Source organism: Pistacia vera, unplaced genomic scaffold, assembly GCF_008641045.1.
Source record: "Pistacia vera cultivar Batoury unplaced genomic scaffold, PisVer_v2 Contig753, whole genome shotgun sequence".
In the NCBI taxonomy this organism is placed as follows: Eukaryota; Viridiplantae; Streptophyta; class Magnoliopsida; order Sapindales; family Anacardiaceae; genus Pistacia; species Pistacia vera.
The window spans coordinates 72,105-203,275 of NW_022196616.1; the positions used below are offsets into that span (position 1 = coordinate 72,105).

Consider the following 131,171-nt stretch of genomic DNA (forward strand, 5'->3'; position numbering starts at 1 on the left):
TATTACCTTTGGTAGGTGCTAGCCAACCTTGGATAATCAACTCTCTTTGGCTATTTCTTCATTCTCCTTAGTTTTTATGTGTGACCTCTTAGGTTCACTGTGGCCTAGCCGTGGGCCCAATATCACAGACTATTTCGATATGTTTTGTCATAACTCTTTATGAACAAAACTCCCACTGATTATGGTAGGCATCTAGCAATGCTCCATAACCCCTAAGTCACAATGAAGATATACTCCAACGAACCTTTTACAATCATACATGTTGTATAATCAAATCCTTCCGTTATCTAATCCCAATTAAGAATGGATTCATGGTATGTCAAAATCCTTATCTTAATTTTAATTCAATACATATGGAACGTGTCACCATGAAACAACCTTTCATGTAACATTTTATATACCCCGGCCGAAGATTTCCCTTTTCCAATGTATCTTGACATTTGTCTAGGAACTTGATATCAATCTATACCAAGTCAACGGATCCCATCTTGACTATCACTTGTCCTCACACATAAACAACACATGGCCAAATCGGCTTATTAACACATGGCATGATTAGTCTCATGTTTATACACCATATGAACTATATGCGTTTATGCAGAATCCAACCGTGATATCTTAGGTCTAAGGATTAATAATACCCTAGTACAATCTTATGATAAATCATTGACTACATTTTAAATATCCATGTGATTCACCATAAATGGTCATATTTGATAAACAGTTCACTAACCACGTATCCATGCTAATGCCCTAGTGATATAACTTTTATAATCACCCACACCAATACCATCACATGATATTCTACGGAGGCATTCAACATGCCTACTATGTAATATTATTGCCCAATTAATATTATCTATGTAGGGAATACTTTGATGATTTTGATCTTCTAAATATTTGTATCATCCGGACATTTCACATGTAATACATATATATAAATGAAGCAATAAACCACATGTGAAATAAGAACATTTTCTTCTATTGATAAGATAAAATGTATATACAAACTATATACATTCACATATATATACAAAACATAATGCCTCGGAACCGATGACACGATTGGTTCCTAGAGCATACACTAACAACATGATAGTGATGTGTTCTTGTTCTCGGAATGAGAGAAGTAAATGCAGAAATACCTTGAAAAAATAACCTGTTGCAAAAACAGATTGTAAGAGTCGGATTAGTGCAGCTTTGAATGGTGAATACAAATGGGAAATTAAATTAGTTATGCTTGAACATAACCATGATCTTACAAGTTCGATGAAAAGAAAATATTTCAAGGTAAATCGAACGATACAACCTTTTGTGAAAAGGACGCTTGAAGTTAATGATCAGGCTGGGATTAGACCGTATAAAAATTTTCAGTCATGTTCAGTTGAGGCAGGAGGTGTAGAGAATTTGATGTTTCTACAAAAAGATTGTAGGAACTACATTGAAAAAGTTAGAAGGCTACGACTTAGAGTTGGAGATGCTTCGGCAGTACTAGAGTATTTTATGAAAATGCAAAAAGAGAATTCAAATTTCTGGTACACGATTGATATAGATGAAGAGAGTCGATTAAAGAATGTGTTATGGGTAGACGCTAGATGTAGGGCCGCATATAAAGATTTCGGTGACATTGTGACCTTTGACACAACGTATCTGACGAACAAGTATGATATGCCATTTGAGGCTTTTGTGGGGGTTGATCATCATGGACATTCGACATTCGACATTGTTAGGTTGTGGGTTAATTTCACATAAGGACACAGAGACGTTTGTATAGTTATTTCGTTCTTGGCTTGAATGCATGGATTTTTCTTCTAATGGAATTATCACTGATCAAGATAAGGCCATACAAAATGCAATTGAGATTGTTTTCCCTGGTACAAGACATAGGTGGTGTTTGTGGCATATAATGAAGAAACTACCGAAGAAGTTAAGAGGGTATAAGGAATATGAAACTATAAAGTTTACATTACAAAATATTGTGTATGATTTGTTGACACGTGAGGAGTTTGAAGAACGGTGGTACAAATTCATTGATGTGTATAACCTTCACGAGAATGAATGGTTATGTGGATTGTATAAAGAAAGAGTACGTTGGGTGCCTGCATTTCTTAAAGATACTTTCTGGGCAGGTATGTCTACTACCCAACATAGTGAAAGTATGCATTTTTTTTTTTTATGGATATGCAAATTCCAAAACAACACTGAAACAATTTGTGGAACAATATGATAATGCATTGCGAGATAAAGTGGAAAAGGAAAGGGAGGCTGATTTTAGATCTTTCAAGTCTTGGATACCATGCATAACTAATTACCCTATTGATAAACAATTTCAAAATGCATACACAACTGTAAAATTTAAAGAGTTTCAAGAAGAGATTGCGGAGAAAATTTATTGTGAATTATCTTTTCTGAAAAAGTCCAATTCGTATGAAGAGTATCAAGTTTTAGAAGATGTTTGGTTTGGAGATAGTAATCGGCGTGTTCCCTTTCTAGTATACTTTGAAGAAAGTTCATGTGATATTCGTTGTTAGCTTATGCTATCTTTTTTTGGTCTCTTTCTTCAAATGCCTTCTTGTTCAGCAGATTTTTCCCCATGACCATTAATCTTCAAGATCTAATTTCTCTTCTTAGAATTAGCCAGAATGTGAAGAGTGATGGCCCTTGTAATTGTCATTTGTTTGAGTTTAGAGAGATTTTATGTAGACATGCCATTATTGTGTTGATTCATAAAAAGATTTCATGCATTCCAGATAAGTACATTCTATGGCGTTGGAGGAAAAACGTAAAAAGATGCCATACGAAAATCAAGGTAAGTTATAATAGGTGGAGCACAAACATTGAAGGAAAACATTTTGAGAAGTTGTCTAATCTAATGCTGACAGTAGCCGATATCGCATCAAACAATGAGGAAGACTGTAACATATTGATGGAATTGATGACTGGCATGAGAAATAAGTTGGAGCAGAAGGAAAGTGAGGGAGGGCTTGGTAGTAAAGAGGGGGACAGTCCTCCCAAAGAGGGGAATAGTCTAATTATTAGTCCACGGGTATTTCGTAGCAAATGTCGTCCTCTATGCAAAAGAAAGCAATCGAAGGTTGACGAAATTGTACGTAGGGCTAAAAATAAAAAATTGCAAAAACAAAGAACTGGTATGAGTTATACACCTATTCCTACATGATATTTGTTTTTGAAACATTATTTACTTATTTGAAGTTTATAATAATATTTACTTGATTATTAATGTGTTATGCTGCTTTATAGGGAAAAAATCATTAGCAGAGCGAGACAACATTGCTGAAAGTGTACCGGGAACGAAAGTGTTGTCAAATGATGTTGTTGCTACTCAAGTATGTGTTATATATGTTGTATAATTCTAAAAATCTTAAGTTTTCTATAACATGTGCTAAATTATGGTTATTAAACATTGACAGTTGTCCATTAGTCCGGTTCAAAATCTCATAGGAAATAGTAATTTATGTACTGGGCAAGAAGATGTAAATGATGAACATGTTTCTTTAGGAGAGATTTGATATCGTTAACCGGTTGAAGCATATACATTTGTATTCGGTAGAAATTATTCGCGTTGTGGTTAATTTCTGACTAATGCAGTTGAGCTGTATACTGATTCAATTGTTTTATTTTTATTATTTTTGTTGCTGGTTGGGTAAGAGTAGACTGTTGGTTGTAGGGTTTTGAATTCATAATGATAACATAAATGTATCTTATTCTTATTCTAAATGTTTTCAGTATATATTATCGTCACATTTCAGTATATATTATTCTACATTTCATTTGAGATTTTAATTTTGATATGTCTTTTGGTATGTTTAATATTACATATACATGAGCATTCAGATATGTATTGAACAATAATTAATGATACGATACTGTGGCAAATATAATCTTCATACATAACATTCATACTGAGAATTAACATTCATATGATATTGAAGAAGTTTAGCTAATTGAGAACATATTGTGAAATCAAACTTTATTAATTAACATATATGCGTACATACAGTTTAGTATTTGAACTACACATAATGACAATTAACATTCATAGTGCATTCCCCAAGGATGTTGAGAAGATGGAGGTTGTTGAGAAGTTCTTCATCATAGTGTAGAGGGTGGAGGCTGACTAGAGGAGGAGGAGGAGGAGGCTGATGACAATTTCTTCATCATGTTGGATATTTTTGTCATGCGTTCCCGAAGGATGTCAACTGTTTCTTTTATTCTTGATGCAAACGAGTTGAAATCACTTTGCAACTAATCTTGTTGTTCTTGCATTTTCCTCTCAATACATGAAAAACTCTCCTCTTGAAACCTTTCGATCCGATCAAATTTGCTTACTATTTCATCTAAGGTATGAGAAGACATTTCTTCTACATTCTGAGAAGATCCAGGTTCAATACTAGTTCTTCTTCTTTTGCACACATAGACTCGTCCTTCATTTTCCCCTTCTGGAACAGGGACACCTTCCTAAACTGTTGCCTCTTCCTCAATTTCATCCCTAATCAAAAACCATTCTCCTGACACATTCTTTTTAATCAAACCCATTTTACACAATGTGACATGCCCGAACAAAATTTGCAGAAAATGTTATCTTATTGGCTTCATCTGAAGGGGTGATCTCTAAACCCAACTTTTCACATCTTAGCATAACAATCATCCCCCAATAAATTTCTCCATTTTCTGCTTTAATCTCTCCCAATTTCTTAATCAATAACTTTGCTGAATTAACTTGCTTCCCTATTATTACTGCTTCCATCAACAATAAATCCTTGACTGTTACATTTCCATTTGTCTCTTTCCTACCATTAAATGTGATTGTTAGAAATCTGTGAAAAACTCTCATGGCAGGATTCTTTAACTTTGTAGATTTACACCTATGTGGATGATAAACCCTTATTCTAGAAACATCCGTCCAAGCTTGTTTGGAATCCCACGTTTTGGATACATTATCCAAACCTTCAAAATCAATCCCTATCCAGATTGCTAAGTCATGTGGCCTTACAACACAATTCTGATTCTTTAATCTAAAAAACATTGTATACGCGAGAAAATCATCAGTACCTGTATCCACATTTCTCGATTGACAAACTGTAAGTACTTTAGCCTGTTTCAATAGCATAAAACTTAGAGCTTCAATACTCACACATGATCAGAACCCAAAGACCAAAACATGCGTAACAACCCACAATAAGCCCCCGCAAATGTGAGCTCAGCAACAAAGAATACGATTATGAAATTCCTAACTCGGCCAAACTCAACTTATTGCAATCATCACTAACTCTGTCAAACATAAATCTGCCTTCATAAATCTGCCTACTACTTTGAACCAACATGCATTAACAAAATTTAAACCAAACATAAATCTGCCTACCACTTTGAAGCATGATTTCTCGCCTCAATGCTCAACATCTATTGATGAGAAAGTGACACCAAATGTTGCTGAAAAGGGGTAGGTTCCTATTAGTAGTGTCTACTTTACTTGTACATTGGAAGTGGCCCCAAATTAGCACAATTTATTTCCTCTACCAATAGATATTCCTGCTTTAATTTCTATTTCTTATGGTTTTCGTTGTTGAATCTTTCTTGTAATTACTTTTACAATGGCCCAACAAGAATTCCAAGTAGTCAAAAGCCCTCTGGTGGAAGGAGTTTATCTTAAGCTTCGAATGGACCAACTGATTAACAACATAGACCTGCTCGAGATTCTAATGTTAGTGGTACTGATAGGAAGGAAGCTTCTGATGCGAAGAAAACTATGGTTCCTGGTACATTTTCTCAGGTGCAAGGGGTGAAAGCTAACAATTCTCAAGAATAAACTGCAGCACTGGCATCAAGCAATTCTGTTGGGGTATACTTTTCTTCCACAGATCCTGTTCATGTGAAATCTCCTGATTCGAGAACAAAAGATGCTGTTGGAGCTATTAAGCGAGAAGTTGGGGTTGTGGGTGGTGGGCGACAGTCTACTAAAAATGCCGCCAAAGATTTCTCTCCACCAAGTAGTTCTTTCTTAAATTCACTTTTGGGAAGAGATAGTTCTTCAGAATCATTTCAACCATTCCCTACAATATCTAAGGCTAACCAACTAAATCAAAATGTTGCAAGCAGTTCTGGAATGTCCAGCATTCCGGTTAGCAGGGCTTTGTTTACTAATCATTATACTGGAAAGTCACACTAGCAAGCTGTTGGTCATAAAAAAGGTATACTTCTTGCAAATTTGAGCTTTCATATAAGATTCCAGTTAAAGGGAAAATGTTAATTGAAAAGGAAAACAACTTTGTTTGGTAACCTTTCTTTCACAAATATTTTAGTGGCGTTTAACTATTCTGCAGAATTCTTTGCAACCAGAAAGATAGGGCAATGGATTGGCACTTGCACCCTTTCTCCCATACATGTATAAGCTCCATCAGAGAACAGTGCCTATGGTTTTCTGCTGGATTTTCTTATGGGAGGAGTTTATGTTGCTGTTTCAAAGACTGCGGCTGCTCCAATTGAGCGTGTTAAGCTTTTGATTCAGAATCAGGATGAAATGATTAAGGCTGGTAGACTGTCTGAACCATACAAAAACTAGCTACTAAAGCACCCATGTTCTACTAGTTTATCCATTAGATTTTCATGTCCAATTAACATAATTATTAAACTACATAAAAAAACTTTCAAGAATGCTTGAGAACTAAAAATCACAATCAAAATCATCATTGGTAAGTTGAGAAGCACAACTTGGTCCATAATCTAAACAAAATATTTAAAAACACTTGCTTTTGAAACAATAGAATCCTTCCTAATTAATTCTAGCACAAACCAGAAAGAAAAATCCCATGATAGAGCGATTGTTTAGATCACTATACACATTCTATTATCATTATAGAGCATTGTTCAATTCTTCCTCATTGAATCAGAAACGAAGTAAAAAATTCTCAAATCATCCTAAACAAAAAAATACTCACAGCTGGAGTCCAGATGATGATGATGACAATGACGATGACGATGATGATGACGATGACGATGAAGAAGTAAATAATAGTTGCAGATAATGTGGCTTCAACGGCGGTAGATAGTGTGGCCTCAATGGCGGCAGATATGGTGTTTCTACTGTTTGGCATTTCTTCTGCAAGTTTTGAAATCCCTAAACAAAATGGAAAACTCTTTGAAATTTTAAAATTTTTAACATAATATGGATGCCAATCCATCTCATGTGGATGGCCGTCCATATCAAATGGACGGTCGTCCACACCAGATAGACTGGCGTCCATCTAATTTTTGTTTTTATTTAAAAAAAAAAAATTGTATTGCTTATGGAGGCCAGTCCATCTATTGTGGACATTCATAATAGATGGACAGGTGTCTATCTAATATTTTGTTTTTATTTTTTATAAAAAATATTTTAACACTAAATGGACGCCAGTCCATCTATTGTGGACAGCCGTCCCTTTTATAAGGACGTCCATCTAATTTTTTTTTTTTAAAAAAAAAACTTAACACTAAATGGACGACAGTCCATCTAATATTTTGTTTTTATTTTAAAAAATTTAATACTAAATAGACGCCAATCCATCTATTGTGGACAGCCGCCCCTTTTATAGGGACGACCGTCCACATTAGATGGACAAGCGTCCATCTAGTGTGCTTATTTGGATTGCCGTTTATATTAAAAGGACATCCGTCCCTAGTATTTAGATGGTGGTCCATTGATTTTTAGTTTATTTTTAAATATTTGTTATGGACTGTTGTCCATTCCTGAATGAATGGCCATCCACAAAATATGGACGGTCGTCCAAAAATGTTGGACGACCGTCTATTTATGAAAGTCTTCTATCGTGTCCTACGTGGTGACGTCCGAGTCAGGGGCCACTTATTTCAGTGCAAATTTTTGGTACCCATTTCTGGTGTCTGTAGCATCGCTGTAAAAATAAAGGACACATAGAATTTATAGTTGTTCAATAATCAAATGATTATCTACATCCACTCTTCAGGGCAACAAAGAAAATCACTATGAAGAAAGCAATCTTACAGAGTTTACAACTCTCTCTCTTTACATGAAGATCCCAAGAGAAACCCCTCTGTAATACACCCAAGATAACCCAAGTTCCTCGCCTCTCATATATCAACAAAGAATACATTAACAACCATTTATACACAAAAAGGAATAAAGAAGATAACAAACTAGCCTTACCATCACCGTTTGATTTCATCCAACAATCTGCACAACTCCAACTCAAACATCGTTGTAACAACTTTCTCTCTCTTTTAACCAAAAAGGAACAATCGAGAATGAAGGTGAAAGGAATCAAACAGGCTACAATTTGTTTAACCAAAAATCCCTAATTGGGAATTTCCACAAAGGTCCCTGCCTTTATGAGAAATGACCTTTGACCAATGTATTTACAATTGACTTCCACGTAGTCACAAAAACCAGGTGCCACATCATTACAAACATACGTTTCAATGCTTCTCAAGGATTGATAAAGCCGATTTTGCGGGCTGCCATGTTTCTAGAGCTCATTCCCATGTGTTAGCGACGCTTAATGCATTTTATGGATGGTGGCTCCAATTTTATCTCACCTGTGAATATTCGACAACTTGTTAAATTGTGAGCATTCCACTGAAATTGCTAAATGGCAATACCAGAGTTGCAATGCCAGCATTTCAAAACATTCCATCCCTTCAAATAATTTCATTTGGAGAATTTCTTTGAGCGCATGCTTTTCTGTTGTAATATGATACAATTTTAGTTATATTATACTTTGTCCAATTTCATAGTAATAAGTGAATTCAATGACACAAGTTAAAAAAGAATGAAACTTGCCGTTGATATTTGGATTATTTTACCATTTTTTTATAGCGTCCTGTTGAACCTCAGGTGCTGAAATCAATCCCACAGAAGGGAATGGTAGGCTTAGCTACTGTTATTAACATCCCACTAAACCATTGAATCTCCAAAAATTAAATAAATTACTTGCTGGAATACTTTTTCCTGAACATAATACTTGCCAAAAGCTTCACCTTGGAATATAGATCGTNATTTCATTTATTAACTTTAACGTGTGTTACCAGTTTAAACGAGTCATAGTTGAGAACTATTAGTTTTTCATTCATGGTCATGGTAATTAGTAAACTTAAAAAATAATAATAAAAAAACTATATATATATGTTAAAAAAAATACACATGATGTGGATTTGATTAGAATTAAACATGAGCTGATGATAAGGTTCGGTTAATGGTTATATTAATATAAAATATTTTGAATATTATCATATGATAGTCCACTTTAACGGATCAAAGTTAACAATGAAAACTAATTAAGTGCTTGGTTATTTCCTTGAACTTTGTATTCTACATACAGTAATTACATGAAATATTATTTCAATCTTTATTAAGAACTATGATAAATCTTAATTTGTTCCTTGAATAAAATCCTTAGAGAATATATTTATGTAATTGGGTGTAATGGGCCAGAATTAAAGGAGTTAATCCAGATTTAACCCAATGAGATAAGACCATTCCAAGATAATTAAATGGAGAGTGAAAATGACACTTTTCTACCCAAAAAAGTTTTAAAATATCACTTTTTCACCCAAAGTTAACATTTCGTTACTATTCAAAGCCGATTCTGATGGTGAAAATTATCTTCATCACTATCATTTAAACCTTCGGTCTCCTCAATACAAAACTCCTCTCACTTTGACACTTGATTTCTCGTTGATTATCGGCCACCGCAAAACTAGTGTTTCTAATTCTTAGTTGATTTTCGGTTGATTCTAGTGACAAATATTTAATCGGTCACCATCATTCCATCCACTGGTCTCCACTCTATAAAACCTCGCTTATCATGACTCTTGGTAACTCATTGAATGTTGACTGAGAAAGTAAAATGTATTTTGAGTATTAATGGAATATAAACTTTGGGTGAAAAAGTGGTATTTTTGCAACTTTTTGGGTGGAAAAGTGTCACTAACGCAAACCTTGGGTGGGAAAAGTCGTTTACTCGTAAATGGATGACCATTTCAGCGTATCCCTCTTAACTTAAAAAAAAAAAAAAAAAAAAAAAAAAAACAACGTGTTTGAAGGGTCTTACTGTGCGCATGTTAACCTAAAGAGTCAAATAATCAAAGCTTGCGATCTTTTGTGCTGCATATTTTCTCAAGGTCACCAACAACATAGTTAGAAATTCTGAATTCTCCCTTGAATACCCAGCTTTTTCAAGTCATAAAATCAAATCAAATTTAATCTATAAACCATCCCCACCCTTTTCCCTCCCTCTCTCTCTCTCTCTATATATATATATAAATCCATCTCTACATACCTATTCCTACAGCTACAAACAAAATTAAAACAACTTAAACCTTATTTATAAACTAATTATCTCTTAATTTAATTAGCTTAGCTTAGCTTCTCCAAGGTGCCATGCAGCGTTACTCTTCTTCTTCTTCAGCCAAGAATTTATGTCGTAAAATCCTTTACCATAGAAATCAAATCCAACCCATTAGACGACCGTGTGATGTTTTCATTAACCATAGAGGGACCGATACAAAGAGGACCATTTCTGGGTTGCTTTATGACCATCTTTTGAGGCTAAGGCTTAACCCTTTCTTGGATAGCAAAAATATGAAGCCTGGTGATCGGTTGTTCGACAAGATCGACACTGCGATTCGACACTCTAAGGTCGGAGTTGCTGTGTTTTCGCCTCGTTATTGCGAGTCTTATTTTTGCCTCCATGAACTTGCTCTTATCATGGAGTCGAGGAAGAAAGTTATTCCCATCTTTTATGATGTCAAGCCGTCTCAGCTTCAGGTTAGAGACGATGGAACTTGTTCAAACAAGGAATTGCAGAGATTTAGATGGGCTCTGGAGGAAGCAAAATACACGGTGGGACTTACATTTGACTCATTAAAAGGGTAAGTATATTCATTTATACGAATATCTTTCCTTTGTTAATTATTGATATCAAACATTAAGAATAAGAATAAGAGTTCCTGTAAAAGTTTCTGGTGTTTGATAATTAAGGAATTCCTAATCTTGAAATTGTTTCGATTATTTATAGGGACTGGTCAGAATTCTTAACAACTGCGACGGATGCAGTGATCAAGAACTTGATTGAGGAGGCTGAAGAAAATGGAAAAAAGGGAAGGCTATGCGTTGTGCAGGATTATTAATCAAGAATGAAGATCAATAATGTTAATATGATTGTTAAATATTTTACCATAACCAATTTATTTGATTCCTTTATTGGTTCGTTTTTTTGTATAGGGGAGAGAAACAAGAAGTGCTAGCAATCGCTTCTTTAGCTCCTTTGTAATATTATTGTTCATTATCAGGCTTCAATAACCACTGCAATATGTATATTAGATTCATCTTTTTTTTAACATCTTGCAGATGTTTCAATAAGATAGTAAGATAAATGTTAATTATAACATTTTGTAACACTTTTTGTAATAAGTTTAACAGCTTCAATGAATTGTATTTTTATTTTTATTTTTATGCTTTCATGTTCTAAGTAATTAATTCATAAATTATGATGAAGATTCATTAAATTGAGGTTGTTTTTTTCTCTCTTTACAAATTATATATACAGTAGTATAATATTTGTATAATACATGTGACGAAATTAAAAGTATGTGTCTACTAAATTAAGAGAAAGATACAATTATATGCCGCCGAAAATACGTGGATGGAGCTGAGAAGTTGAATGGATGGATAGATCCTTATGAGGAAACCATTTATACGTATAGATATCTATCACAATATAAGGGATTGCCGTCCGATTTCATAATAGTTAAACTTCCTGAGAATTTCCCTCCATTTCATGTGTTATTTCGCTATTAAATTTTCTCTTTGTCTGTCTATAATTATATTAATTTATTCCACCAAGCTTATATGTCATGGAAATTGAAAATAATAGTGCCTAAGACTCGAAAATAAAATTCAATAAATTAATTTAATATATACATAAAATTTTATGCATGCAAATGATCCCTCACTTAAAGTTTATTTATTGTAGCATTTGAAACGGATCATTTAAAGAGTAATGTTACATATACAAATAACTATTACAAAGATTTATGTACAAACTGATGTGGCAAAAAATGAATAGAAGAATGGATACAAAAAGATAAACTCATTATATTCACTATTCTATTCTTTTTCTGCCACATCAGTTTGTATATAAATCTTTGTAAGATTTATTTGTATATTTAACATTATTGGTCATTAAATACATGGGTTTAATTGTAAAGAGACAAATTCTAGTTCCACGAAATTAATGTGGATTTTTAACGTGTAAAACGTTCATATTCTTAAATTAATAAAAAAACATTTTCAAGTGTCATCAGATAGGGAGAGGTTATTTTCAATTGCTCAGGACTTGCCACTGCTTGGGATTAATAAAAAACATTCTAGTTCATGCCAGTTTAGTTACGTTTGATTGTGGCCGAGGTATTTATTACTCAAAAAAAAAAGAGAGGGACCCTCCTATTTAAAAGAAAAATAAAATCAGAAAAAGACTCAGCCACTCGATCTTCTTTCTAAGATATCAATCCCATATTCCCATTCATTGGCTAGCTAGCAGCAACTCCAATTCATAAATGCATGTGAAATTGACGACCAAAATCCTAAGTTTGTTGGAGGGGTTTGGATCATATAATGTTTTATAATAGGGGATATTATATTAACGGAATAAAAAATCATCTTGAAGATTACTGAAAATATTTAGAAAATATGTTTGGTTGGTTCGAATAAATTGGTGAATAATATGTTTGGTTGGGAGGATAAATGAGTGGGTATGTTATATAGATTACTAAATTGCCTTCTTTTTTAAATATTAATATAACAATATTTTTTATTATTATTTTTTGAATAATTTCTTTTGACCCCCTACTTTTTAGATTGAGCAAAAACACCATAGCAAACAAAAATATTTTAGACTTACAAAAACACCCCTACCCACCCCAGGCCATTACCGGCAGCTAGCCACCACCGCTAGTGGCCGCTGGCAATGCCTCAAATCTGGCAGTGATGCAGGCAGTGCCACAAATCTGGCAATGATACCGGCAGTGCCACAAATCTGGTCGTAAAACGTCGGCCGTTTTACGACCAAAGACCTAGCTGTTTCATGGCTAGATCAGTCGTCGTTTCACGATCATATCCTTGGTCGTGAAACAGCCATAGTGTGATCCATGGTCGGAAAAAGCCTCACCGGCGCACGGCCGGCCATATACGGCCTGTCGTACGCCATTATGGTGACTTTTGGTAGCCTCTGGTGACGATCGATGGTGGCTGCCAGTGGTGACTAGTTTTGGGTATATGACATTTCTGTAAATAATGAAAATAACAAGGGCAATGTTGTCTGAAAATTTTAAAAAGTGAGGACAAAAATGTCTGCATGAGTGATTGGGTGTTTTGTAAATATTAACAAATATAAGGTTAATTTGGACCAAATGTTCAACTGTTTAGGGGCAACATGGGAAAAAAATTGTAATACCACGGTAAGTTTTAATAACAACATAGAATTAATGTGACATTGATATATTATGGGTCAACATCACTTGGAATATAACATTAGGATTTCAATTGTGTATATATAATAAAAGTAATTGTATATTGATGGAATATGAACAAGTTGGTTTGCTAGGAACGTGTTGAGGATGATCGAATTAGAAACCTAAGGAAACTAAGTCCTTAAAACCCTAATCTTGAGATGCCACAAAGGTTGATCACTCCCTTTGATAAGTCGAGATTCAAACATTCAATCAAGAACACAAGAAGGCAAAGCAAATAGCTTTCTAAAATAATGTAACACCCAACATGGAGGTACATGATTTAAATTATGTTTTATAGCCCTTAGTTAATTTTTATTAAAGTTATTTTAAGAGAATATGAAGAAAATGCCTTAAACTTGCATTAAGGGTAAAATGGTCTTTTCACTCAAAATTAGTTGAAAAAGTGGGGAGTGAAAAGAGGTAGAATTTCATAAAGAATACAATAAAAATGAGGGNGACATGACCCGAAAAACAAGTGACAATGACGAGACTTGCTGCAAAGGCAATATGAATCACTCTATGGAATGTTGAAGGAGGTCTAGGGGAGGAAGGCATGTCTGAGGTGGGACAATATTTTATATATATATAATTTATTTATTTAATGTTTATTGGGTACCTAGAATTCTAAGGCTTATATGATCATGTGATAGATTCCTGGTTTTATATAGAGGGATTTACACAAGTTATTTAAGGTATCGATTTGTTTGAAAGTTAAAATTGGATGTTACTAGATTGGAGCCGAAAGTAAGTTACAAAAAACTCTTTATTTTGGAGGGTTTCCAACAAATTTTATGTGAGGCTCATATGTTTTGTTTTGTTTTTTAAGTCTGTAGCTGTTACAATAACACACATGACCATGATTTTGGATATAAGGACACACCCCTTTTACCATTTCGAAGCAATCCCCTTTTTTAGAAACCAATTTCCTGGTATACCAAATGTTCACTACATTTAGTTACTTTTAGATATTTGTTGTTGGTTAGGAAGAGACTCAAAAATGTTGAGAAAATGTCAACAGTTCAGAATTTGTGGCAGTCTGATTTGATATACTGGTTTGGCAATTCCACCCATATTTCAAGCCCTTTATTCACATCTCTGGCTTGAACTCAATGAATATTTTTTTGGGGTAAACCCGGTGATTGTCTCTCACGGGACCAGTGATTAACGGACTTGTCATCCGGCCACAATGGTTCTCATTGCAGGAGAGAATTTTTCAACATTGGCGGTCGAATCCTCCAAATTCTTCTGTAATTAAGTTTGTTTTTAAATTGTATGGGTCAAAACATAAAGAATAATGACCTGAAACACACAATTAAACATGCAAAGAATAATGACCTGAAACACACAATTAAACATGCAAAGAAATGAACATGTAAACACCATAATTGTATAAAGATGAAAGGATTTACGAACAGAAGGAGCAGAACCCCTTAGAGGCCAATACCCGGGACAAAACCATCAGGCAAGGCAAAACAAAAACAGAAGAAAAAACAATCCTCTGAACCACAGGACACTCCCTACACAAACCCTTAGGGGGCTATACAAAAAGAGCCAAGGGCAGCCACAAAAAAACAGGTTGAAGCCTCTAGAACAAGGAAAAAATTCCCAGATCTGTCAACAGGCAAAATGTACACAACAATACTACCATCAGTTCCTTCCATATCTCTCAGCACAGCTCCACGCCATTGACCAGCAAAACAAGTACTGAAGATTATGGATGGGAGCACCATAGTTACAACAATCTTTGTGTTTGATAGAATAGGAACAAGTTGTTTTGCTAGGAACGTGTTGAGGATGATCGAATTAGAACCCTAAGGAAACTAAGTCCTTAAAACCCTAATCTGGAGATGCCATAAAGGTTGATCACTCCCTTTGATAAGTCGAGATTCAAGCATTCAATCAAGAACACAAGAAGACAAAGCAAATAGCTTTCTGAAATAAACTTCAATTGATAATAATTTGTCCCTCTAAAAATAACATGGTTGCTCCTTTTTATAAGCAACAAACCCTAAAAAAAAATCCTAGTTAATTGAAAAACGGGTTGGGCCTAAGTACAAGCGAATTGGGCCTAATTAAACCTTAAATAAATAAAAGACTAAAGAATCTAATGACAATTAAAACATAAAAAAAAAAAGCCTAAGATTAAATAAACGAAAATTAATTCCTAAATTAATCCTTGCATCCAACTTGATCCTCCGAATCTACCCCTTGCATAAAAAGATAATAGGCTATCCTTGGTAAAGTTTTGAAATCTTCAAATTTAGTCTTACAGTCTTCTAGTACAGCCTCTTTGTATTGCACTTCCATGATCAAGCCTTGCAAAGTCTCTTTCATCCTCTTTGTCTTTGCCCTAGTCATTGGACCGCCAATTCCTTGCAAATGATCTTGAGAATATTTGGGAACATCAACTTGGTCAGCATCTCGATCTCCATTATTCCCCTCCTCTTTGAAAGGATTCGTCCTCGAATCTCCTACATCAAACAAAGATAAATCAGCAACATTAAAAGTTGCACTAACATTACCATAGTCGCTTGGCAAATCTAGCTTGTAGGCATTATCATTGATCCGCTCCAAGACTTGAAAATGTCCATCTCCTCAAGATTGCAATTTTGATTTCCTTTGTGTGGGAAACCTCTCCTTATGCATGTGCACCCAAACCCAATCTCCAGGTTGGAAGACAACTTTCAAACGCCCCTTATTGGCTTGCTTAGCATATTGCTCATTCTTCCTTTCAATGTTGGCCCGAACTCTGGCATGTAAATCCTTCACAAAATCTGCCTTTTTCTTACCATCATGATTAGCATGCTCATTAGTAGGCAAAGGTAAAATATCCAAAGGTGTTAAAGTGTTAAAGCCATAAACAATTTCAAAAGGAGAAAATTAAGAAGTAGAATGAATAGTCCTATTATATGCAAACTCAATATGTGGCAAACACTTCTCCCACTGCCTTAAGTTCTTTTGAATGATATATAGCACGCAACAAAGTAGTGAGAGTCCTATTAACTACTTCAGTTTAACCATCCGTTTGAGGATGTGCAACAGTAGAAACTAACAGTTTGTTTCCTAATTTATTCCATAAAGTGCGCCAAAAATGACTTAGGAACTTAACATCTATATTACTAACAATTGTCTTAGGCAACCCATGCAAACGAACCACTTCTTTAAAGAACAAACCAACAATATGTGTTGCGTCGTTTGTTTTAGAACATGTAATAAAATGAGCTATTTTACTAAACCTATCAACAACAACAAATATGCTATCCTTACCACTTTGAGTCCTTGGTAATCCTAAAACAAAATTTATAGATATATCAATCCAAGGTTGATTAGGTACAGGTAAAGGGGTATACAAGCCATGCGGTCTAACTTTAGATTTTGTTTGCCTACATATAATGCACTTATCACAAACAGATTTCACATCATGCTTCATATTAGGCCAATAAAAATGCTCACGTAATATATCTAAAGTCTTTAGAACACCAAAGTGACCCATCAAACCTCCCCCATGACTTTTCCTAACAAGCAACTCACGAACAGAATAAATAGGCACAAATAATTTATCTTTCTTGAATAGAAATCCTTCATGCCTATAAAAGTCACCAAACACACACTTATCACATGCATTCCATACTTGGCTGAAATCAGAATCATTGGCATACAAATCCTTAAGCAATTCAAAACCAAGTAATTTAGTTTGCAATGAAGTGAGTAATACGCACCTTTTAGACAATGCATCAGCCACAACGTTTTCCTTCCATTGCTTGTATTTGATTACATAAGGAAACGTTTCTATGAACTCCAACCACTTAGCATGTCTTTTATTAAGCTTACCTTGGTTCTTCAAGAACTTCAAGCTCTCATGATCGGAATGAATGATGAATTCCCTCGGCCACAAGTAATGCTGCCATGTTTGAAGAGTTCTCACTAATGCATAAAGCTCCTTGTCGTAAGTAGGATAATTCAATGTTGCCCCGCTTAGCTTTTCACTAAAATAAGCAATTGGTTTGGAATCCTGCATCAAAACAGCTCCTAGTCCAATCCCGGATGCATCACATTCTATTTCAAAAGCTTTATCAAAGTTAGGCAAACACAACAAAGGTGAATTAGTTAGCTTATCTTTCAAAGTTTTGAAAGCCCGGTCATGCACATCGTCCCACTTAAAAACAACATTCTTTTTAACAAGTTTATTCAAAGGTGTAGCAATAGAACTAAAATCTTTAACAAACCTTCGATAAAAACTTTTGCCAAACCATGGAAACTTCTCACCTCGTTCGCATTCTTAGGTGTAGGCTAGTCCCTCATTGCTCTTACCTTTTTTTCATCAACACTAATACCCTGCGAACTAACAACAAATCCAAGAAACACAACAGATTCCATGCAAAACGTGCACTTCTTAAGATTAGCATACAATTGGTGCTCCTTCAACACATTAAACACAACATGCAAGTGTTTCACATGTTTATCCAAATTTTTGCTATAAACTAAAATATCATCAAAGTAAACTACCACAAATTTTCCCATGAAAGCATGCAAGACATGGTTCATTAACCTTATGAATGTACTAGGTGCATTAGTTAAACCGAAAGGCATTACTAACCACTCATACAATCCATATTTAGTTTTAAATGCAGTTTTCTATTCATCTCCCTCTTTCATACGAATCTGATAATAGTCATTCTTTAAATCAATTTTAGAAAACAATTGAGAGCCATGCAATTCATCAAGCATATCATCTAATCTGGGGATAGGATATCTATACTTTACCGTTATCTTGTTAATAGCTCGACAATCCACACACATGCGCTATGTTCCATCTTTCTTTGGGACTGAGAGGACAGGAACCGAACATGGGCTGATACTCTCCCTTACAAATCCCTTTTGCAACAGCTCATCCACTTGCCTTTGTATCTCCTTCGTTTCCTTAGGATTAGCTCTATAAGCAGGTCGATTTGGTATGACGGAATCAAGTATGAAATCTATTTGATGCTCAATTCCTCTTAGAGGAGGTAATCCATGGGGAATCTCCTCAAGAAATAGGTTCTCAAATTCCTGCAATAAATACACGACAACACTAGACAAAGATGATTTAAGGTTATTAATAGAAAAATAAACATCCTTGTACATAAGTACAAGTACTTGTTGCCTTGCCATCATTATACTCTTAACCTCATGTTTTTCAGCAAGTACACTCATTCTTTTATTTTTCTCTCCATGTTGCTCACTTTTCTCTCCATTTTTCCTCTCGACCTTACTTGCTCTCTTTCTATTTTCCTCTTGCTCATACTTTTGTTTCTCTCTCATTTTGCACTCTCTTGCTATCCTAATCTGGTCCTCATAAGCTTGCAAAGGTTTGAGAGGGGCTAATACAACTTTTCGGTTGTTCATTACAAAAGAATAACGATTTTTGTACGCATCATGCGACACCCTCCTATCAAACTGCCACGGTCAGCCAAACAATATATGACCAGCATACATCAGTGCCACATCACAAAGAACCTCATCCTCATACTTGCCAATTAAAAAAGGAACCCCGAACTTGCTTGTTTACCTTCACTTCTCCATAGTCATTTAGCCATTGTAGCTTGTACGGTTTAGGATACTTCTTCCACTTCAAATTCAACTTTTCTACTAATAAAGTACTAGCAACATTAGTACAACTTCCACTATCAATAATCAATGTACATACCTTATCCTTCACGTGACATCTTGTGTGAAAAATATGCTCACGTTGCTCCTCATCTTCTTCATCCTTATAATAATCCTCTACACTCATGGAACCTTGAACCAGCCCTTGTAACTTCCTATACAAATCTCTATAGTAATGGCTAGGTATAAATCTCTTGCGCATCACCAACTTCATCTCTTCCCATGACCGAATAGGCCTCTCACCACTTCTATGCCTATCGATCGCCAATTGATCCTACCATATATTTGCATAATCTGTAAACTCCACGGCTGTTAGCTTTACCTTCTTCTCCTTGGAGTAATTATGACAATCAGATACATGCTCAACCTTTCTTTCCCACTCCAAGTATAGCTCAGGATTATTCTTTCCTTGAAAGTCAGAATTGCCATTTTTATACTGTCAATATTGTTATCTTCTTATGAGTCAACGTTCTTGGTCCGTTTTAACTTGTTCTCTCCACTTCGGAATCAGCTTCGTCTTCTTCATCGAACTCACGTCCTCTATGTGATTTAGAACCGGAAGAGGACTCCAAATCATTCAATCTCACATTCAACAATTTAAATTGGTTATTAACAGCCTTGATGAAGAATTTCATGTCAACCTCTTGTGGTTTTCCTCCTTCGTTACTCATGGTTTCAACCAGTAAAATTAAATAAAATAAAAGGTGTTGTTCCTCACACACTCCCTCACGTGTTTGCACTCAAATCAGATAGCTATCACTTGTGTTTCACACTATGCAGGCTTTTTCTTGATGATGATCTCTCTTGCCTTTTACCACTCAAAGCCAAGCCAACCCCCTTTATGTTCTTAACAGAATCAAAGAATTCAACAAATCTCAAGAAACAACCGGTTAAATGGTGACAATCTCAAAAATCAGAACTTTAAAAACTTAGTTGAGGCAAACGGTCAACAGAAAGAAAGACCCAAGATGACTCTAAAGAACCAAGAAAAATAAGAAAACTCTAAAAGAAAGCAAAAGACATGTGAAAGAAATCACTGGAATTGACGCTAAATGATTAAGAAGGCAAAAGACACAAAACAACCTTGTATATGCTTGAAACAATCACTAGAACAAAAATAAAGGGAAACTAGAACAAAATAAAAAGGAAATTAGAATAGAATAAAAGAAACTAATTCAACAAGAATAAGAAGCTCAAGCAAGAAAAACAAGAATTGGAACTTAATTGAACAAAAAAAGGATACTTAGCAAAGAGAATAAGAATGGGAAACTTAACAACTCGACATTGCCATTTTGTTCTTCTTTTTTTTTTTTTTTTTTTTTTTTTTATACGCAACAAAACATGAAAAGACGAATTCAATTTTTTTTTTTTTTTTTAAAATCTAGAACACAAACAAAGAGTGTTAAGATAAATAACTGTTTCCAACAACCAAAGCTCTGATACCAAATGATAGATAGGAACAAGTTTTTTTGCTAGGAACGTGTTGAGATGATCGAATTAGAACCCTAAGGAAACTAAGTCTTTAAAACCCTAATCTTGAGACGCCACAAAGGTTGATCACTCCCTTTGATAAGTCGAGATTCAAGCATTCAATCAAGAACACAAGAAGGCAAAGCAAATAGCTTTTTGAAGTACAATTGATAATAATTTGCCCTCTAAAAATAACATGGCTGCTCCTTTTTATAAGCAACAAACCTTAAAAGAAAATCCTAGCTAATTGAAAAACGGGTTGGGCCTAAGTACAAGCGAATTAGGCCTAATTAAACCTTAAATAAATAAAAGACTAAAGAATTTAATGATAATTAAAACATAAAAAAAAAAGCCCAAGATTAAATAAACGAAAATTAATTCCTAAATTAATCCTTGCATCCAACTTGATCTTTTGAATCTACCCCTTGCATAAAAAGATAATAGGCCATCCTTGGTGAAGCTTTGAAATCTTCAAATTTAGTCTTATAGTCTTCTAGTACAGCCTCTTTGTATTGCACTTCCATGATCAAGCCTTGCAAAGCCTCTTTCATCCTCTTTGTCTTTGCCCTAATCATTGGATGCCAATTCCCAGTAAATGATCTTGAGAATATTTGGGAACATCAACTTGGTCAGCACCTTGATCTCTATTAGTGTTTCTCTGTTTACGTCTGGTGTAATATCTTTTACCTAGCTCTTTTTGCTGAGGTTCAAAATGCCTTCCTCTTGAACCTTGAATCTTATATCGAACGTGCTAATTAATGAAAATGGTGATTTGCACAAGGGATACTATAGTTTGGTAAACTAGCCCCCTCCAACTAAGAGTTGTGATGGAATGAACCCCACAATTTATACTTTTTGAGATGCAAAACTATTGATTGCAAGGCCTTGGCCAAATAAAACCACTTTCTTGAACAATATCATTAAAAATACTTAAAATTCCATAAATAATACAATATCATTAAAAATACTTAAAATTTTGTATGTGTAGTATTATTCTTATTTCATTTGAAGCTATTGATCTGTTGGTTTGAAAAACAAGGAAAAGCAAACTTGCAGGTATATATTTCAAGATTTAACCTTAACTTTGTACTAACTAAGTTGTCCTAAACTTTTGTTGGCATATTAAATTTATAGCCCATTAAACAGCTCTGCATAAGTTACTGTGATAGAATTAGTGTGGCAAGACCTATCAGCAATTACAAAACCCAATTAAACCCCACACCAATCAATTCAAAATTAAGATGTCCTTTTTATGAGGGTATGTTGATGATCCGTACAATATTAATGAGTTAGGCATGGATCTAATAGCAGCTTGGCAGAAATGGCTAGCTACACATTCATTCTTCACAAAAATGTACTTGATTCAAAAGAATAACATTGCAGTCTATTTTCGTTACTAATTAAATAAGGTTTCCTATCATATCTTTAGCCATAAATGGCCTACATTTCACACCGAACCACATTAACCTCTACGCTCAACTCATCCAGGATTGCAGGCATAACCGGTTCTCAAAATATTCTTTTTTCATAAGTAAAGAGCTAGCTGACAGTACAATAAAATTCTATGAGTTAATTGTAAAGTTGAATTTTTAGTCATGGAGATGATACTAGAGAGACTAAAATCCATCTGGTATGTACTCGTAGTTTCAGCAGTATACTTTGTTTTGGAAACCTATTCAATGAACAGTATTCCAGCAATTTTAATTTTGAGAGATTCACTGGTTGATATGGGAAACAACTTCTATATTAGTATAAGGGCAACTCAATTAGTCCGAATGGTATTGATTTTGGTAGTGCAGGTCCATTTGGACGTTATATGAATAATAAAACAATTCCTGATTGTTAGAGTTGTCGACTACTTTAGCATTAATGGATTATGCAAACGCATTCGGGATGACTGGGGGCCCCGCTTCCCGATGAGCAGGCAAGGGTTGTGGGGGCAGTGCCCCTAGGCCCGTAGGTAGTTTGGGTCTTTTCCTTGTATAACCGCTAAATGATTTCTTTAAGTCATTAATTCCTTATTGGGTTTGGACTTAAGAATATGAATCCTTGTAAAACTAGGTTTTGTCACTTTAAACTTAGTATAAAAACATATTTTTCTCTTGTTATGAGTGTGATAGCAATCATAGGGCAATTCATTCATTGTAAACAAGAGAGATGAGAAAGTATTGCAATAATATTGACTCGGCTGGACATAGGCCATAATGGGTGAACCAAGATTAATTGCGCGAGTTATTGTCTCTTTGTTTACTGTCTGTAATTTGTTTTATTGTTATTTTGTTCTCGCTGCTGTCTTTATTTCGTTCACTGACATCATAGGCAAGTTTTGTTTATTTTTAACTTTGTACTTGTCCTTGATTTTCCCTTAATTCTGACTAAATTAACTCATAAGTTGAGAGCTTATTCCTATAATTTTGTTCCCAGCAGGACAGGAATTAGGTTTTAAAACCTTCACTCCTCCTTACTTGGCTCCAAACAACAGTTGGAAACATGATTTTGAAGGGTATTGATTATGCTTCTTCTGAAGCAAGAATACTTAATGAAACTGGAAGTGTCTTTGTAATACTTAGGAAGCAGCTAAAAGTCACACAATCTCTATACATTGTCACAATTGGATCAACTGATAAAATCTTTAGGAAGACAAATTTTTTAGGAAAGATCTTGCATGTAAATGCTTATATGGACAACATGATTTCAAGATTCAGATTTCAGATCAAAATAAGATTTCCTTCACAATGATACGTTAAAATAATTTCTTAGTTGATTTGATTAAAATGTTTAGTAATTTTGTGTTTCCCTGTGGGCAGAGACTCTATAATTTAGATTGAAAGATTATAGTATCAAACGTTGGTGTTCTTGGTTGTATACCTTATGAAAGAGATGTGAACTAGCCTGGAGATGATTTTATTGCTTCCTTGAATCAAGAAGCCCAGTTATATAACAGTAAATTTGTAAGGGCTGCTAAATGAGCTTACCAGAAGTAATACACAATCAATCTATGTTTGTTAGAACTTAAGGGTTCACTGACTAACTCTAATTGAACAATTTAACAATAAATTTAGGAATCAACTAATAGAGCTATGAACAAATGAAGGGAATCAACAAAGAACACAAGACACAACAATTATAGTGGTTCGGCTTTGCAGCTTACATCCACTCTCCAAGGTTCACAGTAGGGTATTCTTATTAATAGCCAAACAGTACAGAGTAATGATCAAAGCAGAGAAGAAAACTTTACAAAAAGAAAGAACACACCCAATCCGAAAACCCTAGGTTTTCTCCAATATGAGATCTCTATTTCTCCTTCATCAATCGGTGTTAAATACATATGCACCCTTCCTTTATCAGCCTCCACCTGTCTTCGATTTCTCTATAACTGTAAGATGAGCAACAATCTGGAAGGTTCCTTGGAGTGAGTATGAGAAGTCTGATCGCGATATGCATAAGTGTTAACCCATTAACCCAAAACGATGTCGCATCTCTGTTTGACCTTTAAAGCTAGAGTTGACTTCCACCATGGCAATTAAGAAGCCACATCATCACAATTCTCCACCTTGGCTTCTTGATTTGTCACTCCATGTGGCCTTGGAATGCATATGTTCACTCTTGAACTTGAAGAAGGCTTATACAGAGCCTGTGTTTTTCAACTAGAACTGGTTTAGTGAACATATCAGTAGGGTTGTATGAACCATCAACTTTTTCAAACTCGATTTCCCCTTTTTCGATCATTTCCCTAATGAAATGAAGGCAAACATCTATGTGTTTGGTTTTTTCGTGGAACACTTGGTTTTTATAGAGATGGATTGCACTCTGGCTATCACTATTTATCTTCACTGTTTGTTGCTCAATACCCAACTCATTTACAAGACCTTTCAACCAGGTAGGTTCTTTTGCTACCTCTGTCAATGCCACATACTCTGACTCTGTTGAAGATAGAGTGACCACATGTTGCAGCTTGGATTTCCAACTAATAGTATTTCCCCACAAAGTGAAAACAAAACCAGAGGTTGACCTCCTCCTATCCACATCTCTTGCATAATCTGCATCAGCAAAACCCTTAACACAACCATTATAACTTTGATTTTTCTTAAACACAATGCCCACTGATTTGGTTCCATTCAAATATCTCATAATCCACTTCAGAGCCATCCAGTGAGACTTTCCTGGATTGTTCATAAACATACTTACAAGACTAACAGCAAAACCTAAGTCTGGTCTTGAACACACCATCAAGTACATCAAACTCCCTAGTGCACTTGCATAAGGAATTTCTGCCATCTCCAGTTTTTCTTTTTCAATCTGTGGACTCTGCTCATGTGAAAGCTTCAGATGGGCTCCAAGAGGAGTTTGAACAGTCTTTGCATCTTGCATGTTGAATTTTTGTAGGATTTTCTCAGCATAGTCCTGTTGTACTAACTTCAGGCTTCCAAGAGTTCTATTTCTACTAATAGAAATACCAAGAATTTTCTGAGCTTGTCCCAGTTCTTTCATTTCAAACTTGACGTTCAGTAACTTCTTCAGCTGACACAACTCAGTTTTATCATGGCATGCCACAAGCATATCATCCACATACAACAGTAAGAAAATTTGAGTCAGTTCAGAGATTCTTTTAAAATAAAAGTAGTTGTTAAAATTACATCTATCAAATCCAATTTCAATCATAAAATGATCAAGTTTCTTATACCACTGTCGTGGTGACTGTTTCAAACCATATAATGATTTTTTTAACAAACAAACTTTACCTGTAGCGTTGTTGTATCCTTCAGGTTGTTCCGTTAAGATGTTTTCTTCCAAATCCCCATGCAAGAAAGTTGTCTTCACATCGAGTTGTTCTAATTCTAGATTGAGTTGAACTACAAGTGAGAGCAATACCCTGATGGATGTATGTTTGACCACTAGAGAAAAAAATTCATTATAATCAACCCCCTCTACTTGTGTAAATACTTTTTCAACTAACCTAGCCTTGTAAATAGGTGATTCTTGAGATGTTAATCCTGGTTTTCTTTTGAAAATCATTTGCATTTGACCACTCTACAATCTTTTGGTTTATTAACCAAAATCTATGTATTATTCTTCATCAGAGAATCGAATTCTTCTTCAATTGCTCTCTTCCGTTCTAATTTTTCAGGTCCTGAAACTGCTTCTTGGAAGGTCTTAGGCTCACCATTCATCTCTTCCTCCACTTGAAGTGCATAAGCAACTAGGTTTGCAAAACCTAATCTATTAGGAGGTCTGGTTGTTCTTCTAGTTTTATCCCTTGATAACTGATAATCTGTCAAGTTTGATGGATCTTCAACTGGTGCCTCCTGACCTACTTCATGATCAGCATTTGGTTGATTCTCATGAGCATTTAATTCCTCAACTCCACCTTGATTCAAACCTAGACTGAAATTGGAGTCCTGGACTTCTAGTTCTAATGTTCTAATCCTGGATAGCAACCCTCAGATACATCAGATTTACCTTCTAAACCAGGTAGAATATCTCTCTAAAAACAACATCTCTACTCACAATACATTTCTTAGATTCTAAATTCTAGAACTTATAGCCTTTAACTCCATCTGGATATCCTAAGAAGATGCATTTAATGGCTCTTAGTTTTAATTTGTCATCCTTTACATGAACATAAGTAAAACACCCAAAAACTCTAAGATTTTCCAGGTTTATAGGATGACCAGTCCATTTCTCAAGTGGAACCCTAAAACCTATAACTGAAGAAGGTGTTCTATTTATCTAGTATGGGCTACTTCAACCCAAAACTTAATTGACAGTTTAGAACATGACAAAATGCTTGTCACTTTTTCTAGAATGGTTCTATTCATCCTTTCACAGAGACCGTTTTGTTGTGGAGTGTATCTTACTATCTTATGTCTAACTATCTCATGAACTCTACAGTAATTATTGAATGCTTCATTGACAAATCCTAAACCATTGTCAGTTCTCAACTTCTTTAGTTTCTTTCCAGTTTGGTTTTCAACCATGGTCTTCCATTCCCTAAATCTAGAAAATGCTTCATCCTTGCTTTTGAGGAAATAGATCCAAACATACCTCGAGTAGTTATCTACAAAACTGAAAAAGTACAATCATCCTCCAAGGGAATAATGCCTAGATGGACCCCATACATCATAATGCACATACTCAAGTGGTGAGTTTGAGTAGTGTTGTCCAGTCCTAAATTTCACTCTACTCATTTTTTCAAATATGCAATGCTCACAGAATGTCAGATTTCCTGTTTTATCCCCACACAATAGGTTTTGCTTACTAAGTTCTAGACCTCTTTCACTGACATAGGCAAGTCTTTGGTGCCACAAGGTGGTTTTATCTTGCCCCTCAGTTGACCCAACAATAGCCACTCCATTATAAGTACTACCTTTCAACTCATACATACCATTTTTCTTTTCTTCATAACTATCAAAGACCCTTTCAAAACACTAAGACTCCCATTGGCAGCCTTATAACTTGGACCTATAGAGTCTAATGTCCCAAGAGAGATAAGGTTTCTTTTGAGGTCAGGGATATATCTAACATCAGTAAGGGTTTAGGTTAATCCATTATGGAGATTCAACTTAACAGAGACTATTCCCTTAATATGACAGACAACATTATTCCCCATCATCACTTTCCAACCATCTAGAGATTGAAAGGAGCTAAACCACTCCTTGTTAGGTGTCATGTGATAAGTGCAGCCAGTGTCTAAAATCCATTCATCATTAATCTTGCCTTCTGAAACAACTAGAATTTATGAACTCTCATAACCCTTTGATACTACTCCTGCACTACCTCCATCACCCTTCTTCTCATATTTCTTTTTCTTTCTCTCAGGACAGTTTCTCCTAAGGTGACCCTCCTTATGGCAGAAAAAACACTTCCATCTTCCAGTTTTAGATTTTGACCTATGTCTATTCTGCTCCCCCCCCCCCCTCTTTTCCCTTTTTCTAGTTCTTCTTCTTAGATTTTCCTTTGACTAGAAGGCCTTCACCATCACTCACATTTTTTTCTCTAATCCTATTTTTAGTGTCATTAGCTGAGATAGCCTCTACAACTTCTTTAAACTCCAGAGTTTGTCTACCATATTTCAAGGTTTCTACAAAATTTGAATAAGTTTTGGGTAAAGAGTTTAACAGGATCACAGCTTGATCCTCATCATCAATTTCAACTGAGATGCGTTCTAAATCTTGTATAATCTTAAGAAAGTCATCCTTATTATCCTTTAGTGATTTTTGTCCATCCATCTTAAACCCAAATAGACTCTGTTTTAGAAATAATCTATTAGGAACAATCTTAGACTGGTAAAGAGAATCTAACCTGTTCCATATTTCAGTAGCAGTTTTTTCCTTCTTGACTTCTCGAAGTACTTTATCACCCAAGTCGAGGATCAGTGAGCTTTTGGCCTTGTTCAGCATATCTTGCTGTAACTCAACTTCCCCCTTCAAAGCTAAAGCCAAACCCTCCTTAATCAGAACTACTTCAATCTTCATTTTCCATAATCCAAAATCGTTTTCACCAGTAAACTTTTCAAGCTCAAACTTAGTTGACATGTTTCTCTCACAGATTCGGAAAACACACAGCAATAGAAAAGTAAGCAGCTAAGAAAACCCAAAACTGAATTTAGGCATGATTAAACCAGTGAAACCCTAACTGAACCTTCAACTGGGCTCTGATACCAATTTGTTAGAACTTAAGAGTTTACTGACTAACTCTAATTGAACAATTTAATAATCAATTTAGGAATCAGTTAATAGAGCTATGAACAAATGAAGAGAATCAACAAAGAACACAAGCACATCAATTATAGTGGTTCGGCTTTGAAGCCTACATCCACTCTCCAAGGCTCACAATAGGGTATTCTTATTAATAGCCAAACAGTACAGAGTAATGATCAAAGTAGAGAAGAAAACTTTACAAAAGGAAAGAACACACCCAATCCGAAAACCCTAGGTTTTCTCCACTATGAGATCTCCATTTCTCCTTCATCAATCGATGTTAAATACACATGCACCCTTCCTTGATCAGCCTCCACCTGTCTTCGATTTCTCCATAATCGTAAGATGAGTAACAATCTGGAAGGTTCCTTGGAGTCTGACATTCTGTTGAGGTAAAAGGCCGAGAGGAGATGCAGAGTATGAGAAGTGTGATCGCGATATGCATAAGTGTTAACCCATTAACCCAAAACGCTGTCGCATCTTAGTTTGACCTTTAAAGCTAGAGTTGACTTCCACCTTGGCAATTAAGAAGGCACATCATCACAATGTTTATGAAGATCTTTATGCTGTTTCGCAAGATATTCTTCAAAAGTATAAATCATATGCTGAGTATAACCTATATTATCTGCATATGTTAATCACATTGATATAAACATATGTTTCAATGCTTCTCAAGGTTTGATAAAGCCGATTTTGCGTGCTGCCATGTTTCTGGAGCTCATTCCCATGTGTTAGCGACGCTCAATGCATTTCATCCAACTGAAGCTGCTAATCTAATTGCAGTCGGGTATTTTATGGATGGTGGCTCCAATTTTATCTCACCGGTGAATATTCGACAACTTGTTAAATTGCGAGCATTCCACTGAAATTTCTAAATGGCAATACCAGAGTTGCGATGCCAGCATTTCAGAACATTCCATCCCTTAAAATAATTTCATTGGGAGAATTTCTTTGAGCGCATGCTTTTCTGTTGTAATAAGATACAATTTTAGTTATATTATACTTTGTCCAATTTCATAATAATAAGTAAATTCAATGACACAAGTCAAAAAAGAATGAAACTTGCCGTTGTTATTTGGATTATTTTACCATTTTTTTATAGCGTCCTGTTGAACCTCAGGTGCTGAAATCAATCCCACAGAAGGGAATGGTAGGCTTAGCTACTGTTATTAACATCCCACTAAACCATTGAATCTCCAAAAATTAAATACATTACTTGCTGGAATACTTTTTCCTGAACAAAATACCTGCCAAAAGCTTCACCTTGGAATATAGATTGTCGAGCCGCGGAACAGAAATATTAAAGGAAACTGGAGGCATCTTTGTAATATTTTCTATTCTAATTACTAGAGTTTTCGTTTTTTCAGATTGGTGGCTGATGGTGTTAACTTGATATGTAATATAACAAAGTTATATCGTTGAAAATGATTTACAATATTCCATATGCCGATTTGTACAGGGTGATGTTATCAGTTTGGAAATGCAAATCTCTTACTTTGAAAAAACTAAGGAAGATATCATCTCGAGAATTGGTAGACAAGCAGCTGAAAGTCTTGTTACAGAGTCTTAGGTGCCAGAAAGATTGTAGTGGCAGTAAGCGCCAGTCCTGTTGGTTTCATGCCTTTAGAAAGAGATTTCAATCCACCTGGAGATAGTTGTATCGATTCCTTGAACAAAGATGCCCAGTTATATAACAATAAACTGGAAGGGCTGCTCGCTGAGCTTACCAGAAGCCATAAAAAAATTAATATATATTTAAGCAGATGCTTTTGCGGCTTTGGATAATATTCTTCAAAATTATGATAATCAAATATAATTTGTATATGATATTCACAGTGAATTTGGCCATGTATCAATCTCTTTGCTTCTCAGGATTTGAAATAGTAGATATGGCTTGCTGCCAAGTTGCTAGAGCTCGAGTCCACGGCAGCTTAATCCCCTGTATTTATTTCGCACAAGTTTGTGAGAATCGGACCAAGTATGTGTTCTGGGATGCATTCCATCCATCTGAAGCTGCTATTTGCAGCCAAGCATTTCATGGATGGTGACTCAAATATTATCTCACCGATGAATGTGCGTCAGCTTGCGAAACAAATGATGTTGGAGGTTCCTACACGCGTGCATATAGTAGGAATTGAACCTGTAAATTTGACAGAATGCATCTAGATTATGTTATTTCTAAGCTGTATAAATTATGACAAATTTTGTCTAACTACCGTCGGAATTCCATTAGATTACATTTAATCTGTATGTGGGCATTAATTTAAGAGTTGTCCATGTTGAGGAAGAATATGTAAACTAAAAATAATTTTTTAAAAGAAATTTGAAGAAGGTAAGAGTGAGATAGTAGCCCAAAGCTGTTATTCTTTCTTTGAAATTAATGGTCCTGCAAAGGCCAGGGCCAAAAATAAATCAGGCATGTCAGTTAAAAGTCTGTCCCAAACCCAAACCACCGCCCACTTTATTATACAACATATCTACCAATTTCTGTGTCTAGATCGGTACCATTTTCAATGACCTCATAAATCACATGCGCAACCTGGAGAAATTTTCATTGCTCATTGAAATATTATCCATTTCTGAATTGCACTAAGATTCCAACCAAGCCAGTTCTTGCAAGTCCAAATGTAAAATCTCAAAAGGATAGTGGATTAAGCTTAATCACATCCCGTACTTATCTTAAAAGATGATGATCATCTCAGATTTGCTTTTAAACGTCACGCAAGAGATATAGAGATATATATAGGATGTGATAAAAAAACAATTCTATCAGACTCTAAACAAGCCCATCACTGAGACTTTGAGTTTGATTTTTGCAGAGTTAGTAGGTTACAGAAATAAATTCTCCACGATTCATTCACAATCTTGTCAGCCCTCAAAGACTATATATATATATATAAAAGGGCTACTTGCCATCTTCCCATTTAATTTCTTAGCAAGAGTCACTGTTCCAGGCAACTTATGGGATAAAATGTGAATGTTAGTGACTATTTTAAGTTAAAAGCATTAAATTTCACACATGGGAGTTCCTAAATTTCAGCAGTAATGCTTGGTTCGTTGGTGGTTGCAAAAATTAAAATTCTTCACTTCCTTGGCAAAGCAAGGAGTAAATTCATATATCTTCTTCAATAATTTTATTTTTTTTATTAATAACAGCTTTGCCTCTCACGGATTGGTGCTGATTTTGCAGGGCAATCAATGTATCCAATATTCTTCTCTGGGTTTTTGCTATTCAAGGGTATTTTCCTACCCAGATTCTTCTTTACAACTGTTCATTTAATGTTTTAAGATTCAAGAATAGAAAGTTTACCTTTGGCAAGTTGAAAGAGTTATTTGTATAAGTACATCTACACCATATGCCAGCTTGATACATTTCAAGCCATTCTGTCGTCTATTGAGATTTGCAGAGTTCGTTCCAGTTTTTTTGTTTTACTGCTTGTAGTTTGCAATAATGTTCATTCTCTCAGACAAACAGATTATTATTGCTATTGTATCTGGAATATATTGGACAGTCTTTATGTTTCTGGAGAAGTCCTTTGCAAGTCAGATTCCAGCTAATTTTGTCTTTGGTGACTCCTTGGTTGATGTGGGAAACAACAACTACATTGTTTCACTCTCCAAGGCTGATTACATACCAAATGGGATTGATTTCGGAGCCCCCACAGGACGATACACTAATGGAAGAACGATCGTTGACATTATAGGCTAGTTCTGTTTCTGTTCTGCTTCATTCTACTTTACATTTGCTATTCACAGATGGTGATCTATATCAAATTTTGCTAATTTGAATTTCTTTACCAGGTCAGGAATTGGGTTTCCAGGGATTCACTCCTCCTTATTTGGCTCCCTCTACAAAAGGATCCATGATTTTGCAGGGTGTTAACTATGCTTCAGGTGGAGGTGGAATTCTTAATCAAACTGGAAGCATCTTTGTAAGCTCTTTATCTCAGGATTTAAAACATGCTTGAATTTAATGTGTCTAATAGATATATATACATATATATATAAGTCTGAGCAACATTAACAGGCAATTTGTTTATAATTCACAGGGCGGTCGAATCAACTTGGACGCGCAGTTAGATAATTTTGCAAACACCAGGCAAGACATGATCTCAAGCATTGGTGTTCCTGCAACTCTGGAGCTGTTGCAAGGTGCTCTCTTCTCAGTTACAATTGGAGCTAACGACTTCATCAATAATTACTTAACTCCTGTCCTCTCCACCGCCGAGCAAAAGTTGGTTTCCCCAGAATCGTTTGTGGAAATCATGATTTCAAGATTTAGGCTACAACTTACTGTAAATTTCTTTTCAACTATACACAATCTATTCTCCATTATAGCTGTTCGACTGAACCACTAAAAGATTGTTATTACTTGCAGAGACTCTACAATTTGGGTGCTAGAAAAATTGTTGTGGCAAATGTAGGTCCAATTGGGTGCTTACCATATCAAAGAGACATGAATCCATCAGCAGGAGAAAGTTGTGCTAGTTATCCAAATCAGATGGCACAATTATTTAATACCAAATTGAAAAGCCTTATTGCAGAGCTTAGTTCATCTCTACAGGAATCAAAATTTGTGCATGCGGATGTGTATCACATATTGGAAGATATCTTACAAAACTACAAATCATATGGTTGGTACAAAATGCTGAAAATTTATCCGAAATTAGCTTAAATTCACATAGCCTAAACCAAGACCTTTTTTTCGTTTACAGGTTTTGATAACGTAAATTCAGCATGTTGCTATGTGGCTGGTTACCATGGCGGTCTAATCCCTTGTGGTCCTTTATCAAAAGTTTGCCGTGACAGATCCAAGTATCTGTTCTGGGATCCATATCATCCCTCTGATGCAGCTAATCTCCTCATTGCAAAACGCCTCTTGGACGGCGACTCTGAGGATATTTCACCCATCAACATCCGGCAACTCGTTAACACACTTTGATAAGTTCATAGGACGCAAAGTCTGATAAAATTTGACTGTGTGATTAACAGATGTTAGATCAAAGATTATAGTATCACAGTGTTAGAAAAAATGGTCAGGAGAAATTCATCAATAGGGTTTGTGTAATGCAAGTTGAAATGACTGATAAAACATAAACTCATCTCATTGATGTGTAGCAGGCAGCAAGACTCAAAGTTTGGCTCCAAATTTGTTTATTCATGTGGGCATTAAATAATCTAACAAAATATCATCTGTTGGGCAAGAAAATTATGGCAGTTGATTATGTTCATGAGAATGACAACAACCAAGTCAACATCTATAACACCAATATCGTCACACATATCAATGAAAATAACTTTATGTTACGGATAGTATGAATTGGAGATAGTAAGTCTGAAGTTCTATTTCTCATATGATTATCCGTGATTTAAATAAAAGATTATAACAGTATATTATTTAACTAGTTTCTCTAAAGATGATATGTATAAACTGATCCGAATGCAGTGGTTAGTTTCATAGGTAACGTATGCAGCGTCAGGGATAAGGATGAGCACGCATTACAACTGCCAGAAAACGACAACGTTTCACTGTCACTCTCAAAAATTATAATCAAACCTTCTGGGAAGCGAACAGTATAATATCTCTGAAGTGGGAAAACTCGAAAATAAAAAGAACCTTCACCGATGGGCGAACCCAAACCCGAATGTCTAATCCTTGTAACCCGAGACCCGAACGGGATCGGGTATATCACGATCAACCGTCCGAAATCGTTGAACTCGTTGACCAAGTCAATGATGACGGATATGGCCCAGGCGTTTAAGTCCTTGGATAAGGACCCTTCTGTCCGGGTGATAATCTTGTCCGGATCGGGTCGGTCGTTCTGTTCGGGCGTCGATCTTACTGCGGCGGAGGACGTGTTCAAGGGAGATGTTAAGGATATCGAGTCCGACCCGGTTGCGCAAATGGAGCGGTGCAGGAAGCCGATAATCGGAGCCATTTCCGGGTTCGCGGTGACGGCTGGATTTGAAATCGCGCTCGCTTGTGATATCTTGGTGGCAGCTAAAGGAGCTAAATTTATGGACACTCATGCCAGGTCTGTGGTCAATTTTGCATTCTTTGCTCTTTTGATTCATTTAGTTCGGTTACTGGTCGATATTTTGCGTACAGTGTAACAGTATTTTAGTATATCAATCAACTGGTGACAATTTATTTTTAGTTAATTATTGCCAATTTTGAATGTTTCGGATTTGAAGTTTCATGTTACAAATTTAAGGTTTAATGCAGCAATAGTACTGAGATTTGTATCTTTTAATCGGATAAATTCTATTTTACAATACATGAAACGGGTTCTTGTGGAAGATTCAAATCGAAATGATGAATATGAATCATGATATTCTAATTCGTGTACAATTTTTTTATTCAGATTTGGTATATTTCCTTCATGGGGTCTTTCGCAGAAGCTTTCGCGAATTATTGGAGCTAATAGAGCTCGTGAAGTATCTATATCGGTGATGCCTGTAACTGCTGAGCAGGGTGAGAGGTGGGGCTTGGTGAACCATGTTGTTGAAGTAGGTGATTTGCTGAAGAAAGCCAAAGAAGTTGCGGAGGCCATCATAAAAAATAATCAAGATTTGGTGTTGAGGTACAAGGCAGTCATAAACGATGGTCTGAAGCTGGACCTTGGCCATGCTCTTCAACTAGAAAAGGTATTTATTTACTTTCTGTTTAAGGATTACCTTTTAATTAAGTTTGTGTGATGTATTCATGTGTGCTTGGAGACTTTTGTCTCCCGTCGAAGACTATGCATCTTGAGACTCTCTTAAGTTTGCTAGTTAATCTCATGTGAAATTCTTTTCAGGAAAAATGAATAATAATAATAATTAATTTTTTAGTTTGTTGAATTTGTCGTCTCAAGCGTATTATCATAGTCAAAGGCTTATTTCTGACCTGCCGGAAGTGATGCTCTAAATCCTTCGCATTTATGAATAGCATGTTATATTTTGCCCTTATTTTCCAATAAACATTCCTTTTTATGGCTCACATTCTGTCTCAATGCAACTTTATATGCATTGTTTTAGCTGCGTCAAATTGTCGATAAAATTCTCTGTATTGCTGGTGGGTTTATATGCTATAAGTCGCTTTTATACACTAGTATGGTGGTAGTTAGCCGTCGGACTAGTAAGGAAGAACGGAGTGAAGAGTAGAAATCAAAGAATGTAGTATTCAATTGGACATGAGTTGTGTCCTTGTTTTGGTACCATGACTCTAATTACTTATAATTGGTTTATGCTTTATGTTGTCTATCTTCTTTTTGAGATTTCTTATGATATTATTGTTTAGCTGAATGTTTTTGATTACTTTCAGGAGAGTGCTCATAACTATTACAATGGAATGACCAAAGAGCAGTTCAAGAAAATGCAGGAGTTCATAGCTGGCCGGGGTGCAAAGAAGCCTTCGCCTAAGCTGTAAATTCAAGATCTACTGTGTTATGGTTACCTAAAAAAAATAAATATGTTGGACTTGAGCCCAAAAGATGGGGAGTTTGACATGAAAAGAAGTTGGATCCTCTTAATACTGCAGATGCAAACACTTCTATTAAGTTTTATGTATAGTGTGATTCAATCAATTGATCATCTATCTAGGCAACTACATATCATTTTATAAATTTATAATAGTTGTTTAACACCAACCATACGATTTACACTTCATGCAGAATGTATTCGGATCAGGATTTTGGAAACATGCTCATTGATGAAACAAAATTACTATATTCTTAAAGAGTTTATAAACAGAGGTCTGAGGCCTCTTGGCTTCTTCAACCCCAGAAAGTATAAACCTATGAAAGCCCTAAACTTCTCCCACCATTCAAATAGAGGTCTTGGCTTCTTGAACCTCAGGCTTGTTTAAAAACTGATCAAAGTGGTAAGTAATTTACTCTCTCTGTTACAATAATTTTTATGTATAGTTTAATTCAATTAGTTATTGAGATACGCGTAAATTAGTGGCCGGACACTTTGCTGATAGTACTACTCTATTTTTTATTTAATTGGTTGTCAAAAAGATAAATATTTAACATATGGGTCTATTGAAATTTTATTTTTTATTTTATAATACAAAAATTTATATAGAAATAGATATATATTTTATCCTCTGGTATTCTGTGCACTAAGATACAAGTTAAGATATGCTGTTAACTGGTATAGTGTTTTAGAATACATTAAAATAATGTCAACTTAATGTTTAAAGTCAAACAGTCACTTCCACTACCAACGTATCTTGAATTTTTTACGTAACAAACGGGATAGAGTCCAGCGCAAGGGAAATCTTTGAGGGCTGCCAGAGTCTCAAAAAAAAAAAAAAAAAAAAAGGAGCAGTTTTTTGCATTGTTGATCCAGTCAAAATCATTCATTTCAGTACAAAGGCCTACAAATATATTGTTAGTAGGGTCTGTTAACAGAGGTCTTGCCTTCTTTCAGCTTCAGAATTTCTCAGGCACGGTACAAGTCCAGCACTCATGGCTTCAGGTACTTTCATTCTTTATTTATTTTTTATTTTTTTATGCTTTTATAATGTTACTGTGGGCATCATGTTGTTAGAAAAGAAACCCTAGAAATTAAAAGAATAGAAGCAATCACATATTAATTAGTGCTTACATAGAAAGTTGAAGCAATAATATTGTGAGCAGAGATCCTTTTGTTCCTAATAAATAACTTTTCTCTTCAAGAATCAAGGTGTATCTCTGAGAATTTTCCTTTAATTTAATGTAATAAGGCACTTTAATTTAATGTAATCAGGCACAAAAATGTATGCAAATGGGTATAAAAAGCCAAAAATATTTTTTAATTAAATGTAATAAGGCACAAAAATGTTTGCAAATGGGTATAATATTTTTTAGTCCATTTCTCTTCTGTTGATATTCCGAGAATTTTCCTTTAATTTAATGTGATAAGGCACAAAAATTTATGCAAATGGGTATAATATTTTTTAGTCTATTTCTCTTCTGTGGATATTGGCATTGAACTCCTAACTTCAGCCATGTGTTCATATCGAAATTTTTAAAGAATGAATTTTCAACTATGGAAGCTATCTGGCTTTTAAAATAACTCCCTACAGCAAGTGCTATCCTACTTTGTTGATCAGCTATAGCAAAATTGACGACAAAAAACTACTGTAATTGCTTACATAAATCAACATTTTCTTGATTGTCATTAAGAGTATGTGATTTTGTTTCTTTCAGGGCTACAGAAAGAGGGTGAGTTTAGACAATTTGATGTTGTAACTGATCCTTCAGACCATAACTACTTGAAGAAGAAAACTGATGGAACAGAGCAGAGTTACCTCACCAATAGTGGGAGTGATGTATGCAAGAATATTATGAAAGAGTGGAAATTACTTGATAAGAATCTACCTGATACCATCTTTGTACGAGCTTATGAAGACAGGATTGATCTGCTTCGAGCTGTGATTATTGGTGCTCAAGGGACTCCCTATCACGATGGCCTATTCTTCTTCGACATTAAATTCCCTTTTGATTATCCGAATAGTCCTCCAATGGTGCATTACCGTGCACTTGGCATGGCACTGAATCCAAACTTGTATTCGTATGGTTTGGTTTGTTTAAGTCTATTGAACACCTGGTTTGGCGATGAAAATGAAAGCTGGTGTCCAAATAAATCCACAATTCTTCAGATTTTGGTTTCACTCCAGGGACTTGTTCTTAATGAGAAACCTTTCTACAATGAGCCTGGAAAGTACAAACCAGCACCTTCTTGGCAAGATTATAACCAACAAGTTTTTACATTGTCCTGCAAAACAATGCTCTTTTTGCTTCGAAACCCGCCCAAGCATTTCGAGATTTTTGTTGCTGCACACTTTAGAGAGCGCGCTTATGCCATATTAACCGCATGTAAGGCGTACAGAAATGGCTCTGCAAATATTGGTGGGATATCATCTATGAAGAAATTTAAATTATCAGTGTTATTCAAGGACTCGATGAAGATAATTTACCCAGAACTTTTCGCGGCCTTCATCAGGAATGGAGCTTCTTTACAGGACCTTATAGAAGAAGATAAGATGATCAATCACAGGCGCACAAAGGAGAAGAAATCTAAATCCATTGCTAAGTTTTTTGTAAAGTTCAGTTGTTTGTATGTTTGTGTTTTGAAGAATTGTGCTGAGTAGAGAAAAGAGTATAGCATAGTGCATAGTGAACTCTTGAGAGGTTAAGCAATTCTAAACTATCTTATTTGCTAACACTTTTATGGAAGGTTTTAGTTTCTGGCAACATATAAACTCAATAAAGCAACTGAGCAGTAGAAGCGTAGAAGCAAAGGAATCACAAAGATGATGAAATGGTACTGAAAACTTTAAATTATTGTTTGAACTGCCCTTTGCTTTGATCACAAAGTGGGGGAGGAGTAGGCAGCACAGCAGTAGCACCATCCTTAAAAAACTGAATTAGGTAACAGTGTTAAATAATGGAAAGGTAAAGGGCCAAACAAGAAGATGCTTTCTTGCTAAACAAAAACACTTTGAAAAGAAGGCCAAACCAACTAATATGCTTTATTTATATATTGGGTGCATAAATTTAGAGCCTTGTAGCTGGAGGACTCTACCTCTACTTGCCAGTAATAATGCAAATACCAAACCAGAACTCTGTGATTCACAGATTGTACCTTATAAGCGGCTGTGTCAATGGCCATGAAGGCAAAAGATTAGGTGATTTGGTACATGAAGCCTGTAAGTTACATTACACGGACAAGTGTGGGTATATATATTTATGTAATCACTGTCAATTTGTGATGGAACCGACTATCTCTCCATATAGTGGCATCAAAATCAGAACATCAGAATCGTCCATTGCAGATCATTGACTAGGACCCACCACCTATTTTTCCTCGTAAAATAAAAAAAGCAATAGAGGAAAAGAATCCCGAAGAAAACGCACTGCTTTCCTTTCCCATTCTTCTTAAACTCTGAAAATTGGGGAAGTGTTGTGACTTGTGAGAGACAATCACAGTTCACACCAAAACGACTCTCTCTCAATGAACACCAAAGGCGAAATCCAGGAGATCAGCGCCTTCACCAGATTCGACGTCGTATCAGACTCCTCCGATCATTACTATGTCAACTCCAACGTACCCAAAAGGAACGCCGTGGACCCCTTCGCCAATGCCTCCGGTGGGTCCCACAAGAAGATCATGCAAGAGTGGAAAATACTCGAAAAGCATTTGCCCGAATCAATATTCGTCCGGGTCTACGAGAACCGAATTGATCTCCTCCGAGCTGTCATCGTCGGAGCCGCCGGTACACCATACCACGACGGACTCTTCTTCTTCGACATCGTTTTCCCACCCGATTACCCGGCTCGACCGCCCTCTGTTTACTATCGCTCATTTGGGTTACGGCTCAACCCGAACCTGTACGCGAACGGGCGGGTCTGTTTGAGTTTGTTGAACACGTGGACCGGTAAAAAGTGCGAGAAGTGGAACCCTCAAGAGTCGACAGTGCTTCAGGTTTTGATCTCAATTCAAGCTCTTGTTCTCAATGAAAAACCATATTTTAACGAACCGGGTCACGGGATGTGGCCGGGTCGAAACATCTGGGAGAAGAAATCATCGGCTTATAATGAAGATGTTTTCGTCCTATCATGCAAGACAATGATCTTTGTACTGCGTAAACCTCCGAAGAATTTCGAGGGTTTTGTGAGCGGTCACTTTAGAGAGCGAGGTCACGTGATTTTGTCTGCTTGCAAGAATTACATTCAGGGTCACGTGAGAGTTGGGTACTTTAGAAACGACGAGTCCTTTTGTTCTCCAAGTTCAGGGTCAGGTTCAGGGTCAGGTTCAGGTTCTTCTTCTTCTGCTTTTGTCGAAGTGTCGGAGAAATTTAAGGGGTTGATGGTACAGTTGTACCCTGAGCTTGTTACAGCCTTTAGTAGGACTGGGGCTAATTTGGGGAATTTAGTGGAGCAAATAAAAGTTGAGAAGAGAACGACGTCGTTGAAGGGGGAGGTGAGTGTAATGAACAAGAAGAAGAAAGAGAAGAACAAAAATGGGATCGCAAGCAGGGTGTTTGGGAAAATTAAGGGGGTATTGGGATTGAAGAAAAGTGTTGTTAAAGCAAGGTAAAGATATTTAATTAATCATCCTCTTTGAAAATGGTGAAAGAAATTCAGGGACATAGTGGGAATTTTGTGGGCTTTTAGGGGGCTTTTTAGGCAAATAATAGTTTTTTTTTTTTTTCAAATGGTAGATAAGATTTGTTTCACTCGTATAGTGAGCTTTGAATGCTTTACCCAAAGTAAAAAGAATAACTGGTAATGATGGTATATAAAGCAGAGGTTTTAGTTTGAAGTTTCTTCTTTGTTCTGTTGTTGTTGTTTTTTTTTTTTTTTTTTTTTTTTATGTGAATTTAATTTTGGCCTTCTAAAATAAATTCCTGATAAAATTATTCTTATGTCTAATGTCCAACATTTCATTAATTTTGATCAAAATTACAGGAACTAATATAATTGAAGTTCTTTGAGGTTTAGTTTATTGAAATATGTACATTAGATAATTCGCCACCAATCCATGGCACTTCAAACCTCAGAATTCCATTACTTGACCATTCAAACTGCAGTTTATCTCCATTCATTGCAATTTCTACAGGCTTTTCACTTGTGTAAGCCAAAAACTTCCCTGTTCCCTTGACCTTTAGCTTCACATCGTGAAGCCCTTCTTTGCATCCATATTCAAGCAACTCGATTGCCCCTCCACTGTTGAACATGTTCTCAAGGCCAATAGGTGCAAATTTGCACTTCTCATTGAGCTTGTGAACCGGTGAGATGGTGAATATCTCACAGGAATATGGTTGCAGTGTGATGTTGATATGATCTTTGGACTTCACCAGACGCATATTATCAGATTTGTGAATGTAGACAGCAAATTGTTCGGTGTTTCGGTATGCAGCTGTTGAATCTTTCTGCTCCCATTCTACGTCATCTGGAGAAACCATCCCAGACTTTGACTTGTGGGATTGTGGATATGTCTTCAACTTGTGCTCTTTTGGGTACCATCCGGCTCCTTGACAGTTGAATACACCAACCACTCCAGTAAACTGCATTTCAACACAGAACAAAGATGCTTTACATTTTGCATATTCAAGATATCAAACATTCTGCAGAAGTGTAGATGGTTACAAGTTACCTTGTTTAGGTTCCAAACTTTGAGCAAAGTCTTGCCATCGAAGAGGGGGTTTTCGAATAGGCAATCTCTGGTAGGAAGAGCATAATGTTGGCACCTGAGTATGGTTCCATCTGGTAGAACCAGCTTCCTCAGAAGATCAAAATTATGGTGTCCAACTTTGTCAATAATATATACTGGTCCACCACAAATGGCTCTTGAACCAGCATGAAACTCAGCACAGGGATGGTCTGATTGAAACATGTCCCAATCAGGCTGGATAAATTGGCCCTGCCACAAGCTGTTGTAGCTGCAATGGATCATGTGAACTCCTTGTAACCAGTACACTCCCAGTGGATCCCCATTTGGGTCCTCAGGCCAGAAGTTATCACCTGTTCATAGAGATTAACCCATCTAAATAACAATTAAGCATGTAGGTATCCAAATAAAGTACCCTTTTTAAATGATCAGAAAATTACCAACTCTTCCCATTGAAATCTGCTGTGTGGCCAAGAAAAAGAAGTCATTGCATTGCTCCATGCTTGCAATCAGCCCACTTCCACCAAAATTCTTCTTAAGAGACTTGCTCAGACCATCATAATATGCCTTAGCAAGCTGGACTCGACCACCATGATCCTCGGAAACATACTCCAAAGTCTGCAAAGAACAAAACCAGAATCAAAATTCTTCTTAAAGAGACTTGTTCAGCCGTGTACATTTCGTAATAACCAAAATATAACTTGGGCAAAAAGAAAACACCATTAAACAGAGAGATTTGATGATTAAATAATCTAACTACATCTAGGTTGTGTCAATTAGTTTAGTTTTTGGTTCTCAAAGCCGAAACAGTTCAATGCATACAAAGCTCTTACTCTGTTCAGTTACACTCAGCTTCAGTCAAAAAGATTTGAAGAATAAGAGAATTATTCATGTATATGATCAGAAAATTTCAAGATAATGTTTGCTGATTTCCTAGAGTCTTCCATCCGATGAAGATTATCCTGTCAAAATAGTAAAAACCTTTGTAATGACTTTCAAGATTGAACTGATTGACTGGTCTTTCCCCTTCACGATCATACAATAATTTGTTTCAGTACCACTCAATCAGTTCAATCTTTGAGAAAACAATTTTGTAAATAGTAACCAATACTTTGGCAATGTATTTTGGAACGCCCTGTGCTGTAAACCCTGCAAGAGAGATATGATGATGATGCTCACCTGAAGTTATAATCTGCCGTACATAAGAATAATATGCATCCCATGCTCTGTCCAATGATATACACTTATACAGTATACTGTATTGGTGATATTACAAGTTAAACGTAGGAAAATACCAACACTTAGTTGGAAGGTAACATGAAGATGATGATGATTAATGTCTCTTAGAAGACAAGCAAAGATTGACACAGAAAAGACCAACATATTGAAGAGAATGATGCTTATGTTTGTATATTAGGCATGTGGACAGAAATAGTAACAAGAAAGATGTAAAAATTTAACTTACATGGATAGCAGCCACTTTAACGCCAGTAACACCAACATCAGCAAGATATGAGTGCATTGACTCAAATAAATCAGCGGCTTGGTTTGGATTTACAAGCCCAATTCCACCTTCAGCTATCATATCAACACCCAAATCATGCATGGTCTTTCCAAGCCCACCACCCAGCTTTGCAGTAGTCACTTTAGCATCCAACTGAGTTGTTCCAGGCCTAACTCCTCCCCAAGCACCACACAAAGCATGCCACACATAAACATCATCCAATCCTGGAAATTTGTCTTTCAAATCACTCACTAATGCCTTCAATCCACCTCTTTCTACCCCCTCATCTTCTTTCAAATACTCAATAATCGTTCGGGAAGGGAGACTTGAAATGTCTCCTCCCTCTTGCTTTATCTGCTTCTTCTCAGCTAGTGCAACCATTTCTTTGAACTTCATGTCATGTTTGTGTTGATCAAATTTTGGTGCATTAGGCCTTAGCATTGTGCCAGCTTGGTACTTGGCAAACTTCTCATTCTCCTTGAACCTGTAGAGCCTGCAAAGCATTTGAGACCCTAAAGATGTTAAATCTAATGGGGGTTCATGATCCATGTTTATGCTTTGCCAACCATCATCAATGATCAGAAACCTTGGAGGGAACCCATTTTCAGCAAAACTTTTCACACCATGCCACAGACCAACAGGCTCTACTGTTATATAAAATGCATCCCAAGAACACCAACCAAACTTGTCAACAATTTTTGGTGGTGTTTTCTCTTCCAAAAGCCTAAAAGTCCCCAAGTGAACACGAACAGCCGCAAAAGCTTCCCTCATAATATCATAAGGATTGTCACCAACATGCAAATATGCAGAGCAAGAGAAAGTTTTACCCTTCACTTTTGTTGAACCACTCTCAACACAAAGAATCACATCTCCATTAGCACCAGGATGGATAGCTGAACGAAAGTTGCCTTCTATTAAAGGAATGATAAGTACATAAGAGTTGAGTTCAGGAACTTGTAGAAGGATCAACTGAGTCACCATTTGTAGATCAGATCCACTTGAGCCAATCCACATAGTAGACCACCAAGTTTTGAACCGAAAAATGCTCAAAAACTTCCTGTTTATGAACTTTCCTATAGGATTCAAGATCCTATCATGGGGTTCCTTCACCGAAAAACCAAGAAAGGCGCCATTTTCAGATTTAGAAGAAACAGATTTTAGAATATGAAGAGGAATGGAATCTGTATCAGGAAAATGAGAAGTTGAAGTGAAAGGAGACAGAGTAACATTGCCAGGCACTTCAGACAGAAGAGTTATGCCATCTATGGAGACATCTCTATCTGTAGACAAAGAAAACCTTGAAGTTATACTAGCCTTGTTATTCGTAGAGTCGGTGGGAATACTTCTCTGAGAAACAATGTTACGAGGAGCCATTAATGAACAGTAACAATCAAAGCAATGAACAAACTTGACTTTGGAATTTGGCCAGAGTAGACAGGACTGGCGTTTTTATAGATAGATTCAACAACCTTGTGTGTATGTGCTCATATGCAGTTGATCAAATAATGTAGTGGGCAGTGACCTTGTATCATCCATAGGATCCATTTTCAGAGGTTGGTCCGATCCATTTTCCTTTTCTTGTGTTGATCGCAAATCTTACAGTTTTGGAAAGCGTAAATTGATGATTCGATGTTAGAAATGGTAAATTAAAGGCAAAGGAAAGGAAAGGATTTCTGATTCTAAATACCAAAAAAAACTTTGTATAATATTATAAATTCCATATTTTGAGTCTTTGACCATGAATTATTCTAGGATAAAGAGATTTACACCGCCCAATCCGTAGTTTATTCAATAAATTTTTAGTTTTATCACAAAATAAATAATCAAGCGCTTAGAAGGAAAAAAATCATGGCATGCAAATTTTATAATCAAAGATTGTGGATAATTTTGGTGGGTCCAAATCAAGCCAACTCTGTACTTAGAATTGCGACACGTGTACAAATTATGGGTCCAGTGACCCCACTGGTTTGATGGTTTAAGGTTAGTTAAGTTGGTTTTGTTGTTGTCTGTCTCCAACTTTGCTCTGTTTGAAAGGTCAATTCCAATCTCTTGCATTAATAGGTAATCTAATTGGATTAATTTGGGTTTATTCATAATGTTTATAGCGGCTCAAGCTTCTGCATTAATATATTCAAAACAAGATAAGGCAATAAATGGCAGCACCCGGGAGAGACATTTGAGTGTTTGAGTGTTTGGCGACGGACGTTTAGATATATTACTTAAAAGATATATTATTTAAGAAGTCTTGAATTTAAGTCATTTTTTAGTTGCAAATAGGAATAATCACTAAAGCTCTTACTTAGGGTTGTCACACGAGTCGAGTAGCTCGCGAGCCAACTTGACTCGACTCGTCTGAAGCTCGTTAAAGGCTCGACTCGATCGCTGTCGAGTCAACTCAGATAATAAAACGAGTCGAGTTCAATCCAGGGGGGCTCGACTCATAGGCTCGCAAGCCTGGGGTGGCTCGCATAAGCAGGGTCATAATCCAGGGGGACTAAAGTGTTGTATTAAAGTTTAAAAAAAAAAAAAAAAAAAAAAAAACAACAACAACATTTACTCCCCTAAGTGCAAAATAGTAAAACACGATCTAAACACCCCCAAGTCAACCAACCCACAAACACAAACCCTAAACCTCCAAAAGTGGAAAGCTGTCCATTGTGAAATCAGCCAACTTCATCCCATGTTCTTGCCGTCATTGATCGATCATCCCTTGTTCTTGCCATCACAGATCAATTCACTATGTGGAGGAATCACAACTTCATCCACAAAAGCGCGAAACCAATTCTTCTCCTCCAAATCGACCACAAAATCTGCAAGAGGAAGCAAAGCCAGTAAGTAATGAAAACTCACAAATTCTTCTTTGAAAACTCACTCGATCTCACAAGTTGGCTTGAACTTGACTCGTCTGGAACGAGCTTGAGTTTGAGCACATTTTCCTTGGCTCGACAGGCTTGAGCTCGAACTCGAGTTCAACCCTGTAGCAATCGAGCCGAGCTCGATAAGTCGAAAACTTAACTTAGCTCGGCTCGATTACAATCCTACTCTTACCCGGTTAATAGTTTCAGGATCCCAATAAATCAGTTAAAGTCAGACAAAAATTATCCCAGACACTCCAGTCATTAGAAAAAAAAAAAAAAAAATTTAAAAGGTGAAACAAAACAATGTCAGTCAGTCCCTTCATTTCCGCCTGGCAACTTGGTGAATCCCCGGGAGTTCAGCATCAGACACAGTGAATCTCTCTATAATGCCAAAAACTAAGCAATCAAATTATATTCATACCCTTCACTGAGTAATTTGTTTTCGTACCAAGAAATAGAATCAATAAACATTATTTTAAGACTCAATGGCACATGTCAGAATTGAAACAAAACAAATAAAACATTATCCAAAACAGATGTGTTGCTGAATTCTGATCTGGCAGCAAGTTGTTTTTTTCCATTCTGATAAGGACTCTGTAATAATATGCAAGACTAAAGTCAATAACTAGTGGAAGTTCATCATCATCATCTCTCTCTCTCTCTCTCTTTCTTCTACCAAAACTCTTCATTGCATCTAGATTTGCGACAGTTGCAGCTTTAAAATAGCAAACTGCTGGTAACGTGAAGAACATGGAAAGTGAGGTTGAAACTTCCTGTTATCAATTCACCAACTCTTTTGAATAAAGAATGTTTATTAAAGTCCTTTGTTTATTTCTATCTTTTGGCCACCCATCTGGAAAAGGTTTATGAAATAAATAATAGAATACTCTTGATCACATCTAATGGTCACGTTTAGTCATTTATTTTTATTGTATTGGCTTCATAAACAAATCGTCAAATAGAATAGCATGATCAAACTGAGCAGGTTTTGACTTTCTATCAGTGAAGTTGAAAAGGAAGCTTCGAGCTACAATGGAGAATGAAGAAAGCTTCTAAATTGTTGTGGGTTTCAACTAATTGATTCACCGATCTACCAACTGGAATCAAAATGAGCTGTGGGGAAGATCCTTGTGGGAGCTTTATTTTGATATTCTCTTAAATTTTTTTTAAGTGAATATTATTGTAGATTTAAAGAATAGTGTCACATTCTCTAATAGAAAACAGTGTTTATACCATAGCAGTTGCAACAATGGAGCCTTGAAACCAGAAGAGACCTAACATTGAAGCCCAAATATGAACCATTTACACCAAGTCCAGAGAGATTATTGGGTATAACTAATTGGTCCAATTGAAGATAATTGGGCTTGTTCTCTCAAAAGAGAGAGCTTGAGACTTGAGAGGGCTCATGTTGAGCATCATCCATGGAACCCCGATTCACTTTGTAAAAGCAAATCATAACCATTCAACTAATTTTTGATAAATGAAATTGATTTTATTATCCAATCCAAACTTTAGTGTTAACAATGCTGGCAAGCATACTAAGAGCCACTAAAGCTCCCAAAGTTATCCTTACCATATGGCTGATCTATGAGATTGATGTCCCCATATTTCTGGCAAATTGAAAGAGTCTAAGACCTAATGTTTCATTAATTGGGTGAGGGAATCAAGCACTGAGCTGGATATCAGCTTGAGGGTTGAGGCTAAAGTTACAATGTCCCCAAGAGTGCTAGACATTGACAAATAGAGAAGGGAAATCCAATGGCAATCTCCTGTTTTAATCGACCCACCACAAAATTCACAGAGACAAAGCCTTCTGTTTCTTCGGAGTCAATTTATGTCAACTGGTTACGTATATGACATGAGGACAGTAGCAAACGGAACAATTGCTGAATGTATCGNACTAAGAGCCACTAAAGCTCCCAAAGTTATCCTTACCATATGGCTGATCTATGAGATTGATGTCCCCATATTTCTGGCAAATTGAAAGAGTCTAAGACCTAATGTTTCATTAATTGGGTGAGGGAATCAAGCACTGAGCTGGATATCAGCTTGAGGGTTGAGGCTAAAGTTACAATGTCCCCAAGGGTGCTAGACATTGACAAATAGAGAAGGGAAATCCAATGGCAATCTCCTGTTTTAATCGACCCACCACAAAATTCACAGAGACAAAGCCTTCTGTTTCTTCGGAGTCAATTTATGTCAACTGGTTATGTATACAACATGAGGACAGTAGCAAACGGAACAATTGCTGAATGTACTGAGAAAGTTACCGCTCAAGTTAATAAAAGGATCTCCATGAGAAGATCAATGGTGGGTATCTCGAATAAATCGACTGAAATTACAAGAAGAATCTACCCGGTCCCTTACAAAACTGATCCATCTCAACTCATCAATTTCTCAACTAACACAAACACATAAGAAGGCAGATTCTCTATGTATTTATTGTAAACGTAGAAAGCTAAGACTTGAGAATCTTAAAATAGAGAAATTCTTCTATGGATACGTTACGTTTACACGGTTGCTCTGTTGTATGTATATCCGTTCTTTGAGGTAATAGAAAAGAGTTTTTACAAGAGTGACAAAGGTGAGAAAATGGGTATGAAATAATTGTGATATGTCTGCTGTCTGGGACTGGTGTAATGTGGCCAATGCCAAAGCCAATAATCCATAATAAGACTGTGGAGTGGAGTGGACAATGGTGGCCTCTTACAATGGTGGCTGTTTCTCTGCCAACAACAGCTAGCAAAGATGTTGACATATCTTCCTTTGCCATTTCAATTCAAATGAGACAACTCAAATCAAGATGGCACTTAAAAACTCCATCACCAATTACACTCAACTCAATTCAACTACTCCCATATCTTTTTACCAGATAGATAATGAAATTTGGTGAAAACTCCACCACCTTCAACCATAAATTTGTCCCTCCATGCTTTGTAGTTCAACTTCAACACCCGACCTTGAAATGCCTTCTGCAATCTGTTCTTTGGATGCAAATTTGATATGGGATTAAAGAGAGGAGTTGAAATAGTGAGAGGCTTAAAGTTTTAACCCAAGAGTTAAAAAAGGAAACAGAAGCAACAAAAACACACTAAAAACAAAAAACCGACATCTCTCCTAATGAAAGTTGGGGGACATCACATTTGCCTTTGCCTTTGCCTTTGCCTTTGCCTTTGCCCTTTGCCCTCTGGCTTTGGTATTCATTTCATTGCATAAAACTCATAACATAACATAACAAACAACAAAACACAGGAAACAACACCCAACAAAACTCACTGTTTAAACTGACCCCCTCCTTGTTCCTTCTCCACCGAACACACCACCTCTCTCTAACCTACGCTACCCCTACTTTATCTTGCGCATCCCCACTGTATCCTGCGCACCCATCTACCCTTTTTATTACTCCATGTCTCGGACCTGGGGCTTCAAGGGTTTTGGCATCTGAGCGATGTGGGATGCTTCAGGCATTGATGAACATACTGTCATCGTGTTTAAAGCCTTTTGGGCAACATAACAGCGACAGAGTTGACTCTGTTAACGGTAACGCCAACGGGAACGGCAACAACAACAATAGTTGTCTTGTTAGAGAAGGTAAAGATGGTCTGCTCTGGTTCAGAGATTTGGGAAAGTATGGTTCTGGGGAGTTCTCAATGGCTGTGGTTCAAGCCAATCAAATTCTGGAAGATCAGAGCCAGATTGAGTCTGGCCCGTTTGGGACTTTTGTTGGTGTTTATGATGGCCATGGAGGGCCCGAAGCAGCCCGTTACGTTTGTGATCACTTGTATAGACACTTTCAAGGTCCGTGTATGGTTTTTAATCTTTCTATTTTTGTAATATGATTTGTGAATTGGTTTGAAGGTTGAATCTTTTTGTGGTTTTGAGTTGGTTTATTTGTAAAGCTGATTACTTTCGGATTTTTGAGTGATTAGTCTTGATTCTGATTTGGAAATATTTGTTGATTTTACCAGCCAAATGTTTTTGTATACTGTGAAGGGGGATCTTTGAGTTGCTAAAATCAGTGTAAAATAAGAAAATTGTTATTTTGACTGGGTATCTTTATGAGTTTAAGTGGTTATAAAGCATCTTATACAGCTGAGAGTTCTGATAGGGTAGTCAAAATGAAGTAATTGGCATCAAATGTGTCCGTTTGGTTAGCAGGAAGTTTATGTACTGGGGATTAGGAGTTCTAATCAATGTAATCTTTTTGTTAAGAAAACTACTGAAGCACTTCTAAATTATGTTCATAACAAAGCCTTAAAATTTTGAGTTACTCACAGAAACTAGAGTTTGGTTGCGATCAAGAAGTCTGAGACCTTGAGCACGCTCAAGTGTAATGGGGCGGTGTGTCCTCTGTTTTCATTTGATTGTTTCTTTCCGAAAATCTTTCTGACTTTTCTTATTTAACAATGGAGGTGGAGCCGTTCTTATGTTGGCTTGCTTAGGCTTTGTGTTTTTGCAGCAGTAGCAGCTGAGACGCAGAGAAATGTGACAAGAGATACCATTGAAAGAGCTGTTCAATTAACTGAGGAAGGATTTACTGCTCATGTGTCAGAGTTATGGAGTACGCAACCTAATATAGCAACAGTTGGTTCATGCTGTCTAATTGGGGTGATATATCAGCAGACCCTCTTTGTGGCAAACATTGGAGATTCACGTGTTGTGTTGGGCAAGAAAGTTGGCAACACTGGAGTAACTGCAGCCATACAGTTGTCAAAGGAACACAATGCTAACCTTGAGGAGGTCAGACAGGAACTTAGGGAATTACACCCGAATGATCCCCAGATTGTAATCCTCAGACACGGGGTTTGGAGAGTGAAGGGCATTATTCAGGTTATTTCAAATACCGAATTCCACTGTGATTAGGGCATATAAATAAACTGCTACACTTCTTGACATAATATCTCAGTTTCTTGTATTAACTAATATGTCTTTTATTTTGCGGTTTGACGGAATTTAGTCGTGGGTAGTGCTGCTTTCAGAATCTAAAATGAAAAGGTTTTTAGGCACTTTCTTGTGATTACCTGTGGTCATAAGCATGTGCTCACTATTGACCCAAGAATTTTAAAGCCTGTGTAATGTATATAGCAGTGGAATGACATCGGTTGTGGTGTTTAAGAAATTTTGAGTATTGACGTCTTCCTTATGAGATATTATTTCATTGTTATGTTTTCTGTATAAATATATATTTGTATGTTCTAATTGCTGGACAATTGCCTCTTAGATATATTAGAAGTTTCTAATTGTAAAATATGCTGCAACCACATCAATTTGGGGAACTGAGAAACATTTTGGACTAACTTAAAGAATTCCACACTATCTACCACTTTAAAATTCAATGTCATGTTTGTGTACTTTAACTTCAGTTGCAATTAATGTATGCACGTCTCTAACAAATTCTTATCTAGATATAGAATTACACAATTGGATGCTGATTTTGGTGAGGCCTAATCACAGAGTACATCTTTTTTTTTTTGACTCATTGGTACTCTCTTTGCATGTTACACCTGCTGTATTTGAAACATCTCTTGAATGTATTGACAATTTTTTGTCATCAACGACAAAACCAGTTTTTCCTTGTTAGTTCTTGCAGAATTAGGATCTTTGAATGATGTTCATGATGTTTAGCCAAATGTAGAGCATTAGAAACTTCATTTAAAATTAATATTGGTACAAAGAAGAGAAGAAGTGGGTCAAAGTTAATTAAACAGGGAAAGGAGTTGCTACTGGTTGCATAAATTACCAGTTGACCAGAGGCAAGCATATTTTTTAGAAAAACTTGGGGCAGATTGATGCAATAATCTATATCTATGGATATTTGGATACAATGCAGAAAGAAAACTTGGATAACTTGTTTAGCATATTGTATGTAATTTAAAAGCCAACAGATCTATGGATATTGCAACTGTTGCTTCTTAAAGTTCATAACCGGTTCTAGGCTAATTGCCAGTTTATAAATTAGTTTGTCTACTTTCATGGACATGCTCATTGTAATGGCCTCATGTCATCAACTCCTTGATGATTTTTTATGCAGGTTTCTAGAGCTATTGGTGACGTATATATGAAACATGCGCAGTATAACCGAGAACCAATAAATGCAAAATTCAGACTTCCTGAGCCAATGAACATGCCTATCTTGACTGCCAATCCATCAATAATTTCTCAACCTCTTCATCCAAATGACTCTTTCCTTATATTTGCATCTGATGGTCTATGGGAACACTTGAGTAATCAAAAGGCTGTGGATATTGTCCATAGTCATCCACGTGTGGTAAGATATCGCCTTTTGTTTCAATTTTTAGCATTTCTCAATGCATTCAAGTTACCCTTACTCCATACCTTACTTCCTAAAGGTGTAGGGAGGATCTTAGTACCATTTTAATAGATACTTTATCAAGATTTCTTCACAAATAAATTAGATCTTTTGTTTTTCTTCAAGAAGAGAGACTTCTATAAAATTTTGTTGTTATATTTCTTCGTTTCACTTGACAACATGCACTTCTCTAGATTAATTGTAATTTTATTCTTGATATATATGATGTCACTAATTTGTGGAATTATGATTATGTTTTACAAGATTTAGCTTCCATAAGTTGCAGTTGCATGTGCTAATTCTTGCTGAAAATAGCTTAAATTGCTTAAATTGCGCTTCATTTCTAGATTCATGATTTCGTTAGTGCTGCATCTTTCACCTCTTTGTTCTCTCCACTTTCGCAAAACTTCCCTTTTGTTTCATATGATAACATAAAGCCTCTGTGTGGCAAAGATTTTCACCCTTCTTCCTTTATGGACTAACTTTTTTAAGTAGCTTCTATTTTTCATTTCAAAATATTCTGTGGGGTGATAATCTGGTTTAAAAATGGAGCTGTAACGTTTCTTTTCTCAGTCCCATGATGTTGTGCTTTTACATTTTCTGTGTTGATAGAGAATGGCAATTCCTCCCCATCCCCTTTTTTTCTTCTTTCCCATTTTCCGCTGATGGTCTTCTGTTAATGCAGGGAAGTGCTAAAAGGCTTATCAAGGCTGCACTCCAAGAAGCAGCAAAAAAACGAGAGATGAGATATTCAGATCTTAAAAAAATTGATACGAAGGTTCGACGCCATTTTCACGATGACATAACTGTAATTGTTCTATTTTTAAACCATGATCTTATATCTAGAGGCACTGTACAAGACCCTCCTCTCTCGATCCGAAGTGATCTGGAACGTTTATAAATCATAAAATCAATAATTCACTTACTCTGATTTTGGCCAATGCCTGAAGATCCTTATTTATGATGCATACCTGAAGAGTTGCATTGACAAAGCAGTTGTAGTGCTCGGATACTGATACTGAGACCAAACTATCTGAAGAGGCTTAAAGTTTGTAAAATTTGTTATATGTAACTACGATTGCTACAGATTCAATGTAATATTATGAATTGTTATATGATCTAATTAATTGCTTGTAGTCCTGGCCTCCTAACACGTTATTCGCGTTTTATTCATTTCTATGAAATTCAGGAAAGGAGAGTAAAAACATGGAAAACACTGCAGATTCATGTAATGAATCTTGGTACACTTTGATTCTAAAGACTGTTTATTGATTAGTGGTACCATAAACAAGCATATCCAGTTCTTACAAACATCTTTAACATTTTCGAAGCTAAGTATTAACCATTGTACCTTTAAACTGGGTGAAACGACAGCAGATCTGTGCTTATCTGTTTCATGTTTAGTCATGTGGATAAAAGTGGAATGGCATCGTATTATACTATTATCTCAATCAATTAAAATAAAAAAAACAACAATTGGATATTGTGGAATGATGCAGAATTTTACCAATTATCATCATATTCCACATGCTAGTTCAATCAGTTACATTTAAGCCTGTACAGCATCTAACAAGAAGTAAGAGCATTATAGACTAGCCTAAATTCCATTATTCTGTCTGTTGTCAAACACTCATACCACAATCATAACAAAAATTCCAAGCCTCCCGAAGAAGTTTTGAGTGCTGCAGGAGACAGTGACCGTCATATCCTACAGAATGCAGACTGATTTAATGTATTCCCCCAATTTGGAGATTGGTAGTTTTGATATTGAGCAAGCCTATGGAAAAGTTTGACCTGTCATTCCCCAGCACCAAATTTTTGTTTGATGATTGGACGGACATCATCAGCACCAACAAGTGTTTCTAAGAAGAGAAGCAATGACAGCAATGCACTATCTGATGGGTCACCAAACCAGCTTTCAATGGGTATCCCATTGTCAACTTGTAACTGAAATACCTGCATTTACATAAACACAATATGCTCTACTTTCACCAATGGCACAGTGATATTTTAATCATAAACATATTTACGAAGAATGATGGAGACATGTAGGTTGATTTAGGTCTGGCCACAATAGATTATCAAGGATTCCAAGAGATTCTCAAACAATTTTGAGTTGAGTCATTGGCTACTACTTGATTACTTAATCGTGATTAAGAAAGAACAACAAAACATACAAGTACTCAATGCCAATGTGTGATTGTACGTGAATTGACAGGTTGGTACAATCATGTTCTCAACATAGAAGAACATCATGCATCACAGTCGTGAAATAAATGTCAAGTTGAGAAGCTTTGACATACAAATAGATAGTACACATGCTAATGTAATGTCAAAACGAGAATAATTATATGAAGCTAGATACAAACCTGAGGTGTATTATCAACAATTGCAATCCTTGCAAGATCACGACCCAATATCGTTAGATCTTTCAAGTATCCACCATCAGCAAACACACAAGAGTCTCGGTAAACACGCTGACCAATGAGAGTTTGGTTTGGATCTAGTATATCAAGTAACTGTTCTGCATAAATACTTTGGCCTGCTGTAAATATGACAATGTCAAACATGCTTGCAACTGCCTCCAAGAACAATCGCAGATATGGTCTCTGGCGAACAAACACAGTTTGCACTTGCATTTTTGAACAAATAGGGAAACTGAAATCTGCATCTTCACAATTATCGAAAGACGAATGGACTAAGGTTTCTGTAAGATGAATTAGTAAAAGAAGAGAAACTGGTGGTTAGACAAATGAATTTAACCAAATATGGTGGATCTTTAATTTCTTTCCACCGAAATGTAAATACTTGGGAAAAAGACCAAAACAGTTCAAATTATGAACTACTTGGTTCTGGTTAAGTTCAAGTAATGCATAATTTGTGCTTTCTACATTCAGTGAACTATAAGCCACCATATAATGATAATCTATGTTGAGCCGAGATGTAAGAATAAAAACTTCATCTCTTAGCTAATTAAATTGCAAAGATAGATACATATCAATAAAATATACCGAAAGGGTATGATTAGGGATCCTTTCTCAGGTAAATTCTCTTAGCGTGCTCAAATTGTTACAAGTACAAACCAAACCAATCCTTGGACAGTTCCCACTTGACCAACTCAAAACTGAGACATGCTTTATTAACTCGGAGGAAAATTTAACTAGTTGCATAAGGAAGTTATCAACTTAAACTAACATAATATGAGCTAGGAGTCCTATAAGTTGAGTGTCTACTGCAGCAGTTGGAACAAGCTATTGATGGACAAAATGTAAGATATGTAAAGAGTGTGGAGTATTTGTGAGAAGATAGCATTAAGTGAGACATACCATCCAGATCTAGAACAAGTGTAATCGGAAGTCTGTCTGTTCCTCTTACTAGTGATTGTGAGCAGTAAGGTGAAACAATCTCAGGAAGACTTTGCCACCTAAGCATATATAGATATGGGTTATAGTCTTCTTCATCAGAAATCCCAGGGAAGCTATTTATATTAACACCTAGATCCCATTGATTAGTTTGCTGAAATGAATAAGAAAATAGTGCATCATGGGGGTTGAATAGAGCGTCATCAAGCAATGCAAAATCTTGACCAGTTCCTTGTCCCACATTTATGATCTCATTGCAAGGCCACCTCATATCAAGATCAAATACTGTCCCAAAACTGATTTCTTCATGACTAGGAATTAAATCCTCTGCAGATTTTCCAACCTCTCCTGCTGATAAGTTGCTAAAATCATCAGATTCACTCGTTCCAAAAATCTCATTGAGACTATTCATCTTTGCCGTCTTTCCATCAAACTAATTAAAATCTGTCTATTCCCACATATAAATAAAATCAGCTAATGCAGAATTCATCAATCCCTTAAAGTGAAATTATCACCGGCATTGAGCAACCATGTGCTTACTTAAACATACATATGCACACAAGGAATCAAAACTATATACCATACATTGCATATTACTTGACATTTAGAATGGATTCAAGGATATTGACACCAAAGCTTATGTAATACCATGCTAAGTACACAGACACTTCACCTACATATATTTTCACAAAATAATTAACAAACTGGTCTGGTCTATCAATTCAAAAAGTTCCCATTCAGTGTAAAAGTGAAAAAAAAAATAAACGAACAGTTGTCCATCCACCTAACAAAAATATGCTATACATGTACTTATGTTTTGTCATCTAGTAAACAAGAAACATGATCTTAGTTTCTGAAAAGCAGATTTTTTTGTTATGAAGATAAATTTAAAGAATACCCAATTTCACTGACAAAATATAGTCTTAATGTTCTTCTCACTGTCTCATGTCCCCTTTTTTCACTTTTTAATAGAAAACACAAACAACAAACTTTTGTTCACTTTGTTTTCAATGATTTTCCTATCAAACTAAACAAAGCAGTACTGAAAGCACTAACTATTTGCTCACTTGGGTCACTAAAATATCTTTAATAGAAAAAAAAAAAAAAAAAAAAAAAAAAACAAAGACAAAGAAATCAAATCTGGTGTTGTTTCTTGATGAATGAGCCGAATTATACAGAAACATATCAAAGGACGTTGTAAAATGCAGCAAAGAGCATACCTGGAACTGCGAGTTGAGGTGTACCGGAGGTCCGGAGTGGAGAGTGAAGTAAAAATAGTTGGACAGACTGAAGTTTGAATTTTCTGAATGAATAGGACAAAAGCAAGAGCTTTATGTAATGTGATCTTAATTGTGGGTCAGTCAAATCAACGGCTCTGATTAACTCGCGTGTGGAATTGAATGAAAAAGAGGAAAAGAACGGTCGTCTCTCTTCTTTTCTTTTCTTTTTTTCTTTTTTATTTACTAAAATAATGAAAGATAAATGAAATTCTTTTATTTCGTGCTCCTCCATATTTTAATTAATTAATTAGTCTTATTTTGATAAATATAAAGTTAATTCAGCTTTTCTAGTTATAAATAACTAAATAGATATTATTCGTATTTTTATTACAAAGATTCACGATTTTTTCCTCAGCTTAAGCAGAAAGGTATATACTGAGTACCGATTTTGTCTACAGGCAAGTGTTACCTCATTATCTAGCGGAAGCGATGTGGGATTTCAGGTCACAACTCAATTGTTGAAATGGTACCGGTTTAAAACGGTAGCCCACCCGCCCTTCTCGGACAGTCCGAGTGTTAACCGTAATTAACTAAAAGAAGCGCGGGCGTTTTGGTAATTAGTCGTTTACTCACGTTCAGTACACTGCATTCCTTCAAAACAACGACGAGCAAAGCGATCGATTGCTCGTTCATTCCTTGAGAACTCAGAAATGAAATCGAAACCGGCCTTCTTTTTTTCATTTGCGTTAATTCTCGCACTGAGTCAACTCGTTTTCCAGTCCGATTCTGCTCAACAACCATTCCGGCGAGACCCCGGTCATCCTCAGTGGCACCACGGAGCCTTTCATGATGTCCGAGACAGCGTCCGATCCGACGTCCGCCGCATGCTCCACACACGTGCTGAGGTCAGTTACTATTCATTTCCTTGTTGGAAATTGAATTACAATTTAGTTGCTCTATAATTGTATTCGATTTTTATTGTATTTCGATGATTCTAATGCAAAGTTGATGTGGCTATTTCATTTATTTATTTGTAAAAAAACGTCTAAGAGTAAGTAGTTTTGTTAGTATTAAAATTGAATCATATTAGTTTTGTTTCTAAGAAATGGAAATTTTGTGGTATTAATCTGGGTTGAAAGTGATGTTGTAATGTGATTAACAGTGAAGTATTGTGCAGGTTCCGCTTCAGGTACCGTTGGAAGTGAATGTAGTATTGATTGGGTTTAGTGGCGATGGTGGTTATAGATACTACTTAGATACTCACAAATTGGAGGAGTTTCTTAAAGTTAGCTTTCAGACTCACAGGCCGTCATGTCAAGAGACAGGGGATCCTCTTGATATCGAGCATCACATTGTCTATAATGTTTACCCTGTAAGCTTTTGTTGCGATCAATTAAGAAAATCTTATTTTATGTGTTGGATTTATGCTCCAATGGACAGAAAACAGCAAAGTGAATTTTCAAGGTTATGCATGTGTGTGTGCTTCCTTAAGTGATTGAATGTGCATTTGTAACTCAAATTCTGAAATGGATGAATTTATGTGAGGTTAACTGTTAGTTTTATCATCAATGAACAGAGGTCAGTATGGCTGATAACTAATCCCAGGTGTTGGTGCCTTTTTTTATGAATTGGTTCTCATATTGGTTCTGACTGCAGGCCGGACAGCCTGAAGTGATAGCTATTGAGACGGCACTGAAAGAGGCAATGGTTCCAGCTGGAACCACTAGAGAGGTAATTGCTATTGTTTCTATTGATTGTCATAGTTGATTGTTTTAAGGAAAATTATCCTTATCAGTAGTGTGAGATAAATTGCTGATTGTGATTTGCATATTCTAGGCTGATTTTGGACGAGAGGTGCCTGCATTTGATGTAGAAGCGACAGCTGTGGAGCCAATATTTCAGAGGCTGTATTCCTACATATTTGACATGGAAAATGGTGAATATTCTGCTAGAGAGATGGATAGACCTGTACCCAATGCTATATTTATTGTCAACTTTGATAAGGTATGGGCTGCAATCAAAGTCCATTGATATGAACATCACTTTTCCAAAGTTTTATGTATTGAGAAACTTTATTTACATAACTCCAAGTGTTTGTGACTTTCTGCTGACAATATATTTTCATCCTTCTGATGGTAAACTTTCTTATTGGTGCATTGTCACTCATTTTTTTCCTTTTTTGGGGGATTGCGGGAATTGAGGGCTGGTTTTACATTGTTTTCAGGTCAGAATGGACCCTAGAAACAAAGAAATTGATCTCAACAATCCAATGTATGGAAAAATTTCCCAGCTGACTGACGAGGACTTGAAAAAACAAGAGGGAGATTATATTTATCGTTATCGATACAATGGAGGTGGAGCATCCCAAGTTTGGCTTGGCTCTGGCAGGTATACTTGACATAATCATGTCTCATATTGTCTTGGAGCTGACTTTTCCCAGTTTAAGTTTCCTTTCTGCATAAACAATGCAAGTTATAGTTGAAGATATTCAATCCGTTTAGAGATTCTAATCTTATACATTATCAATTCTTAATGCTTCTGTGCATATTAAAAGATTTGATTGGTAAATTGCAATCCCAACGAATGTATTGATTGAGATGTAATAAAGGAAATTTTGCAAGACATAAATGGACAGATTTATTTATTTATTTATTGAAAGAAGAGCTTGAAGGAAGTCCAACTAACATGGTAACAAAATGTTCCATTTGAAAGATGATTAGGAAAATATGTGTAGCTATGTTGCTTGAGATTTGGAGCACAAAATGAGCCATGTAAAAGCAATGCATCTACAATAATTAATGTCGGTATATTTCAGAATATAATTTAGGTTTCAGTTTATGTAGTTTTGGACTATCAATGGCATACACTTCACCAATGGCCTTTAGAAAATTTAATAGTTTGCTGTGGGTGATAAGCAACAGTCCCTTGGCACTATCAGGATAAGTGTTAACTAGGATCACATCAGTGTCAATCTTTTGCTATCTATGTGTTGCACAATTTTTTTCCCAAGCATTATTATTGGTGCCACCTTGAAGTTTAGTTAAATTAATGAACTACAAACGTAGTTGGAATCCTGTGCATGGCTTATAATTTATGCTGCATTTAATCAGTTGATCTCTTGTTGAGGTCAGATACTATCTCTAAGCAAAATATGAGGATACTGCTCCTTTCTCTGTGTTTGAGTCTGATTTTCTGCCATACTGTTCAGATTTGTTGTGGTCGACCTTTCAGCAGGCCCTTGCACATACGGAAAAATTGAAACTGAAGAGGGGAGTGTCAATTATAGAACGTTGCCACGAATTCGGAACATGATGTTCTCAAGAGGTTTGGGTGCATTCAGTGATAAGACTACTCATGATATTTTTGTTGGACAACTTGCCAGTTTGATATCAACCACTGTTGAACATGTGATTGCTCCAGATGTTCGGTAATTCACTACAACTTCTCTTTTGCTGTGAATCTTTTAGATTTCTGTAAGATTGCTTATTGAAAGATAATTCATTCAGTAAGTAAACCTAGGGCATAGACTTAGTTTAAATAGCTTCCATTTCATTGACTTTAATGCCTTGCAGAACCTCATTATTTCTTTAATACTTGAACTCAGGTTTGAAACTGTTGATATGACAACAAGGTTGCTTATACCAATCATCATCCTCCAAAACCATAATCGGTATAATATTATGGAAAAGGGCCATAATTACTCCATAGATGTTGAAGCAATAGAAAGAGAGGTTAGTTACTTTATCTGGAATAATTTCTTGATATTTGTTTTCTTGCTTGTGAGTTAGGCAGCCTGGACTATCTTTAATTAAATTTTGAGGCAATTTGTCGTAATTAAAATTTTTGTTGTATCTTGGTTTAGTTTTTTGGAAATTGTTTGGGGAATTTACATTGAGATTTGAGACAGTGAGGAAGGATAATCTTTAATACTTTAATTTGTGGTAGTTAGATCAAGGCTTTGCTTGTGTTGCATGAATTTGGGACTTACCCTCAGGTTCATGGGAGGATATTGCATTCCATGAAATTCTTTTGTGACACCGAAGTTAATGAATACGGTTAGACCATGTAATTGAGCTGATAGAGAGCTAATATGATATATCATCCTTTTCTTTTTCTAGGTGAAGAAGCTTGTTCATGATGGGCAAGAAGTAGTGATAGTAGGGGGTTCACATGGATTGCATCGTCATGAGAAGCTGGCTATTGCTGTGTCAAAAGCTATGCGTGGCCATTCTGTGCAAGAAACAAGAAAGGATGGGCGTTTCCATGTTCAAACAAAGACATATTTAGATGGTGCCATGCTTAAAGAAGTGAGGTTTTTATTTGATTCTGTTTAACAATTAATGTTTATTTGCTGGATATACTAGGGAGTAAGTTTTCAGTGATGCACTTATTAGTGTAAAAGAGTTATTTGTTGCCAAACATAGGTTTTAGTAATCAGGGCAACCTCCCAGCAAGAATAAAGTACAGTCCGTACTGCTTCAGCAGCTATATTTTTAATAGCATATCGCTTCTGGTGTTATGTATTATGTGAAGATATCTTGAGCATATAAGATGGTACTGCTTTAATCTTGTTAAATGATGTTGCCACTAATGCTACTTGCCTTATAGTATTTCTTTCTCGTTTACTCCCCCTTAGTTTCTTCAACTTGTTAGAACCATAATTTTATGCTATAAGATGGCTCACTAAATGTAAAGGGGGAAAAGTAATTTTAGCCGTAGAAATATGTATTTAGACCACCCCCCACTCCCCAATTATTTTGGGGTGGATAAGTAATTTAAATATAAGCACTTATTCAAAAGTTTTTGGAAATATTCATTGCAGGAGATGGAGCGGTCTGCTGATGTGCTAGCTGCTGGTTTACTTGAAGTGGCTGACCCATCTCTTTCGAGTAAATTTTTCCTTCGCCAGGTCATTATTATTCTCTACATATATGTACAGTCATATGAGATTTCTTGATTTTCTTTGGCTGATCTTTACTGTGAATGATCTCTATGGTTTACATACAAAGGTTAAATGGTGCTTCAAGGATTTTCTACTCTGCTTTTGTCTTTATGGCCCTAAATTCAATTGTGTGTCCTACAGCACTGGATGGATCTCCCAGATGGTTCAGATGATTCAATTCTGAAGCATAAACCTCTCTGGGCAACTTATGGATCCAAACTCGGCAAGGATAAGAAGAAAAAGAAAATACCAAAGAAAGAAGGAAATCTGTACCGAACTTATGGGACAAGAGTTATTCCTGTGTGAGCATGCCATCTTTTCTTGCACTAAAAATCATTTGGTTGATATGTTTTGTGAATGTGGTATTCACGAGCACTATTTTTTTTTTTTTTTTTTTTAATTGTGTTGATACAGCTTCATCTTTTGGATGTGTGTTTGATGTTAACAGAGTTTAAAATTTTGTAGTTATGCATATATTTTTGGCTTCTTTTAATTCAGGTGTGTTGTGTGAAGCTAGAACTTCACAAGCTTTTATGTTAATNAAGGAAATCTGTACCGAACTTATGGGACAAGAGTTATTCCTGTGTGAGCATGCCATCTTTTCTTGCACTAAAAATCATTTGGTTGATATGTTTTGTGAATGTGGTATTCACGAGCACTATTTTTTTTTTTTTTTTTTTAATTGTGTTGATACAGCTTCATCTTTTGGATGTGTGTTTGATGTTAACAGAGTTTAAAATTTTGTAGTTATGCATATATTTTTGGCTTCTTTTAATTCAGGTGTGTTGTGTGAAGCTAGAACTTCACAAGCTTTTATGTTAATTGCATTGTTTATACTGAATACTCTCTATTTATTTAACATTCTTTGGGTCAATACACCATGCATGAAATAGTGATAAATAAACTGTTCAATTACTTTTGAATCTACCGTTAGTTTGAGGTAATATCATGCACTTGCCTAACATGCTGCATAAAGCTGAAGATAGAAAAAATAGATTTAAGAATGATTTGTGCAATATATGTTGAACATGTTCTGCTCATTGTCTGCAGCTTTGTGCTTTCATTGGCTGATGTGGATCCACACCTTATGATGGAGGATGAAAGCTTTGTCTGGACAAGTAAAGATGTTGTCATAGTACTTGAGCATCAAAATGAAAAGATACCTCTGAGGTAGGTGACAGTAGTTTTTTCTTATTAGCTTTCTGCAATTTATGGTCATGTTGTGAAATTTTTCTATCTTCGATGTCTGATTTTAAATGGACTATTTAGTATATCTGGCTTCTGGTACCAAATATCTTTTTTGCATCTTTCTCTGAACATTCTGATCATGAATTTTTTGCTCAAATGTTTTTGTGGACAGTTACGTGTCTGAAACTGAGAGAAGGCATGCCTTTCCATCACAGGCGCAGCGCCATATATTAGCAGGGCTTGCTTCTGCTGTGGGTGGACTGAGTGCTCCATATGAAAAGGCTTCTCATGTACACCAAAGGCCAGTTGTGGATTGGCTCTGGGCGACAGGTTGTCATCCATTTGGACCATTTGCTAATACTTCTCAGATCAGTGAAATCCTTCAGGATGTTGCATTGGTAAGCATATTTCAGTCTATTAAAACTTAGTTGTAAAGCTGACATGACCTACTGTGGAGTTAAAATCAAAGAAAACAACAGAAAATGATTGCTCTATTTAGGCCTCTAAAGCCTTAGAAGTGAGCTCGAGAGATATTGTGTTTTCATGAAACAGAAACAGAAGAATGATGAAAATGATATTCACGTTTCCAAATGCAGAAAAAAAAAATTGAGACTGAGAATGGGAATGATACTATGATAATGATAACGATAATGATAATGAACGGAGCCTAATATTATCAGGAATGTAAAATTACTGTAAGACTTGTGTTGTGTCTATTGATTGATATATCAAAATAGCTTGAAGTGTCAATTCTCTGGTTTGAATGTTGCTTGTTCGTGGATGTTATTATCTTTATGTTCTCAAAGTGGATTCTCTGTTAAATAATGGGCATCTGAATATACTTGATTATTCATGTAGAGGAACACAATTTATGCTCGTGTGGATTCAGCACTTCATCGAATTCGTGATACATCAGAGGTAATTTGAACTAGAGTTTAGTATTATATGGTATGTATATCGGTAATGACTTGATACTTACATTACCATACTCACAAATTCTTATATCTTTTTACAGGCTGTTCAAATATTTACCTCAGAATATTTGAAAACCCCACTTGGTGAGCCTGTAAAGGGCAAGAAGAACAAGTCCACCACCGACCTATGGTTGGAGAAGTTTTACAAAAAGACAACTAACCTGCCTGAACCTTACCCACATGAATTAGTTGATCGGTTGGAGAAGTACTTAGATGTAAGTGGTCCATAATCATACTAACTGCTCTCAGCTTGTCTGAACTTCTTTGGATATGTGTAATCTTTTGTATGATCATATAACAGACTCTCGAGGAACAGCTTGTTGATCTGTCTTCCTTGCTATATGACCACCGGCTACATGAGGCGCACTTAAATAGTTCAGAAATCCTTCAGAGTTCCATGTTCACTGAACAGTAAGTTAGCCTGCAATACAGATTCTCCAATCAATTGAATGAGTTTGCTTCACCCTTTTATTTTTAGTTGGTGCTTGCATATCTGAAGTAGCAGTGAGTAGAATTGTTAATTGTTTCAATTTTTATAATAATCTGTGGATGTCTGGAAACAGGTATGTAGATCGCGTATTGGTCAGTGAGAAGGAGAAAATGAGGTGCTGTGAGATAGAATACAAATATCCAGTTCAGTCCTCCCAAACTTTAATATATGGAGGAATTCTTATGGCTGGATTTATTGTATATTTTCTTGTCATTTTCTTCTCCTCCCCTGTTCGCTGAAGCCGAAAAACCAAATGGCAGGAGCTTCAAAGAAGAAAATGTAATTGACTACAGCAACTTTTTGTAGATTTGGCGGAGTTGTTTAGAATGATTACTGCTTAGCTTAGAGATTTTGTTGTGATTATGGCCTGATTATATGTTCAACATTTTGTGTCCATAATCTTTATGTACTCAAAAGCTTCAATTTTGTAACGATAACGGTATAGAATTTACAAACACAAGTTGTCATTTAATCTTACTCTTGCCGCCGAATATTAGCTAAAAGAAAAAGTTTCACGGTATCCTGGCCATATAAACCCTCCCATGACCATCCCTTTTAACAACTTAGAGAATGATTTCAAAGCCAGTACATCCAAATGCCTCAATCAGCCCACCCAAGAGGTGGTTTGAAGGAACTTAAGTTTGTCAGATTTGGCATTATTTTGTGATTAATAACCTTATGAATTATATGACACTGTTTAATGCACATTTTCTAGTTTCTGTTTTTGAAGAATTTTCATTCACCATTCGTAATTTCGTTATTCTTTCTGCTTTATATTTCAATGAATTTTCCCTTTATTTTATGATCTCAAAACCTTTCAAAACTTCAGGTATTAAAACGCAATTTTGTCTATAGCAAAGTTCTTATCGAAACTCAAAACGACATAGGCACTGGGCAGTTCAGGTTGCTTCTGCTCTCATCAGCGTTTAATGATAATTCTCAGAAAGAATTTCAACAGAATTTCCAGTGATTTGCTTGGCCATGAAACTGATCAACTCTCGCCTAATAAACATAGCAAGAGATAAAACTGTCTCTCAGAGAAGTGAAGTTTAAAACAGAATTAATGTAAAGCATCAGACATAGCTTTCTAGGCAGCAAATGTGCATCAAATTAAACAGTTTATAACTGCTCAGAGCCCAGTGCATGTTCATCATTTACCAATTTAAAATTTTGCATGATAAAAAAAAATATATATATATAAAATGAAACAAGGGGACCTCAGAGATAATGCTTATAGTTGTCATCAAAATGTAATCAGGTCTCAAAGATTTCATGCCATCATCGGAACCCCACAAGCTAAAAAATTCAGAAACAAATTCTAACAGTAAATTGAATGAGAAAATACTTAAAATTTAGATAAAGTGAAAAGGGTATTTCGCAAGATGATTATTCACTGCGCCTGTAGAAAATTAGAAGGCGAAGTGACTCAACATTCCTGCAGAAATCTAAGCCTCTTGAATCTTGAGACAACAAGATGAGAATCCCAAATCTATACTAATCACATAAACAAAGAACCCTTTCAGAGGCTTTAATTAATTTCAAAAACAAAAAGAAACCCATTAAAAACGAAAACATAAAAGAAACCCAGAGAAGATTGTCACTTGGATTGGCTAAGCTACACCATTCTGCGAAAGGAGGTGAGGTTGAAGACTTTATATACGATCAGGCAATTGGAAAATTAGGGTTTTAAAGAGTTTATAACTGCTCAAATTTACCAACATCTCCTTCTGTACTCCGCTTGTTACAACTGCACCTATTTATTTCTGAATAAACAACACCACCCAAATCTATAGTGGATTAGAGGCCCAAGTTTTATTGGATCGATCCTATCTTTGAAGCCCAACCCATTGATTTAATGAGCAAAAACATACAATAAACCCTTAAAAAGATTAGGATATTTAAAAATTTAAAAAATCTAATTTAAACTTTGTTTTTTTTGTGTCCAGGGTGTCCAGGCCAGCTTGTGTGCACCTCGACTAATCCCCCAAGGCTAAAGTTAACGACCGAGTAAACCCTCTAGTGATCACCCCTATTAGTAACTGAGGGGAATCAAACTCAAGATATCTAGAGTAATACACCTAAGAATTCATATCGTCCCACCCGAGCACCTAGGGTAGTTCTAATTTAAAAAAATTCATGAAAATTATTTTATTCCAAATTTTAAATAAATTCTTTGGCAATCTTCAAGTGCGATACCTTCATCTAATGTTAAGAATATGTAAACTTGCACTTAATTTCAAATGGCATATAATTCTCGCTATCTCTCTCCAACAATAAATAACGTAGTCGATACCATATACAAGTTGCTAGCATCCCACACAAATAATTGTTGAAACATCACTACCACACTTTATATATGCGGTATTCTTATACTCTTTCGTTCTTTTTAACATCTATTTTTTGTTACGATCTTATTCAATCATAACATTAATTTTATAAAAAACAAATTTCTCATTTCGATAATTATAATTGAAAATCTCTCTCCAACAATAAATAATGTAGTCGATACCATATACAAGTTGCAAGCATGGCACACAAATAATTGTTGAAACGTCACTACCACACTTTATATACATGGTATTCTTAATTTCTTATATTCTTTCGTTCTTTTTAATATCTATTTCTTGTTATGATCTTATTCAATCATAATATTAATTTTATAGGAAACAAATTTCTCATTTCGATAATTATAATTGAAAATCTCCCTCCAACAATAAATAATGTAGTTGATACTGTATACAAGTTGCAAGCATCGCACACAAATAATTGTTGAAACGTCACTACCATACTTTATATACGTGGTATTCTTAATTTCTTATATTCTTTCATTCTTTTTAACATCTATTTCTTATTACGATCTTATTCAATCATAACATTAATTTTATACTAAACAAATTTCTCATTTCGATAATTATAATTGAAAATTAAATTTCCCAATTGATGAAGAACTTTCTTGATTTTGTACTTTGTATAATATATATTATTATTGGTTATTTTGTTATCTCAAGGCAAAGATATTTTCTCTATTTAATAAATAAATATTTTATATGTTCTCTAAAATACACACAACACTGATTCATATTTGTGATCTAAAAAGGCCCTCTGGTCAATGTCACATTCAGTCGTTTACAAACGAACAAGTAATGAGTTAAATAAATGGCTACCAAACATGAAAGTCTATTTATTTACTTTTGTCTTCTCCAAAACGTAGTTTTCCCACATGTTTGGATTCCAATTTCCAAGTTTTTTTTTGTTTTTTTTTTCATAAAAGATTCCAAGTATTTGTGAAGCTGAAGATTAAAGATTTTTCTCATTAGAAAATACAAGAATGTTAGAGGTTGTATTTGTATTATGTTGTCAATTTAATGGATTATTATAATGTATATATTGTATGGACTAAATCGTAACGGTCCTTATCAGACCCAAACACGATACAAACATTACATGACCTGATGCCAATGGTTCAACCCTGATTGGGTCTATGCTTGGATCCAATCTACAAGTCAACCATTCCACGAATTGGGTTACTTAACAAGACGGACCATTTTACGACCAGTGCTACTCTACGAATTGTGCCTTGTTCCAAGCCCACATGGATTCAAGTCCATCGACCCATGGCCGCTCCAAAGGACTCAGAGTCCTATCAATATCCTAATTCGCCTAAAGAGTTTCACATTCATCTTAATTCGTCAAAAATCTCGAATCTTACATGAATTAAAACTCTTACTCGTAAATATAGACTTTTATGTTTATCGAACTCCGTTATTATGAATTCAAAGTTCTAGTATGACTCAAGCCCCTTGAGCTGCCTATATAAATAGAGGTTTGCCTTTTCATTATGCATTCAATCTCAATACTATCTCCTTGCCCCTAAAGTTTTTGCTCTTAAGAATCTCTTTATCGTAGTTTTAAGTCTTAGATGAGATTCCGATGACCCTTCCTACCTTAGTTGTCATTCAATTGTCTCGTTGACTTTAGTATGAGAGTGTACAATAGACACTACATTGGTATCCCCCGTAAACTTTGTTACTTCTTTGTGTATACAGATTTAGAAGATCATTAGTAACTTTAACTTTATAGGATTCGTAACTTCCATAATGGTAGATTTTTATCGTCTACCGTTTACATCTTTACATATATCTGATCGAATTCTCTACCCTTGAACGAGTTTTTAAAGCTATTATGATTACTTGATAATGCTGTAGTAACAGTATTACTATATAATAATAATTTCAAACTTTATTGACTTCTTATGACACGAAGAGTTAAAGAAGACTGCGACAAACCTACCATTCGTCTTGTTCTTCTCCTTCACTCCCTATAAATGAAATGATTTAAAAAGATCCTAAAAACTAGACCGACCATTCAACGCCTTTACGTCACTACATACGTAGTTCATCAACATGGCACGGCACCCATCATTATTCATGTACTGTCCAAGTTTATTCATGGCTCTGATTTAATCTTGTCAACCAAGTCACGTGTTTTTTAACTTCTTTATATATATGTATATATAGCTTCGTTCTCTCCAAGATTCCATAATTTTACTAGTCCCCAAAACTTAAAACCAAGCTTCTCTCTTCTTTTAATTTTTCTCTCTCGAGTTGTTTGAGCCAAAATGTGTCCAACTGGTACATCTTTGAAGCCGAAAGAAATGGGCACGATGACATCGTCAGATTTCAAGCCGGCTTTCGACGTGCTTGATGTGGACCACGACGGTAAGATCAGCTGCGAGGATTTGAAAATGTTTTACGCAGGGTATGGTAAAAATAATGGTGGGGACGATGAAGTTATCAACTCCATGATCTCCGTTGCGGATTTCAACAAAGACGGGTACGTTGAGTATGACGAATTTGAACGAGTTTTGAGGTACGGAGGAGGAGGAGGGAAGAGAAGAAACGGTGTTAAATCTCGTGGTGGTGGGGTTATGGAGGATGTGTTTAGGGTTATGGATAAGGATGGAGATGGAAGATTGAGCGTTGATGATTTGAAGAGTTACATGAAATGGGCTGGTTTTAATGCTAGTGATGAAGATATCAAGGCTATGATTAAACTGGGCGGCGCCGATGTAAATGAAGGTGTTTCTTTTGATGGTTTGCTTAAGATTTTAGCTGTTGATAACGTTAATTAGTTGGTCAACTCTTCAAATTTTTTTTTTTTTTTTTTTTTCGTGGGTTCGGATGTACTATTAGCTTAAAATTGAAGAAGGAATAATCAATCAATTTTCCACGTGTTGTATAAGTTTGTCCTTCGCAGCAACCAACAAGAAAATTCATCTTCTTGTTGTGTTATTGTCAAAATGATTCGTCTTGGAGTTGGAATTTGGATGCCAGCTTTTGCCTTCATAATTTACTTCCTATATTATTGGGGTTCGTTCAAAGCTTTACAATTTACTTAAATACGGTGTCGTTTTCTTTCAAAGAATATTCCAGAACACTCACAGCTTTCTGCACCAGAGAAGTCGGCGTATAATATTTAGAAAATAAAATTAATACATTTTTTCTCTTAATTTATAAAACTAAGTGTTAGATTATAGAATTCTGGGAAATCAGTGTTTGATTTTCTCAAATTCTGACTCCTATTCATAAGAAATGAGCATACATTTTATAATTATTATTTTTTGTTTTGGTGACGGAATGTCTAAACCAACCATAGACTCAAACGCAATTCATATGTTAATTTGAAATAGTCATAATTTTTTTTTTTTTTTTTGTGTGATAAGAGCGTTTGTATCCACTAGTGAAACTCGAATACAAGACCTCTGAATAATTTAAAATATTATCTTTCGATTACAAATCAAATGATTAAATTGTCGTACATTTATCAAGTAATGCTTTATGTCCAACATTCCAAGTTCCTGTTTCAAATTTGAATCCGAGATCATGTAATCCCCATAGAAATCATTAAGCACAAGGGTTTACGAAAACAAATCTTGGCATATAAAACTGTCAGCTCGTATAGATGAGAAACACAGCAAATACAACTGCTTTGGTATAACTTATGGTCAGCTCGTACAATTTGCAGCATGCATGATCTCGGGGTATTCTTCAAACTAAATCAATCTCCACACCGATCTTATCCTCTATTACCTTGTAAAGCACGAAGGATACATCATGACGCTCCATCTCCAAGGGTCTTTCACTGCCAGATTGAAATGAAATTTAATCAGACATTTTTGTTTCAAGTTCATGAATTGAATGCAAGAATGGTAAGAGTACCTGTCAACAAGCCGGATAGACACAAAATTTTTGCTGCTTTTGCAGGCTACAAATGTGTCCAATTGTGGCTCCGGCACTGTAATTATACAAATACAAAGGAGTAATCAATATTCACATAGCTTACATCAATTAATCCTTCCTTACAATTCATGGCAACAATTCATTTTGGACTATGACCAAAGCCAAGGCAGAATGTAAGTCAACCCAAGCCAGAAGTCAGTAAAAATTGCCAAAGCACAGGAAATATACCAACTGGAAAAGGAAAAGATGAAGCTGTGTCTAAAACCTAGTTATATACACCATATCCAAGAGCTCAGCAAAATTTGTAAGACAATGTCTCATACAAGACAAAAAGAAGGTTGCTAGAGTAAAAACAATAAAAGATGCATATAGATCAGTTCAGACAAAAGCTAACAACTCCAACCTCATTATTAGAGGTCATCAGCTCCTACTAGTACAATTGCAGCTTCATTTTCTCAAACAATGTATAGAAATCAGATACACATGGAAAACATACACAAAACCAAAGACCAAAGCACTATTCAATGGACAACATCAAGTGGAATAGCACCAATGAAACGCAGAACATGAAAGTGATCCTTGTAAAACATGGCACAATGAGACATATAAATTGAGATCATCAAGCTTACATGTGGTATGATTTATGAGATGTAAAATTGTGTAGCCAAAGTAGAAACAGATGAGACCTCTTGATAAGGATATTAAAAGGTGATTTTCCCATCAAAAAAATTATCTGCCCAAGTACAAGTCAGCAAATCAAAACTTTAAAGTTTCATAAAACAATCAACAACCTGTGTCCTTACAATATTTTAAAAAATGTCCAATATGGAGGTTAAAACTTTTGGCATTGAAAATTAAGCTTCAAACTACACAAACTATATTCCAGAACGAACATCTTTTGCCAAGCCACCGAAAATCCAGAAAAAATTGGGTCAGTCACTCAATGATCCAAACACACACAAATGACGAAAATCATGAAGAGAGAGCATATATAATCACATATACAGTAATGAATTAGAAAAACAAATAAAAATATGAGGAATTTATTAGTTGGAAATGTTACCCATGTCATCCTCTTCACTGATTATGGATTGCCTTCTAGCAGACTGATAATTATCAGGCAACTTTGACAGAACAGTCTCTTCAAGATGTTTTTCCATATCATTAATACACCTGTGATCATCCATTCACATCCACAACATAACAAACTCAATACCCCTTGCTTATATGTTTTCCATAATAGGGACATAAGATACATAAAGACTTTACCTTTTAACAAAAATTTTCTCTGGTTCAGAGAGCCGGTTCCGTAAATTATCATTCTTCCAGATGTAGAACATATATTTCTCAATCTGCAACACACAACTTCTTAAAAAAATAACATATGAAAGTCAAATCATTCAATGGTCTTCCTAGCACAATTTACATCAATTACCCCTTTTTGCTTTCAAAACTCAAATGCAATAAAAGACCAAATAGGTTGATTCAGCTTCCCCTTAACAATAAATCACAACGAGTTAGCTGTTACCTTCTGAAGCCGAACTCGCAGATAGGATCTCAATAAAAACTGAGCCCTGTCTAAATCCATCTGGTAAAGTGACACAGTAAGTGGATCCATTCCACTTCCTTCAAATTCCTCCACTGTTTCTTCCTACAAATTCACATCAATTCAAAAACATCAACAAAAACGTTATCACAGGCTTCCACATAAAATCAGTTTTAAAAAAAATGCTAATTACAATTAAATCATCACGTAATAAGCGCTGATTCAGTTTTAATTGAATCTATAATAACAAATCAACAACTGAAAAAAAGATAATACAATAAATAATTGAAGTTAGGGTTTGAAATTTGTGAAGTACCACTAATTGAATCTGTTCTCTAGCTCTCTTAACCAACAGAGCCTGAAATTGAAGAATCTCCGGAGCCGCTTTCTCGTTACGCCACGCCGTTTTGAGAAGCTCCACGTCGGTCGTCGACATCAAGGTCTCGTATTCGTCCATCTCAGCCGTTGATCCATCTCCCAAATCCTCAGCCATCCGATCCGATTACTTCCTCTCTCTTTTTTTTTTTTCTTTTAAAAAAAATGAAAATATAACTTAATAAGAGTCGTAAAGAGAGGGAAAATATAAAAATATTGACGAGAGTTTGGCGCCAAAAGGAGGGAAAGGAGAATGATAAGGTGTGGTTAATGACACAGATCGCGAGTTTGTGCGTGAATCTAACGCCATCGGATTCGGAAGGAAACGGACGGTCACGATGCGGTTTGATTCACGCGCAAACTTGGGATATGTATCCATCTCTCTTCAGGGTTTTCTGTTACTATGAGTTGATTGATTGATGCGCATGGGCTTTGGGTTTTTATAGGGAAAATCAACAGCTGGAAGCTCAGTAGAGCTCCATCTGTGCTGATTACGTGGCTCATTCTATTCCATACATTTTAACAGTTAAATATCAAGACCAAATAATACTATAACAACAACTTTCAGCTATAAATTTTTTCTCATAACTTTGACGTGGCAGTTCATAATTTATCATTTCACATCCGGTTTTATATAAGTCCCACTAATTAATTATGAGTTACCATATTAAAATTACGAAAAAAAATCTATAAAATATAATAGTTAATGTAATAATACGCATCAAGATGATCCACAATTTATTAAATTTTTTTATTTTTATTTTTTGTAATTTTAATGATCCATTTTCAAGATTTATCCTGTTTTACATATAAATTATATAATGATACAGGGATCCTCGCCTACAGAGAGCAAAACCTTTGTTATAAATTATGTGTTAGTAGTCAATTTGTTTGGTTCGGATTCCCCCCTTTCTAATGACATTTTCTCAACCGTCATGTTTCAAAACGATACTTTTCTCATCCATAGTTATATTCTATTAGGAAAATCCGTTCTTTGACATGATATAAACAATGTAAAGATGAATATACCCTTCTCTCTTAAGGGAATGAAGGAATAAAAAGAAGAAAAAAGAGGAAGAAGAAAAAAGGGAAGGGAAAAAGAAGAAAGAGTAGGAGAAAAAATAGGGTTTTTATTTTCAAGTTTATATATAAGAGATAAAATGACATAATCATCATTTAATTGTTTTTTGAAATTACTATTTTGCTCTTCTTCAATTAAACTTGAGGGATGGATCTTAACATGGATAGTACGTAAAGTTATATTTTAAAACTTTTTGTGTGGAAAAATGTCATTGGGCCAAACCTTGGGTGGCAAAAATCGTCGTTTACTCTTTGATAATACTATAATCCTTATTTAATTAACCAAATTCATTCCCTTTTATCATTAATTAATGTCTTTACACTAGTTGTTTTGGCATACAAATTACAAAGTCAATGAATGGCACTAATATTATTAATGGACAATAACAATCCAAGATGAAGTTGGCAACAAGCTAATTAGATAATTTCTGAAAATTGTTTTGGAGTGTGGCACGAGGCCAAAAAATACGTCCTGTAAACCATTAATTGACGGGTACGCAAAGCCAAACAATTTGGTAGTAGGAAAATTGGTAATTACGTACAATCTGGTTGGCGAGATTTTGCGGCGGTATTTGCTTATATTGAATTAGGGCAACAAGGCTGACTGGAGATGAATTATTGCAATGCCGTCTCTATGTATGAAGCTACATTGGTTTCCAGCTGAGAGGGCATAAAGTCATTCATGCACTTCAATTTAGCCAAGAACTGCATTCCAAATTAAACAACCTGGATCCATTTATGCAAGTTTGTGATTTAGCAAGCTCAAGACTCAAGATAATTCAATGCTTGAAAGTCTCTTAATTAATTAAGAAAAAGAAAGAGCAAATTGATGTCCGTATTATCAAGTGTATAAAGAAGTAGCTATATATCCACCGACCTCGAGGTAGTGAGGGTGTCCAGAGCCCCCGTCGAATCTAAATACATGGTAAGTGGGTTCTTAGAAGTATCATTCGCTTTAAGCCTTGATACCTGCACCGTTTTGTTCTAAAAAAATGCTTCCAAGTGGTGAGGATGTCTTTGTGCTATATAAAGTGTCTATAAAAAAGTAGCTACATATATCCGCCGACCTCTGGGTGGTGAGGGTGTCCAGAGCTTCCGTTGGATCCAAACACATGATAAGTGAGTTTCCAAATGTATTATTCGTTTTAGGCTCTGAGACTAGTACCGTTTTTTTCTAAAATGATGTTTTTAGGTGGTGAGGATGCCTTTGTGCTATATAAATGACCTAAACCCTCATCCTAATTGATGTAGAACTTTGACGCCAACAAAAAGCATAACCTAAAAAGAAAATAAAAACGGCTGGGCGGCGGCCGGTGCCACTAACCTATATAGTCAATTTTGCTTTAAGAAGTTTCAACTCATCTCATGATTAGCGTTGGCAAAGAAGATTAATTAAATATGATTAGTTGATATATTACAACAAATTAATCGTCTTCCTCCAAGATATAAGACTGTTGCTACTGGAATATGTATTAAACTTCTGATATCCATCGTGGAAGTAGTGTCATGCTTCTTTACTTACTTTCGGATCACGCATGTACTTAATATATATGCCATCTTTTCAACTGGACGTCATTGATAGATCATATAGATCATAGTCAAAAGCAGGAGCTAAAAATTATTACGCAGATATGTGAGCTGAGTAGAACTGCACCATGTTATCAATTCAGAGGCAATCATATAACTTTACATGTCCCAATCGTGGAAAAGTTAAATCAATTGAATAGCTCAACATACATACACTAATTATCATATAAACCGATCCATGTAGATGGACTGATAAGGAGAAGTATAGAGATAGTGTCTATACATATCGGAAAACCATCACCCAAAGTTAACTATAGTGTACGGTTGATTAAGCAATCTTTTGTCATTAATTGTGAATCTTTTCGTCTTTCAGCTGCGCCATCATTTATGGTTGATTATTATTTTCTGTCCTTTATGTATGACTAAGTTAATTAGTTTAATTAATCTGTGATTGATGTATGTGCCTAATTATAAAGCAATAACTTCCACTAATGATGTTGATGGTATCTTTTTTTTTTTTTTTTTTTTTTAACGATCGGGGTGTTTACGTCAGTTTATACGCACCTCAACTATCCTCTAGGACATTGGAATTACCGACCGGTTAAGAGCTTTAGGTTATTCCCATTAGCAAATGAGGAGAGATTCGGATGCAGGACTTCTTGAGTAATACACCCAAAAGTCTCTATCGAACCACTCAACTACCTAGAGGAGTTTTGTTGATGGTATCAACCTAGGGTTTTCTTGTATATTCAATTCTTTCGGTCAATTAATCGCAAACTGATAATTGATATTTCCTGCGTACTGCCTTGATTTCTTCATCTCTTCACTTTCCCGTTCCATGAAGATCCTTACTGATTTAGTGTTAAGATAAATCATTAGCTAATTGCGGGCATAAGGGCATATAGAAGCTGGCCGTGATCTTGTGTTAACCAATTAGGGTTTTTGTTTTTGTTCTTGTGAGTAATTGGTGAGATCACGCTATTCCTTTGCATTTTTGGGTAAGGAATAGAAAATTTTTGCCTCTATTACTATGAAAATTTGTTGTTTATCTAATGTTCATACATTCCTCTTTCGTGGTATATCAAATCAGTGTGTTCATAGAATAGACATACATCCGACTTACTAAAGATATATACTTTATCAAATAAAGTATTCATCATGATTTACTGGTAAAACCATGCTAGTCCTGACTCAAGGTCGTTTTATTTCATCATATTCTTTGCACATACTAATCGGCCCACGAGTTGATCCATACTGTTACAAGTTCCACCATATTTATATATATCAGCTCCGAGATCAATATATTTCACAAGCTTTACTTTTGGGTTTTCCATCAGTCAAACAATAATAATGGCCATGATTAGAATCAGGATTTGGTTCAGAAGTTCTATATCCGTACTGATTGTAACTCTGGTTCCTTTCATCGTCATCATCATCATCATCAGTATTTCCAGTGTTCTTGTTTGATGTTGCATCTTTGGCATCATTAATAGCTGCACCAGTGTTTGTTTCGCTTAGTAGCTGACGCGCTGCAGCCATCATCAGCTTCTGTTTGTCCTCCAAAGTGAGCCTTTTTGCATCAGCTTGCAGAGTTGCCAGCACCAACAAGAAGGCAACAACGAGTACTAGAAAGGTCTTCATCATTGATCGATAGCTGCAATAACCCTGCAAAGAAAACACAACTAACTCTTTGTTAATTACTGGAATGATTAATTAATTTCTAAGATAAATAAGGAATTTAAACTATATACCAGTTTTGGCAACTTGAAAATATGCTGAACGATGAAGGATTGAAGCAATATAGAGGCGATATAAATTGCAGTTAAAGGATTAGAACGAAGGTTTAAGCACTAATTAAAGAATTAAAGCAAAGGGGTAGTGGGGATATCAAAATGTCGCAGCACAATTGGAAGAGGTGCTGTGGCCACCAAAAGTGTCATTATGATTATGAGTGATAATTAATTTCTGCTTTTTCAATTCCATTTGTTGATTATGCTTGTAATTACTGCATTTTCCATTGGTTGATGTTTAAATTTTCAATAACTAATCAGAGAATATCTTTCCCATTCTAGTGTTCAAGATCAACTGAGGATTCATGCAAAAAAGTTAAATTAAATTATATATATCTCTCTCTTCACTGCCCTAAACTTTGAGTTGACTATATATTGTATATATGTTTAAAGTTACTGAAATAATAATAAAATATGCTGTGTCTAGCTAATTTCCTTAATTTATATATGAAAAAAGATACAATCACCAGAAAAGGGATACCGAACTCATGCACTGATAGACGTGGTACCATCATGACTATTGATTAATTATAAATTTTGTTTTTAAAAAAAATAGATGGTAACACATCTGTTCGGTGCATAAATTTGGTATACTTTTTCGGTAACTGTAGCATTACTCTTTATATATATCTTTAGCCAAAATGAAGGTGGACCTGGATTCCCATAAAGCAGTCAAGGAATTGATAATATGGTAGATTTCGTCCTGTCAGTAGAAGAAAGCTAGCCAACTAAAACACTGTTGGGTTGGCCTGAAGGTAAAAGAGAATCTAATATGGTCTCGCTAGTTTGAGTCTCTTTGATGGTAAAAGATCTAACGTGATCTCCAAGTTCGAGTCTTCACCACTCCTAATAGGGTTAACCACTGGAGCTCTTATTCGACCGATAGTTCAAAGATTCTGGGGTATTAATTGAAGTACGCGTAAGTTGGCCTAAACACTTCCGATCATCAAAATAAAAAAAAAAAAAATTGAAAAGTTAGAATTCTGAGAAAAAGATTCATAGAGCAGGCGGAGACAGAAACTGTACATATAAGAAAGAGCTTCAAGAACAATATGTATTGACTCCAATGTCGTATATATATATAGTACTGAACATTATTGCTAAAAACTTTAATTTACCTCAACTTATGATAAGTGTTGAGCAAATTAGTCGCAAGTATGACTTCTAGAAATTGATCGGCTTCCTCTCCAACTTAAACATCAGTATATCCAAGATGACAGTTTCTATATATTTTTTCTGGTTCACTGCAGGGAAATGTACTCAGTACTGAGGTTCTATTTCAAACCGGAAAATTGATAAATCCTAATCAAAGTAAGAGATGATGATACACTGGATATCAGAGCCGAGATGTTGTGAAGTGAATGCTGAAACGGCGTCGTACTGTGTTAAATGGAACGGCGTCGTTTTGAGACAGCCCAGAGTGATCCTGACCGCGAATTCAGAAGGGGAGCCAACGGCTGAGATCATGCCGAAGTCAACACTATAAAAGGTTTAGGGTTTTCATATTGTAACAGTAGACGAATAACGAGTTTTAGAAGCAGTCTTCGTTTTTTGTAAAAACCTAGGGTTCTTTCTTTGGGTCTGATTCTTCTGTGTAATCTGTGGGTTCTTGAGTGATTTGGGGTAATCAATCAAGGGAAAGAACTGCTGTGTTCTTGGTATAGGATTTCCAGGTTAGAGGAGTCCTAGGGCAGATTACGGGTTTAGAAAGTGTTATTCGATCTGGGTTTTCTTGGAGTGTCTTTCTCTTGTAATTGAGACTGAAAATCTGGTGTTCTTAATCATAGTGCAGCGAACTCTCTTTCCAGAGTTCAACGTGGATGTAGCTTGCTCTAATCGGGCAAGTGAACCACGGTAAAAGTTTCTGTGTTGTGATTGTGGTTTTCTCTTTGATTTCTGTTTGGTTCAGTTTTCTTTATAGGTTGATTGCAAACAGTGGTATCAGAGCCATCGTGATAGGGAGAAATCTTGTTTGAAACTGTTCAATTTTTGACAGATCGAAAATTAGGGTTTGCTCGAAAAATTAGGGTTTCTCAGATTTTAGGGGTTTCTGAATCTAAAGGTTCCTAGAGTCTAGAACGTGATTCTTACTGAGTCTTGGGGTGGCTTTGTGGAGATTAGATCACAAACAATGGTGAAAGGAGAGTAATCTAGGTCAGTGACGTGAGTCTGTACTTACACTGGCTTTTTCGATTGTCTATCCAGTTTAGGGTATAGGCTGGAAACAGTGACCGCCTGAAAAACTGCCTGGCAGTATTTGGCAACTTCTGGTGTAACAACGCCACTTATCCTTATAGTATTACATTTTCTTATAATATCATGAGCACTACACGTATGGAGATCTCCAATACGATGGGAAGATCGATTTCGGGAGGTGGAAGAAGAAATGAAGGCTCTGCTTTCACATAACAAAGTCACCTGGCACTGGAGAAGGATCCAAAGAAATGGTCTGAGGAGAAATTGAAGGAGAAGGAGGAGATTGATGAAGCTGCCTACAATCTGATCGTGATGAACCTCTCAGACAGCGTACTGGAAAGGTTGATGGAATCGAAACCCCTCTAGGGTTATGGGGTAAACTCGAAACTTTGTATGCACTTCAATCTGCACAACTTAGCTTTCTCAAGGGTGCGTTGTTTTCTATAAAATGGATAGTAGCAAGACAATAGAGGAGAACCTAGATGAATTTTACAAATGACCTTAATTTTAAAGGGCAAAAACAGGAACTAGGAGAGACTAGTCTAGCCATGATCTGTTAAACTCATTACTGAGGATTATCTAGTTGTTAAGAATGCACTACAGTACTCCGGTACTGTTCTAGTGTTGACCTGATTGTGGCTGGTCTAAGGCTAGAGAACTTGAGTTAAAAGTCCAAAAACGGAGTGGGAGCAACCTGTTGTTAGGGGAAAACTAGATACCTTTCAATCTAGTAAAGGCAATCAACCTAGCCAGGGATCCAAAAACAAGAAACGGGGGTAAATGGAACAATAAGCATAAGGCAGAGTCTAGAAAGTGTTTTTTTGTAATAAAACTGGTCATTGAAAAAGAATTGTTTTGAATGGCTTAAGAAACAAAAACAGGGAAACACAGAGAGTAACCTAGCCTCATCCAAACACTTAGCTGAAGAAACAGAGGTCCTTACTGTCTCTGTTACTGACAATACAAGAGAAGGGTGTTAGATTCTGGGTGTTCTTTTCACATGAGTCCCAATAGGGACTGGTTTCATGACTTTGAGGAATATGATAGGGAGACGTGTCATGGGGAACAACAATGCCTGTAGAGTCAAAGGTAAAGGCAGTATAAACCCTTAGACTCTGTAGTGGGAAACAATAAAACTCATCAGTTAGGTATATCCCAGATCTTAAAAGGAACCTTATATCCTTAGGAAACTTTGATGAAGAAGGATGCTGTTACAGAGCTGAAAACGGGTGGGAATGTGTATAGAAACCAAAATCTAATCCTGAAAGGAGAAAAAAAGGAATGGATTGTACATCCTATGTGGAGAATATTATTCTGATTGCCTAAGTTCTTCTTCGTCAGCCCAAATATGTCAGTAACACAAAAATGGCACCTTAGAATGGGACATATGAGTCAGAGGGGGCTAGATATCCTAAGTAACCAAGGCATGCTAGGAAAAGACACTGCTGCAACCCTAGAATTTTGTGAGAACTGCATTTTAGGTAAACAGCACAGAGTTAGTTTCCAAAAGGTATACACCTGGCCAAAGGTTGTTTAGAATACATACACTCTGACTTATGGGGGCCTGAGAGAGTGAGGTCTCATGGGGGCAGTAGCTACTTCATGTCCATTGTAGATGACTTTAGCAGAAAAGTGTGGATTTACACCCTCAGAACTAAGGACCAGGCTCTGCATAAATTTCAAGAATGGAAAGCCTGTGGAAAACCAACTAGACAGAAAGGTGAAAACCCTAAGGACTGACAATGGATTAGAGTACGTAACAATGAGTTTGATCAGTTCTGTAGTGAGCAAGGAATCCTAGAAATAGGACAGTGAGAAGAACCCCTCAGCAGAATGGGGTAGCTGAGAGGAGAACAGGACACTCCTGGAAAAAAATCAGATGCTTGTTGTTCACTTCAGGGTTACCAAGTACCTTCTGGGGAGAGGCTTTTCCACTGCAGCCTATCTGATAAATAGGAGCCCCTCAAACTGCCATAAATTTCAAATGTTGAAGAAGTGTGGTCAGAGAAGAAAGCCTGGGTTAAGCCATTTGAGAATCTTTGGGTGTACCCTATGCCCATACAGTGGGAGGAAAGCTAGAGCCTAGATCCACTAAGTGTGTGTTCCTAGGATATCAAGAGGGTACCAAAGGGTATAGACTCTGGGACAGAAAGTCACCAGGGGTAAAAATCATCATCTCCAGGGATGTAGTCTTTAATGAAGGAGAGTTCCCTTGTAAAACCAATGAACAGAACACTGATACAACCACCCCAACTCCATCCACCAAAGATACAACTGGAGTACAACCATTGAGGTGGAGCCTGTGGGTCAGCAGGCTGAACCACCACAACCTAATGAGGAACATGCACCTGAAAACCAACCAGGATCAGAGGATCCTGGATCTGATAGTGAAGAAAATGATGCAGATGCCTCAGAGCCCCAACATGCACACTTAGAACACTATCAACTTGCCAGAGACAGAATAAGAAGGGAGGTAAGACCCCCTGCCAGGTTTCTTATGCTGAACTATATCACACTGCTTTGCTTGCAGGAACAGGGATCCAAAGAACAGAACCAGACTCATATGAAGAAGCCATGAACTCTAAGGAAAGGGAAAAATGGAGGCAAGCAATGAAGAGGAAATGAGGTCACTTGAGGTAAACAGGACCTGGTCCTTGGTCCCCAAACCCAAGGATCAAAAGCTAATCAAATGGAGATGGCTGTACAAGATTAAAGAGGGAGTTTCAGTTACTGACCCCCTCAGGTACAAGGCCAGGTTTAGTAAGGGTTACACCCAACGTGAAGGAATAGACTTCAATGAAGTCTTCCCTGTAGTCAAGTATAAAACCATTAGGTTGATGCTCTCCATTGTGCCCATTATAACCTAGAGTTAGAACAGATGGATGTTACCACTGCCTTCCGCATGGTAACTTAGAAGAGGAGATTTACATGAGCCAACCCCAAGGTTTATAGATCCCAAGAAACCTAACCATGTGCATGTGCATCCTGCACAAATCACTGTATGGACTGAAACAGTCCCCGAGACAATGGTATAAAAGGTTTGACAATTTCATTGTAAGTATAGGTACACTAGGAGTAGATATGACAACTGCTTTTATTTTAATCTGAATCATAATTGCCTGTGTACCTTTTACTGTATGTGGATGATATGTTGCTGTGAGTAAGTCTAAGTCTAAAATTCATGAGTTAAAGTGTCAACTGAGGTCAGAATTGACATGAAGGACCTTGGAAATGCCAAAAAATCCTAGGGATGGACATTCTCAGGAACAGGGACAAACATGAATTAATCATTAGACAGAAATCATACCTAGAAAAACTAGTGACTAAGTTTGGTTGGCTGACTCAAAACCAGTGTCTATGCCTCTTGCAAACCATGTTGTGTTATAAAAAGTCAATGCCCACAACTGAGTCGAAATAATCAAAATGGAATTTGTTCCTCATGCTAATGTTGTTGGATCTGTGATGTATGGAATGATAAGCACCAGACCAGACCTGTCCTATTCTATTTCTTACTAAGTAGATTCATGGCAAATAGGCGTGGAGCACTGGATTGCCTTAAAGGGTGTATTAAGGTACATTAATGGTACCCTGAATGTTGGTCTAAACTTCTGTAAAAGACATAAACACTTGACTTGGTGGGTTTTGTAGAATCTGATTTTGCAGGTGACAAGACACAAGGAAATCCACTACTCTTATTACTTACCCTTGGAGGAAATTGCATTAGCTGGAAGTCACAACTTCAGCCCATTGTTGCCTTCAACTACTGAAGCAGAATATTGCTATTGCTGGTGGTTTAAAGAAGCTGTGTGGCTTCAAGGATGTTAGCCGAAGTAAAATAACTGATGGCAAGGCTACGTATTCTCGGATAGTCAGAGTGCAATCCACCTTAGTAAGAATCCAGTTTATCATGAGGGACCAAGCATGGGGATGTCCGCTTTCACTTTGTCAGAGATTTAGTAACACAAGGGGTAATCGATCTTGTAAAGTTCCCACTGAAGACAATCCTGCCGATATGGGAACCCAGGTGTTTCACTTGCAAAGTTCAAACACTGTTTGAACTTGCTGCATGTAGGATAAACTTTGAAGATCAGAACAATGATGGAAAGGTTTGGGTTTGCTGCATGTGAAGGTTTAGCATTCAAGGTGGAGATTGTTGTGAAGTGAATGCTGAACGGCGTCGTACTGTGTTAAATGGAACGGCGTGTTTTGAGACAGCCCATGAGTGATCCTGACCGCGAATTCAGAAGGGGAGAATGGCTGAGATCATGCCTGAAGTCAACACTATAAAAGGTTTAGGGTTTCATATGTAACAGTAGATCGAATAACGAGTTTTAGAGAGCAGCTTCGTTTTTTGTAAAAACCTAGGGTTCTTTCTTTTGGTCTGATTCTTCTGTGTAATATGTGGGTTCTTGAGTGATTTGGGGTTAATCAATCAAGGGAAAGAACTGCTGTGTTCTTGGTATAGGATTTCCAGGTTAGAGGAGTCCTAGGGAGATTACGGGTTCAGAAAGTGTTATTCGTCTGGTTTTCTGGAGTGTCTTTCTCTTGTAATTGAGACTGAAAATCTGGTGTTTTTAATCATAGTGCAACGAACTCTCTTTCAGAGTCAACGTGGATGTAGCTTGCTCTAATCGGGCAAGTGAACCACGGTAAAAGTTCTGTGTTGTTGATTGTGGTTTTCTCTTTGATTTCTTGTTTGGTTCAGTTTCTTTAGGGTGATTGCATAACACGAGATTACTTCTAACGAAGGGGAGGCTTAATCCTGATATAGGTTTTGTAAAATAATAAAAGTTAACTATTAACCGGTTTAAAGATTATTAATGTGTTAATATAATGCGGTGGATTGGAATACTCTAAAAGCTAGTAAGAAAGAAAAGTTCAGCTATATATTATATATATATATTAATATATAATATATAATATATATATATATAATAGAGAGAGGAGAGAGAGAGAGAGAGAGCAACAAAATTAGCGATGTTCAAAATAGTACATTTACTTATTTTTCACGAAAATTTAAATATAATTTTGAGAAGTTTTTTTTTACGTTTTGTGATCGTGAATATTATCATCTTTTGTAGACTGATTGCTTGTTTGTTTTTTTTAGAGTCTACATGCTCCTTAGGCCTTGTGCCCTCTCTCTTTATATAGGTCTGCGCTCCATTTCTCTTTGTATAGACTTGCGTACTCCTTTTTGAGCGATTGTACTATTTTTTGTCTTAATGTCCAAAAGACGGATATATCTATTTTGGCGGTTTTAACTTGAAAATGATAGAGTTACCAAAATTTACACGAATTTGTGCACGAATGACGTGTAAAATCCTGACGTGTAATATTAATGATATAAATAACGGTCGGATTTACCAGTCATTCGGTGCATAAATCGGTGCACCGTTGGTACTGTGTATTACTCTTACCTTTTATTGAGGTATGTTCCTCGTATATTACATTTTTTCTCTCTTTATACATATTTACCATTTCCAAAAAAAAAAAAAAATCTCAAACTCATTGAGGTTGGAATTTCATCCTTACGACTTAAATAATGGCGGAATTCCACTATGCATGTATCAATCTAGGATTTTCTTTAGATACAAATCACAATTAATTAACTAGTTGCCCGCCATCTCTTCATTTAATTCAATGGCTTGATGTTTCACAAAACCCGTGCCGAGAATTAAAGACTATTAGGAAAGAATAAGGCTGATATAGGGGTCCAGAAGCCCTCTGAACTTACGATAAATTAGGGTTTTTTTTTTTTTTCAATGAATCAGAAACTCTACTCAATTATACGAAGTGATTTGTGATAAACACACACAAAACCATGCTAGTCATGTGGACTCATGGTCTCTTATTTAATCATAATTTAAATACACAGTAGTTTCCTTGCAAGCCTAGACCGATCGAGGAAACCGGATATACATGAAACGATATAGTACGTACGTGTGTATTATTTCGATGCCTATTCTATATATAATTTGGCACTAAAATACCAGTCCACAAAGTTATAAGCCACAACATAAGTAATAGTTTCATGGTATTCTTTAGTTTTAAGGTTCCCTATCATTCCGATAAACATGGTGACTTCCAGTACTTGAGCTAGGATTTCCAGAATTAGCATTAGTGGGGTTCTTTTCCCGATCATCATCATCATGATCAGGCTGATCCCACCCCTTTGAAATGAACGCTTTGGAATCACTCAGCAGGTTACCCTGCTCCATCAACTTGTGCTTTTCCTCCAGAGTGAACCTTCTTGCATCAGCTTGCAGAGTTGCCGAGACCAGCAAGAAAGCAACAAAGAGTACCAGCAAGGCCTTCATGATCGAGCGTATAGCCGCAATAACCCTGTAAAGAAACAGCACAATTATTTCTAGTAATCCAAATGATTAATTAATTTCTAAGTAATGAAACTAAGGTTATGGATAGTACCAGTTTTTGCAATGAGAGAAACTAATATGCAGAGCGATCGAAGGATGAGACAATAAATAGGCGATATTGTGTCGCTGTATAAGGATTAGATATGGAGGGTGAGAGGAGCACTAAGCAAAGTAATAATGCCGTGGGGCAATCGAAATTAATATTGGAGAGGCTGTGCCCACCGAAGATGTAATTATTATTAAGATTGATAATTACATCATTTCCAATTGTTGATGTTCAAATTTTCAATAATTAATCATAGATTTTGTTTACCCCCTAGCTTCTGGGGTTCTACATAAGGTGATTCATGCAAAAATGTGAAAAGTATATCACTTGCTGCAATCACTGTTATATATATATACATCTCTTTCAATTTACTGATCTAGTTTAAACTTATTGATGATGAGTTGACAACATGTACACAAATTTAGGGGATATATTGTATGGCTATAAGTTAATAAAAGGAAAATTCACTGAATTCTCCCCAATCTTTGGCTAAAAATTTCAGGCTAAGATGGAGTCTGATCCCATAAAAGCAGTTCAATTAGGAACCTCCTGATTGAAGACTAGCTACTCTTTTGGAAAGCATAAAAAAGCTGCTGCCAAAGTTTCTGAACAAAGGACAAGTTCAATATTGTTAAGATCACGAGTAGGGACTTAGTGAGGATTTTTAGTAAATGGGTTCAAGACATTTAAGTCGATAAATTTACAATAAAATATATACTAAAGTAACAAGTATAAAATTTGAAATTTTAAAAGTTATATATACCAAATTATTAATGTTATAATTTTTGTGGATTCAAAACATCTAAATTGGTAAAAAAGTATTAATTAGTCAAATTTTTCAAAAGTTGAATGGGTTCAATTGAACCCACAATTGTGTATGTGGCTATGTGTCTGATCACAGGGTTGGCAGACATAAACTAAATGAACTGCCTTGGAATATCGCATATTACATCTTCTCAGCCCTGTGTATGCTAGCTCGAATACGATTATATATCAAAAGCCACACTAATTAGTTGGACAGTGTTGAGGGAACAAGTTAGAGATAAATTTAGTTCGGAATTAACACTTCTTTGCTCCTGCTTTCTTATGTGCTACTGAACATAACCAGCAATTGAAAATTGATCACCACTACAAGTTTCCGAACAGGAAGTTCAAGCATCGTGCCATAGAAGGCCTGATTAGGGTAAAATCTGCTTGATTGATGCACCAATGTTGGATAGTTGAAGAAATTAATCTTTAGTATATGTAGTGGAGGAAATGTGTATGATTAGCATTTTCATACTTAAACTAAATATGATTGATTAAAGTTAATTACAGTTAATTAGACATATGACGTCTTGTCATGTGAAATCTTTTGACTTGGATAGATGGTAAGCAACCATAGTTTGTCCGGTGTGAAGATATAATGCTCTCTACCTTGATGCATACTCATTATATTTCTTCCCACTAAATATATTTTTAATTTTTGTTCTTTCTCCAGTATAGCTAAATAATATAAGTTTCCAGGAAGCGTGATTATTTTTTTTCAATTATCTTTCACTTTCTTCTCCACCTGAAAAGAGATCCTTTTATATTTTAATCCTGCCAAAACCAGGTACCATATTTAAAAAAAGAAACTTTATATTCGCACTTTGCTTTCTATGATTGGCATTGGATCTTCTTTCTTGACCTAATTTGATGATTTAAAAGATTTTGATGTGGGCACAAGGTATCTGATCAATCGATCTAAGATTAAAATAGGAATTTCTGCTGCTGATTCGCTTCTCCTATATCTTCACTTTTACTGTGTATTAATATTCTTTAAGGTCATCACTCATAACAAATATCTTTCTGATCAAGTGTGTGTAGAAAAGTTCAGATATTATATAGAAATTTAGAATAATATATACGTTAAATAAATAGTCGATATAATATAACTAAAAAAATTTAAAACAACTCAAGTAATAATTAGAATTCGGCCGTTGACAAAGTAATTAATATATTTATATATGTGATGACTGAAAAAATCATATTCCACCATCCAAATTTTAAATTTTCTTCCCAAGATTGATCACTGTTGCTACTGGTATATGTGTAAGCGTAAGGGTAATGCAGACTTAATGGTTTGGATCACCAATTTTAGTTGTTTTATGTCGANCAGACATAAACTAAATGAACTGCCTTGGAATATCGCATATTACATCTTCTCAGCCCTGTGTATGCTAGCTCGAATACGATTATATATCAAAAGCCACACTAATTAGTTGGACAGTGTTGAGGGAACAAGTTAGAGATAAATTTAGTTTGGAATTAACACTTCTTTGCCCCTGCTTTCTTATGGACTACTGAACATAACCAGCAATTGAAAATTGATCACCACTACAAGTTTCCGAACAGGAAGTTCAAGCGTCGTGCCATAGAAGGCCTGATTAGGGTAAAATCTGCTTGATTGATGCACCAATGTTGGATAGTTGAAGAAATTAATCTTTAGTATATGTAGTGGAGGAAATGTGTATGATTAGCATTTTCATACTTAAACTAAATATGATTGATTAAAGTTAATTACAGTTAATTAGACAGATGACGTCTTGTCATGTGAAATCTTTTGACTTGGATAGATGGTAAGCAACCATAGTTTGTCCGGTGTGAAGATATAATGCTCTCTACCTTGATGCATACTCATTATATTTCTTCCCACTAAATATATTTTTAATTTTTGTTCTTTCTCCAGTATAGCTAAATAATATAAGTTTCCAGGAAGCGTGATTATTTTTTTTCAATTATCTTTCACTTTCTTCTCCACCTGAAAAGAGATCCTTTTATATTTTAATCCTGCCAAAACCAGGTACCATATTTAAAAAAAGAAACTTTATATTCGCACTTTGCTTTCTATGATTGGCATTGGATCTTCTTTCTTGACCTAATTTGATGATTTAAAAGATTTTGATGTGGGCACAAGGTATCTGATCAATCGATCTAAGATTAAAATAGGAATTTCTGCTGCTGATTCGCTTCTCCTATATCTTCACTTTTACTGTGTATTAATATTCTTTAAGGTCATCACTCATAACAAATATCTTTCTGATCAAGTGTGTGTAGATAAGTTCAGATATTATATAGAAATTTAGAATAATATATACGTTAAATAAATAGTCGATATAATATAACTAAAAAAATTTAAATCAACTCAAGTAATAATTAGAATTCGGCCGTTGACAAAGTAATTAATATATTTATATATGTGATGACTGAAAAAATCATATTCCACCATCCAAATTTTAAATTTTCTTCCCAAGATTGAGCACTGTTGCTACTGGTATATGTGTAAGCGTAAGGGTAATGCAGACTTAATGGTTTGGATCACCAATTTTAGTTGTTTTATGTTGAATCCAGACATATGGTAGGTGGGGTTCGCTTTGGACTCTGGGCCCGTACGGTTTTATCCTGAAACTATGCATCTGCCAGGGGACTTGTTGACGTGTGTAGGATCTATACATATGGTAGGTGGGTTTTTAGAGATATTGTCTGTTTTGGACCTTAGGGTCCACACGATTTTATCCTGAAAAGAAGTCTTTGGGTGGTGAGGGTGTCTTTGTACTATATAAGCGACCAAGACCCTCATCTTCTAAGTGATGTAGGACTTTGACACCAATATTAGTACATAATTTTTGTCAACTAGAGAGCAGTGATAAATCCTAATCAAAGTAAGAGCTAGCAGTACTTAAAGCGATATGTGAGCTGAGTAGAATTGCACTCTGTTATCGTATATCTAGAGCTGCTAAATATCCCTATGCAGAAACACGAACAAATTACTCCCTATACATTGAGTCTCTGTTGTGAAAAAGATAAACTATTAATTTTTCAAGTTTACATAATAGAACAAGAGTTTGCATACATTATTAATGATATTGTAGATGGAAAAATATACTCTATTATACATAGAGAGAGAGTTATGTCAGAATTCATTGACACAAATCATGTATTTCTTTTTTAATGCATAATTTTACATGAATACAAACAGTGAATCGAATTCATGATAGCATTAATTAACTAGAACATTATTTATTTTTACTTTTGCAAACTATAAATCTTGCCTGCAATTAGACTGAGAAGTTTCTCATTTAATGGTTTTAATTGCGCATCAGTTTCTAAATGAAGCTGATTTCTGCACCCGTTTTTTTCCCATGCTCAGAATCCTTATGACTTTTGCTAGTATGGAGGGGCGGATGCTATTCTAGTTGAGGTTGGCCATGGTCCACCCTCAAATTTATTAATATTTGGCTCACCCTCAAATTAAAAAAAAAAAAAAAAAAATTAATATATAAAATTTATGTACCCCAACAGAAATATTAATAAACAAAATATTAATGTATAATTAGCTTTTATTTTTGCCTATCTTAACATAAATTTCTGGATCCGCCATTGTTAGTATAGACCTGAAAGAAGCCAATTTCAATGGTTTTACTACACATTGATCTAGGGTTTCTTTAATCCAGTATTTTGTTGTATAAAGACTCCCCACAGTTTGCCTCCCATCTCTTCATCTGTACACGTACCACGCGAAGCCCTTATGCACAGTGCATCACAACAAAACATCGGCTTGTTATAATGAGGGTTTCTTTTTCTGGCCTTTAAATATCCTCAATTGTATACGTCCACCAAGAATTCTGTATCGCCATGTATAACAATTAATAAACACACAGAACCATGCTAATCATAGAGAGGCATGGTTTTTTTATTTCATTATTTATTTTGGGTACAAAGTGGTCGTCCACTTACAAGCCTGACAACGAGAAACATGTATAGTACATGTAACTGAAAGTAAACAAGCCTGACATGTTAGTTTCACATTATTGTAAGGTATTCATATAATTTATATAAACTCCATCGATATATTAACAAGAGCTTTAGTTTTTGGGTTGCTGATCGTTCGTATAATAATGGTGACTGTCAGAACTTGAGCCAGTGGGATTGCCATACTTATTATTGGTCGGGTTCGCCTCGTTATCATCATCAGCAGCTCCAGTGTTAGCAATTCTCGAACCTGTATTTGTCTCACTCAGTAGCTGACGCTCGTCAGAAACCCTCAGCTTGTGCTTTTCCTCCAAAGTGTGCCTTTTTGCATCAGCTTGAAGACTTGCCAAGACCAGCAAGAAGGCCACAAAGAAAACAACTGAAGTCTTCATCATCGTTGATATACCTGCTATAACTCTGTAAGCTGAAACACAATTAGTTTTAGTTATGAATATGATAAGATAATTTATGCAAGCTTGAGAATTGCTTAAAAACTAGCGTTATGAGAAGTACCAGTTTAATTAGCCAAGGAGAAAAGAAGTGCGCAGAGGCATGAAAGGATGAGTCAATATTTATAGGCGAGTTGCATCCCTATTTAGGGAGTAGAAAGAAGGTCTGAGCACTTAGAAAAGCAATGGTGCAGTGGGAAGTATTGGAGCACAATTGGAAGAGGCTGTGGCCACTATAATTATGATCGATAATTGCAGCATTTTCCATTCGTTTATGTTGATATTCAATTTTTTAATAATTGACTATGGATAATGTTTCCTATTCCAGGCTTAATCATTAGGTGATTCATGCATAAAAAGTTAAAAAGAAAAAATTAATCTAACCACAAATAACTAAGCAGATCTAGTTGGCCTACAAAGTTAAACTGGAGGAAGCCCATGAACTGAAGAATTCCATCTGTAAAGCATAGGATTATATAGCAAGAGCCACCTAAGTACAGTTAATTTCCCGTCACAGATGAACATAAGCTTTAGCAAAGCTGCTTGAATTTGATTACTACAAATAGACTTCCTCTATCTTAATTTCATTTTTCTTCCCAAGTAAAAAAGGAAATAAGCAAGGTACCAAGAAGGCTGAAGAGGGGAGCCAAGAGAGATTGCTTTTCCCGTTTCCAATGTATCTCTATGTCTTTGTTATTGGAAGCTGTTAATTTCGAAATTAAAAAAAAAAAAAAAAAAAAATTCACCAGGTGCCCTTGGTGAAGCTGCAACCTTAGCTCCTTCATGTGATGCTGCTGCTACTGAGGAGCTAGAAGAGGAAAAGGAGGAAGTGATGGTTGCTGCTGGAATGAAGTCAGATGCCGAAAATGCGTAATTCAGGTTGTTAGTACTCTTGTAGTTGTTGTTATATTAGTTAGTTGGAAGAGTAACTGGCGGTATATATAAAAACAGAGATATAATGCACTTTCTTAAGTGATGAAAAAAATTCAGATTCTGTTTTTAACTTTTTATTAAGGATACAGTTGAGAGTTTCATGATAGCAGTTACAAGAGTCAATCATTATAGCAGTTTTGAGAAATTTTTAATAGTGGTTTTTAAAACACTTAATTTGTGCTTGGAAGTTTATTTTCTAAAAGTTCTAACCATTTTTTAAAATGATAAATTTATATATATGCTCATAAAAATACTCTAACTTCAACTAGTACTTATGAGTTTTGTTTTTCAATTACAAAGTAAAAGGTTCTTTATTTGTTTTCTAATTATTAGTATTTTATAACTTCAAATGTGATAAAGTTTCTTTATCCTTCTTCGTCATTCTTTGCAGCTTTGGAATGATTGAACAACTGTAGCTCCACTTCTCAAAAAAAAAAAAAAAAATCTAGAAATGAGATTTTAATTATTATTTTTTTTATGATTGCTTAAAATTATTTTATATTTAATATGGTTGGAGACGGGCATGCTTATTATATTTTTTTTTTTGGATATAATTGGGATATTTTTATAGTAGATATGATATTTGTGAAATAAAATTTTAAAACCAACCAAAATACTTTGATTTGGAGTGTTTTATAAACGCCTAAAAAATACACTATATTGGTTCTGAGAGGTTTTTGAGCTAGTTAAAACTAGGGCATAAAAAATCTAGTAAATAATGATTTTTGAACACTTTAAAACCAGTTTAATTAAAAATCCCTTGACATCGGTGAAAATAAAAACTTCCAAGCAAACTGTGAAGGGATGAACATAAGACTTTCTTAAGTAATAGGATTTTCACTTTTTCTTCTATTAGATTTCAGTGGCTATTTACTCATAAGGATGGTTTTCGTTGGCCAGTTAAGTCTTGCAATTGGCATAGATTATTGTGGAATACTTTGAGTTAGGGACATGATGATCTTATTATTGGCCAGTTAAGTCACGGTTGTCGGCGCGTCACGGAGTGACAATGAAAGTATGAAGTGAATTGAAGAAAGGATGAAAGAGTTAGGGATTGAAAATTGAAATTTTAGGGATTTTGAACTTTGTAATTGAACCGGTTTAACTGCGAGTCGCCACTGTCCAGGCCAGTTCATCCTGGGTCAATCAGGTTCAAAAGAAAAAAATGGGTTTCAAGGTGTTATTGAACCAGTTATATGCCCAGTTCCCGGTCGGACCAACCAGTCCGATCTAGTTTTCAGAACACTATGATATTTTCAAGATCAAGGGGCTAAAACTTATAGTCATATCTTCCCAGCGCATTGATAAATTTCCAAATCAAAGAGCTATTACAATGCTAAGACATCCATGAGACTACGTGAAATATAACTGTACCTTATAAAATAAGTTTACTAAAGAATCTGTATCATAAAATTTTTGAATTACTAACAAGTTCACATAATTGAATGGCAGCTCGCTATTGTACAATAATCATAGATTTGATAAAGTGCAAAGAATATGAAATAGAGCTTGTTAATTTTTTACGCTTTTAATTTCTCAAGATTTCTCATTGACAATGGATATCACATATAGTATATGATTTTGAAAACCATCATCTAAATTAATAATAGTAAAAGAGTTGATAAACACACACAAAACCATGCAGTCATGAACTCATGGTCCCTTTATTTTTGTTACATTTTCAATACATAGTTGTCCACCTATACTACATACAAGCCTGCAGACAACAGGAAACTACATACAGAAGTAACATCACTTATCCTATCAAACAGATGCCATTCTTATGCGTAATTTGGCACCTACCATGCCTACTTTCACACTATTACACAAGCCTCAACGTAGTCATATTAAAAGCTCCATCAATATATTTGACAAACTTAATTTAGTTTAATGTGCAGGGGGTTGATTAGAACCATCAAATTTATGGTGAGTAGAGCGAGAAGGATTTCCATAGTTATTATGCGTTGGGTTCTTATCATCATCGTCAGAAGTTGCAGTTAGCCTTTCTGCATCTTTGGCATCTGTAACGATGCATCTAGATGATCCATATTTCTCACTCACAAGTGGCTGACGCTCAACCATCTTCTTGTACTTTTCCTCCAAAACAATTCTTTTCGCATCAGCTGGCAGACTCGCCATGACCAGCAAGAAGGCAGCAAAAAGTACTAGCAAGGTCTTCATGATCGATCAGACAGCTGCTATAAACCCTGTAAAGAAACACAATATTTCTAGTCATCAAAATGATAATTACTTTCTAAGATAATTTATACAAGAACAAGAAATGAAACTAGGGTTATCGACAATACAATTCTTGTAATGAGATACTTAATTTGCAGAGTCATGGAAGAAGGGGCAATAAATAGGCGATTTCGGGTAGCTGTTTAAAGATTAGATGTGTCCGATCGAGCACTAGTAAAGTAAAAATGCAGTGGGGGTGTCACAATGTTGCAACACAATTGGGAGATGTCGCTGAGCCACCGAAGGTATAATTATTATTAAGATTGATAATCACGAAACATTTTATATTCGTTAATGTTCAAATTTTCAATAATCAATCGATGAAAGCGTTACCTACTCTAGGGTTCTATATTAGGTGTTCAGGCAAAACAATGAAATGTATTATTTACCAACTGCAATCATGAAATGGATCCCTTCACAGACTTAGTTATATATATACATATATATATATGGTATTAATAATTAGAAGAAAATTTCATTGAGTTTTCCTCGATATGAACTTAATTAGATAATTAAAGGTGAACTAATTTTTTAACAAAGTTGTACAAGGAATCTGGTGTAGGAAGAGTTTTTCGCAAGCAGAAAGAGGCCATGCTGATGTAGTTTCTGAGAAAAAGAATAAGCGCAAATATATCTTTGATTTTCGTTCTCTCTCCACCCAGTGTTAGTGTAGCTAGATAATATGAGTTTCCAGAAACTGTTGGTCTTTATTATTACTGGTATTATTATCTTCAGGTACCATATCTCAAAAGAGAGAAACTTTCTTTCGCTCATGACTGAGAATGAGTAGCCTTGTTGAATGTTCAAGACTAGCTACTAGTTAATTAAGCCAAATTACTTACGCATCAAAAGTATCAGGTAACCCACTCATGGGTAGTCTAGCAATAAGAGCGAACCAAGGGGGTGTAAAAGGATAGAACCTATAGTCTCAGGTTCGATTCTCTGTGGGATACAAAGATAATATCATTGTACATGATTTATCTGGGACCATGATGATGGGTTATCTTTGGCTAAATAAAGGTGGACTTGAAAATCCCATGAAGCAGCAACCAGATGATGTTATTGAAGATTAAGCCAGTACCAAAGTCGGATCTCTAAGCAAAAGCACTGAAATGTAGCGATTTGATGACTACAAGCAAGAAAAAAAAAAAAAAAAAAAGAGGATTCACACATATGGTTAGTGTACAGAATAAAACTAAATGAACTCCTAAAATTAGCATTGGAGCATTGATAATTCCTAATCAAAATAAGAGCTAATTGAACACGGGCTATGGTCCAGTTGGTAACTGGACTCCTAGTAAGCGAACTTTACATGTAATGTCAAGGGTTCGAATCTCACTGGAAGCAGCTTATGGCCCAGGGTATTTACTTGAGTTCTGATAGGAAATTAGTCTCATACCTTTGAGTGTGGGGTATTGTTTTATGAATCATAAACTGCCAAGGATTCATCTATATATCTAGGTGTGGTTATCTTGTATATATACTCAGGACTCCAGCAAATATCAGCCGGACAAGCCACACATATATAGATTATAATCTATAACAGTTTTCCCTCTCTTCATCTTTTACCTTAATAAACTATTTTAAAGAAAATATGGGTGATGCGACTGAACTTCATTAGACTACACTTAATAAATATGGAGGAGTTTCCCTATTATAGGTAAAGAATCATAAACTCTCCTCAATTAATATATTATGCATTGAAAAATGAGTATCAGCACCGTATTTTCTATCCACCATGATAACAGACTAGATATAATAAACACACTCAAAACCATGCAGTCATGGACCCATGGTCTGTTTATTTTCATCTCATCTTCGCAAGCATAGTAGTCGTCCCATACTATATACAAAGCCTCCAGACGATCGACGATACTGAATTAACAGATGCCATGCTTATGTTTAGGAATTTTACAATCTAGTTTTATTACAAGCTTCACCATATTTATACAATATGTGTGTGTGTGTGTATATATATATATATATATATATATATATATATATATCACAACCTTTAGTTATGTTTTGGGGGTTTATCAAATTCAAAACAATGGTGACTTTCATCTCCAGAACCACTAGGATTTCCATAGGAACCATGACCCTTGTTCTTATCATCGTCGTCTGATGTTGCAGTATCCTTCTTTGAAGTTAATTTTTTGCCACCAGGTCCCCTATCCTTAGGATTACAATATCCCTCGGTCTCACTCAGGGCCACTCTACGCTCAGTTATCATCTTGTTTTTTTCATCCAAACTAAGCCTGTTTGCATCAGCATCCAGACAAGCCAACACCAACATGAAGGCAACAAAGAATACTATTAAGGTCTTCATGTTCAATCAATCAAATACCTGGCTGCTTGCGTAACCCCTGTAAAGTAAAACAATTAATTTCTAGTTATCAAAACTATTTTGTTTCTAAGAGAATTTACAATACACTAACAAGAGAAATAAAACTGGAGATATGGGAAGTTAATTACCAGTTTACAATGAGGAGATTCATGTGCACAGATCCTGAGATGGAAGGATGTGGCAATATATAGGCCATTTACGGACCTGTTTCAAATAAGTGCGCATTCCCTTTAAAAACAAAAATTAATATCAAAACTTTTATTAAATAATCTCTCATATTATTTTAAAAATTATAAAATTTTTATATTTTTAAATTATTTTGATAATTAATTATTACTGAAAAGCAGTACTTTTAGATTACACAACAAAAAAATGTCCTAAACTAATAACTCTATATTCATAAATTAATCTTCTACATAAACTTAACTTATATAAGCTGTAATTGGAACAACTACTAAGCATTCGATGGTAGGTGTAAGCACTTAGAAAAATAAAAGGTGTAGTGGGATATCACAAAGTTGCAATGCGATTGGTTGAGGCTTCGTCCATCAAGGATGAACTATGATTATGATTTGATATATAATTAGGCATTAATCAAATTTTAAATAATTAGTCATAGATATTGTTATGCCTGAAAAGGCAAGACTGACGTGGAGCCTTGTCAGCATGAGGTGACCAGAACTTGGGAAGGTTTTGCGATCATTTAGACGCAGCCACGTTGCGTAATGGCGTAAGTGGCACCCCCCTGTCAGTGCAGTGGGTGAGTGCTAGGTTAGCAGATAGTTGGAAATAGTCCTCGTGTCTAAACCCAGCATAAGTCGAGGAAATCACTCGAGCAGGTGAGCAATGGGATGCAGAGAAGGATTTGCACGGTACCCACCCACTTACAGATTTAATAATCATTACCTTTGTTTATCCCACTATAAATAAGGGCCTTCCCTCCCGTTTGCGGGATGGGCTAATTTTATTCTAAAATAGCTCTCTCTCTCTCTCTCTCTCTCTCTCTCTCTCTCTCTCTCTCTCTCTCTCTCGTATTCTCTCTAAACGGTAACTCAGCTTGTTGAACGCGACCTGACCTCTACCCTCTTATTAATACAATAGTAGTGGACGAAGGATTTGCTTTTGAGCATCTGAACCACTTTAAACATTGTCTTTCACTCTTTATTTAACTAAATATTCATATATCATGTGTGACACCTAAGTCCGCTTAGCATTTCACATGTGTGAGTAGTTGGTGTCAAAAATCAAGCATCAATAGTCTGGCTCTAGAAAGAGGGCCTGATTTAGTATCTGCTCTTCATCAGAAAATCTTTGACTAATCAGTCCCACCACAGTAAATGGCTCGCGGTTTCAAATTTGAGCGAACCAATTATGACAATGAAGAGATTCTCCAGGTACAAGAGGGCACTCCTCCCTAAGTGCCGCCTATCCGGCAAAATGTCATGGGGGATATTCCTTCAAGCTCGCGGCTCGATCCAGTTGTCATGAGTTACTTAGAGAGGTTCAATAATACTCTCCAAACGGTCAGCCAAAAGCTAGACTGATTGGATCAGGTCGTGCTACCCAAATCCAACGAGGCAATGCCATTGCCAAAAATGTCTCTAGGTCACATGAAAGCGCGGAGAAGGGCGAAAGCCCACATCGCGTGCATTGTAGTACGTCAGAGAAAGGGAAAGCAAGTGGCGCTCAATGGACCAAAGGGCTCCAAAGGACAAGCGAACACCGATCGCGTCCCGGGTAGAAGACTCGTGGCATTGCGACTCGGTGACATGTCACAGCATGAGCCGTCCCGCGCTACATCGCGCAAGCACTCCCACAAAAGTGAAAGGCGGGGAGATTCCCAATATCGCCAAAATGATGACTTTGATCATCGTCGCACAGGGGAATCCCATCATCCGCGAGTCAGTTCGTACCACCGCGGAGGTCGGAAAGATTCCTCGAATCACTTGATGTCATCACACAACTCTAGCCAGCGCATGTTGAGATTGGCTGGAGCTTTCGACCGAGGTAGGGAAGAGTCTGATTTACGGTCTCTCCTTAACTGCAACCATGAGGGTCGAACCCACGTTGTGGAAAGTAATACCCAAATAGAGTCGCTGCCTCAGATTGAGGAACTACAGCGAGCTCTGGATCAGCTCAAAGCTCAGCAGAACGAGTAGGGGAAGGTCGCAAAGGCGTCTCCCTTTTCCCCGACAGTGTTATTGCCACTGTCCCATCAAGATTCATAATGCCCAACATGCGAGCATTTGATGGGAACTCTGATCCGCAGGATCATCTGTACGAGTTCAACGACCTCATGGAACCCTACCAAGTCTGTGACATAGAAAAATGTCATTGCTTGGTAGTAACCTTAACTACCCATGTCAAGCGATGGTTTAGGTCGCTCCCAGAAAGATTAGTTAGCTTATGGCCTCAAATGAGCCCGACATTTCTAAGGCACTTCTAGGCGAACAAGAAGTTCTCAATGTCGCTAAGCTACCTAAGAAATATACAGCAAGAAAGGGATGAATCCCTCCAATATTATATAGACAGGTTCCGTAGGGAGCTCCATAAAGTGGTTCATACTCTCGAAGAGTCCGTTCGAACTCTCATCATCGTGAGAGTTTGCTCGCAGACAGACTTGTGGAAAGAACTGCAATCTAAGGATGATGTTTCTCTCACTCGCTTCTACAACCTTACTGAAAAGTACCTCTGCATTGAAAATTCTATGGCCACTCTCAACCACCATAACCCTGGTCCTTCGGACAGTGCTCCCAACTGAGGGAAGAACAGGAGGGCTGATCGCAGATGGGCTAATGACAATCAGCGAAAAGGAAAAAAGCAGCGGTACGAGCCCAAGAAATCCTATGCCCCAGTTCCTCATCGCGATCACGACAAGAGTCAATACACTCCTCTGAATGCCTCGGTATTGGCTATTTTGGATAAATCGAAGAAGGCCGGTTTGCTCGGAGAGTCTAAGCCCATGAAAAATCCCCCTTCAGCCAAAAACAATAAAACATATTGTCACTATCATTGGGATAATGGGCACCACACCGATGAGTATTGGGCCCTCAAGCAAGCAATTGAGGACCTCGTTAAGCAGAGGCACTTCAAAGAGTATGTCGATGACTCTGCCCCCGTTCGAGAGAAAAATCAAGAGGAATCGAGAAAGAAGCATCATGGTCGTAAATGTCTCTACTGTGTGGGGATCATCTTTGGAAGGCCACACCTCGCGGGAAATTCTCAAGGTGCCCAAGAAAGGTATGCTCGTGCAGCCTATCATGACCCTATAAGCGTGATGAGCATGACACCGCGACCCGCCAAGGTTCACAGAGAGAAGGAAATCACCTTCTTCGAGAAGGATGCGGTGCGATTACATCATCCCCATGAGGATGCTCTCGTCGTCACACTTGAAATAGGTCGGTGCGAGGTCTACAGAATGATGGTAGACAATAGAACTGCCATGAACATCTTGTTCCAGCAAGCCTTCAAAAAGATAAAACTGGATGAGGCAGATCTGAAGCTTGCCTCTATCCCTCTATGGTTTCAACGGGGATCATCTGATTCCCAAAGGGACGATCTAGCTCCAGGTCACGTTGGGAGAGACTAACGAGATGACCAAAATGAATAAGTTCTTAGTAGTAGACTGTTCATCTGCTTTCAATGGCATCTTGGGATGACCTCTACTACGAAGCTTCAAAGCGATCACTTCAATCTACCATATGAAGATGAAGTTTTCCACCCCGACGAGGATAGGGGAAGTAAGTGGATCTCAACGCGCATTTCGCGACTGCTATATAAAGACAGTGTAGATGGTGTGCAAGGGAAAAGGAACTCTAATCGGTATCCTTGAGCAGGCAATGGCGATCAGTAGGATCGAGCCACAGCTTGACCTAGTTGAGGATAACATGGATCCTCACATCCAGGAATGCCCTAGTAGTGGGCCGATCGAGGACCTATATGAGATATCGGTCGATCAAAGCAACCAAGCCTAGTGTTGAGAATCGGAAGTAATCTCAACTCTCAGCTCGCCAATGACCTAACAAGCTTCCTCAGGGAAAATATCAACGTATTCGCATGGACTCATGCTGACATGATCGGGTCAGCTCGAATATTATATGCCATGCCCTAAATATTGATAGTGTAGTCAGGCCGGTTCGCCAGAAGAGAAAAGCAATGGACCCCGAACGATAAGCTGCCTTGAAATTGAAGGTTGAAAATTTCCTCTTAAACGGATCCATCCGAGAGGCACTTTACCCGAGCTGGGTTGCCAACCCAATCTTAGTAAAGAAATCTAACGACAAATGGCAAACATGCGTTAACTTCACCAACCTTAACAAAGCATGTCCGAATGACAGCTTTCCCTTGTCGAGGATCAACCAGCTCGTCGATACCACCTCCAGCCACGAGCTGCTGAGTTTTATGGATGCCTACTTGGGATATAATCAGATTCCGATGTATGCGTCAGACGAAGAACATACCTTCTTTGTTACAAATCGGGGGCTATATTGTTATAAGGTTATGCCCTTCGGCTTAAAGAACGCTGGGGCAACTTACCAGCGACTGGTTAACCGATTTTTTTTTTAATAGATCAGAAAATCTATAGAAGTCTATGTTGATGACATGCTGGTCAAACCACATGTCGCTTCAGATCACATAGTATATCTTACTGAGATGTTTGGTATACTCCAAAGGTACAGAATGAAATTCAATCCTCTCAAGTGTTCGCTTGGAGTATTCTCAGAAAAATTCCTGGGATATATGGTTAACCAGAGGGGAATAGAAGTCAACCCTGAAAAGATTCAAGCTCTCCTCGATATGAGAAGCCTGACCAACCAAAAACAGGTACAGAGTCTCAATGGGAGAATAGCGGCTATCAGTCGCTTCATATCAAGGGCAACAAATCGCTGCTTACCCTTTTTCAATATACTCAGAGCCAAAAAAAAGTTCGAATGGACTTCGGACTGCGAACAGGCTTTCCAAAGCATTAAAGAGCACCTCGAAAAACCATCTCTCCTATCCAAGCCTCTCCCTTGGGAGATTCTTCTTCTGTATCTGTCTGTCTCTCAGCATGCTATTAGTATAGCTCCAATTCGGGAAGAAAACAAACTCCAATGGCTAGTATATTAGTCGAGCAAGCGACTGCTAGATGTTGAGATGTGGTATCCAGAGATGGAGTGATTAGCTTATGCCCTGCTGATCGCCTCCAAGAAGTTGTGACCTTATTTCCATGCCTATACAATCAACGTATTGACCAACTATCCGCTCAAACAAGTCTTTCAGAAACCAGAAGCTTCTGGTAAGTTGCTCAAGTGGGCGATGGAATTAAGTTAGTTTGATCTATAGTATAGACCGAAGGCAACCATTAAAAGGTAGGTTGTTATCGATTTCATCTCGGAGTTTACATACCAACTGACTTAGGAATCCGAGCAATGGGCCAGCGAAGTCACCCAGAAAACTGTCCAAAATCTATCGACATATTCGGTACACAGAGATCCCAAGTATCAGCTCGCCCAAACAAGTCGTGGTCACAACCAAGTTGGTTTCCTAGATGACCTCAATTATTTAGTATCTCTGAGATGGGACCTTGCCTAATCACAAGACTGAAGCAAGAACCCTACGAACCAGAGCTGCTCGTTACACACTTATAGGGGATCAGTTGTACAAATGAGGGTTTAGTACCCTTCTCCTTGGATGTATAACTGATGAGAAAGCAGACTATATCATGAGAGAGATACATGGAAAGATCTAAGGTAATCACACCGTCGCACGATCCCTCGCCAACAAAGTTATTCGTCAAGCATACTACTGGCCCCTGCTTCAAGAATACACCTTCAACTTTGTAAAAAAGTGTGACAAATGTCAACAGTTCACAAACATACCGCGAGCTCCTTCTCACCAGCTAATAACCATGATAAGCCCCTAGCCATTCTCCATGTGGGGGATTGATCTTATTGGACCCATGCCAACTAGAAAGGGAGGAGTCAAGTATGTAGTGGTCACAGTGGATTACTTCACCAAGTGGGCAGAAGCTAAACTATTGGCCACGATCACTACCAAGAAGCTCAAGGACTTCATCTTCAAAAATATAGTGTGTCGCTACAGAATTCCTCATACCCTCATCTCTGATAATGGGAAATAGTTTGACAATGAGGAATTCAAACAGTTTTGCGATGAGCTGAGGATACATAAAAAATTCGCCTCAGTTGCAAGACCACAAGCCAATGGTCAGGTTGAAGCTATCAACAAAACCATCAAGCGTACTATAAAAGCTAAACTTGGCGCTGCCAAGGGTAATTGGGTCGACAACCTCCTAGAAGTCATATGGGCACACAGGATAACTCTGAGAACCTCTACTTCAAAAACACCCTTCTCGCTAGTGTATGGCTGCGAGGCAATGATTCTAGTGGAAGCAGAGACTAGTTCACTTTGGAGAGACTTGTTCAATGAAACAGACAATGAAACACTTATGCGTGCAAGTCTGGACTTAGTTGAAGAACATCACGGCAAGGCTAAGCTAAGGATAATAGCCTGCCAATAGCGCGCGAAAAGATTCTTTGACTCTAAAGTCAGGAGAAGAGACTTCCAAGTCAGCGATCTGGTTCTAAAAGAAATTCTTCTCAGTACAAGGGAACCAAGTGCGAGAGTATTAAGGCTAAACTGGGAAGGCTCACACCGCATCGCTAAGGTGATACGACTGGGGACTTATCACCTAAAAAGGCTCAACGGTTCTGAAGTACCATGAGCTTGGATTAATGTTGAACATCTTCGTCTGTATTATCAGTAATTCCGAACTCGCTCTTTAATTTCCTTGTAAAGACTTCTCTTTTAGGCTTTGTAAATAAGATCACTCCTATGTAATATTGTTCCTTGCATTTTGTCTTTCTGTTCACATATGTAATATTTGTGTAGTACAAAATTTATAAGTGTTATCACAAACAGTTAGAAAACGACCTTTTGTCCACATGTGTAATGTTTGTGAGGCATGAAAAATTATAAGTGTTCACAAATGATTTAAGAAATAATCTTTTTATTTATTAAAAGTAAGAGCAAATACAAATGTGCAAGCACATGCATGGTTGTAAAAAAGAAAAGCAGAAACAATCACTGGTCTTCGTTCCCAGGCCTTAAAGGTGCGACCTCGGTGTCTCCAGGTTGGTTGCCGACTGCCTGGTCAGTTGTCGGTTCCTCCGGGACATACTCCTCCAGATGATCGTCTTCCGAATAAGGCCCTTGACCTTCCTCCTTGTCATCGACCTGCGCCATGGAAGCGAGGATCCTCTGGTAGTCATCTGGGAGATGGTGAGGTCTATGTTCGGATTCTTTGGTCGTAGGGCATAAATGGACTGAATCGACCAGTCAGCGACTCTCCTCTCAATTTCCTATTCTTGTCGCTTCATCTCTTCGGTTAACGAAGTGATGCACCCTTGGGATAATTCGAGTTCTACCTTTAGTGCCCACCTCTGCTTCTCGGTGGTTTCCCACAACCTCGCTCTTTCTTCTTCTACTCGCAAGGCCTGCTCGGAGTTCGCTCATAACTCCAGTTCTTTCTCGCTAGCTTTTTGGTAAGCCTGACCACTGTCCTTTGGAGCTCTTTGACCTCCTCTTCCCTCTTCTCCAGCTTGGCCTTCTATAAATCCAGCGTGCGGAGCGCAGCATTCCTCTCCGACATGTACTTGTTCCCCTAAATGGTAGACAAGTTTATTTCCTTCTGCATAGCTTCTAAGTCCTGTTTCAGCTACGCGTTCTCCTTTTTCCTGTTTCAGCTACGCGTTCTCCTTTTTCAGCTCGATGAGCCCCCTAGCGGCTTCCAGTTAGGTCTTTTGCTGGGCCAAGTGCATAGCGAGCAAAAACTGCATAGCAAAGGAAACAAGGGGTTAAATTCCATTTCATTGAAAAAACAATGGAAATATAAGAAAGTCCTCAATGAGGACGAACCCTCTTACTTGGCTTTGCAGTTGGAACGCAATAGTCATCAGGTCCACAGGGTTGGAAGCCACGAACTGTTTAAAAGCTTCTAGAAGGGTGAACATCACTGGCTGCAAGTGCTCCAGGAATTGCCCCTTAGAGTCCAGCACAAGTGTGCCAACTCTCGTAGCAGGTGGCATCTCGCCCACTGTCTCTTCACCCGCTCTCCTCCCAAGAGTCGTGGTCTCCCCTTGCCCCCTACATGAACCCTCAGGGGCAAGTGTAATACTGGTCGCGCGCTTGGAGAGCCCTCCCAAGCAAAAGGCCTGGTAAGGCTGCGACCTCCCAAACTGCATGCCCAAGCCCTCCGGCTCGGACTCTGATTCCTCGACTTGCAGCTGCTTCCTTTTCTTGGATTTTCGGGCCATAGTCTTCTGCTTAGGACAAGCAATAGCAGGTTGTTTGGTGGGAGTTGGCACCCCCCACCGGCATTCCTTTGACGAGGGTACAACTGGGGCCTGCCTCGGCTGGTCTTGTGGCACCGACTCAGGGAAAGATGAACCCCCTGGCTCTCAGCGACCTGGGCACTTTGGGTGGCAAGGTCGCTGCATGCAAGTATTGTTATAAAAGAGTTCGCTGCATGCAAAAAATAAAGATTAGCTCAGGTTGCAGACACTTATGAAGAAAGGGTTCCACGGTCGCTTCAGAATTAAAAAAAATCGTACTTTCTCAAGTTAGCGGTCATCACGAGCAGTTTTGCATCGCCACTCTGATCGGGCAGATGACCAAATGTTGTTATTTAGTTAAAGTCTGTGAGAGCCGTCAACCTGGTCGTTTTGTTCCCTGCGAAGAAACAGAAGAGTTCGTTAGCAAAGATTTATACATGAGCAAGCGACTTCTAGCGCAGTCAACTCGCCGAGACCATTCTCGCCACACGCGAAATACATAGCCACGGCTAACATATACGCATTAGGCGTCAGTTGTAAAGGTGCGACCCCGAAGTGATCAATGATCGACCTTATAAAGGGATGAAAGGGAATCAGCGCTCCGCCTTTGAATATATTCTCGGAGATCACAACCATTCCCTCTGGTGGATTCTGAGCTAAATGCGACCTATACTGGTAGACATCTACGTTAAGTGCGTATTAGTCTGCTGCCTTCTGTATTTCCTCTCGGGTGGCCATCGATAGAATTTGTTGCGAGGGACTCGCTGGGGCATCCTGTACTGGCGAGTTCACCCCCTCATCTGTTCTGGTTGCTGAAGGGTCCATCTCTTCTACCTTCTGAAAAAGAGTGACATGCAGGGATTGCTCAGTCTTCGTATAAAGTTTTGTACGATGACGTATGTTAGAGTCATGAAAGTGACTCTATTTTGGTGATAAAAATATCCCATTTGTGATTAAATTGAAGTATATTGAGACAATTAAAGCATTTATGAATTTATTCACGAAAATCGCTTCTTAATATTTTTCTTATGAATTTAACGTGTTTGGAATGATTTTGGAAAATATATGAGTTGATATTGGGTTGTGGTTTATGGATTAAGGGTGATTTTGTCTCATTTATGCTATTTAGGGGGTAAAATGTCATGTTTTAAGGGGCTGATTTTGTCACTTTTCAATTGTGCAGGGACTAAACTGATATTTTACACATTCTTCTATAAAACAAAAATGCAGATCGCGTCCACGGGGGGGGGGCTGTTCACGCAGTTCCGGCGACCCTTCGTCTCCCTCCGGCGACGTTTCGTCTTCTCCGACGACGTTTCATCTTCCCAAGCACTGATCCACCATCAGCCACCGCAAGCCGCCACACACCAACCGCGACGATACGACTTCCCACCACCGCGTCGTTTCGTCTTCCCGGCGAGATTTCGCAGTTTTCCGGCGACGTTCCAGCTCCCCAAGGGTAGATCTCCCTTCCCCACAGCCGGATCTACACTTCCCTAGCTTCAGCCGCCGCGAAAACCGCCGGAATCCGTGATTTGGCCGCCGCGACTCTTCATCTTCCAGGCCAGATCCTGCTCATTTCCGGCGACTTCTCACCTCCCTAGGACCTGATCTGAACTCCCCATCACCAGAGCTTTCCATTGGTACCTTCGGATCCCATTTCCGCCACCGTTTTCCGGAGACCCGCCGGAAAATTAACGTTTTCCGGCGAACCGCGGCTGTTCGTATTCCGGGCTGTCCGTTGGTCGTTTTCGGCCCTTCTTCGCATCATATCGCTGTCGGTTACCTCCTCTTCGCCATGATCAGCTCCGTTTCCACTGTTTCAGCCTCCGTCATCACCACCATGAGCGACTGAGTTCCCGGTTGTCCGTTACGGTGTAGGCGAGATCGAGATTGACTCCACTGATCTCCTCATCAGCTCTCGACTAGTTGGATGAGCCCGAATGTTGGATATTTGGTTAAGTTTCTTGTATTCAGATTATATTTGTTTTCGTTTCAGTTTGTTTGCGATACTTTAATATTATTCTGATGCTCGATGTGTTGAATTGATAATGTCCATTGAGAACGTTTATTGATATATAACTTTTCGCATAATTGAATGTCGGTTTGAGATTATTGAATGTTGATTATGACTTTAAATTGCTTCGGTACTGATTGCAATCAAGTTGTAGTAGCGTTTAATGTCATCTCTACTAGGAATGCATTTATTGTGTAATTAGTTGATTGGATGATACAGGTTGATAGGTTGTACTTGTTAACGTTGTACCAACTAGTGGTGTTTAAGGGTTTAGCATTTTTCGGTTAGTCAATGATAGTCTTTAACCAATCGATCTGTAACTAAGACGACGGGGAGACAGGATAGATTATGCCTAGATTGCCGGGAGATATTTCTATGGATTTGCCTAGCCTTGTAGGATTAGGAAATTGAAGAGCGAGGAGAGGAATTGTGAGAGTTGGTCTTGAGTCAAACCGAACCCGTAGCGACAACGCTTTTAATATTGTGTTTTAGTTAGCAATTTATTTAATGCTTTTTAATTTCCTGCAAGTAATTAGTTTCCTTAGTTTAATCAATCATTTTGTCAATTTCTCTTTCGTTAACTCAAATATACATTAGGTCGTTAGTCTTGCTCTCTGTGGATTCGACCCTGCTTACCGCTAACTACGGTACTTAGGTTTAATTTTGTGACCGTGACGACCGGTCTAACAACGTAGAAGAACAGAAAACCACAATGTGCCTTCCTTAAACCTTAGAAAAAAACCCTAAAAATCCTTGGGGACCACCCCCAAAGATTCATGCCCCAAAAGAAAACCCATTCTCCATTCAACCGCCCACAAATACCCACCATTATCGTCTGGTTATCTTCAAAACAGAAAAGGGAAAGTAATGGAAGGATCTTCCTCACCTCTTGGATGTGGGGATTGAACTTCCTATTACGAACGTCAAACACGCACTAACTTGGAGGATGAAAAATTTGGCCTCGCGAGAGCTTATTGCTTTTTCTGAAAGAGTGAGTGTTATAACATTGCTTAAGGCGAGCCTTGGGTTTTATAGTGGAAGAAATGGTGACTGGTTTTCCCAAAGCCAAGCAACGTTTGGGCATAATACATCTTTCATCGTTGATCATGACCACGTGTCATCAATCGGTGAGAATGAGTAACCGTCACGCTTTGAAAAATTCAATCGTCGTTTCCCTCCATTGAAATGAATGAGCGACGGCTCGATTCCCTCCTCCACATTAAATGGGCTCTCATCCGCATTTAATGCCCTGATAGGGAATGTTGTTTCAAAATGGCTTGCATTTAATGCGCATGGCTGGCATTTATTGCGCACAGGACACATCTGTTAGAATAAAGATCGCTTTATTAATGGGTTAGCTATCTAGCGCAGTGGATGACACCTGAAGAGGTCGTTAGAATACAAAACTCTTCGTCGCATGTCGGATACGGAACAAGGTGATCCTTTATCAATAGAAATGCACCAAGTTCTATCAGGTCACGGACCTAGGTCGAGGTATGAGGCACATTGGTACAACACTTAGTAGGGTTTAACCTAGGTCGCCGATTTTGCAGAAGAAGACCATCTCAAGTAGCTCATAAGAATGTGTACCGCGACCTCCTTGCAGTCAGGTTAGTTCGGTCAAGCATCATTCGGGACATGTCAAATCAAGGCATAATTATGAAGTTCTCAAGGTTTGATCCTCAAACCTTAAAAACTAGGGGACTTCTGTTATGCCTAAAAAGGTAGGGCTGACGTGGAGCCTTGTCAGCATGAGGTGGCCAAAACTTGGGAAGGTTCTGCGACCATTCAGACGCAGCCACATCTTGTAATGGCATAAGTGGCACACCCCTGTTAGTGTAATGGGTGAGTGTCAGGTTAGCAGATTGTTGGAAATCGTCCCAGTGTCCAAACCCTGCATAAGTCGAGGAAACTCAGGCAGGTGAGCAATGGGACGCAGAGAAAGATTTGCACGGTACCCACCCACTTGTAGATTTAGTAATCATTACCTTGGTTTATCCCACTATAAATATAGGCCTTCCCTCCCGTTTGTGGGATGGGCTAATCTTACTCTAAAACAGCTCTCTCTCTCTCTCTCTCTCTCTCTCTCTCTCTCTCTCTCTCTCTCTCTCTCTCTCGTATTCTCTCTAAATGGTAGCTCAACTCGCTGAATGCGACCTGACCTCTACCCTCTTATTAATACAATAGCAGTGGACGTAGGATTCGTTTTTGAGCATCCGAACCACTTTAAACATTGTTTTCACTCTTTATTTAACTAAATATTCACATATCACGCGTGACGCCTAAGTCTGCTTAGCATTTCACATGTGCGAATAGTTGATGTCAAAAATCAAGCATCAACATATATTATGTTTGCCATTTTAGGATTAATCAACTTTAGGTAATTCATGCCAAATCAAAAGTGAGAAATGAGATAAGAAGAGTGCAAGTTTGGAAAAAATTGTTTAATCACGTACGAGTGTGTGACTTAAATGGGTAAGAGTGCATACATGCAAGGATGTAGTCAAGATTTTTATTCAGTAGAGTGAAATCATCTAAGTCGATAAACCAAAACCCCAAATCTTATAACTTAGATTTTTCAAACAATTTCTACTAACCTGATAAAATTCAATTCATAAACCCATGAAAACTCATCAGTCCATTTCTAAATATCAAGTAATTAACCAATATATCAAAATTAATTCAAATCCTCAAATATCTACAACTTAAGGTTTCATCAATTATTTAAATCATTCAAAATTAGCTTAATAACTAACCAAAAATTATCAAACCCAACTTAAAACAAAAACTAATTAACCCATATCTCATCATACATAAACAAGCATAAATCAAAACTACATCAAAATATAGGAATTTAATCTTCAAATTTTATGCACATTTATTAAACTCAACAAAAATCCAAAGCTCGTGATCCTTCATCAATTAAAAAAGTTCGAAGAAAAGAATTTTAAGTAAATAAAAAATGAGCATCATCTTACTTTGTAATCCAAATGAGTAGTCTTTCTTGAGTATCTATTATCTAACCAAAGGAAAACGATAATATGAAAGGAAATGAAGAAAAGAAGTTAAAAAAGTGTTAATTAATAATTCATTTTTGTGGGATCCATATGAAGTTAAATAGGGTCAAAATTATAAAATCCATAAAACATTAAGAGTTTTTTAAATTTTTAAAAAAAGTTGAGTGGGTTCAATTGAACCACAACTCTCTATGGCTACGTCCCTGCATACATATATACAATCCTTTAAAAACAAAAGCCAAAGAAGGAGGCCAGAACCAGCACTACAACCCGAGAACAGCAGATGAAAAATCTCCGTCACATGCACAACAGAGTACGCAAGAAGCTTACCTTGAAACTGCTCAAGACAAGGAAAACGCCAGAGAACATATATATATATAAGCTTTAAATAAAAAGAGGAAAAGAATGTACAAGATGCCTATACAGTGGCCAGCCTATCAAGAGATTTTTCAGCTTATCAAAAGACAAAATCTCTGAGATAGGATTAAAAACAAAAGTCTAACCAAGACAAAAGAATTATATAAAATACTATCTTGTAATGTCCATCCTACCATAGAGCAATCCCTAGGTTAGGACAAAAACAGAGACCTATATATGTTATTGTTGAATAGTTTAATTTTGAGTATTAGTTTCTATCATATGCATGTTTTGTCATTATGGTTCTTATCATCTTCAGCGTATTCATTATGGATCACTATTGTTTTCCATCTTCACAATTTAATATTAGCTGGCTAGTTCAATTAATTATAGTGTGACTGATGTCCAAACATGACGATTGAAGAGTATTTTCTTGAGAAGTAATAGTTCCACTCTGGGGTAAATAATATTTATCGATCTAAAACACAAGGGATTTGAACATCAATAAACTGTGATTAAATTGATGTTATTTTTTTTTGGGCAAATCCAATAATTGTCCTTCCCACAACTCGAATACAAGACTCTTAATCCTGAGTATTGCTAACTCAAGTAGCTAAAAGAAGTATCACCCGATCACAAAAGGAAAGATTAAATGGATGTTTTAGTTTTCTCCGATGATAGTTTGTTTTGCTTTTTTAAAAAGAAACTCCCCTCAATATGCACCACGTCATGAACTAATTACAATAAACACACCAAAACCATGCAGTCCTGGACTCATGGTCTCTTTATTTTCATTGCATATCTTTGTACATGCATATGGTAACTAGTCGGACTGATAGTAAACGGATGCCATATCTATTCTTATGATAGGCACCCTAACATGCTAGTTTCAAATTATTACGATCTTCACCAACCTATACATATATATATTATACATAAGCTCCATATAAATTTCAGAAGCTTTAGTTTTTAGGGTTTCTAATTATTCGTAAAATTAATAGGTTACCTTAAGAACCGTTACCAGAAGGATCGTCGTACTTATTATAACTGAATTTTGTATTCTTATCAACCCTTTCCAGTACCTGTTTCCGAAGTTACTTGTTTGTCATCATTAGCAGCGGCTTTAGTATTTCCATCAGGTGTTTTGTCAGGAAAACAATGGTGTGAACTACCTCTGCCCTTGTCTTTACATTGATCAGCTATCAGCTTTTTCTTTTCGTATGAAGTGAGGCTTTCATCAGCTTGCAGACTTGCTGAGGCCAACAAGAAGGCAACAAAGAGAAATAGTAAGGTCTTCGTGATCGTCATATTGGTTGCTAGCTGCTATACACCTGAACCCTGCAATAAAGTATTTAAAAAACAATTAATTACAATCATCAAAGTGTTCAATTAATTTCTAAGACAATATTTACTCAAGCACGAGAAATGAAACTAGTGTTATGGGCAATTAATACCGGCTTTGCAACGAGAAAGATAACGTGTGGACATCATGAGATAGAAAGATGTGGCAATTTATAGGAAATTTGAGTTCCTATTTTGATTACGTGCTCATTTAGTAATTAATGATATTAGATTTGAGTTCCCTTAGAGCACATGTGCCCCCTCTCTCTTTCATATAGAGTTTGTGTGCTCCTTTTTTTTTTTTTTTTTTTTTTTTTAGGGTTGTGCTCATTTTTTATCTTGTGTGTAAAAAAAGATAGACACATCCGTTTTGGTTGGTTTTGACTTTCTTTTGGAGTATGCCTTTTGTATATTGTACTTTTTCTTTCTTTTATACATATTTACCATTTTCAAAAAAAAAGAGAAACATTTGTTTAGAAGTGTAAACATTATTATATCAATATCTTCCATAATAAAAATGAAATTTTTTTCTACAAGTAGTTTTTGAGCATTTTGAAATATCAAAATTACCCTATTCTATTTTAGAATTAAGTATCCATACCCTTATTAATAATGAATTCTTATTTTTTGGTAATTTATTACCATAAAAATTTGGAGACTAATTTAACAACCAAAGAGCTAGTAAACTTTATTTATTTATTAAAGTTTAATTCATAAACTTTGCTTCAAGAAACATCAAAATGTTTAAGTAATATATAGTGAAAGTGGTCAACACTGAGAAAAGTAATCGAGTGGGTATACAAAATGCGTCACCACATAAGTGGAAATTTTTCATTAACTCTATTCGAAGATATAAGATCCAAAATAGAACATTAAACTCTAAACCTTAAACCTTAAACGAAACATTACACGAAACGTGCTGTAAGCACTTAAAAAAGGCAATGATGTAGTGGGAGTATCACAATGTTGCAATACAATTGGGGAGGGTTTATGATTGATAATTAAGCCATTAATTTTTCAATTTGTCGATATTCAAATTTTTAATAATTAGTCATGGCATAATGTTTCCCATTCAATAATTCAACATTATCTTACCTGCAATATACAATATGGATCGATCTCCCTCAGTAAATATCCTTACTCGAATGTAATAAATTTTTGAATGAATTATAATATATTTTTTTTTTCTTTTGGTGACCCGTGTCGGGGATGTCTGAATCAGCTTGCACACACCTCGACTAATCTTTCGGGGTCCTGAAATTAACGACCGAATAAACCTTCTAGTGGCTAATCATATTAACATTCAAGGGAAATTAAACTCAAGACCTCTTGAGTAATATATCCAAAAGTCTCTATTGTCTCATCCGACCACCCATGGTTGGTTTATAATATTTTTTTTTCCAACCCAAAGAGAGGCCTAATATATAATTTACCTAAATTTAATAATAATTAACGTTGTCATGAACAATATTAAACACTAGTATCAGACTAATATTATATGTTTAATAATTGAATCTCATAATAATTATAAAGACCTTAATCAAATGTTTGACTATATGTTCAAAAAAGTGATTACAAAATTTAATCAAGTTGCTAATTTAATTATTAGATTCCTAATCAAGAATGGATAAGAATGGATATAAAGCTAGCACTTTAAATAAATGCATGAATAGATGAAACCCTGTACTGTGTGACCAACTTTTTATTATTCATCACCAGTTCGAGGCTTCGAGCATACCAAGTTTTAATTACCATGTCCAATAGTTTCTATTCAGTGCAATACCATTAGTGGAAGTTCATACCATAACTAACTAATAATCTGACTTTCTTTATTTGTTATGTCCTCATTCTCTTTTCCCACCTTGCTTGTGTCTAGTAAGACATCATAATAATCTGACTTTCATAATAATAAGTTAAGACCTCAGTGTACCAACGTGTGTGGTATACTGAGGTCAACAAATTCAACTTCTAACTATTCGTTGTGGATTTCGCACATGAGTACCAGCGTGTGTGGTATACTGAGGTTGACAAATTCAACTTCTAACTGTTCATTGTGGATTTCGCACAAGCGTACCAGCATGTGTGGTATATTAAGGTCAACAAATTCAACTTCTAACTGTTCGTTGTGGATTTCGTGCAAGTTTACCAGCGTGTGTGGTATATTGAGATCAACAAATTCAACTTCTAACTTTCTCGCACTCGATATGTAGGGTCAAGATCCCAACCTATCACCACTATAGAACTTACTTCCAAAAGTTAGTTTAAGAAAGAAGAAAGTCCAATGACATATGTACCCCATAACAACCTACCAAATTAGCGTTGTACAACAAATTTAACTTTTAAGAAGAATAAAGTGAATGAGGAATGAGGAATGATAATATATATATATATATATATATATTCACCTGAAGATTTTGTAAGTGTAGTAATTAAGGAAAGCAAATGTTAATTGTTTTTTATTTTATTTGATAGTTTCTGTTGCATGCACGAATACAAGTTAGTTTTCATGTTTATCTTAATTTATGATTATGTTTAATCTAAAATATATTAGAATATTGAATGTAAAATTGCATTTTTATAATGTCAAAGGATTTCCGATAATGTCAAGGAAGTTTTTGGTAATGTCAATAGGGTTTTTAATAATGTTAAGAATTTTTTGATAGCATTAAAGTAGTTTTTGATGATGTCAAAAATATTTTTTATTATAATACGAATGGTTTCTCATAATTGGTTTCTTTGATGAATCAGGAGGAGTTATAATACCTCAAAGAAATTTTTTATAATGTCAAGGGAGTTTTTAATAATGCCAAAAGATTCATAGCCTTCCTGAGTTCCTGTATAGGCTTGCAGAGTTGGACTTCAGTCGAATCAGCTTGGAGCCCGGTACTATAGCAAAGTCTGGCTCCCTGCAACCAGGCAAGTCCACGAGATTGAAGCGGAACTTCTTGAATCTGTCCATCAACTGGCGTGCATTTAGAAAAGTGTCACGTGAGAGATGGATTATTTTTAAGTTGATTTATAATTACAATTTCAAAAACTCAAATTAATTTTAAAAAAATAATTGAGAAGCAAAGAAATTTAAAAGAAATTTCAAAACCCCCGCCAATTTCAAAGAGCCAAACCAAATGAAAGGCTTTCAAACTCCACAGTCCACAGCAAGATCAGTCGCGACTGTCCGATCTTGCGAATCGCAAATTCAAGGACTCTCACTCGAAGAAGAAGATAATCGCAATTCAAAGCTTCAACTCAAATTTTCATCTGTTTTCCTTAATTGCTTTTTTTTTTTTTTTTTTATCTTTCATAGGTCGTGAAGAAGAACTTGTTTACTTCAGTCCCTGAAAATCTTTTGCCGGATATTGTCAAAGAACCTGCTGATTTCTCTTCGATTTCTGAGATTTCAGACGCCGATGAAGCATTTTTCAGCTCGATAATTTTATTTTTGTTTTCTGTTATTTTTTATTGTTGCTTCTAATTTGTGATTCCTTGAAAGAAATTCAGAATACGATTGTTATCGCCTGAAATGACTCTTTGAGATTGACGTCCGAGTTTTTCAAATTTCGTAGTTCTAAATTTGTTTTTTCTTCTGTTTAAGAGCTTTGCACTAGCTTCGTTGGAACCGTTCAATCTGCCTCTGACATCGACAATCAAGATCAACAAAATTGAGTCCCATCTTTTATCGAATGATTATCACTTGAAAATATCAAATGGTTTTAAGATCATTTCATTGGAGGCGGAACTATTGGCAAATCTTTTCGAACAAGCTCAAAATCAAGTTTCCAACTCAATTGATACAGACGTCCGGTCTAAGAGACTTCTAGATGCACTTGTTAAGATCATTGTAGAGGAGCTCTACGCAGTGCCTGAAGAGAAAGACCGTTTGATTGAACTTGTTTTGATGAAGACTCGTATTGTGTCGCTATGTTTTCTTGATTTGGATTATTGTAGTGTCGGTGATTTTGTTCTTCAATTCAGGCTCTGGAGGATCTTTCATTGGACCTCAACCTACTTGATCTATTGCTTATGAGGTAAGGTTCCTTGTTTGGCTTAGTAGGTAAAATAACATTAGTTCTCTGCATCTAGACTTATTAATTTCTGAAGTGTAATTGAATTTGTTTCTTCCTCATTGCTTCCAATACATGCAATTGTTAGTTTCATATCTGCTAAATTGAGCTTCTTATATTCTCATTTACATGATCTCTTAGTCCGTGTTAACCATAACTTGCTCTAGCATAGTGTTACTAAAATGTTGCTTAAACTGAATTGAGTCTTCATTCAACATAGTGTTACTCCTCTTTACATGTCAGACCTATAGCTTAAAGCAACCAACGTTTAACCATATCAAATGACTATATTTGCATCCATAACATAAACTCATTTCTTGTTTTATAAACTAGTTTTGTGATAGTTTTGGTTTAATTTGTTAAATAAATCAACAAGAATTCTAACTTCACTCAACCAATAATGTGAATAGAATTAAATTATAATCAACAACATCCCAAAAGATCAACACATAAATTATAGACTACTGAATTATTAGTAAAGGGTTTTTGACAAACCTGTTTGTGCCATGATTTTTTATTTCTTTAGTTCCTTAGAAGAGAAGCAGCTGATTTTCCCAAAAGCAACAGAAAGCTAAGTCCTCCTTTCCAATAACACACACTAAATGACTACATCCAAAATGGGTTTCAGTTATCGAATGTGTTTGGAAAGGGGATTTAGCCAATTTAAAAATACTTTATTGGGTTCTCCCATTAAATGCTCAATAAACCCTAAAGTCCACACTTTGTCGTAGTTTAGATTAATCAAACGAAGTGTAATGAACAAAACTTTAATATGAGCACATTACCCATTAGTATATTAGTGGACTATTCATTTGCTTGGTTTTAAAACATATAATTAATGTTAACCCACAATTAGGAATTTTTTCTAACATAATCAACAATATGTTATCCATTTGTTGAACAAAAGTTTTTGGCTGGAGAGAGAGAGAGAGAGAGCTAGTTGTACTCTAAAGTAGTGTTTCTTGAGTATGACTAAAGTGAAATTTGGGGTTTGTGATGTAACCATCGACACTCTTTAGATTTGCAATAACATTACTTCTTTTTTTACAATACTTCATCCACTCTGATATAGTGTTCTACGTTATTAATCATAGTGATGGGTCTTTTCTATTCATACTATTATGATATAGTTTATTAAAAGAGTTCAAAAGTCTTTGGAAATCTCTAATTCAAGATGAGATTAGAGAGAGTTGTATTTCAATACATATAGAAGAGTACAAATGTGGGGAGATTTACAAGATTTACATAATTGAGACAATTAAAGGAGATTGAATCAATTTACGACATAATTGAAACAAATCAGGGAGATTGAATCAATTTATAGGTCAATAAATTAATATCTTGAAGATGTCGTAGTTGTAGTATCTTGATTTAAGGAGCCTTTGTCAACTTGTATAGTTATAGTATCCAGATTCACATAACCTTGGGCAACTGGTGTAATCTTGGCATCTTTTGAATATGGTAGGCAAGAGAAACGACTAGAAGTCATTTCCTTTATTTGTCCTAGAAAAAGTTTTTCTATTATCTAATATTGATTTATGCCAAATGTTAGTTTTCTCTGGCATTGTGCTACTAACGTCTTCCCTAATCTGAATTTGACTTTCTATTAGCATAGCGCTATTCTCCTTCAGTTGCCACACCTTGTGTTTAACTGCATCTAGTGACTATATTTTATCATGGAGCAAACGACATGTTCCCACCCAAAGATTAGCGAAATGGCAAGTTTCCATCCTTGATTTCATATATTTCAGATTCACACCATTAAAGTAACAAAAAATTGTTTCATGTAATGGTTAAAGTGTAAAATGATCATTCCATATCCCATAACTCATTCAACTGGAATTGCATCTAATGACCCAAACCCACCTGCACGATTGCCGTCCAAGGCCAATCCGGCCTGATTCCGGTGTCATCAAACACCCTCGACACCACCAAAGGATTTCCCTTAACGCACACACGAAAACCGCTTTCATCCCTACCCAAGAACACCCTTCAATCATCGGCAGCTATTCATCTAGGGTACGCATGCTTCAAACTGATTTTCGATTGATTTCGACATCAAAAATCAACCTTGACACCACTATTCACCTCACCGGCTTCCACTCACCAAAACCCTTATCATTCCCAACTAAGATCACCCATCAATCACCAATAGCTGCTCATCTATGGTTCACACGCTTCAAGTCGATTCTAGCATCAACAATCAACCCCGACACCACCATTCACCTCATTGGCATCCCCTCACCAAAACCCCTATCATCCTAGACCGTGATTGACCACTAATCATCGTCCGCCACTTACCCAATGATTTCATGCGACAGTTGTGATTGGGTTTGATTGGAGTTTTTTTTTGGAGTTCCTTTGAAAGGAGATTGATTGTGTTTGGAGTTTATTTATGTTGTTTGAAAGGAGATTGATTGTGTTTGGAGTTTATTTATGTTGTTTGAAAGGAGATTGATTGTGTTTGGAGTGAATTGGAGTTTGATTTGGAGATTGTTTGAACGTATTTTACTTTAAATAAATAGCGGCTAGGTGTTGATGGTGAAAATGGTTGGGTGGTGGCAGTGGCTAAGTTGTGGTGGTGGTGGTGGTGATGGTAGTGGCAATGGCTGAAGATGAGGAAGGGAAGATAAAGAAGAAAAAAATGGGAGGGCAGTTTAGTAATAGCACCCTCTGCACTTGTGTTAGAATTTCACAGTTACTAACGGTGTTACTTTAAGGGTAAGAATCTAAAATATACAAAACCAATGGTAAAAACTTGTCATTTTGCTAATCTTTGAGTGGGAACATGTCGTTTGTTCTAATAGATTCCAATTCCTTGTTTTGCTTATTACATCAGTAGGTTCATGTGCAAATTATGTGGACTGACTTGGGCCTAACTTGAAGCCCATTTCTGGCAATGTTAAAAAACATTAAAACCTAAAGGGGGCGTTTGGTTCGGGGAATGTTAGACTGTTGGGAATATTGAATTACTGGAAAGATAGATTACCTTGAAGATTACTAGGAATCTTTAGGAAAATGTGTTTGGTTAGTTGGTGGCTATGTTATATTAATATGTTTGGTTATGGGGAATAAATTGATGGGTATGTTATTTAAATTACTAAATTGTCCTCTTTTCAAATATTAATATAATATTATTTTTATTATTAATTTTTGAATAATTTCTTTTAATCCCCAATATTTCAGATTTATTTAAAACACACCCACCTCCTGCCGCCGCCGCCTACCGCCGTCGGAAGTCTCTGAAAGTCCCCGTCAGTAGCTCGCTGTGATCAAGAGGCTCCGATATGGCAGTTTCTGGCCATATTGATGGTCGACGGCCATATCAGGCTAGATTTGGTCAGAAATGGCCAGAACTATTTTGGCCTGATATGGCCATTTTTTGCCATTAATATGGCTAGAAACGGCCATATCGACGCCTCCTGGAGCCTCCCATAGAATCTCGTTCTTTTTTAGGGACTCCAACTACTTTTCGGCGGCGGTCTGTGGTGGTTAGCCTGCTGTCGGCGGTGGTGCCTGGGTGGTAGTGGTGGTGGTGGCTGGGTGACAGTGGTAGTCGGTAAATTGTTTTAAATTTAAGGACATTATTGTCCAAAATTTTAATTAAACAAGGGTAAAATTGAAATAGGATATTAATGTAAATTTAATTTAAAATGAGGGCATTATTGTCCAAAACTTTTATTAATAAGGGATAAAATTGTAACAAACAAAGATAACCCTGGTAATCTTAGAATACCTAAGAAAATAGAGATAATCAGATTACCTCAAGGGGGCGTTTGGTTGGGGGTTAAGTGGGATTACTAGGGTAATGTCATCTTATATTACTTGATTACTATGTTTGGTTGTCAAGTAATATAAGATACCGGTAATCTTCAAATACCAATAGTAGTTACTATTGGTAATATCAGAGGTAATCTGATTACCTTACCTCCATTTTCTTAGGTATTCTAAGATTACCAGTGTTATCTTTTTTTGTTACAATTTTATCCCTTATTAATAAAAAATTTGGACAATAATACCCCTACTTTAAAACAAATTTACATTAATATCCTATTTCAATTTTACTCTTGTTTAATTAAAATTTTGGACAATAATGCCCTTATATTTAAAATTATTTACGGACCACCACTGGCACCCAGCTACCACCGCCGACAGTGGGCCAACTACCATGGACCACCACCGGAAAATCGTCGGAGTCCTTAATAAAGAAGAAAATTATGTGGGAGGCTCCGGGAAGCTTCGCTATGGTCGTTTCTGACCATATTGGTGGCCGAAAATGGCCATATCAGGCCAGATCTGGCCGTTAACGGCCAGATCCATCGATATGGCCGGAAACAACCATATCGAAGCCTCCCGGAGCATCCCACAGAATTTCCTTCTTTTTTAGGGACTCCGGCGATTTTCTGGCGGTGGTTCGCGGTGGCGGCAGGAGGTGGGGGTGATTTCATCATAAATTAAAATTTTATATAAGCGGGGGTGTTTTAGCTAAATCTGAAATATTGGGGGTTAAAAGAAATTATTCAAAAATTAATAATAAAAATAATATTATATTAATATTTAAAAGGGGGACAATTTAGTAATTTAAATAACATACCCACCAATTTATTCCCATAACCAAACATATTAATATAACATACCCACCAACTAACCAAACATATTTTCTTAAAGATTCCTAGTAATCTTCCAAGGTAATCTATCTTTCCAGTAATCTAACATTTCTGAACCAAACGCCCCCCAAATATTACCAATAGTAACTACTATTGATATTTGAAGATTACCAGAATCTTATATTACTTGACAACCAAATGCGGTAATCAAGTAATATAAGATGACATAACCCCAATTATCTCACATTACCGCCAACCAAACACCCCCAAAGAAGTACCGCACCCCGCTTGGTAGTTGGATTTTGCATCTAGGCTCCGAACTTATTGAGAGTCGACATTTGTTTCATCTATGTAAGAGCATAACAAAATTTGCACCTCAAACACCTTATATTTGGGATAAAATCTTTCTCGGTTGATATATACATAGCTTCTAAATTATTTATATGCATAATAGTGAACACAGATGAAGTGATAATGGCGTAATTTAGCCTCTTTTTTTTTTTTTTTTTTTTAAAGAATAATAATTGAGGATTGCCGTAACACACATTTCCATTCTTCTCCCCCATCGTTCATGGTTGATGCCATTAAGGAGTCAACATGGCAATATTATAATGTGGTCATTATCAAATGAGAATGCTAAAGTTCTACTGTGTAATCTTTTAGCTTTCTCTCTACCTCCACTTTATTTGTTGTGGTTGGGTTATCCATCTGGGATTGGAAATTGAATTAAGTTATGAAGAGGTAAGATTCATTTTTAACGGTGATAAAGCTTGACTTTCTTATATTCTGTTAAAGATTATAAAAAATGCATGAGTTTAGTACTTTAAACTTAGTTTCTGAGAGATGATATCTAAAATGCTAGGGTCAGTTGGATTGTAAAATTTTTTTTAATTTAGTGTAAGGATATCAAAGTAGTAGTTTAAAAAATTATTACAAATGAATAAATAGTTGTAAACCGGTCAAGCGAAGCAGATAAAATTAATTTTTATATTTAGAGTAGAAGCAATCCAACAAGACAACTTCAACAGGGGTTTTTTTGTTACAAGCATTTGGAAGCTTTATATGTGTCTTATCATCGGATTCTATCTTTGTAGTTTATCAACTAGTTTTATATATTAAAACACAAAACTGTGAACGGAGCAAAGACACGAAGAGATGAGAATGAATTTGGGATGAGGGGATGAGAGGCAGAGTATTGTTGAATGATCGTATGGATGCTTGAGTTCTTGCACCTCTTCTATTTAGTTTGCTGCAAAACAACTAACTCTTGTCTGAGTACGCAAACCCTAAATAAATCTTGCTACCTGATGATCTTCCATCTCAGATAGACCAATGCGAGACTGAAGGCGTTGACACTCGACGACGACACAGTTTTGGCTCTTTGTCGATAATCATGGTATTGATTAAATAAAACCTAATCGTAATCAGGAGGAAGAAATTGCTCCCTCAAAAGCCTCTTCATACGGTATCACGTCTGTACTTTCCTCTTTCCTTGGCGAATTCATGGCTGTTGTAGTTGATCCCACCAAGCATAAGTGCCTCTTTTAAATTTGTAACGTACCAACTTCATTTTCCTATCTTCAACATCAAACCACTCGAAATATTTTTCCACCGCACCCTCCCAATCAAGGAATTTTTCGATTTCCAGTTGCCAATTAAATGATGGAAGCTCCACTTGAATACTATTGTCACGCTGCTGAGTGCTGATTATCCCTTTGATTTTCTTAATGGCTATGTGCTTCTGGTTCTTCATCAAATGAGTCTTCTTAAACAATTCTGCTGTTTTTAGAATGAGTTCTATTATTCCTAGCTTGACTAGCATCTTGAGTGTTGATGTATGATTTTAACACCAACTAAATGCACGTGTGAAATGCTGAGCTGACCCAGAAGACACATGTGAATGGGGGATTGAGAATGTAAATAATGGCAAGGCAATGTTTAAAGTGGTTCAAATGCTTAAACAAGCGAATCCTACGTCCACTGATATTGTATTTATATTTGAATGGTCAAGTCGCGGCTTAGCGAGCTGACTTTGGAGTATTGAAAGTACAAATAAATGAGAGAGAGCTATTACAGAGCGAAATTATCTAATCAAGAGTAAAAAATGGGCCAATCCTCCAAACGAGAGAGAAGCTCTTTATTTATAATGGGATACATTGAGGTAATCATTATTGAATCCGTAAAAAGGGGGTCAGGTACCATGCAAATCCTTCTTTGTGTCCCGTTATCCACCTACTCGCATGATTTCCTCGCTTTATGTAGGGATTGGACACGTGGAAGACCTTCAGACCCTCATCAATCTGGCGTGCACCCACTGCACTGGCAGGAGCATACTGCTCACGCCAGCATGCAACGTGGTCGCGCCTGAATGGCTGCTGGATCTACCCAGACCCTGACCACTTGTGCTGACTGGGCTCTACGTCAGCCCTACTTCTCCAGGCATAACATTGAGTATTGTCAATTTCTCAACCAAAAACAGCATCTCGGATAGTGTTAATTAAAGCTGTTTTGTAAGTCGATCGATAATAGCTCCATACGTCGAACATTAGTTTCTAATATCGCAATTCAATCTGGGTAACTTCTTGAGTAGCATCTTGGTTCGTACTTCCTTTTTTCCATTGTGCATGTGAGGGTTTTTTTTTTTTTTTAAAATAAAAATTGGTGGACTAGACTATAAAATAACGAAAAACTGATGAACTGAACTAAAACTTGGTAAGACTAAGGAATGAAACTGTAAAATTACGGGACTAATGGACTGAATAGAAGAACAACTTGACTTGACTAGACTGAATGTAATTACAGAAACAAATTTGGACTAAACTGATATTTTCACACTTGACGGGAATGGCTGGGGCCCGTTTGGTATACTTTTTTTAATAATATTATATTCTGAATAAGATAGGATAAGATTCTGAGAATGTGTTTAGTATATTTTTTGAAAACATTTTCAAAAAATACATTTATTAATTTAGTTAACCACCCCCTCACCCCCCCCCGCCCGGCCACTAATAAAAGTTTATAAATTAACAAAAACACCCCCACCCACCCAATTGATTGCCGACAGCAAGCCACCACCACTGGACGGTGACCAAAAGTCGCCAGAATGGCGCACGAGTTGTTGGATCTGACCAATCGTGTGTCGATCTGGCCATTTCCAGTCAGATCTACCATAGATCTAGCAAAAAACGGACAGATCTATGGCCAAACACCTAGCTGTCAATCTGTTCGTTGACGATGGCCATATCTTGGCCATCATTGACGGCCAAACGATGACCATATTTGGCTGTTAATGATTTCCGGTCATCGTGACGGCCAAGATACGGTTGCCGTAAGATCTAGCCGAAAATGAACAGATCAATCAAATCCAACCGATCATACATCGTCTTGATGCCGGCGGTGGCAGCAGCGACCAACGGTGGATGTTGGCAGGCAATTGTTGCTTGGCTGGGTGAGTGTGTTTTTATTAATTTATAATCTTTTATTAAGAAAAGTAATTGTTAAATGTTTTCAGTTGAATAGAATATGATTGGATTTTGAATTAAATAGTCAATATTAAAACAAAAACGTTTTTCACTTTTTAAAATAGGATAGTAGAATTGAATAGAGTTTGAAAAGTTAAAGAAACAGAAAAAAATGTGTTTGATGGTGTTGTGGTTGGGACCTTGGATGACATTGTGGGGTAGGGTGTTATAGGTCTAGGAACATTGTGTTGGGCGTAGAGATACATTCTAATATCCCTTGACGCGGCAAAAGGTTTGGTTAGATAGCGTTCCAACCTTACGACTCGAATTTGAGTGAGTAATGCTGAAAATACGACAGCTTGGTTAGATGTCGTTCTAACCTTACAACTCGGATTTGAGTGACTAAAATATGACAAAGATAAATTCCCAAAGGAAGTAATAAGAGATTTATTAAAAACTTAAATGAATAAAACTTAGGAATTACATTGATATTTATAGGATAGCAATCCTTAACAATAAGTAATTCCTAATGGAATAAGAAAATATCTAATGGGAAAATAATGCCTAATATTCAAATAATTAACCTTCCTAAACTAAAAGCCTTCCTAGTCCCAAAAAGGGAAAACAAATAAAATCTTAAAAAATAATAATAATAATAATAAATAACAAGTAAAACAAAATAATATATGAAATAAGAAATCAAATCTCAATTAGGAAGAAAAATATTCATACATCATATATATATATAAGAGATATAATATATATATATATTATATATATATATATATATATTACTATAAGGAGGTTATAACTTAATAGAGATGTAATTACAAAAATTACTATTTGATTTCTAATTTTATAATTCACGTTTAGTTAGTATGTATTATGATTCAATTCATTGTTTTAGTAGTCATTGTTATAATTAGGTAAGAGAAAAAGAAAATAATCCTAAAGAGGATAGTACGGAAATATAAATGTTTCGTGCCAAGAGCTCTAAATGCTTAAGAAGCTATATATATTTGGTTTCAACAGAAAAGTGTCCATGCTATTGAGTTATTATGTATCCACAAGTTAAAAATATAGTAAAACTCTAAAACATAAATCATTGTCCCAAACATTTAGATAAATATTTTATTTCATCTTAAATCTTTAATGTAACGTAGCATTATATATTATTATATATACTGATAATTATTACTATGTAAATGTAACTTTTTAAGACGGAAATTAGAAAAACTATAATTATATATAGAAGATTATTCTATTTATAAGTATCCAACTACTGGTCTTTTCATCTTTTACGCTCATGTTTCATAATCTCTTTAAATTAAAAGAAATAATAAAATTAGGTAAAAATACAGGATCTGAACATTAGTAAACTGTATTTAAATTGATTATTCAGTTTCTCCTATGAAGAACTGTGATAGTTTCTCTTTCAATATGCACCACGTGATGTACTGATATAATAAAACACAAAAACCATGCAGTCATGGACTCATGGTCTCTTTATTTTCATTAAATATCTTTGTACTGAACGGATGCCATATCTATTCTTATGGAAGGCACCCTAACATGCTAGTTTCAAATTATTACAATCTTCACCAACCATAAAAGCTCCATATATATTTCACAAGTTATACATAAGCTCCATATATATTTCACAAGCTTTAGTTTTTAGGGTTTATGATTATTCGTAAAATTAATAGGTTACCTTAAGAACCGTTACGAGAAGGATTACCGTACTTATTATAGCTGAGTTTTGTATTTTTATCAACCCTTTCCAGTACCTGTTTCCGAAGTTACTTGTTTGTCATCATTAGCAGCGGCCATAGTATTTTCACCAGCTGATTTGGGACCAAAACAATGGTGTCCACCCTCTTCCTTTCCTCTGGGCTTTTGTGGACATAATTCAGTTGTCAAATTCTGGGGTTGATGCTCGGCTATCGGCTTGTTCTTTTCGTCTGAAGTGAGGCTTTCATCAGCTTGCAGACTTGCTGAGGCCAACAAGAAGGCAACAAAGAGTACTAGTAAGGTCTTCGTCATCGTCATATTGGTTGCTAGCTGCTATACACCTTAACCCTGCAATAAAGTATTTAAAAAACAATTAATTATAATCATCAAAGTGTTTAAATAATTTCTAAGACAATATTTACTCAAGCACGAGAAATGAAACTAGTGTTATGGGCAATTAATACCGGCTTTGCAACGAGAAAGATAAATTGTGGACATCATGAGATAGAAAGATGAGGCAATTTATAGGAGATTTGAGTTCCTATTTTGATTACGTGCTCATTTAGTACTGAATGATATTAGATTTGATTTTCCCTAGAGCGCTTGTGCCCCCCATCTCTTTTGTACAGAGCTTGTGTGCTCCTTTTTTAGTGGTTGTATCCATCTTTTTGTCTTACGTGTCCAAAATGATGGACACATCTGTTTTGATCAATTTTTGACCTTCTTGTATATCTCTCATATATTGTACATTTTTCTTTTATACATATTTATTATTCTCACAAAAAAAATATATATATATATATTGTTTAGAAGTGTAACATTATTTATATCAGTATCTTCTCATAATAAAAATGAATTTTTTTTTCTAACAAGTAGTTTTTTAGCATTTTGAAATATCAAAACTACCCCATTGATCTATTTTAGAATTAAGTATACCTTACCCTTATTTATAATAAATTCTTATTTTCTGGTAGTTTATTACTGAAAAACATTTGAAGACTAATTTACACAACCAAAGAGCTAGTTAACTTTTATTATTATTATTGAAGTTTAATTTCATAAATTTTGCTTCAAGAAACATCAAATATATTTAAGTATATAGATGAAAGGTGTCAGTACGGAGAAAATTAATTGGGTCGTTGGGTATAGAAACTTGTCATGACATAAGTGGGAATCATTTCAAGTAATGCTAGGTCCACAATTCAATCTCAAAACCTACAATGTGATAGCTTGCAAGTTTGCAAATAGATAGGCGAGACCCATAGTAAGCGGGCAAGACCCATTTGCAAGTTGATCAATTGTGAACTGTCACGTTAAAGGTTATGAGAGAAGGTTACAAGATTGAGTTATGGACCTAACATTACTCTTTCATTAACTCTATACGAAGATGTCGTACCAAAAACGAAACATTACACCAAACATGTGCGTAACTCTATTCGAAGATGTCGTACCAAAAACGAAACATTACACGAAACATGTGCTATAAGCACTTAAAAAAGGGAATGGTTTAGTGGGGGTATCACAATGCTGCAGTACCATTGGAGAGGGTTTACCATCCACCCAAGATAAAAATTTTATGATTATGATTAATAATTAAGCCATTAATTTTCCCTTTGTAGATATTCAAATTTCTAATAATTAGTCATGGCATAATGTTTCCATTCAATAATTCAACATTATCTCACCTGCAATGTATATGGATCTCCCTCGTATAAATATTGGGGTCCTGAAGTTAACAATCGGAAAAACCTTTGAGTGGCCAACCTTGTTAACAACCGACGAGAATTGAACTAAAGACTTCTTGAATAATACACCTAAGAGTCTCTATTGCTAGTGATGGCAATGGGCAGGGTCGGGACCTGATACCCCTTGGCCCAGGCCCAAGCCCGACCTCATGACACGTGCCCAAGCCCGGCCCGAGCTCGTTACGAGTATGATAGGCAAAGCCCAAGCCTGGCCCGACAAGTTTTTAATAACCGTAGGCCCGACCCAAGCCCACCTTTTTTAATAATGTTTATTTTTAAATATTAATAAATTACAAAAAAAATTTATATTTTTAATTTTAGAAATAGTTTTTAACTATTAATTGAAGCTATTTCTGCAAATAATTTAAGCAATAAGTGAGCAATTAAAAATCCATAATATTTGATTATAGTAACTTTTCAGCTGTGAATAATATGTTATGGTGAAATCCACTTTTATAAGTTGAACCAAACTCATCTAACTTATTTGAAGGCAATTTTAATATGTTAAATCTTCAATATGGGATGAAAATTGAGGTTAGGGTTTGGGAAAAATGGATATACATATATATATAGGATAATATTGTAATTAAATATATAATATAAGGGTAAATTAGTAAAATTAATACTAAAATTTTTGGGGACGGGCCGAGTCAGGCCTAAAGATATACCCATGTCTGGCCCGTACCCGAGGTCGGGCCTTAAAATCAAGCCCAGGCCCAAGCCTAAGTCCGCCAACCTCGGGTAAAGCCCGCCCCTTTCAGGTCAGGCCGGGCCGGGTACTCGAAAATATCGAGCCCATTGCCATCTCTATCTATTGCCCCACCCACCCTCCGGAGGGTGGTTTATAATATTTTTTTTCCAACCCAAAGAGAGGCCTAACATAGAATTTACCTAAATTTAATAATAATAATTAACGTTGTCGTGAACAATATTAAACACTAGTATCAGACTAATATTATATGTTTAATTATTGAATCTCATAATTAATATAAAGACGTTAATAAAATGTTTGACTATATGTTCAAGAAAGTGATTACAAAATTAATCAAGTTGCTAATTTAATTATTAGATTCCTAGTCAAGAATCGATAAGAATCGATGAAAAGCACTTAAAATATATGCATGAATAGATGAAACACCGTGTGTGACCAACTTTTTATTATTCATCACCAGTTCGAGCATACCAAGTTTTAATTTACTTTTTAATTACCATGTCCAATAGTTTCTGTTCTGTGCAATGCCATTAATGGAAGTTAATACCATAATTAACTAATAATCTGACTTTCTTAATTAGTTATGTTCTCACTCTTTTTTCCCACCTTGCTTCTATCTAATAAGACATTTATAATAATTTGTTCATTGTGGATTTCGCACAAGTGTACTAGCGTGTGTGGTATATATTGAGATCGACAAATTCAACTTCTAACTGTTTATTGCGGATTTCGCACAAGTGTTTCACCGTGTGTGGTATATTGAGGTCGACAAATTCAACTTTTAACTGATTATTGTGGATTTTGCTTAAGCGTACCAACATGTGCGGTATACTGAGGTCGACAAATTCAACTTTTAACTGTTGATTGTGGATTTCGTGCAAGTGTACCAATGCGTGTGGTATATTAAGATCGACAAATTCAACTTCTAACTCCCTCACGCTCAATGTATAGGGCCAAGATCCCAACCCATCACCACTGTAGAACTTACTTCTAAAAACTAGTTTAAGATAGTAGAGAGCCCAACCACATATATACACCAATAATAGCCTACCAAATTGGCAATGTGAAAAATTCAACTTCTAACAAGAAGAAAGTGAGCGAGGAATGATATTTTAGACATTTAAGTTAAATGTTTAATAAATAAACAAATATATATATATTCAAGGAAGTTTTGGGTACTGTCAATAGGGTTTTTAATAATGTTAAAAAAAAATATTATTAACATTAAAGTAGTTTTTGATGATGTCAAAAAAAAAAAATTGATAGGGAATTTTTTTATTATAATATGAATGGTTTCTTTGATGAATCCAAAGGAGACCTAATGCCTCAGAAAAAATTTTAATAATGTCAAGGGAGATCTTTGATAATGTCAGAGAGATTCGCCTTCCTGTATAGGCTTTCAGACTTGGGCTTCATTCGAATCAGCTTGGAGCCCAGTACTATAGCAAAGTCTGGCTCGATGCAACCAGGCAAGTCCACGAGATTGAAGCGGAACTTCTTGAATCAGTCCATCAAGTGGCGTGCATTTAGAAAAGTGTCACGTGAGAGATGGATTATTTTTAAGCTGGTTTTTTATTATTAGAATTTCAAAAACTCAAATTAATTTTAAAAAAATAATTGAGAATATCAAAGAAATTTCAAAACCCCCGCCACTTTCAAAGAGCCAAACCAAATGAAAGGTTTTCAAACTCCACAGCAAAACCAATCGCGACTGTCGATCTTGCGAATCGCAAATCCAAGGACTCTCACTCGAAGAAGAAGGTAATCGCAATTCAAAGCTTCAACTCAAATTTTCATCTGTTTTCCTTAATTGCTTTTTTTTTTTTCTCTTTCATAGGTCGTGAAGAAGAACTTGTTTACTTCAGTTCCTGAAAATCTTTTGCCGGATATTGTCAAAGAACCTGCTGATTTCTCTTCGATTTCTGAGATTTCGGACGCCGATGAAGTATGTTTCAGCTCGATAATTTTATTTTATTTTTTGGTTATTTTTTATTGTTGCTTCTAATTTGTGTTTCCGTGAAAGAAATTCAGAATACGATTGTTATCGCCTGAGATTGACGTCTGAGTTTTCCAAATTTCTTAGTTTTAAATTTGTTTTTCTTCTGTTTAAGAGCTTTGCACTAGCTTCGTTGGAACCGTTCAATCTGCCTCTAACATCTACAATCAAGATCAACAAAAATGAGTCCGATCTTTCATCGGATGATTATCATTTGAAAATATTGAACGGTTCTAAGATCATTTCATTGCAGGCAGAAGTATTGGCAGATCTTCTCAAACAAGCTCGAAATCAAGTTTCAAACACAATTGATACAGACGCCCGGTCTAAGAGACTTTTGGATGTACTTGTTAAGATCATTGTAAAGGAGCTCTATGCAGTGCCTCAAAAGAAGGACCGTTTGACTGAACTTGTTTTGATGAAAACTCGTATTGTGTCGCTGTGTTTCTTGATTTGGATTATTGCAGTATCGGTGATTTTGTTCTTCAATTCAAGCTCTGGAGGATCTTTTATTGGACTGCCGCCTACTTGATCTATTGCCTATAAGATAAGGATCCTTGTTTGGCTCAGTAGGTGAAATAACTATGGTTCTATGCATCTAGACTTATGGTGAAATTCATGTTATTAATTTCTGAAGTCTAATTGGATTGGCATCTTCCATTCTTCCTCATTGCTTCCAGTACATATTGTTAGTTTCATATTCGATAAATTGAGCTTGTTATATTCTCATTTACATGATCTGTTAGTTCGTGTTAACCTTAGCTTGCTTTAGCACAGTGTTACTAAAACGTTGCTTAAACTAAATTGAGCTTTCATTCAACATAGCGTTACTCCTCTTTAAATGTCATACCACTAGTTTAGAGCAACCGACGTTTAATCATATCAAGTGACTATATTTGTATTCATAACATAAACCCATTCCTCGTTTCATAAACTAGTTTTGTGATAGTTTTAGTGTAATCAACAAAACGTTATCCATTTGTTGAACAAAAGTTCTTGGCTTGAGAGAGAGATGGAGAGAGCTAATTGTACTTTAAAGCAGTATTTCTTAAGTATGACTAAAGTGAAATTTGAGGTTGGTGATGTAAAGTGAAATTTGAGGTTGGTGATGTAACCATCCGCACTCTTTAGATTTGCAATAACGTTATCCCTTTTTTTTACAATGTTTCATTCATTTCTTTTATCTTGTTTTATGCTATTAATTATAGTGATGGGCCTCTTCTATTCTCACTATTCTAATACAGTTTATTTGTCTTAGAAAAAAGTTTTTCTGTTGTCTAAGTGATTTATGCCAACTATTAGTTTGCTTTGACATTGTGCTACTAACTTCTTCCCTAATCTGAATTCGACTTTCTGTTAGCATAGCGCTATTCTCCTTTTTTACTGCATCTAGTGAGTGTAGTTGTATCATAATAGATTTCCATTCCTTGTTTTGTTGATTATATCAGTAGGCTCATGTGCGAATTATGTGGACTGACTTGGGCCTGAAGCCCATTTCTGGCGATGTTAAAAAAGATTAAAACCT

General features: G+C 36.3%; 12 protein-coding genes and 2 non-coding genes across 16 annotated transcripts; 8 read left to right on the top strand and 6 right to left on the bottom strand.

Moving 5' to 3' along the window:
* The first annotated feature begins 10,414 nt into the window (after window positions 1–10,414).
* On the top strand, window positions 10,415–11,163 carry LOC116115769 (TMV resistance protein N-like). Its single transcript, XM_031401902.1, has 2 exons — window positions 10,415–10,905; window positions 11,052–11,163. Exons 1-2 carry the CDS (start codon window positions 10,415–10,417, stop codon window positions 11,161–11,163), a joined length of 603 nt encoding a protein of 200 aa, XP_031257762.1.
* Window positions 11,164–31,812: 20,649 nt separating this feature from the next.
* On the top strand, window positions 31,813–33,308 carry LOC116115763 (GDSL esterase/lipase At4g16230-like). The gene is made up of 5 exons (XM_031401895.1): window positions 31,813–32,065; window positions 32,163–32,293; window positions 32,411–32,656; window positions 32,740–32,995; window positions 33,077–33,308. The coding sequence occupies exons 1-5, from the start codon at window positions 31,813–31,815 to the stop codon at window positions 33,301–33,303; spliced, it is 1,113 nt and encodes a 370-aa protein (XP_031257755.1). The 3' UTR covers window positions 33,304–33,308.
* A 614-nt stretch (window positions 33,309–33,922) lies between these two features.
* Window positions 33,923–35,938, top strand: LOC116115774 (probable enoyl-CoA hydratase 1, peroxisomal). Its single transcript, XM_031401906.1, has 3 exons — window positions 33,923–34,396; window positions 34,727–35,009; window positions 35,668–35,938. Exons 1-3 carry the CDS (start codon window positions 33,987–33,989, stop codon window positions 35,770–35,772), a joined length of 798 nt encoding a protein of 265 aa, XP_031257766.1. The 5' UTR covers window positions 33,923–33,986; the 3' UTR covers window positions 35,773–35,938.
* A 100-nt stretch (window positions 35,939–36,038) lies between these two features.
* LOC116115770 lies at window positions 36,039–40,668 on the top strand. The gene is made up of 4 exons (XM_031401903.1): window positions 36,039–36,225; window positions 36,780–36,827; window positions 37,541–38,473; window positions 39,304–40,668. Exons 2-4 carry the CDS (start codon window positions 36,818–36,820, stop codon window positions 40,431–40,433), a joined length of 2,073 nt encoding a protein of 690 aa, XP_031257763.1. The 5' UTR covers window positions 36,039–36,225; window positions 36,780–36,817; the 3' UTR covers window positions 40,434–40,668.
* Window positions 40,669–40,774: 106 nt separating this feature from the next.
* LOC116115778 (stachyose synthase-like) lies at window positions 40,775–44,643 on the bottom strand. Its single transcript, XM_031401912.1, has 4 exons — window positions 42,973–44,643; window positions 41,948–42,125; window positions 41,493–41,860; window positions 40,775–41,403 (listed from the first exon to the last, which is right to left on the bottom strand). The coding sequence occupies exons 1-4, from the start codon at window positions 44,383–44,385 to the stop codon at window positions 40,834–40,836; spliced, it is 2,529 nt and encodes an 842-aa protein (XP_031257772.1). The 5' UTR covers window positions 44,386–44,643; the 3' UTR covers window positions 40,775–40,833.
* A 4,430-nt stretch (window positions 44,644–49,073) lies between these two features.
* LOC116115776 (probable protein phosphatase 2C 42) lies at window positions 49,074–53,315 on the top strand. 2 transcript variants are annotated; one of them, XM_031401909.1, is made up of 4 exons: window positions 49,074–49,667; window positions 50,329–50,699; window positions 51,901–52,137; window positions 52,865–53,315. In XM_031401909.1, the coding sequence occupies exons 1-4, from the start codon at window positions 49,325–49,327 to the stop codon at window positions 53,078–53,080; spliced, it is 1,167 nt and encodes a 388-aa protein (XP_031257769.1). In that variant the 5' UTR covers window positions 49,074–49,324; the 3' UTR covers window positions 53,081–53,315. The 2 variants fall into 2 exon arrangements, with proteins under 2 accessions (XP_031257769.1, XP_031257770.1); XM_031401910.1 differs by having other exon boundaries at window positions 50,332–50,699.
* A 309-nt stretch (window positions 53,316–53,624) lies between these two features.
* LOC116115777 (CTD small phosphatase-like protein 2) lies at window positions 53,625–56,940 on the bottom strand. Its single transcript, XM_031401911.1, has 4 exons — window positions 56,762–56,940; window positions 55,506–55,892; window positions 54,549–54,886; window positions 53,625–54,135 (listed from the first exon to the last, which is right to left on the bottom strand). The coding sequence occupies exons 2-4, from the start codon at window positions 55,810–55,812 to the stop codon at window positions 53,977–53,979; spliced, it is 804 nt and encodes a 267-aa protein (XP_031257771.1). The 5' UTR covers window positions 55,813–55,892; window positions 56,762–56,940; the 3' UTR covers window positions 53,625–53,976.
* Window positions 56,941–57,301: 361 nt separating this feature from the next.
* LOC116115781 lies at window positions 57,302–64,827 on the top strand. Its single transcript, XM_031401915.1, has 16 exons — window positions 57,302–57,666; window positions 57,939–58,133; window positions 58,418–58,492; window positions 58,598–58,765; window positions 58,986–59,149; window positions 59,970–60,188; window positions 60,366–60,492; window positions 60,880–61,068; window positions 61,584–61,670; window positions 61,845–62,005; window positions 62,754–62,873; window positions 63,064–63,289; window positions 63,750–63,809; window positions 63,907–64,080; window positions 64,167–64,276; window positions 64,429–64,827. The coding sequence occupies exons 1-16, from the start codon at window positions 57,472–57,474 to the stop codon at window positions 64,592–64,594; spliced, it is 2,436 nt and encodes an 811-aa protein (XP_031257775.1). The 5' UTR covers window positions 57,302–57,471; the 3' UTR covers window positions 64,595–64,827.
* A 598-nt stretch (window positions 64,828–65,425) lies between these two features.
* Window positions 65,426–65,513, bottom strand: LOC116115785. The gene has a single exon (XR_004125715.1). It is a non-coding gene; the product is annotated as a small nucleolar RNA snoR118 (small nucleolar RNA).
* A 56-nt stretch (window positions 65,514–65,569) lies between these two features.
* On the bottom strand, window positions 65,570–65,641 carry LOC116115784. Its single transcript, XR_004125714.1, has one exon. It is a non-coding gene; the product is annotated as a small nucleolar RNA R66 (small nucleolar RNA).
* A 3,256-nt stretch (window positions 65,642–68,897) lies between these two features.
* On the top strand, window positions 68,898–69,634 carry LOC116115780 (calcium-binding protein CP1). Its single transcript, XM_031401914.1, has one exon. It carries the CDS (start codon window positions 68,974–68,976, stop codon window positions 69,484–69,486), a length of 513 nt encoding a protein of 170 aa, XP_031257774.1. The 5' UTR covers window positions 68,898–68,973; the 3' UTR covers window positions 69,487–69,634.
* A 734-nt stretch (window positions 69,635–70,368) lies between these two features.
* On the bottom strand, window positions 70,369–72,913 carry LOC116115761 (DNA replication complex GINS protein sld5). 2 transcript variants are annotated; one of them, XM_031401893.1, is made up of 6 exons: window positions 72,457–72,913; window positions 72,123–72,245; window positions 71,864–71,946; window positions 71,658–71,767; window positions 70,574–70,649; window positions 70,369–70,496 (listed from the first exon to the last, which is right to left on the bottom strand). In XM_031401893.1, exons 1-6 carry the CDS (start codon window positions 72,631–72,633, stop codon window positions 70,403–70,405), a joined length of 663 nt encoding a protein of 220 aa, XP_031257753.1. In that variant the 5' UTR covers window positions 72,634–72,913; the 3' UTR covers window positions 70,369–70,402. The 2 variants fall into 2 exon arrangements, with proteins under 2 accessions (XP_031257753.1, XP_031257752.1); XM_031401892.1 differs by having other exon boundaries at window positions 70,375–70,649.
* Window positions 72,914–76,284: 3,371 nt separating this feature from the next.
* Window positions 76,285–76,938, bottom strand: LOC116115762. Its single transcript, XM_031401894.1, has 2 exons — window positions 76,874–76,938; window positions 76,285–76,787 (listed from the first exon to the last, which is right to left on the bottom strand). The coding sequence occupies exon 2, from the start codon at window positions 76,764–76,766 to the stop codon at window positions 76,419–76,421; it is 348 nt and encodes a 115-aa protein (XP_031257754.1). The 5' UTR covers window positions 76,767–76,787; window positions 76,874–76,938; the 3' UTR covers window positions 76,285–76,418.
* Window positions 76,939–129,016: 52,078 nt separating this feature from the next.
* On the top strand, window positions 129,017–130,235 carry LOC116115771 (protein SINE3-like). The gene is made up of 4 exons (XM_031401904.1): window positions 129,017–129,119; window positions 129,347–129,411; window positions 129,488–129,595; window positions 129,762–130,235. Exons 1-4 carry the CDS (start codon window positions 129,017–129,019, stop codon window positions 130,176–130,178), a joined length of 693 nt encoding a protein of 230 aa, XP_031257764.1. The 3' UTR covers window positions 130,179–130,235.
* The last annotated feature ends 936 nt before the right edge of the window (window positions 130,236–131,171 follow it).

Bases quoted from the DNA above. Each gene is read 5' to 3' on its own strand.
- LOC116115761 (XM_031401892.1), bottom strand. From the start codon at position 72,633: ATGGCTGAGGATTTGGGAGATGGATCAACGGCTGAGATGGACGAATAC. The intron at 71,768-71,863 runs GTAAAGTCTTTA...GGATGATCACAG, and splicing joins GAGAAAATTTTTGTTAAAAG to GTGTATTAATGATATGGAAA. The intron at 70,650-71,657 runs GTAACATTTCCA...GTATAATTACAG, and splicing joins CAGTGAAGAGGATGACATGG to TGCCGGAGCCACAATTGGAC.
- LOC116115778 (XM_031401912.1), bottom strand. From the start codon at position 44,385: ATGGCTCCTCGTAACATTGTTTCTCAGAGAAGTATTCCCACCGACTCT. The intron at 42,126-42,972 runs GTAAGTTAAATT...TGTTCTTTGCAG, and splicing joins TTAAAGTGGCTGCTATCCAT to ACTTTGGAGTATGTTTCCGA. The intron at 41,404-41,492 runs GTAACTTGTAAC...GTTGAAATGCAG, and splicing joins AAGTTTGGAACCTAAACAAG to TTTACTGGAGTGGTTGGTGT.
- LOC116115763 (XM_031401895.1), top strand. From the start codon at position 31,813: ATGTTCATTCTCTCAGACAAACAGATTATTATTGCTATTGTATCTGGA. The intron at 32,066-32,162 runs GCTAGTTCTGTT...TTTCTTTACCAG, and splicing joins AACGATCGTTGACATTATAG to GTCAGGAATTGGGTTTCCAG. The intron at 32,996-33,076 runs GTTGGTACAAAA...TTTCGTTTACAG, and splicing joins ACAAAACTACAAATCATATG to GTTTTGATAACGTAAATTCA.
- LOC116115780 (XM_031401914.1), top strand. From the start codon at position 68,974: ATGTGTCCAACTGGTACATCTTTGAAGCCGAAAGAAATGGGCACGATG.
- LOC116115769 (XM_031401902.1), top strand. From the start codon at position 10,415: ATGCAGCGTTACTCTTCTTCTTCTTCAGCCAAGAATTTATGTCGTAAA. The intron at 10,906-11,051 runs GTAAGTATATTC...GATTATTTATAG, and splicing joins ACATTTGACTCATTAAAAGG to GGACTGGTCAGAATTCTTAA.
- LOC116115776 (XM_031401909.1), top strand. From the start codon at position 49,325: ATGCTTCAGGCATTGATGAACATACTGTCATCGTGTTTAAAGCCTTTT. The intron at 50,700-51,900 runs GTTATTTCAAAT...TTTTTTATGCAG, and splicing joins GAGTGAAGGGCATTATTCAG to GTTTCTAGAGCTATTGGTGA. The intron at 52,138-52,864 runs GTAAGATATCGC...CTGTTAATGCAG, and splicing joins TCCATAGTCATCCACGTGTG to GGAAGTGCTAAAAGGCTTAT.
- LOC116115771 (XM_031401904.1), top strand. From the start codon at position 129,017: ATGTCAGAGAGATTCGCCTTCCTGTATAGGCTTTCAGACTTGGGCTTC. The intron at 129,120-129,346 runs GCAAGTCCACGA...CAAACTCCACAG, and splicing joins GTCTGGCTCGATGCAACCAG to CAAAACCAATCGCGACTGTC. The intron at 129,412-129,487 runs GTAATCGCAATT...TCTCTTTCATAG, and splicing joins ACTCTCACTCGAAGAAGAAG to GTCGTGAAGAAGAACTTGTT.
- LOC116115777 (XM_031401911.1), bottom strand. From the start codon at position 55,812: ATGAGGTGGCCTTGCAATGAGATCATAAATGTGGGACAAGGAACTGGT. The intron at 54,887-55,505 runs GTATGTCTCACT...TTCATCTTACAG, and splicing joins ACTTGTTCTAGATCTGGATG to AAACCTTAGTCCATTCGTCT. The intron at 54,136-54,548 runs GTTTGTATCTAG...ATGTAAATGCAG, and splicing joins TTGTTGATAATACACCTCAG to GTATTTCAGTTACAAGTTGA.
- LOC116115762 (XM_031401894.1), bottom strand. From the start codon at position 76,766: ATGATGAAGACCTTTCTAGTACTCGTTGTTGCCTTCTTGTTGGTGCTG.
- LOC116115770 (XM_031401903.1), top strand. The intron at 38,474-39,303 runs GTGCTGAGTAGA...AAGTGTTGTGAC, and splicing joins TGTTTGTGTTTTGAAGAATT to TTGTGAGAGACAATCACAGT.
- LOC116115781 (XM_031401915.1), top strand. From the start codon at position 57,472: ATGAAATCGAAACCGGCCTTCTTTTTTTCATTTGCGTTAATTCTCGCA. The intron at 58,493-58,597 runs GTAATTGCTATT...TGCATATTCTAG, and splicing joins CAGCTGGAACCACTAGAGAG to GCTGATTTTGGACGAGAGGT. The intron at 63,290-63,749 runs GTAAGCATATTT...TTATTCATGTAG, and splicing joins TCCTTCAGGATGTTGCATTG to AGGAACACAATTTATGCTCG.
- LOC116115774 (XM_031401906.1), top strand. From the start codon at position 33,987: ATGGGCGAACCCAAACCCGAATGTCTAATCCTTGTAACCCGAGACCCG. The intron at 34,397-34,726 runs GTCTGTGGTCAA...TTTTTTATTCAG, and splicing joins TTTATGGACACTCATGCCAG to ATTTGGTATATTTCCTTCAT. The intron at 35,010-35,667 runs GTATTTATTTAC...GATTACTTTCAG, and splicing joins ATGCTCTTCAACTAGAAAAG to GAGAGTGCTCATAACTATTA.